Genomic DNA, 144,179 nt, shown 5'->3' with positions numbered 1-144,179 from the left:
TTCGGTCGAGGGGCTGTGCCAAAACCAGAGTTGGGTTTTGAGGATGGAATGAAAAATCTGTTCAACTCTTTGTGCATCAAATTGCTGGACACACATCCTCACTCTGGGCCTCCTTCCAGAAATGGAGCCTTGGTTGTTGATTCATACCATATTTGCCACTGCTTTGTGCTGTCCAGATTTGGACATGCCTGTGGCATATGGAGGCACATATGTGCCATTGTGGCAGCTCCCTCATCCTCCCTGGTACACTTATGCACAGTAAGGAACTGTCCCAGCTGCTCCGATTGCTGTTTCCAACCAGTAGCAAAAAGGTTGCTCTTGAGGGAGACCTTGCTTTTACAACTCAAGCCTGTTTACTGAGGTGGGCAGTTGTATTTCTCAGGGCAGGTTTCTTGAGCTTGCACAGATTGCCTTAGTCATGTACCTCTAGAAACTTTCTGCATTTCCACCAGAACCAGAGTGTTTTCTTTTCTGCAGTACTTGGCCTTTGTCTGTTTGTTTTTGGGAGAGGTGCTTAAGAGTTCACTGTTACAAGAACGTTAGTTCTGTGACAGGTTTGGGACAGTGTCCCTCCAGTTCATTAAATGCTTTGTCTCCTAAGCACTGAAGAGGGTTCGAAATCTCTCAGAAGAAACTGGGAAATCTGAGGATCCTTTTTTAGAAGACAGAGGAAGAAATGCAACTGGTTATGGTTTTGTTTGAGTCTTATCATACCACGTTTGTCCATTCAGTCTCACTTTATTTTTTTTCTCATAAAAGTCTTGAGTGGTGACTTTTGGTGGTAATGCGTTGGTTACCTTATTAGGAAATGAAGAACAGTATATAACCAATATAGGTTGTGTAGAAATGTCTGTAGGCTCCAGATTTCTATGGAGATGAAAGATAGGAGCAATAGAAAGTAAAATCAAAGCTCTATGTATGTCCCAAGATGCAATGTCCTAAATGTGTCTGGCTGATAAGAATACAGAGTTTAAGATTCTCAGCTGATGTTGGATTGGAATTAAAAGCATCACTAAAATGCCTTCCTAATGACACCTCTAAGTAAATATCCATATTCTGACCTGGAAAATAGTGTGCAAATATATGCACAGGCATGCAGTATTATATTGACCTGCTGCATCAAAGTACCTCTGTCTCTGGTCTGATTTAACAGGTCAGTGAATTCACCTTGAAACAGCACTGTGACTTCTCCAATTTCAGTGACTTCAGACAAATCTTCAGAAGGAAAGGAATAATTTTTTTGTGTCTGGTGTAGTAGGAAGTCCTATGAGATGGTGAGCAATCTTTGTATGATTGTACAGGTGAATGATAAGCTGAGAAGTGTCTAAGATAATTGACAGGGAGATGAGTAAGGTCTGTCCTGGGGTGTTGGGAGGATTCCTGAGATCTTAGTTCCTAATCCAACACATGGAAGTCCTTCTCTTGCAGAACACATTGTAGCCTTATTTCTCTTCCTTCTGAGGACAGAGTGAGATGAAATGCAAAAGTATAAAGCTGCATGTATGAAGAAGTAAACTGCATGTTTTCAAAAGAACATCACCATGTCACTCCTTCCCCAATACTACAGGCTTAAGAAATTGCCCAGTTACATCGGGCCTGTAGATTTGTCCTCTCTGTGCTGTAGAGATTTGGGCTGTTGTGGCCATCTTCAGATACAGAACAGCTCCCTTACAGCCTGATCGTAATGCAAATGATCTTAAGGTTATTTCATTATCTCAGAAAAAAGCGTTTCTCCACAACTTCAATTTTTTAATGAGCTATGATGGTGCTAAGATAAGCAGTGATTTGAGACAACTGGCTTTGTATTGCTCTTCCAAGGTACAGTGTTATCAGGATTTGCATGCTTCTCTACCAAGAGTTTAAAGGTATGGGTTAATGCTCAGTATGTACTCCTTGCATTTGTCTTCTTACAGAAAGAAAAGCCAGCTCTTCAGTGTGCAGTTGCACACATTGCAAACATGCTTTCAGGAGAATATCAGTGATCATTCACCTAGTTGGAACAGTTTGTATTTATCAGACCATACTGAAAAAAAAAACGATCACCAGCAAGCAATAACTTTTGTCTTTTCTCCTTTTTCAAATACTGCATCTGAAATAGAGAGGTAACAGTAAACTCCATAAACCATAGTGTGCAAAGTATTGCCATGGCTAGCTGCAGTTAACAGGGCCAGAATCCCTCCCTGGTCACAGAAGTTTAGTTAGTGAAAACTAAACAGCAACAACCCTCCCAATTTTTTAATTGATCCCTTATCAGTGAAGTGCAGCTTTTGATTCAATCATTGATGCTTCACATTTCAGGCAGAAAATTAAGTATGTCAAGATATGGGAAAATCCAGATAAAGCAGTAAAAGCCACTAAAAATATTTTTGGAGCACACAGTAAAACCTGTTTATGAATCAATAAAACTATGAGTTAGTGTTTGGGTGTTCTTCATCTTTATAGCTGTAGTTTGGAAGCCAGTAAGCTGATCCAGCACACACCAGAACTGGTGTAAAAGCTGCCATCGATTTTCAAACAGACTTTGGATCAATTCCAGGAGCTTGTTTTGAACTCCTACAGAGAGGATCCTGATCCAAAGTAGAAGCGAGAGTAAGATATTTATTCCCAGTGTTGTTCAGTCTTTGCAATGCTGCCATGGTCTGTCACATGCTGTAGAGCTTGAGTTGTTGCTTCTTGGTTTTTCTTTTTCTTAATAGACTGATTTTTCCTCATCTGAGTGGGTTTTTTGTGTTTTTTTTTTCCTCACCAGATTCTTTCTATGTATCACAGAAATTTAAATGCAAAAGGTGGGTGTTTTGCAAGCAGAAGCAAGCCCAGCAGTGAAATGTGAATTTGCATTTGTGAGTGCAGCAGTACTCGTGCAGTGTTTGCCTGGAAAAAGCATTGCTGATGCTAGTATTTGGTGTCAAAACTTGAGCCAGTATGTTAATACTATGCAGTTGTTTTCCATACTTCATCAGAAATAGCTTGAAAGTGCAACCATAATTCTAATATATCCTTTTTTTAGAGAAGAAAAGACAATGACTCCAGAGTGTGCACTCTTTGAGAGCCACTTAAAGGGAGCAGAAAAGCCCTTGTTAGAAGTAGAATGCTTTTTGAGCTTCTGCCAACCACTGAAGTCAACGTGTTCATAATCAGGATGCCACCCCCATACCGTCTCCATGGGCATGTCCAGCCTGCTCCTGTTGCAGATAGGTGTGCTGCATCAAGGGGACTGGCTCACAACTGCACCGGGGGGGGGGGGCTTGTGGATACATGAGATGGATGCAGAGCGCATTTAGGCTCCAGCATGTAACCACCACTGAGTGTGACTAGATCATGTACAACAGAGATCCTTGGTTCAGATGGGCTAAGAGGAGAAGGTTCTTCTAAAAGCAGGACAAAAGCCTATCTGTGAGTTACATCTTAGTCGCTCCATCTTTCCTGGTTATTACCAACACCAGCTTCTGCCCTGAAGAACCGAGCAGCCCCATGGAAGATGAGCAGATCTGGATCTTCTACTTTGAGACTTACCTCCTGATGGAGCTTGGGGCTTATCCATCATATGCCTGCTTCTGATTATGTCGACCTGTTCCAGGGAACAGGTATCACACCCTGCACTCCTCATTCATGCAATTTGAATCCTGGCTGTTTTTCCTTCTGCTCAAAGTAGTTGAAAGACATAATCCTTATTAATACTAAACACTGTGTGACATATGAAAGCTTCAGCTGACGGCACTGATTAGCAAGTGAGGCACAAAACGAGCACTTCAGACAGCAAAAATGTAAGGTATGGAGAAATAAACTTATTTAAACCAGATTGAATTTTGCTGTGGGATATGGCTTTGTGCTGCAAGTTTAATGGTGAAATACTTTCTTAGTCATTTTATAAACTTCTGGCAAATGAGACTGTGAGCAGTAGATGCCTTGGTTATAAACAACTTTTGATGCAATAGCTTCAAATAATGTTGGCTAGAAGTAAGAGAACAGCTCTGTTTGATCTTTCTTATACCTTTACTAGGCATTCCTATTACTACTTCTAGCCTCAGAAATGCAGAAAGTATGTACTTTTTGTCAGTAACCATAAAATGCATTGCTAATAACTTCTAAAAGCAATTTTTTTCCTACTAACTTCTACTTCATACTGCAGGAAAAGCTAAAACTTGATCATGGCAGACAGCATCAGTATGGCTATGAGTATAAACGTGGGAATGAAAAGAGCAAATTACTAGATGACAGGTCTGTGAGGAACAAGGCATTTTCCACATCTCTACAAAACTTCACATAATTTGGGGTCCATTCTTCACTGGAGTCTCTGGGCACACCCACAGTTACTGAAAAAAAATTACTTTTATTGTAGTCCATCACCACTCACAGCAGCAGTGAAATCTTTGAACTTCCTTTGATTCTCACAACTGTTAATTTGAAGGAAGGAAATAATGTTTATGGATGTTAGAATTTATGTGGCAGATAAAGTAGGAAATAGCCACTTGAAAAATCTGAATATCCTTCCTTTGCAGAATAGTTCTTAGAATCAAAGAATGGTTTGGGTTGGAAGGAACCATGAAGGCCATCCAGTTCCATTCTCAAAGCTGAGTTACACCCAAAATGCGTCGTACTTTTTTTCGCAGTCCCTATTGAGATCCTGTCTGGATTTATATGTGTTTGTTCTGAGACAAACTGATCAGAAGGTACATATTGAAAATACCCAAGTCTAAATTACAGCTTAGGTAGCTTCACACAAGCTCCTTTTACCATGGATGTAGAAACAAACAAGAAAAGCATAAATAAAGCTGTTTCTGATGGCTCCCACCTGAGGCTGTCTTGGGCTCCTTTAGAAACACGTGTGTCTTTTATCTTCATGGGCAAGCATGGAAGGGTGCTGAGGACTAGAACCTGTTGCCTCCTGTACCTTTGCAGGGTGAGTGCATGGAGCTGCCGTTGTCGCTGGGTCTTTTCACTTCAGCTGCAGAAATTTTGGTCCTTGAGTGTGTGTTTTCTTACAGTCTTCATTTAGCAGAGGGGGTGTTGGGGGCAGATTCTAGGTCTGTGCTGGATCTGAGCTCTATCCTAAAATCAAGATGAGTTAATTATGCCTAAGTCTGAATATGGGGAATAAAATAGAGCAGAGAGAAAAGCTGTGAACTCTTTCACCTTTCTCCATTTACAGCTGAGAGAGCAAAGTGAAATCCTTGCATTGGGAGCTAGACTGAAACATGAATATATTTATCAAATTAGCCTGCGGGTTTCCTGGCGGGCAGCAGGTACACAGAGGGGAACCCAATTTGACACTTCTAGCTGCTTGGTAGCAGCAGTTTTAATAAATCACTAAGCTACATCAGAAAAGGTTAAAATGAAGGTGAAATTTAGTGCTTTTCCAGACAATGAGCAAGTGAATTACCCAGATCCCTATGATGTTTAAAAAGTTTAATGGAAGAGCAGGAGCTCCCAGTGTTCCCCCATTCGTATGGTATTATCAAAGGAACAAACCGAATCACTCTGCTCTTAATGATTAAAAGAAAATCTTGCGATGCGGTGTTTGAAAGAAGATGCAGTAATGGGTTTGCACCTGGGAACAAAATGGAATCACAGCAGCAATAAAGCTTGATTGCGGTACTGAAACTTGATTGGATTTGCCACCGTGGGGTCCTTTTGGAGGCAAAAAAGTTAAAAAGATGCAGCTACAAAACAGAAAAAACACATTAAGTGAAGCAGTAATATTTTCTGACGTAAACACTGTGTAGCATTGAAAGTGAATTAACAAATATCCCTGAAAGTCTGGGAATAAAAGCCAGGAGATGTCAAGCTCCTTGGGTATATCACTGGCAATGAAGAAAATATAGGACTTGGGGAAACTCTGCCCACAGGGCACAGCCCAGAAACTGTGTGTTGTGTGTTCTACCTTATGCAGTGCTGGTTGTTGTACGGCTGAGTTCCTGCACCGCTTCTGCTTGTACTGTTTTGCTGCCACTGTCACACTGGAATGTGTGCTGTCCTGCTCTGTGTGCAGGGCATGAGCTGTGGGAGCTGCAAGGCTGGAAAAAGGCTGAACGAAAATAAATCTGTTTTCATGGCTTGCTGGCGTGGATGTGCCAGGGAAAATCAAAGCCCTAATTCCTGGGGAACAGCTCTTATGTTTCGCATGAAAATCACTGTGCAAAGTGCATTCAGAAGTCCACCTCTTAGGCCAGTCTGTGATTTGCTTGTCAGTTGTCAAGCACATGGCTGCAGAGCAGAAGCCCAGGAGTGACTTTCAGTGTTGGAATAGTTTTATAATAGCATCAGGGCTGGCATTCAGGGCTGATCCCAAGAAGCAGGGCTGGAACTTTGGACATGTCTTTCCTCCACGTTTCTTGTGCCCGTATGTGAATTGCAGCTGGTGTGTAGACTAATAATTTGATCATAAAAGGCCTAAAAGTCAGTGTTTGGATTATCGCCTTGCTTCCAGAGGCTCAAAATGAGGTGATCCAAACCTAAGGAATATGTTTGTATATCTGCCTCCTCTTTCTGGCCCAACCTGGGCAGGATCATCATAGGGTGCTTGTTTGGAGTTTTGTTTTGTTTTCTTTTTGGAAAAGAAAAAAAAAAAAAGTTTGTTTTTCTTATTGCAGAAAAGAGAACGCTTTAGATTTTCTCTGTGCCAAAACACTTGAATTATTCAGTGGATCTAGACATCGTATTTTCAGTCGAGCGTCAATCTGTGTTACTGCCCACCCAGAAAATCTCAGGAGACTGGTGAGCTAGAAAGTCTGTATTGATTCTCATGAAATTGATATTTTGGGGATCCTTTTCTTCCAAAAACAAGAAATAGGGGAAAAAAAGCCCTTTTGTCTCTGCATTGATTTGGAGTTGGATGCACTTCAAAAATCTCTCTGTTGCTTTCCTGTGGCTAGGTAATTCCATTTTATTGTCTGTCTTAGACAATGACATTTTCCTTAGGTTTTAGGCTCAGTGGGAAGACAGGTGTGCTGAATGCTTTGAAATGCTCAGATACTGCAACAGCAAAAGAACGTTCAGAGAAACTGATTTGAACTCTATATGGATGTATGAGAGGGCAGCCATTCCGCAGCTAGAAAAGAGAATGCAGCTAACTTGGTGTTCAATGTCTGCAGTTGAAATGAAGGTTTCTGTATTCAGCTCGTATAATTACATTAGTAGGTCTTCTGAGTGTTCATTCATTTGTGTACATGAATAAGACTTAAATTCTGTGATATCTGATCATCCCTTCAAATCAGACAGCAGCCTACCAAAATAGCTTAAACCTGATCTTGTAATAAAATGTATCATGCTAGATGAATCTGAAAACACTGCAACACTCCCCCTGCAAACCTTCTGTGCCAGGCTCACTTCTACCATGAAACTTGCAATCTAGTTTGTATTCTTTTTTAAGCTTTGGGGATAATGCTTTCCAGAACACAATTTTCCTTGGTATAAATTATGTGAGCCAGTGATTTATATTTAATTACAAGATAAAGTATCTCATTATACAGTGAATAACCTCTGGTTTTACCACTAAAAATGATTTTGTGTAATATGACTGCAGAACTGATAAACTTTCAGCAAAATTTGACATTATTCTGGTAGTTTCTTGGAAGCAATGATGAAGATGTCATAAATGGCTGCTGAAGTTGCAGTGGCAGTTAGCAGAGTCCCGTGGGACCTGTAGGCATCTCCAGGCTGCTGTTGGCTTTCTGCCTCAAGGTAAGCAAATCAGAGCTGCAGGTGGATGCCTGCGGGTGACACCGCGTCCCCAGGACTCATTGAGAGTGAGTAGCTATGCAAAAGAACAGTGGCATGGGGTGCAGGAAATGAAAGCCACTGGGGTGAGAAAGAAGTAGCAAAGCCAAGGAACAGAACCTAAATCCTTGACTGGAGAAATTATTACATTGCCCTTTGCCCTGAGTTCAGAGCTACATCAGATAATTTAGGAAAGACATGTCCTGAAAGTGCAGTGTTCAGAAGTACTAAGCAGCTACAGAGCTGCCTTCAGCATGCTGTTAGAGAGCTGTGCTTATAAATTAAAAAGCAATTTAAGTTTCTGCATTGAGATCCTCAGCCCTAAAGACCCAGCTATGTTTAAGTTTTACTTACTGAGTCAATTGTCTGTTAAATGAAAATCACTCATGTCAAACACTGGAGGCTGCTTCCTTGCTCAGATTTATCTTAAAATTATGACCATCCCTTTGACTGAAAGACAATAGAGTTCTTAAATTCTATTTTCATCTGAAAGATTTGGAGGCTAAATGGAAAACTTAGAAAAATGCTACTATGTTTTGTTTACCATTTTTATATGTTTGTTATTCCATATGCAGGTTTTTTTTTGTTGTTGTTGTTTTTTTGTTTTTTTTTTTTTTAAGTCTGTTTAGTGAGAAAGGAATTTGCTGTGATTCACTAAAGAGGCGTCCTTATTGTGTTTTCCCCCTGTAGCACTTGTTTATGTGGCAGAGAACAACGGTGAGTGAGCAAGAAAGAGAAATTACTTTCTTTTTGAGATGGATTGGAATAGCAGAGGCATTTTTTTACCTGAAGTGTTTATTTTTGTAGGATGTCTACTAACAGCAATAGATGTTTTGCAGAGCTCTCTAGAGATCTGGGCATCCATAGCGTTGACAGCAGCTGCATTTTTCGTGGTGATGTCTTTGTACCTATGAGGAAAGCAGAAAAAGATGAGATGGAGTGGCTGCATGGGATAGGAGAGCAGCTGGGATACTTTGGGGCAACACTGCTGCTTGAGATCTGCTCCCAGTATGAGGACAGAGCAGTGCTGATCAGGCAGCCACAGTGTGCAGATGGATGAACATGGAAGAGGGACTGTGGGACTGGGGTTTTCCCTCTGAACATTGGCCTTTTATTGAGATTTATTGACCTAAGAGAGATTGCATAAATACTATAAATCTTCAGAGGATGCTGATTGAAGAGTTTAACCAGGGGTTTTCTGGAGTTTTCTCTCACCATCAGTCACACATCACCAGTGTTAAAAGAGTTCCCCAATGCACTTGTGAGCTAGGATGGAAACAGAAAAATAAAAGCAAGGAGTTGAGCAGAATAGTAGCATTTTGATTGGCAGTACTAATCCTATGATTTACCTGTTTTCATGTGGCTGAGTTTTGAGTCCCAGGGTAGTCCCAGGGTTGCAAAATAGCAATTTCTGCATCAAGAGTCAGCACATAGTTTCTGTAGGTTCTTGTATCAAATACATTTATTGCTATGGCTTTTTGTGGGAAGATTTGATATTGTGACTCTGACTCTGCTTTATCAATTTGTGTTCTGTTCTCATAGGGATGACCTGTATTTTCTCCTGATACTTTGGTATTTCTTTTCTATGCAAGATAGTTCTGTGAAGACAGCTGATTCTCTTCTAATTCACTTGAATTTGCAGTTGTTGTCCAAGATTGATTATGGTAAAGAGGGGACCAGGGCAGGGTCACAGCTCCCTGCCTCAGCCTGCATCCCCTGAAAGTGTGCTGTTATCTATGGAGTTAACTCTCTGTTGCACCTTCTGGCTTTTTTTCAATTGAGCAGAGTGTTGCTAATGATGGGGATTGTGTTTCGATGTGCTGTTCTGTTTATTTGGTCATAGAGCTATCGGCTGTTTAAATGGATTTTTAATGTATTTTAATATTTGATTATTAGCTACAAATAATATTTAACATTCTGCTGAGAAGAGAGAACTATTGAGTTACTCAAAATGTGATTTTGCATCCCGAACAAGCAAGTGCACGTGCATAAATAATACATTTAAAGTGTTGATGAATCTCCAGTCACTTCCCAATTTGTGTTTGGCACTGCAGAGAGCAAGAAGGGAAAACAAAACAAAACAGAAGGGTGGCTGTGCAAAAAGCAGAAGGGTTGCTCTGTAACCAGGAGAGATGCCTTTTTTTGGCTGTATTACTGTTAGAGATGTCATCCCTAAGGAGGTACCCTGGGGAGCAGAGCCTGGCTGAGGGTCACAGAACTGAGCAGAACTGAGATTTGCCTGTCAGCAGCAGGGCATTAAAACACCCCACGGGCTTACAGAGAAGTGGGTGCTTGATACCACTTCATCTCTTCCACAGAAAGGGCATGGCTTTGTGAAAAAGAGCTGGCAGGGACTGGAAGGCTTGATTGTGAAATGCCATCACAGACTTTGGCATGTTCTTGGTTTTTCATCGCATGCACTAACAGGCAGATGGCTGTGGATTTTTGTTCTCTCCCAAGCAAGCCATGTGGGTTTTTTGCAGGAGTGGTCAGCAGTGAGACAGCATGTTGAAATTCTAACATTATGATGGCGGGTTAACTGAGAGATCATCTGAGAACTTGTTTAAAAATTGAATACTGCTGAAATCTGTCTTGTTACATGAGATAAGTGAACATGGCCCTTGTGTGCTGTCATGGAGCTTACCATCGTTCTAACATGAAGAATAACAGGATCTTTATATGAAAATACTTCCTTTACCAGATGTCCAAATTGTACAAGTAATTTCAGTGCATTATATGTAAATATAACAGATATGGTGGGCAGACCAAGGGAGAGAACAATTTCCATATGCTTAGGCATTCAACTTGAAAGAACCTTGTACAAAGAACAACAGTTTTTCCCCTCAAAAACAATCCTTGGAAAAGTCCTATGCTATCCATACATACCTTGCACAGAGTTGCATGTCATGGAAGAGGTAAAGAGGTTGTGGGCTGGATCTGTATCCATCTGATTCCTCGGGTGAACTGGGGTAAGAGAAGGGACAAGCGTTAACACTGTAGGATGTGCTCCACTTCTGCATGGAAGTCTCAGCCACAGCCTGTTATTCTCAGGTCTGTCTTGGCCTGCAGTTTATTTCTGTGTAGTGATTTTTGAGTTATAGTCCTCTATGTGACCAGAGATTTAGTTTAAGCACTTTCCCGTCTGCCTCCTACTGTGTACCTGCCGTGATTTATCACAGAGGGCTGTTCTGCTGCTGGCTCTTGGCTGAGCACAGGCAATTTCAGGCCTCTTTGGCAAGGGGATGAAGTTTTTTGCTCTGGCTGCAGTCCAGCTCGCTGGCCTCTGGGGCTGTCTCTCTGCAAGAAGTTTGCTTGATGAAAAACTTGAATAGAGTGGATCGGAGTTGGGGAGAAATTCCAACTAGAACTGTAGAGGAGTCACACTGTGCTTTGTGCTTTGCCAGAAAACACAGCGTAGCCATGAAACTCTGTGAATGACTTGCTGTTTTGAGAGTTGGGATATCCTTGCATCACTTACTGCGTCCTGGAAACACCTGCAGCTCTGTATGAATTAAACTGCTCTATGGTCTATCAGCTTTGTGGTCTTTGGGAGAACAAACAGGAGATGCTGTCCTTTCTGAGGAAATTCTTTTCTAAACCTGGACATAGATGACCCATGGCCCATTACTCACATGTAACTGGTGAGCAATTGAAATCAGTCACTCACCCACTCTCTACATTTCCTCTGTACTCTCTGGATTTTTGTGGAACAGAACAAGCATTGTTGTGGTGAGCAACGTAAACAGAACCATGAGAGCTCAGCACCAGAGCCTGCTGCCACTACCTCTGTGAGGAGGAAGGCACTCAACATCAGCTGCTGTTCTTCAGTTGGATTCTTCATCCTTGGCATATGTGAAACACATCCTCCCCTCCTAAGGCGTCACATGGGCTGAGTTCTCACCCTTTGTGTAACAGAGATCCAAACAAAGCCTTAAGCTTCCGATTCTGGACTTCACTGCATGTGTGTATGTACACGTGTGCCTACCTACATCTGTGTCTGTGCACACACACATGCATGCACTAGTTGGAATACAGTTTTCATTAAAGAGGTTAATTCTCCAGAAGGCCAGGCAGCAGGTATGCAATGGTGGTGGTTTTAATTAGAATTAAGGCTGGAGATGATGTTTGTGAAAGCAAGTAAAGGTGCAAGGCTGCTTAAACCCGAATGTTACTATAGGATAAATAATAGCACCAAGAAATAAGACAATGTGAGAGAAGGTATGTATCTAGGAAGAAGTTCTGCCTATAAGGGCAGCAGTTTGGTGAAAATGCATAGTGAAGAGTTGATAGACTGGATGGGAGCAGGTTGGATTCTGACACAGTTGTCACTTTTTAGCTTCTAGCGCTTCAGAGACAAGGCTGTCTCTGTGTGCTGACACTGGAGATGGTGCTTTGGATGTGTTACTGGAGCTTTTGGTGGCATTTTGCATATGCACTGTGGCGAATGCTGATCTACTATATGTACCCTGCATATTTTAAGGTGGTAAATCTACTGACTCCAAGATTAATTGTTATATACTAACTTGAAGTGTTCAAAACTTGTTGACATCTTCATTTGGACAGAACAAAAATGTCATGAATAAAAATTGTATGTCAGCATTCATTTCACAAGGACAGTTATATAGCTATTGGTAACCCGCAGAGTGAGGGTTTGTCAAAAGCAATCACTTCTACTTCTCATTTCATTGAAGTTAAATAGTCTGAAGGGGGGAAAATATGTTTACACACTTTAATCCTCAGATTATTGCAGCATGAAAAGTAAGCACATAAATATGAGGAAGCAGCAAATAAATCAATAGGTTAACATATTAGAAAACTGAAAAATGGTTTCTGGAGGAGATGAAATAACCTTCTGATAACACTTAACTTGTTAACACTGGCTTTTATTGGCATTGTACACTTCTTTAGAGAGGTGCCCATTAACATTGGATGGACTTCTCTCTCTAGGAAATAACTGCTCGAAAAATTTCTCCCTTAATCTGAAAGCATGGTCTGAGCACTGTGATTCATGAAGGCTATGGAACATAGCTATTTCTCCAGCTTGTGTCCAGAGATCTTTCGTAAAAGCCCCCAAATTTTTGGCACATGATCAGCAACTCTTAACTAAGTTGTGATGGAAGATCCTTGGCCTTTACCAGTATTGGCGTTATCCAAGGAGATCTTGAAAAACAGCTCATATGATGACCATGATTTTTTTCAATTTATTGGGAAGCAATTAATAACTAATAGTGAATTTTCCTACAGGTTAGCACAGCTTCTCATCCACTCTGTGCTACCTTTTGGTGTTTCTCATTTGTTGAAGTTAATGTGATCTGTTCTCCTGTTTAGAAGTCCATCTTTGATTTGTTAGACCATCATTAGCACATATGATAAACAGCTCTCACTTGGCAATATGGACTTGTTCAGAGCTGTAGTCAGCAGTGCAACACCAAGCAGAATGTAGCTGAAATACAGCTGATGTATAAATAATTTCCATCAGGATAGAAACTTAATAACTTTGACCATAAGATAAAAAGTAAACCATTTTAATTTAAGGTCATTATTATCGCATACATTTGGGCCACCTAATATCTCATGGGAAAAGTTAAATGCCATGATGTTATGCTAATTGTGACTAATAACGAGTGAATATGGATGTGCTGGCAAGTTGAGCTCTCCAGGCATGGTGCAGTCAGAAAGCAGAGTGCTTTGTCACTCTGACTGGGAATAAAATCCCACTGTGCTCTGTGGTAATGGCTTCAGATAACACCAAGGAGCTTGCAAGTTGCATTCCAGGCAGTAGTGAGAAGAGATGCATCTGTGTTTTATTTCTGAAAATGTTGCTTTCTCTCTGAATAGGAAGTCTCCTTCTGGGGATGATCTTCTGACTGCACAGCAGTAGGAACTTGTGTCCAAAAATACTACTTTTGGTTGGAGCTCTTGAAGAAATGTGTCAGAATGAGAAGCCCATGTGGCAATGCTAATAAACGCATGGTCTCCCGATAGTCTCAGACTCAATAGATAAATAATAATGATCCTTGCTATAGAGATGATCTCTTTATAAAAGAGATTATAGAGAGAAGCTCTCTGCAATCTCTTTTGCTTTAAAAATGCAGAATTGGTATTTAGTTGCAGTGATCTGGGTGAACCCCAAATGCCTAGGGAAATATGTGAAGTCTCCGGGTCATTTGTCTGGATTTCTCAAAATTTCAGCCTTTTAATAGGTCCCTGAAATATCATGGTATGAAATACTATTTATAGGCACTGCTGAACTGTGGCTTTTAAACATGAGACTGGCTTATCCATCTAAATACCACAGAAATTTTCTATAGAGCTATAGCATCCAGCTCCCATTCCTTTGAAATCTTCACAACTTGTAAACGTTCCTGAGAACGGCAGGTATAGGAACAGCCCTTTGTTTCTTACAGCCATATGAGGGTCTAGCATCTCTCTTTTACTTCTTCTCTCTTGAGCATGCAAAGAGATACCAAATGGATAGAGCTTTCTGATTGGAAATATTTGAAAATCTGCATGAGTTCTGATTGAGGAAATACACAAGAATGACAGAAAACAGGGAGCTCTTCACATCTCCTTGCCTGCTTTTGAGCTGGGAATTTGTTTTTGAAATTTCACTCCTCCTTGGCATTTGACAGCTCACTTGGGATTTCATCTTCTTGAACCAGAAAGCCAGGACCTTGTCCCCAAATAGAGCACTTCTCAGCCAGGGAGTAAATCAAGATGTCTGTGTTTTGAGCTCAGCTTGTATTTCATGGGTTGCAGAAGTGGGCAGCCTGTCATCTTTATGCTGGATTTCTGTTTATGTGATGTTTAGTCCCATAAAAAGTACAAAATCTATGTACAGTGTAAGGACTGCCTCATCACCAGTCCAGAAGGAACCACCATGGGTTTATTAAGCATATACTTGCATTCCAAATTCTGCGTTAGGAATGTGTGATAAGTACTTCACAGCTACATGAAGCATTGACATTTTCCTCCTGGGTGCAGCTAAGACAATTGTATTCCTTTGTGATGTAAGAAGCACAGAGGGTTTACATAAACGATAGGGGTTCAGTCAAACTGTACCACAGCCCCATGCTTCCTGTCATGAAATCTCTCTGAGAGTACTTCTTAACACTTTATGCTCTCTCTCCAATGCCTCGCTTTCTCTCTGATCTAAGGGAAAATCTTATTTTAAAGTAACCTTCTGTCCAGCTGGGTGAGTGTTCACTAAAACTGGGTTTCAGGCTCTTCAACCTCTAATTAGATGCTCTCAGCAGACTGAGGAGTGTCTCCAGATGAAATATAGGGTGGTAATAGCAGGAAAATGAAGACCCTTCTTCATTTCTATTCAATGAAATCTTCAGCATAGTGCCACAATCTGATACATGCTTCAGTAAGATTTTCAGTGGCACCGGTGTGTCCTCAAATGTCTGCTTTGAGTGTCACTTTAAAGAAAAAAAAAAAAAAAAAAGAGAAAAGAAAAAAGATTTTTGAGCAGAAAAGCAGATTTGTTCAGTTTTCTGTAATCGAAAGCTACCTCTGGTGGCAAGCTGGAGTAGCAGCTCTTGCTCAGTTTTGGCTACCTTGGTCTCATTTCTTTCCTCTTGAATGAGAAACTGAAATCTACTTGTAACTGGAAGAACTAAGAATATGTATCACTTTGACAGCATCTTCTGCACTTGTATGAGTGAGCTGTGGTCAAACAGAAGCAGAAACGGGCAACTTTGTGCATGACATTCATGCACTTCAGATGGTGAGGTTTGATCTTACAGACGAGCAAGAGAAATTGGGTATCTGGAGCCCTTTAAGGTTTGAAAGCCTTGTCATTAAAGCAAAATTAAGACAAAGGTGAATATTGTTTAGGTGATGCTAACTCTAGCACTGTGTTATATATGCGCATATGTGTGCAGAACAATAGAAAGCCTGCCAGTACAGAATATGGATCATACTTCATTATGAGAACATCTTTATTTCATTCGCTATTTACAACTGAATCTGCATCCAGAATTACAACTTATTTTTTTCCTGTCGTTTTAGTGGCAATATTTAAACAATTCCTTTATGTGAACATGCATCTGAATACATCAATGAACATGCAGCCCTGAAGCATCCCTGCGCCACTGACCCACACAGAGCACCAGTGGAGCAGTTATTTGCGTTGAACTAAACCAGCACCAGCCAGTCATCTCCTTAAGCAACAGAAGGAGAATCCCTCAAATACAACACTGAGTTTATTAGATTTTCACCAGCCTGGCACTGCTGGTGGACTAGCCACTGCAGGATCATTAATACTTGAGTAACCGGTGAGAATGCTTATGCCCTCTGGCAGTCAAAGCCCTATATTTACTGGGTTTCTTCCAGTTTTGATGACTATTTCCTGAAGAAGGCTGAGCACAGCTCAGCTCAGGAGCTCTTCAAATGTCTTTGGGTGGAAGGTTGGACTGGATGATCTTAGAGGTCTTTCTCGCCCTTAATATTTCTTTGAAAATACATCTTTACAGGATATTTCACCATTCTGAGATTCACTGCATTTTCCCTCTCATTTAGTGATTTGTTTTTTCTTGCTTCTACTCTCATTAGTTGTTTCTCTTTCGATCCACAGTTTACACCTTCTTCCCATTACTGAGACCTGAGGTAAGGCATTTCTGCTGTGTTTCAGCCATGCTTGGATCATCGTTAATCTCAGCTCAGTCTGCACTATTAGTGGTCCTCTTTCTTTCTTTCTTTTTTTTTTCTTTCTTTTCTTTCTATTTTTTCTTTTTTTTTTCTTTTATTTTTTTTTAATGACTACACTTTTTCATATGAACTGAGAAGGAGCCATTTTCTGTAGTGGAAAATATGATAACCCTTTTATTTAAGAAGGTGGGATGAGATAAGAGCAAAGTGATTTTTGCAGGATTTTCATTCCCTTTTTTTTTTTTTTTTTTTTTGATCAGATGAATTGAAATACCAGGCTTGACCTCACACCAGCTCTGACAGGGTAACTTAGCAGAATTCTATCTGACCTGAATGACTGTATAATATGTGGTTACAGCTTTGCAAAGTGGAGGCAAGTAACCTTTGCTACTCTGTTTTCCCAGGTGTGAATGTCTGCAAAGTGTGAGGTGATGGGGAATTGCTTTCAGTATTTGTAACAGCTAACATTGTAGAAACACTTTACTGCTAAAATCACTTTCTTCACTCTTATTTCTGTCAGAAAGACTATCCTTTAAATGGTGGCCTTGTGACATTTTTCTTTTTCTTTTTTATTTTTCTGTCTCTTCTTTATTTGTCCAAATAAATACTTCATTACCTTGCAGTAATGCCAGTCTCCAAACAGAGGGATCTTTCATTTATCCATTGTTCAAATGAAGCTCTTGCTGGAATCTCACCTCACTAAGCAGAATGGAATGAGTGCTCTCACAGACACTCTGAAATATTAAAGGACATGCTAAACATTTGGTAGATAGCTTGCAATGTAGTTATACCCTTGCAGCTGAAATTGTCACCATAGCTCACATAAAGGGAACATATTCTGCTCTCACTTTATCTAGCTGAAGTGCAGGTGCATATTTGACTCAATTTAAGTAGTTTTGTAGCCTGTCTTATGACTGCCTGTTTTTCTAAGATGGCAGATAAAGCAGTTGAGAAGAGCTTTGTATTTCTTTTGTTCGTGTCAAGCTTTGTCATAAACTGATATTTTACTGCAAGAGATATTTATGTTCTGAAAATGTTAACTTTGCAGTGATCATCTTAATGAATGTTACAACTCAGGCAAACTGCAAGGCAATGCTGCTGACACCAAGTTGGGAGAAAGGCCCAATTTGCAATGCATAGCTGAAAAACAACCCATCTCTTCCCCAGTTTGTTTTTCCTTCCGGGCAAATTCCAAGCAGAAAAAGTGAAATATGCAAAACATTTTAAAAGGAAATGAAAACTTTTTTTTTTTTTTTTTTTTTTTTTTTTTTTTTTTTTTTTTCCTTTTAGTACAAAATCTCTGAAATGCAGGAGCTGGAAAGGATTTCAATTCTTCTCTTTTTAATGTATCTCCTCAAACCGTTTTCACTGTGAAATACTGTTGTTTAGTATTTCTCTCAATGTCCACAGTCTTAGAGTATAATGATTCATTTTCTAGATGACAATTTTAAATATGGAGATATATTTAAATAATACACGTGGTGATTCTGGGGTTTTGATCTACCTGTAATTGGAACAATCCATTCCAAAGCCTGAATCAATTTGGCATGATCTTACAGGAAAATTTGTTAAAAATTTATTATTACAGAAAATTGCATCTTAATGGCTTTTTACACCCACTTCATCACCGTGCCTAAAATTGTGTGGATACAAGTACTTTACTAGAAAAGTGTTTGATTACTTCTTTGCGTGGTCAGTTTGATTGCTGTCTTTTCTGCAGTAGAATTTGAAGCACTTCAGTGTAATTGCTCTTTTATTTTTATATTTAACTGGCTGAGATGGTCACCTTTTTTCCCCCCAAAAAATTAATACTGGAAACACTTATATATTTTCCTTTGCTTACTTGCTTCTCTTCTGCCATTTATTATCACTGGAAATACAGTTTAATAATCCATAGAAGGCCAATACAGCATTTTAATGAAACTTCAAAGGGCTATTAAAATCATGTTATGTTGGTGGAATATGTTAAATGTTATCAGAGCTTGGTTATGTATTTGATAAAAATGATCCTGAAACTTGGAAGTGTTCAGAACTAGCAGCAATCACAGCACAGTTGGGTTGGAAGGGACCATAAAGCCCTTCCAGTTCCAACCCCCTGTCACAGCTGAGATGTCAGGCTGCCCAGGGCCCCAGCCGTGGCCTTGAGCACCTCCAGGGATGGGGTACCCACAGCTCAGGGCAGCACTGCCAGGCCCTCACCACCCTCTGAGTAAAGAATTTCTTCCTAATGTGCAACCTAAATCTCCCCTCTTTAAGTTTCAAGTTACTAACCCTTGTCCTTTTGCTTACAACCCCAATGAAGAGTCTCTCCCTAGCTTTCCCATAGCTCTCTTCAAGTACTGGAAGGCTGCAGTGAGGTCTCTTTGGAGCTGAACTACACCAACTCTCTCAGCCTGTCTTCATTTGTCTTGCTTGTTTAATATGTGGGGCTGCAGTGAAGTTCTCATGTTTCAAGAGATTTATTCTACAAACCCATCTATGTCCATACTATTGCATATTTATGCAAATTGTCCTTTGGCCGTTCAATGTTGGAGTTGGCTAAAGTGTTTGGTTTTTTTTGTTTTTTTTTTTTAAAAAGACAGCTTGTCTGTCTCCTGCAGGTACCTGAGAAACTGTGAACACAGAGCAGCTCACTGCAGTTAGAGCAATTCGGGTTTTTCTATATATCTGTGTGCACATATAACCAAAGCTACTCCTAAAGATACTTGTGCTGAGAGATCATTCAAACAACTGATTGCAGGATTGCTAACTCAGAGGTCACCCATTGCCAGGGATTTGCAAAATCACTTTATGTCTCACTCACTCTGATCTTCCATATGATTTTGCAGTTGACTGCCCAGTCATCTCCAGATCTACTCATACTTCTAGCAAATGTTGCGATTAAAACATGAACACATCTGAGTTAAATTGTCAGGAAAGTCATTAGTGGATTTTAGCAAGAGGCTGGGATAAAACAGCTTACATTGCTGAACTTATCAAGAGGAAAAGACCTGGTTTAATTTGTCCCCATAGTTTTAGATGAATGTCAGGACTTGACTTCAATCTGAGTGGAATGGGGAGGGCGGGCCTTTTTCCTCTGGTTCAGACCTCCAGAAGGCAGTATGGCCCAGCTGGGCACAGGCTATTTTCAAGCTGCTTTTAAGCTGGTGAAGTCCCTGGACATACAGTAAATCTGTGGTAACATATGTTATGAATAGATATATTCTGCTTCTTAACCTATTCCCGCAATTTGCTTTGTTCTCAGTTCTCACTGGCTTGAATCAGACAGTAAGGGCAGGAGTAACAATTTGGAAATCATTTAGTATGTCTTACAGTCTGTTAGGACTGTTCTGGCAGTTGGAGAGGGGTGGGATGCAGTTCCTGCTTTTCTTGTTGTGGGAAGAGCCTACGTGCATTGCAACAGCTTTCTGAACCAGAAAAGGTAGCAGTGAATTGCATTCCAGCCTCAAAGTATCTGAGAAAATAAGTGTTGCAAGGTAAGGCAGAGGGCTGGAACAATTACTTGCGTTTCCTGTGAGATGCATTCTGTTGTCCATTGCTTGGAGAAGAAAATGTTTTGTAACAATTTGCTACTGAGGTATGGAGGTGTATCAGCTGTGAGAAAGGATGCTATGAGATGAAAAGAGAGTCAACACAGGGACTAGAAAATTCATCTGCAGGAACAGAGGGTAGATTGAGTGAATGAAAATGGGAATGGCCAGCTCAGGATAGAACAATCCCGAAGGGAAAAGATGATTTACCTTTCAGAATGGCTTTGTTGCTTATGGGTATTGTCTGTGTATATGGAATGTTCATCTCCCATTTTCCCTCAAAAAACCCTCTGGTGGTCAGAGAGCTTCTATAGCCCAACAGTAAACACGACGGGTACGTATCTGCTGCTGTAATGCTTTGGCCTAAAGTGAACACTGGGGTACAAGGCCACTGCTCTCCTGGATGACAAGAAATTGTGGAATGGGAATGGTAAGCTAGGTAAACAGACACAATAGAATGAGGCAGTCTGCTGTCCTCTTTGTTTTCACCAACAGGAAAAAAAATCAAGTGAAAATTTCAAGAAGAAAACTGCTCCTATTGTGAAGGTCAAAGGCAGACAAAAATACTGACCTGCTGCAACTTCTGTTGACTGTATTGACTCTCCAAGTGCATGAAGTGAAGTACTGCTGTCTGCCTCAGTAAATCAGCTGGTTGCTTCCAGACAGATGTGAGCAGCCCTTCATTACTCTGTGCCATGTTTCCTTTCTCTTGACATCTGCCAGAGGTGTCCTTCCATTACAGATGACATACGAAGATAATTTTCTTCCATCTGCTAAGACCCCTTTAACATAACTGTGGTTCTATTTTTCCTGGCAGTACTTTTGGTACGGAATGATCAAGAGCTTTTAATGTTCACAGTAGCATGCAATAGGACGTTATCAGAATTGCTTCTTTGTCCAGATAAATATGCATGAGTTTGGGCAGACCAATAAGATCATGGTGATAGCTAAATTTTGGCACAGATGGATAACAGTGTTTGTTTCAGCCCAGATCCAGAGAGTGCTGGACCACGCTGATAATTGTAGCTGTGGAGAAATTTTTGATAGAGGCATCCCTACCAATGTAACATGTGACAACTGTTCTCATTTTGTATATACTGTGAACAACTGCTGTCATATGCTGCTTAACACTATCAAGGTGTTTGGGTTGAATGCCCGGGGCTACCATCTTACTGCTTTTATTGCTTGTGTGTCTGTCACCCGTGCAGACCTCAGTACGGTGAGTTCTCTGCCCAGATACCTGCTTGTGTGCTCTGTGCTGTTCTCAGTGCTGAGCATAGATGTACGGTTGCAGCTATGTCAGCCTTGTTTCAGCAGTTGATTGGCTTGGCTGTGCTCATGCAGGATGTTAACACTGAGTGTGTGTGGCAGAGAAGACAGCTGAAAACATAAGCTTTTGTTCTTTCAGAGCCATGAGAGCTCTTGCAGCAGACTGCATCAGTCATATGATGCATAGCACTTGTGGCAGACCAAAACAACCAGCTGTATATTGAACGGTAGCAAATTCATTGCTATGAGATTTGAGGATGGCTAAGTGATTTCCCCTCAGCCTCTCCCCATGGTTAGGGAGTGTGCCAGCCTTGAGGAGAAATGCCTAGTTGCAGCTCCTCCTGCCTTCCCATTGACTAGGCAGCTTCCATCCACAGGGAGAAGTTTCACAGGGGCCAAATCCAGCTCTAGCACAGTCTTGTGGGCTTGCAGCTACTATAACATATCTGAATATGGGTTGTTGCTACTGACAGAATAAAGAAGCAGTAAATTCAGATGTAACATGCAATTAAATGTTTGACTGTGCACTCTAGTGAGCAGAGAAATGTTCCTAAAAGTAATTTACAGAGCAAAAGACAGCTGGAATTTAGCAAGACTGTTTTGGCCTCCTTTCAGAAATATGTTTTTGCCCCCCAGGAACAGCATGTTGCAGAGGCTTTGCTCCTGCACGGAGCAGAGGAGAAGGAAACTTACTGTTGCTGCTTCCCAGTGCCTGCTGTTGACTTCTACCTCCCATATTTGTAGCAGTGGAGCTGCTTGTCCCAGCTCTGTGTGCCTGGTGTCATGGCATTAGTTGGAATTTAGCATTCACTTCCATTTATTTTCTACCCCAAACTGTCATTTGGCCTTGTGGCAACTGAATTTCTTGATCCTTCAAGTATTTGCTGGCCCACAGTTCATTTAATCCCATTACAAAATGCATTTCTGTGATCCATTTACCTCTGTACTTCTGGCAACCTTATGGTGGCTCTTAAATGACTTTTAAGAAGCCAAAGCTGTTTGGCATGTTTGAAGTGTTTGGCTGGAAGCCTCACAAAATTGCAAAAATACGTTTCACTGCATGGAGTGTTTCATTTTTATGTGTGCACCAAAATTAATTTGCAAGTGTTGTTTTAGCACCAGTAAGGACGTGCCACTGTGAATGCAAATGCAAGGTCAAAGGGATGGAACTGCCTGCCACTAATCAAACTGAAGAAGTCATGTAGAGAAACAGGCTGTTGGGCAAGTACAGAATTTTAAAGGCGTTTATAGTATTGTGAATAAATATGCATTTGCCATTAAGTTCTTTGTTTCAGAATGATTCGGTTTTCTCACCTGAAGAAGATAATGAAGAGGTTATATGCTTCCTCTTTTTCTTCTTGTTCTGTAATTAGGGATGAACACTCCAACTGATGGCAAGTATCACTGGGAAATAACCATTAACTTTAACAGGAGATGTGTGGCTGTTTCTTCATTGTATCTTCTATTTAAAAGTCTGAAAACGTACCGCATGCTCTTTATGGGAAAGTCAGGATTAATTTCTTTGCAGTTCTTTCCCCATTCTCCCCCAATAAGAAAAACAGCAACAAACAAATAACCACAAAAAACCAACCCCATAAAGCCCTAGATTAAATATATTTGCAATTTTCTGTTCACAATCCAAATTGAGAATCCATTTGTTAATGTATTTTTGTGCATTTTTAAATATTGAATAATCCCACAGTGAGAAAGGCCAGATATCTACATAAAATATGCATGCACACATCTCTAATATGATAAGCAGATTTCCTCATAAAGTGCACTTGCACATGTTGTGTCATCTGTAGCATTTTTCTGGTACAAGCAGAAGTGAAGCTGAAAGGATAACCTTTTGCTTTTCTACTTTGGGATTTTATATCTTATAAGTTTATTCTTCTTGGAGAAATTTACCAAGGGGATGGCACACAGAATCTTTTGTCATATGAATATTTAATAGTTAAAGGTTAAAAGTGTGTAAAGGCACACATCAAAACGGCAATTGACAAAAATGTTCTTCATTGGGTCATACAGAGGTTGCAACCTCGAGAAACCTGCAAACAAGTGCAATGTTACTGTCCGTAAGTAAAGGGGAAGAATATTCCCCTTTTACCCTGCAGGGATAATGTGAGTAACAGCCATTCAGAATCACTGAGCATTTAAAACGTTTTCATAAAAGGGAGTTTACAGCACTATCATCCTTCCTTACAGGATCTAATAAAACAGACTGCATGTTAAATCCTAACCTGTCTCCCGTGCTCTCGGGAGAACACAATGAAGCCACTGTCAGGACTATAAAGGCTGATGGGTTGTTATGTGTTGGATAACTCAGGCTCTTGCTGACCTTACTTACACCAAGGGGCAATATTTTTTTTACAAGGCTGAACTACTTATAAACACTCTCTCCACTGAATTAAATATACACACATTTTCCCATGCAGGCTTCCCACAGAAGTATTTTATTAAAGATATTTAATTTCTCAGCAGAAAGCCCTGTGCTGCAGTCATAGCACCGCACAATATCTTCATGCTATAAAGTGGAATTTCTGCTTATGTCTGTCTGTTGAACGGTGTTTTTCGTTCAAATCACATGGCATAAATCAGTGACCTCTTCTAGTAATGCTGTCCTTCCAGGGATTGAGGCTGAAGTTTCCTTTTAGCATGTAAAGCTTGAAGAATGAGTGTTTATTCCACTACAGAATGTCCACCAGGTAGCAAAGACTTCACAGACATCGCAGGGCACCATGTCAGGTATACAGCAAGAAGTGAATATATCGACATTGCATGGTCTCTGTGAGAAGTTTTTCTCTTTTGTGCTGAAATAAACTGGGATGTAAGTGATATCTTCTGGACCTAGGTTTCCATTCTCCCAAAGCTCCGTTAGTTTTCTCAAAGGCACTACCTCCCTTTCTCCCCAGATCTTTTATGTTGTCTCCACTGCCCAGGTGCATCTGCCACTCTACCTAATTTCCATGTTCTGCATGGCCTTTTTGGTCTTTCACTTCCTGCAACTTCTGCCTGCCAGAGATCATATCTAATACATTGTGTGCTGTTTTGAAAGTTTTGCTTTTTAGTTTCAAGCCCTCACGTGGGCTGAAAAGAAAGCCACGGACAATGTAAATTTTATAGATTAAAAACTGGATAGCATGAATTCAGACAACCTAACTACTCTCATCTCCGAGTCTCAGGATGATGTGGTGTTTCATGAATGAATACTAGAAACTGTTAATACAGAGCAAGTGAAGTACTGCAAAACCACAGGAGGAACCACAGACAGTGAAAATGCTGGGGTATTCAACTGTTTTTTTCCCCTCAGTGTTCACTAGCAGCTGCTCTACATACAGCTCTCAAGTGGATGATTTGAAAGATAGGAACTGGGGGAGCAACGTTCCCTTCCATTGTAAGCAAAGATGAAATTCATGACCTCCTGAGGAGCCTGGACATCCCTAAGTCTGTGGGTCACAATTATATGCATCCCAGAGTCATGACATAGTCACCAAGATGCTCTGGATGATGTTTGAAAAGTTACGGTGGTGTGGTGAAGTCCCTGGTGACTGGAAAAAAGGCGATATCATATCCATTTTTAATAGGGTAGGAAGCATGAGAACTCCCAACCTGTCATCTTCACCTCTGTGCCGATGAATATCATGGAGTAGATCCTCCTGGAAGCTATGCTAAGTCATATAGAAGGGAGGAAGGTGACACAGGATAACCAGCACAGCTACAAAAAAGGCAGTTCCTGCCTGACCAACCCTGCTGCTTTTTATGATGGTGTAACTGCATGGATGGACAAGAGAAGAGCCACTGAAGTCATCTGTCTGGACTTCATAAAGATCTCTGACACAGCCACCCGTAATATCCTGCTCTCCAAATTGAAAAAAGTGTGGATTTTATGAGTGAACTGTTCAATGGACAAGGAATTGGTTGCAAGATTGTACCTGGACAGTGGTGGTCAATGGCTCAATGTCCAGGTGGAGATTAGTACCAAGTGTCCCTCAGGGGTTGGATCTGGAACCCGTGCTGTCTTATGCCTTCATCGATAACATCAACACTAGGATCAAGTGCACCCTCAACAGTTATTGGATGAAGCCAAGCTCTGTGGTGTGGTCGACATGCCCAAGGGATGGGATATCAACCAGAGAGCCTTAGGCAGGATGGCAGTGTTGATGGATGGCAGGCTATACATGAACCAGCAATATGTCCTCACAGCCCAGAAAGCCAACCGTATCCTGGGCTGCACACGAAGCAGTGCGGCCAGCAGGGTGAAAGAGAGGCTGGGGCAGACAATAGAGAAGGCAAGAACTGATTACTAAGAGTCTGAGTGATAAGTGGAAGGTCTAGATGGTCAGACTACAAGCATTTAAACAAAGACAGGAGAGAACTACTCAAAGTATGCTCCAGGAAGCTACCTAACTTACCCACCTGCTGACCTTCTTTGCACAGGACTAAACGGAATGCTATCACTTTATAACTTTCCTTCAATTGATAAACCTTTCATATTTACATTATAATAATCAGGTAGAAAAGTGGTGTATGCATTGCTAGCTTTAAAAGAATCCAGAAACTGAAATTTCCTTCTTAAGAACTGATGAGGTATGTTGTGAGTAGGGAAGAAACAAATACCGTGGTCTGTGATTGCTTCTCTAACTGGTTTTGTGTGCCTCACGTACTTACACAGCCTCTTTAAACTGAAGAATGCAAATATGTTTGTGAAAACAAACTATGGTGACTGAATCTCAGAATGAGATAATCATCTTTCTGGTTCTTTAGGTGGTTGCATACATAAAATGAACAGACTTTAAATCTATACCATAATGTACCAGTAGGAGTCATGCTGAATTCCCATGACCCAGCTAAGGATATATGTTGTGGAGTATAGTAATCTTGAAACTGATGTAGGAGTTGTACTATTAAGGATGCTTTCACTGCTGTGATGGGTTCATATGTACTTGTAAATGATCACACTTGTTTGGTTTTCTTTACACTTGACCTTGTTTCCCTTAGCGTTAAGCTGATGGGATTTTTTTCCAGTTGAAAGGAAGTAGATTGCAAAAAAGTGCATCTGTTTCCAGTTGTGAAATTAAATAAATAAAAGTTGGAAGTATGCAGTCTTAAATGAAATCAAGGTTTAATCATTTCTGATATGGAAGAGAAAAAACAACACTATTTCTCTTCTGCTGCTCTTCTGGTAAAAGATCCATAAGCAAACTGAACTGATGGCAGTCATGCAGTTAGTGTTAGGGTGAGCGGGGCAGCTGGCAGGAGGGAGGAGACCAATACCTGTTAATGGAATGAAAAATACCAGATGTCTTCTACTGTCAGCTTGCGAGCATGCAATATTAATTAAGTGCAATAAAATGCAAATTCTATGTTTCTTTGGCAGTTAAGAAATCTTTCCTTCTATTTCCATGTTTTGGAAGTGTACCAAATTATTATCTCTGTCTACCAAGTGGAGCTGTGCTTTCTTGTCACTGTTCAGCTGTGACTTACTTTGATGGGAGAGAGTAGCAATAACAAAAATAATGTTAAGTATTAGCATCGAAAGTGAGGAAGGGTCTGTGTTTTGTGTTTGGATGAAATTATCAAAAATGATGTTTAGGTGGAATACCGCTGTTAACATTTTGTACTAAAAACAATTCCAGTCTGAAGTTGAGTTAGAGAAGGTCCAGCCTTTCCAAATTACTGGTAAAGTTGCTGATAGTGGCTTGGATGTGTTACAGAGAAAATCAGGATACACGTTGAAAGTATGTCTGTCATGCTTGCTGGCTATACCCACCTGCCAAAAGATACTGGGTTATTATGCATTTTTATTAAAGAATCTGATTGTCAGTTGTTAGTGGATACTGCTGTTCCTTTTAACTAGTTCATAGTGTTCTTCCTTTTAAGTGGCATACTTTCTACATGGCCTTGACACTCTCCTAGGAGAACCCTTAAGTGACTTCACACAACTGCGGCAAGGTCAGCAGCAGAGCTACATGAAGAAACAATTCAGAGACTGAATGGTACCACAGAAGATACTAAAAGCTCTTTGTCTTGAAGTTAGGTCATTGCATTTCAGGTGTTAGGCAAGCTAACAACATAATCCATTTCACTTGCCCATTTTCCACTGTCATTAATATAAATATTTCAAGATCTTATTTTTAATAGGAGGTAGAATTCAGGAGACAAATTGAGCTGTGCATGTAGGTGCATGCAAACCCATTAAACTGAGTGGGGGATTTGTCATTTTTTTTAATCCCTTTTCTTCTTCTAAATGATCAACATATAGTTGTGTGGAGGTGAGTAATTTTTGTGGACTCAGGTGCTTTGTTACACTGAAATGCTTTGTTCTTTGGATAAAGCTGTGCACAGGCTGCCCCTGAGGAGACCCTGGGGTGCTGCCGCCCAGCACTGGGCAAATGGGGAAGCTGAGACAGATCTATTTCTACCCTGCTGCTTCACCCAGCCCCATGATCTGAAGATGCCAGCCTAGCTGGGCTCCTAGATGCCACAGTTCACTTCTAGAAGGCAGTGGGCAAGAAGATGGCAGAAGGTGAAATGATGGCAGTGGGCAGGAAGACGGCAGTGGCTGAGGGAGGGAGCCCAGAGCTTTCTTAGTGTGCTGGCTCTATGCCACTTCAGATATAACTGTACTGCTTATAGATAAATATATTCAGAACAATGCAAATACAGTTTCATAATTTTAGATAACTTTTTAAACCACGTATGGCATGAACAAAATACAATCTGTTGCTAATCAAAACCCATTGAAAAATTGCTAAATCAAGCGATTGAGTATTTGTTAAAACAAGGACGTGAGATTTTTTTCAAGGAGTCTAAAAGAAATAGCAGCTCCATAACACCTGAAGGAGTTGCAACTCTCACCATCTCTCAAGATGCCCTGGAAGGGCCGTTCCTGGATTTCTTATTGTAATGCTGGCACAACAAAAGCTAGTGAGATTTAAGTTCTTTGTCAGTTTGTCACTGCAGGTAATGGAAGGGGAGGATGAACTTGAGTAATTGTGATAGAGGAGCAATCTGCTTATTTTGTGTGATAATGAGATACAGCTGAGGAGAATCTGTGTTCTAAATTAGCATGTGGGAAGGTGTGGAACGCAAAGTACCTCTGGTAAAATAGATGACTTCAAGAAGTCTGACAGGAAATAGTTATTAGTTGTGCTCAATAGCACAGTAACAATGCTCTTTTAGAAACTTTCTTTTCTTGCTGATATAGTTCTGAAAATAGCTGACAGATTACAGCCTGGAAAGTATGGCTTTCAGAACAGTGGTGCCTGGAAGCAAGGGATCAATATGTACTTCGAGGAGCTTTACTTCAGTGTACTTTTTTAAGCTAAGTAAATAGATGAGATCTGAGGCCAGAATAGTCAGAGATACAGCTGAAGAGATTTAAACTTTCAGCTGGAGTTTTCGTTCGGGGCTCAAACTTGAGCAGACTCTGAGGGATGCAGGCCACTCCAGCTGTTTTCTGACGTTTATGTTTGCTGTTCATTACTGCATGGAATATTCTTGATTTGTTCTTGTACAAACAACGTAATGTAAGGGAAGTGTGGGCTGTTAACTGACAAGAACTGTAAGATCTTGGACATGTTAATTACAATGTTTGCAGAATGAGAATATTTGGTGTAACTAATGTGAAATTGATGCTTTTAGGAAAAGATAGTATATTGAAGGTTTGTGGGCTTTTTTTTTTTTTTTTTTTTTTTTTTTTTCCTTAAGCAATCGAAGTTCTGTTAACAGAAGATGAACACTTTCAAAACTATTATTCTCCTATTATCTTATATTCTGGACTTCCTAGTAAGGGTGTTGAAAATCAAGGTAACATCTATTCAATTAGGTGAATACATAGGCCAACAACTTGCTTGTCAAATAGTGATTACCTGAGGAAAACTCAGCATCCACTGTGATTTTGTGCGTGGACGATAGGATGCCTTTATTTCACATTTCTAGTCAAGTCCGTCTTCTGTTTTTGACCGCTCTTGTACCTATATTCCCTACACTCATTTTCTACTCCCATTATTTTTCCATAACATACAGTTCTGTCTAAAGCCTGGTAGGAATGACTTCTAATAAAAAAGCAGAAATTCCCTGTTGGGAAAATGTTAATGCTTAATTTAACCAAAAGTATTCTACTATGTTGGTTTTACCTAAAGTGTTTAGATGTGTTGAAGTGTGCGAAAGGTGCTTAAAAATCAAACGGAAACAAAAAAAACAACAGAAAACATTAAATGTGAATCTTAGCCATGTAGGAAATGCATTCTTCCTTTCAGTCTGTGTTCTATGAGCTGAAATACTAAAAGGATGAGTTTCTTGACATGTAACGTTGTCCCAGAAATGCAACTGTAAATTAGGAAAATTGTGTTGCTCTTCTTGTCTTAGAAAACATGCAGTCTAAGCAGGCGGAATGCAGGTGTTTGGCTTCGTGATTCTACTTCTAAAACACATCATGGCACTTTCTGAATGTTACAGGCTTTGTTATGCTTTTCCCACAGGAATCCAAAACAATATTGCCAATGTTGAGAAACTATTTACAGAAAGTGGGAAGACACACCTGTAACATTCCAGGCTGAAGTAGGAAGAACAACCTCTAGAAATACAAGATGAGAAAGCTCTGAGAACATTCTACAGAACAGACAGAAAGTGAATATGAGTCAATAAAGTCACTTCATTAAAAAAAAAAAAAAAAAAAAAAAAGCATTGTACTAGGATGCAATGTGAGTATTGCCCACGAGAAGTTGAGAAATGAACCTTTTCCCTTAGCACTGCTATGACTAATAGCTACGACTATCTAGCCATGATTATGCCTTAAGAAAAGTATGAATCAGATTTTTTTTTTTAATGGAAGATTGCAGAACAACTATGAAAAGTGCAGGAAACCTGAGCAGGATTTCCTCAAAGAAAATGCTGAGTTTTGCAGTATGGAGAAGTGAGGATCTGCATACAGCTGTAATGGGTCACAGCTTGGTCCAATCTCTGTAATGGTAGCCCACAGCAGATGCCTAGGGTGGAGCACAGGAACTGGGCAAGTATGACTTTTTCAAAATACATTTACTCTGGATCCACAGTGTTGCGTTTTGTGAACCAGAGGTGACAGCTGACTGAAAGACCGTATCAGTCTTTAGATTCACATGGGAACGCTGCAGATAGGAAGGAAATGCTCTGCTCAGTGGATATTAAGTTGTCGGCGTATGTTTTAGCTTGGGAGATATAGGCACGTTTACGACTGCTGAAGCTAGACATAGAGAAGGACTAGCAGGGATTACCAGGAAGAATATATATCCTCAATCCTCAGTCAGTTATTTTAAAGTAATTTAAGTCAGATTAAGTCCCCTTGGTACAGGCCTACCTTGGAATAGGACCTGGATTACATCATCTCTCATTTTCTCTTCTTTCACAAACCAGCAATTTCTGTGTTGCTGCTCTTCAGCAGTAACTTTCCTGAAGTTCCACTTTCATAAAGTTTTTGTCTATAAATATGCTTTCCTTTCACATATACTGTTCAATAACAGTAATTTTCCTGCCATTTTTCCCTAATGAAAGCAAAAAAAAAAAAGCACATCTACTTAATAGAGTAGTATCTTTGTTTTAAGTATCGAGCAAACTGTTAATGAAACCTCCTCTTTTCAAGTATCAAGTGTCCTTGTAAATTATAATGATATAAAATACTTTTACAATTGCTTGATTCTTTGTAGTCGCATATGAAGATATTTCTAGACCAATGACTGTAGATCTAAGTGAAGGCTTTGATCACAGCACGCCTCAGGAAAATTCAAGTGCTTGTTAACTTTAATGTATCTGTGCGTAGTTATAATATTTCCTGTCTTCTTGTTTGGGCATTTATTTATAGTCCTAGTGCCTGTGGGAGTTGGATGCTTAGGCATCTGGATCTTTGTGTGCCTCTAAATCTGATTGTCCTTATTCTATTTATCAGATGCAGAGGGTGGCGGTGGTGGTGTTGATACATGTCGCAAACAGTAGTGTGATTCTGAGACAGTTGTGGTATTCATGGGAATGCTGGGTCCTGCAGCTAGTGATAGAGGAAGTTAAGAAAGCTTAATTAGCTCAGCTGTTAGGGATTTGTTTCTTTATATTTAAGTCTGAAGACTTTATTCCACCAAATCATGATAATTTATCTATGAATTGAATCACAAAAGAGTGTCAGAGGAACAGCCATGCGCTCTATTTTGTATTATGAAGTTCTGCACTTTATCTAATTCAGATTCTCCTGTGTACAGGGGGGAAAAAAAATGAATGTAGTAATGTATATAGAAGAAAAATAAGGAAGGATATTTCAAATGCTGCTCTTGTCTGTAGTAGTCTAAAATGCATTTAAATGTAGCAGCTGGAGTGAGGTGTTGTGAAAAGATGCTTTGCCGCCTATACTGTGGCAGTCTTGATCGTAAATATTTTCTGTGCATGCTTGATAGTTGTGGGAGCTGGATGCTATCTAATGTATCCTCTAACTGCTGGTGTAATGGGAAGCATGTGTTCCCTTAGCATTTGCTGCTGGATGCTGGCAAGCACTTGGGGACTGAGGCCATAACCTTGTCCCTCGCTGTTTGGGCATGCCGCCACCAGTATAGGTGGCCAACTTGTACAGTTTTCAGGCCAGCTGAGAATAGTGCTTTGTTTCTTTGAATGTTTTTAGTTTGCTGCTGTTTTCATTTGCGCATTTCAGTTGCCTACCAGACCAGTGTCATGACTTTAGGAGGAACGTTCCTAGGTTGATGCTCCTGCTACCATGTTAGGACGTTTTTCACCTCTTGCATCTCTTTATATGACTATTTGAAAGAGCTGCCTATGTTCCTCTGACAGGTTCTCTGAAGAAGCAGCAACTGTTTTTGAGGTATCACTCTACTCAAATTAGATCTTCTTGCATGGATCTGAAAGCTAATGAATCTTTGAGGAAACTCCAGTCAGCATCGTCCCTCTGTATTCCAAATGACATATTGCATCTTCATGCTGTTGTGGTGAGTTCATTCATTCTGGCTTCCTACCAACTAGGGTGGAATGACTAAAGTTGGGCTCTTTGTACCGTTCTACAAACAGGGTGATGTTGGAAATGGAAACTTCCTGCTGCCATTCTCTCTTTCTTCCTTTGCCTTCCTATTTTCTTAGTAATGATTGGAAATACTTATTGCTATTGATTCACCTCCCAGAAGTTCATTTTTAAGAGAAACTAATTGCAGTTAAGTGTAACAGCAGAAATAATGACAGTCTTTGTGTGCTGTTATAAGCTTTTTAAAGCTTAAGATCTCTTTCCATTGGTATGATTTGGAAGTGCATATAGCAACAGTGATTGTAATGCAGTATGTTAGACCAGCATAAGCTCAAAAAACATCTCTCCTGAAAGAGATCTCTTCTTCAGCACAACAGGACTGAGGACTCCTTTTAGGAAATGTTTGTAACATTGATGTTAAGTTTTGATTTGTCCCTTAGCCATTTCTGTTTATTTATTGCCTGAGAATAAGCAAAAGCTGCTGTCCAAATTTTTACTTTAATTTGATGCAGATAAATACTTAGATACTTAGATTGCACCATATGATTATTCCTAAAATATATTTCTACTTCAGTAAAATATTTAAAGCTACAGATTAATGTTTTTTTTTTATTAAGAAAAGTGTTGAAAGTTAAGCTTACTTGTTTTAAAATCCAAAGTTTTAATTAATTTTACTATTCAAGTCTGAAATACACCTGCTTTATAGTTTAGGAAGTCATGGTTGTTTCAGTGCACTAAAATGTTTTCTTGGGAAAGTGAAATACTGAATGGGGGAAGTATTGAGGCAAAAAGGACAAAATAAAAAAGGAAATCTATCTGTATTTTCCTTTTAAACATGCGTCACTTGAGAGCAGCATAGTAGTTTTTCTTGAGAAGAAGCGCGAATGGAAAGTATTTCCTCACTGTAGAATTTTGGTTACTCTTTGCTGACAGTGCTTGTTTCTCATGAGCTCTTTTGTTTACTAGGTGACAGAAAGAAATTCCAGATAATTTTTTAAAATGAGTAACATAACATTTGCATGTAATAAATGATAATTGGGAAGAAGTTAAAACTGATTTCTCCTTGGTGAAATATAGGCTTCTGAGGCAAATAGTGAGAATTAAGCAGTTATGCATCTTAAGTTGGATGTTTGTGTGGATGAACTTAGAACAACACCCTCCACCTTAGTTTGGCCTTGAGGTTATAAGTGTTTTTCATTTTAGTGTAGACATGAGTGTTGTTCATATTTTACGTCCTTATAACTTCATTACTAGTTGTGGCTGTATCTTAAATCAATCTGGAAACTTCAGCAGGTACAGAAAGCTTAAACAAAATAATGAAGCTGGAGCACAGCAGAATTCAATTTTCTTTGCTCTACTTTAGGTGAATTTTATGGTAATTCTGGAGGGTAGCTGGTCGCTATTACTCTTGGAAAATGCTTCTATTATCAAACGACCTGGTTAGTCATAAGGAAGCTGACCTGCAAAGCCCTGTCAATCTGACTTAGAGTGTAGAGGATGCTGGAAAAACTTGTTCACAAAACGTTTCTCTTTTCTGTGCTTGGAAGTCTTTTCAACTTTGGTAGAGGCAGTAAATGAGATGAGCACGTGTATCTCATGGAAACTAGACAAAAGTCCTTTAATATTCACTGGGAATGGAGCATGCGTCAAGATTTGCGGTCTTGGTAAAAATACCACATTGGTAAACAGCTTGAGATGCAGTATCTTCACTTTTAAGATGAAAGACTGGTTTGAGCTTTAACTTGAAGTTAAAGCTCCAGGGAAACTATATATTTGAAACTGTATCCTTTGCCCTGCTAATGCATCCCCTTAGCGATACCTGAAAGCTCAACTTCTACTTTATTTTTTCTCCCTTTCTACAGAAGATGCTTCTGTGCATGTCATTCCTTTGGAAAGCATATATCCTGGAAATGTTGTCTTCCAAACGGGAAACAAGAGATTTTTATCCTCACCTCAGCAATCTGCTAGGTAGAACTTAAGTAAGTTTTTTGTTAAAATATTTGTGGCCACGTGCCTCAGGTATGGGAGATGAAAATTCATACAGGTGATTTAGAGCTTGCATTTGGATGTGTGGTAACGGGTAATGGCTGGTTTGGAGTAAGCACAATTTGTTTTTCTTATTGAATGTTCCTGAAAGGTGGTGCTCTGGTTTCAAGTTGCAAACTTTCAGTACCCAAGGAGCAGCTTAGCTGTATTTCCAGCAACCATAGACTTTTCTAAGGAGACTTACTAAGGTGGAAAGCATGCAGAGGATTGGAGAAAGTGTCTCTCAGCTCCATGGAAAAGGGTTGTGAGATCTCTGGGAATTGAATGTGATTTGGATTTATATTTTGCTGTTTTTCCATCGCCTTTTATGTGAGGAGACTGTATGACATACTGCCAGTGTATGTGCTTTCTGGATTGCAGAGAAATGGTTTGTTAGCACCTACTAAATAATTAGTTCTGTTTTTGTAATAACCAATTTTAGTGTATTGGATTCCTGTCAAAGTTTTTATGCAAGGTTAAGGTACCTACCCAATTTTTAAGATCTAAGGAGAGGCAGTTAGAAGTTGTGTGCCGGAAGTCAGTGGAGAAATAGAAAGATTCATTATGAAGCATAAATTGTATGCAGGAGCTAAAATTTACGGCCAAGTTTATTCCCCTGCCTGGTGATTAATGTACTTGCATATGTCATGCTGTGGCTTGTTACAAAACAGACGCATGGAATAAGCAGAGTAAGCAGAACCAAGTTTAATTTAGGAAGGTATGTTGCATGGATAGGGTATTTTGTATTTGTTTTGTTTTGATTGCTGCTGTGGTAAGAATGTGTAGAAGCTGCTTTGAGTTTGTTTGTTAAAAAAAAAAAAAAAAAAAGGTCTGTGTAAATGACCACTTGGCGTAATGTCTCCTGAGAGATTTGCCAGTACATCTCTCCCAGTTATCAGATCATATCGTTTCTAAGGCTTTTTGTTTTTTTCATGCAACTCTGTGATCCAGTCTGCTTCATTTGCTCTGTCCCCATGGACACAGCCTCTGCCTGTAGGGAGCTGCTCTTTTGGGAGGACATGAGGGAGCGGACAGGCACTGCTGTGTCTGAAGACTACCATAGACTTAGAAGCAAACAAAGCCTACAGAGTATAAATATTTTTATAAAATATAGGGGAATGAAACTGTTGCAAAAGTTCTTTATGTCGTTTGAAAACGGAATTGATTATAATAAAACTGCCTTCAGCCTTTGATCTGGTATCAAGACATACTGAATTAACCTTTGCTCGCCTCCTGGCTTCCTGAAGGGTCCCTGCTCAATGTTTTGGTCTTTCTGGAGAATTTTTCATGCAGGAAGCAAGGAATATTATGTACATAACAGTAATAGTAGAGATGAAGGCGTCACATTGTTCTGGGCACTGTGGTAACCAGGAATAAGTGCCCCATCTTCTCCAGAGAATTTACAACTTAGGCCTTGTGAAGAAGATGTGGAAGGCAGCCAAGAAGTCTTGGATCCAGATGAAACATTAGATCCTTGTGAGTTAAAGCATGCGTTTGAATAGTGATGATCCTGATGTGCCCTTTCTTGAGTAAAACCTGGATGTGATGCTCCTGGAGGGAGCTGTGTGAAGGTACTGGCCGTGCTAAGAAAAGAAGTGATAAAGTCTGGATTTTTGTCTCACAAGTGAAACAGTCCTTTTCATGAATAGGACATGCAGTTCCAGTCTCCCATCTGTTCTCTAATAAGCATTTTCCAACCTGATTTTGTGACTGAGAAGAATTTAAATAAACATGAAAATATGTTATGTGATGGAAGAGCTGGATCTTTACAGAAAAAAAAAAAAAAAAAAAAAAAAAAAAAGCAGCCAGGTGGGTCATGATGGAGTGACTGCCCTTCTTCTAAGGGAATAACAGATACTTCAGATCTTAAGAATTCATTATGCTTTGGTGGAGTACGAGTATGTTCAGTCTCAATATGAATTGATTGATGTTCACTGTATGAAATCTATTGACCTTCACATGAAGATTTGAAGTCAACAGTAATGATTCTGTTGCACATAGTTGTTTTCCAAAGAGCACTACTGTTTTTGTCAGTTACTTTTCAGGTCTCTTGCCACTCAAAGCCAGACTTTAATAATTGGGTTTCCACTGATACTGAAATGAAACCGTTGAAGACAGTAGGTCAAATACCACAGAAACTGTATAGGCAGTTCTTAGGAGCAGTTTTTGCACCAAAAGATGCTTTTTATGCTTCAGGCAGACTTTCCTCTCCTCTGGAGACCCAGGTAGGAGCAACAACTCTATACAAGTAGAGCTTGTAACTTTACTTACACTGCTGTGCTTGCACTGTAGCTGCTTCAGAAGGGAATCTTCAGAAGAGAACAAAGTGCTGTTTGTACTCGCTAGGTTTTCCAACATGAATATTGGGCGTGTAGGGCTTAGCATGGAGCAGACTTTCACTGTGCCCCATGGCTGAGTTGGGATAAGCTGCACTCCAGTAACAGAATTCTGTAAAGCAAATGAAATGCAGAGATTTTTTGTAATGCTTCTAGAGGGTATTAAGAAGACTAGAAAAATACATTAAAAACTAATCTTCTGTTAGCTTACTAGTCTTAATGTTACCCTCTGGCTTGCTCTGGTCATGCTATTAGTCTATAATTGGGGTAGATGTGTGTCGTGTTCTTGTTCTATTTCTGTAGTTGCCTTTATTTTTCTCATCTTGCAGACAGAAGATAAGAATTCATTAACTCTCATCTCAACATGAACCTTTCAGGCTTTGTTCTTAATAGTTGTTAATAGTTCTGGGAGCAGTTGCTCCTTTTCATTTATTTGTTTTTCTTTTTTTCCACTGCAATAAGTATGCCAGGTCGCTTGCGTTTAATATTGATCAACTTCCTGATTTATGGCTCATAATGCCACTAGAGAAATCTCTCCTTCTTTGTAAGGAAATGAGATCCATTAGTGATCTAAGCGCAATTCAGAAAATTAACCTTGCAAATCCAGCAGTAACCTTTGTGCATCATTGAACTTTCAGCAGTGGGACATAATCCAGCAACATAATTCTGGTAGCTCATCCACCACTGAGCAGGAGTAAGTGGGTTGGTGTTGGAGTCTGAGTTGGATCAGTGGAATGGTGCTTCTGCACTGTAAAGGAAATTTTCTGCTGCTCTGTGCAGTGGCAGACCTCAGGCCAGGCTAGTTTGTTTTCTGATTTGCACGTTTCTTGCTCTCTGCAAGGCATTTTTGGCATTTCTTCATTTGTTATTGTTGGTTTTTTTCCTCTTACGGAGAGCAGTCTTTGTGATTTGCTGCTGCTACTGTTCATCTAGGTCAGTGCTGCCACTATCCCACCAGCAAGTGTTAGTTTCACCTTGCAGCAGTGCCTCACTGAATAAAATTGTTCCTGGAAAATACCTGCAGAAATAACTGCTAGCTTTCCTGAGTGTTCTTAGCCAGTGTCCTTGTGACTTGCTTTTAGTCTATCCAACTCTAAGCCATCTGGCTGCCTGACTGACAATACTTAGAGGCCGTTCAGTTTACATGAATAATCAGCCTTGTGCTGCTCAGTGGGTTTGACTCTGCAGAATCTCTGTGGAACATCTGGCTCTGAAAAGGTGGTAAAACTGTGGAAAAGTGTTTAATATGGTCCGCCTTCTGGTGTTAGTATAGGTCTCTGCAGAGGTTTTGCTCTCTGTATAGGCATCAGTGATGCCATCTTAAATTACAGCTTTGGTCCTTCAGACTGACTGATGAGAATCCCAGGGAGCTGTTGGAAAGGGAAAAAAATACGTCACTGCGATTTGATCCTGCTTTCACCTGTCTTATTTTAGTTCTAGGACATTTTTCCTGTCTGAAGACAAGGCCCTTGTTGGTTTTTTCTGTTAAATGAGTTGACATACTAGATAATTTAAAAAAAAACAACAAAAAACCAGTTTGCTTTCAAATGTTCATAATGTAAATGTTGAACTAATGCCCCTCTTGTCTGACTGGAGAGATATTCAAATGCACCTCTGAGAGTCTTCCCCATGTGTTGGTAACATCTGCTTCTGAGTATATGCTTTTATGGATCAGCTTTGTGACCTCACAGTTAGCCAATCTCCATCTGGAGGCTTGAAAGTAATTCTTTACTAGTTAGAAAGGAAAAGTGTTTGTTAACTAAAGGGGCTTTCGATTCCTGACTCCTGCTTGGTCCTATAGCGATGCCAGAAAAGCCTGGTAGGGCAACCTTGTGGAGAAAAAAAAAAAGAAAAAAGAAAAAAAAAACACTTTTATCAAAGGCATTCCTGCCTGCGTAGATTTTTGACAGCAGATGTTACAACTAATTGAAGTGCACCTTCTGAATTTGGTATGCTGCAAGGACTCATTATTTTTTCAGACTAATGCATCTCAGTGCATTTAAGTGCACTTTCTTGCCCTTCAAGATGAGCGATCATATGCAGGGGAAAATATCAACTTAAATAACATTAATATTAAAGAAAAAGGTTAAAAGGTCTTACCAAAGGGAGGTGGACTGGAAAAATATGGGAAGAATTTTTGCATTGTAAAACATTCTAGAAATTCCATAGTAATTGAGTGCTTGCTGCCTTTATTCACTGACTGGCTAAATGAGGTTAGTCAAGTAAAGACTCAGTAAGCTGTTGATTTTTGGAGTCTTATGCACCAGAGTTTTGGGATGGTGTACGATCTAGGTTCTGAACACCATGCTCTTTATGGCAGCTGTGCATTTATTATGGATGTTTGAATTACTGTATGCTATATTTTGTGTTACTGTATTATGTGTAATGTGACTTGGGGGATCCCATTATATAATTTAAAAAATTACTTTTCAAAAAGTATTTAATTTTCATCTTCCCTTTTCTGCCAGTGTTTCTCAAGTTGATATTCTGGCAGTCTGCTTTTTCATCTTATTCATAGGTACTTTTTAGCTGCATGAACTGCTACCTTATGTCATCAGCTGTCTTGTATTTTAAAGGGTGTTCTGGCCCTTCTTCTAATTATGGATATCCAGGTAATATACTGAGTGATCCATGTGGTTAAAATAGGGTGAGCCTCCTCCTCTCGCCATTCTTAATTCCAAGAATAACTACTCCCAGCTATTTCAACATCTTGCTGACTTGTCTGAAATGTAAGTCCATGTAACCATTCAAACAAAAAATTATTTCATGTTCTTGTGTCTTGTGTTGACTCTGTCACTGTTTATGTGGTAAACTGTTCAAGATTGCTCTCTATTATCTGCCTGGAAAGATGATGCTGAGATTATTTGAACAGAAGTATCTAGATTCTCTCTCTGTCGACTTAGCTTCAAATTGCCTTCTAACCCTTCTTGTTCTTGTTTGAACATGTTTCATTAATCAGTCCTAAACTAGCTGAGATAAATATAACGTAAACCTTTCACTTTTTCTCCTGCCCATGTGTATATTTCTATATGTTATACCTATTGTGATTTTTTTTTTTTTTTTTTTTTTTTCATTATGAAAGTAGATATTTTAGTTAGGTTGACTTCAGGTGCCAGTTTTGTCACCTAAGGATGGGTGCAGTAGTGAAGGTTTTCATGTCTCTAATTGAAACGATATAGATATTCTAGATAGTTTGTGTTCTTTTCACTTACTGCAATGCTGTTTTTCTTCTCTAACATTTTCTGTTTTGCAATCTTCTCCTGAGTGTAACTTCATTTTCCCACCTTTCATTGCTCAAAGCTTATTCATTTGCTTGGAATGTTAATGCAAAGGATGGCAGTATTTTAATGGTATTGACTGAGTACTGCCCTGAAATGCACTGTTTAAATAGGCTTGTCTGCTGCACTCAGTGGCGGCTGAATATGCACGATCTCTGTTCAGAGGTGCTTGGAAATAATTTCTGAAAGTGTGAAATAGAAATGCTGCTGTGGCTGGGATTTTCTTCCTGCTTTGAATGCTCTTGTGCAGACGTTGCTCTGTGAAAACTGTGTTGTTTTTTTTTAAATCCAGGTTGGTATACTGAACATTTCTGCTTTGGTTGGTTTGTTTAATAAGTTGTTAAATACGTAAGATGTCTTTACTGTAGTTTTATTACTCATAGTTGGTGAGCCTGGCTGGTTGGGAAAATCAGTTCACTACAATGCAGTTAAATAATTGTGAATGGCTGAGGTAATGACAGGCATCTTTTAGGACAATAATTCAGTGTTGGCAAAATATCCGAGTGACATCTGACTTGTAATTTGAGGGCACACAGTGAAACTATTCTGACTATGTAAACAGTATGTAAACTCATGCTTGATCAGTGGTTTCACTAGAGCATTAATCCACAGTTATAATGTAGTTTCTTGTCTTACTGGCACTTCTTGCATGTAAAAAGTCAGTTGAACTGAATGCATGGGCTTTAATTGTTGGTCAGAATTGCTTTTTCTGTCTTCTTTTTTTTTTTTGTAGTAGTTAGATTTCTCAAAGAAATGAGGATCAGTATTCAGAAGACGCACATGGATGCACTGAAGTTTTTTGGTAATTAAGGCAAAGCAGATGGTTGCTCATGACATATATAATATTGCTTAAATTTTATTTTGATTCATTAATGGAAACAATAAAATCACAAAATGAAGCAATAGCGATGAGCCAAAAACAGAAAGCAGATTATTTGCAGTGCCTATATTAGTAAACCAATAACAATTAACAAGTAAGCATAGAAAACGTAGCAGGTTATTTATACAGCTTGCCTTTAGCATAAATATTGCTGAATGCACAAGGTAGGAACTGCCTGGAGAGCTGAATGACTGAAAGACTGTGCTACTAAATTGAATTTGAAGTACTCTTCTTAGAAGCTTAGCAAAAAAAAAAAAAATCAAAGAAAAAGTCAAGTGTTAGATTTTCTTTTTTTCCTGTTTTTTTTTTTTTTTTCCTACTACAAGGCATTTCTATTGAGTTCCTTTTGTACTGTTTCTTCTAGTATCAAGAAGAAAGATTATACTCCAAATATATCTAATTCTTGATTTGTTTTTTCAATAATTTTTTTAATAATGTACTGTTTTCTTCTCCCTACCTGAGCATCTATGGCCCAGTCCTTGTATGCTTGCCTTTTTGTAATCCTTTCAAGCCTTTAAATAAACAAAGCAGCATGATTCTTTCTTGAGCTGGAGTTGAAGCTGAATTCCCGTGTGGATGCCCCATCCCTGGAGGCATTCAAGGCCAGGCTGGATGTGGCTCTGGGCAGCCTGGTCTGCTGGTTGGTGACCCTGCACATAGCAGGGGGGTTGAAACTCGATGATCACTGTGGTGCTATTCAACTCAAGCCGGTCTATGATTTTATGATATTCAGCCCATCTAAATGGAGGTGCCTGATGCTGTTGCCAGGTGAAGAAGCAGGCTGTTGGAGGGGCTTCCCCTGGATGGGGAGGGCAGGGTGCCTTGCAGGTGGTCCAGCCTGTGCTTTAGGGATGCCCGCAGCTAAGCAGGCAGGATACGGGGAATCACGCAGGCTGCGATTAGTGGCATCTCCTCAGTAATGCCTTAGGCAAAGTTTTAGAGATTTAAAGTTTTGCCAATGGAAGGGCATAAAAATAATGTAAACCTTTGCTTGTGCTAAAGCGTCACTCTTCATCATGTGTTGTCTGCAGCCTTCCCCTCGTCCTTGGGACCCCCACTTATCACAGTCCCTTTGGGGGACCGTACGACATGACCTTTTTAGTATGCTTCAGGTTTGTTGCAAAAACTACCATAAACTGTGCAGTCTGATAGAGCCCCTGAAGTACTTTCTCAAACGGTACACCTTTTGCTCCTACATAGGTCAGAGGTGGGGAAGAGGAAACCTGGGGTGGCTGTGCTGTGCTGTGCCAGCTCAGGAGCTGTTCTTCCTCATCAGCTGATAGCGAATATATATACATTTCCTTGCCTCCCCTACTGAACAAAGCTATACATTGCTTTCCTGCAGCGATGGTGACTTTTTATGCTTGTAAATCCAGTGCATTTCAAAAAACAAAAAATAAAAACGTGGGTATTGCTCTCCTCTCATTCCGTTCTCATTACTCCTTTTTCTCCCTTTTGCTTTTTCCTTATTGCTTGTAGGTGGCTGGGCAACTCTGTGAAGGTCAAAGTTATGATGGTGATTTTTTAATTTTTACTATTCCCTTATTTTGTCATTCCAGGTTGAGCAGAACACTCTTCCTTCATCTCCTTTTTCATTTAGCATTCACAAACTTGATAGTAGGTTATTGCATACCTTGACTCAGAGTACATTACTTTCACTGTGAACCTGGTGTACGTACTAAGCCGCTGTGAATAAGCCTTATTTCTGTATCCATCCCATTTCTTAAAGAACGTTAGTATACGAGTACTGAAACTAGACAGTTCTAATGTTTTAATTTTTAGTATTATGTCTCTATTTATAGCAATTGCAGCAAGCAAAGGATATTTAAAACTATGCATTTAGGCTTTACAGGCACTGTGCAATACTGTCTGCCCTAATGCCAGCTATGCCCTCCACTGGTATCTCTTTTACCTTATCATGTGGGACTCTCCTGTAAGACCCTTTACAGCCACCAGTTTGGAACTTGTCACACCCCTAGCGCCATGTGAGGACACTGCTGTCCTGCAGAGGATACTGCTCTCTAATTTCTGCCTTTGTGTATCCGTGGAGGGGATTTGGCTCCTCTATGCCATCCTTTTTAAGATGCCTGTCAGGAACGATTTGCTGAGAGGGTGCGTAGAAGCTGTCCTGGAAGGGGTCCTCACCAAGTAGAAGGCAGGAGAGAGGATGATTCTTATCCCTATTTCTACCAAGTCCTCAGCAAAATGTATGGAATTCTATGCGTTTCCTGCGTGCTGCCATCTGAATAATCACCTCGGGGTAGAAATCCAGTGTTTGCTTGCTGTCATTGCACGCTGGTAAAAATGGGATGTACTGAAGCATTTTGTCTATCATTGTTACAATATAAACAGAAATAAATGTATTAAATATTTTATTTTTCTAAGTTAGGAAATGATGGCATCACACAAGAACAGCTGTAGCCTCTAACAAGGTAAGATGGATGCTGTGTATAAAATCAGACTATATGTGTTGTTTATACAATGACAGCATTAAAATGCAAAGAAGCTGCCAGTCAAACTGCTGACAACATGCAAAGCTATAAAGTAGGGAAGCAAGTGCTTTTGATGTTTAGTGATGAAATAAATGTTTGTCAGCTCTTTCATTTTAATGCAACTCTACAAAGAGGAGAGGAAGGGATATAATTGATGGTGAACATCCATCAATCATCTATTCTGTAACATCCTACATGCCTTTGTTCCACAATAGAATCTCAGTCAGAAAGCACTCTGGTCCAGCTACACATGATGCCATTATCTTGTAATTAGATCAGTTCTTCGAGGTAAAGAGTTAATGTGAGGAAAGGAATAAGCATCAGAAGTAACTATTTTAAATGTAGTTTCAGTCTCCTCCCCTTTACTCCTCCCCCCCCCCCCCCCCCCCCCGTTGTTTTTTTTTTTTTTTCCTGAAAAAAAACTGAAGATAAGGGAATTTTTATTTCCATTTTCACTGCCTCAGTCCCTTATTTTGTTGTTTCTTAGCTTTCTATTTCTGAAGTGGAACATTCCCACTGTACCAGAGATGGGAATTTGTTTCCATTTCCTGTTCATTCTCTCATTCATTGTATATTTTCTAACAGTTCCTTAATATTTTGGTCTTTGCCATAGCAGTTAAGCGAGATAATTTCAACATACTTTGGAGGCCAAATTTTGCAGTCATGTTAATTCCTTCCAGCCCCTGACCAGTCCTCCCATATCAGTATGCAGTGCAGTTATTGTCATTCACCTGTGCATGCTTAACATTCAATGCAGGATGAATGCAATATGGTAGCACTTTGTGCAGCATCTTTCATGTCAAAAGTATAACTAGGTGCTTTGTAGGATGAATAATAGAACTACAAAGATAAATAATACATTTAGAAGGATAAATAATACATAAAAGCAGAGAGAAATTAAGAGGCAAAGCAGGAAATGACTTCTACTCTAACAGAAGTTAGGATTGATAAAGCAAAGAAGCTACAGATGGCTAACTTAACACATTGGCTTTATTTCATCATTCAGATCTCAGCTGTGATAATCACAAGTGAAATGTTGCCTAAGCCTTTTAGTCATATTGTTTACAAGTCTGACCAGGATGTAAGGCCATCCCTTTGAGACTGTTTCTCCATCTCTTTCTCTAGTACCTGTACAAAAGATAAAGGTTTTCGGTGAAAGATACGCATGTTGGTGTAATTATCAAGCATAGAACTCAAGCTTTAGTCTTCCTTAATTTATTATTTGCTTTCAAAGGAAAGATGATTTATAAGGAAAGCGAGTAAGGAAAGAATATATTAAAACTATGATGTTAAGATAAATGGAACTTTACAATTGTATAGGTTGAGAAAGCTTATGTTATGGAGGATCTGTGAAATTAAGTCCAGCAGTCTGCATTGATGTGAATTTAAAAAGCCACTGCAAAGAAGTTCAGTGGCCTCTGATGGTCTGAGAGCATTGTTTGAGCTGGGAAACACTACCTGTATTCCTGACCTTCATCCAATGAATTAATTCTGCAGGATTGTGTCTTCCTGTAGCCTAAGTTGTTTCTTCTCTATTGCTATGTTCCACTTCAGCTTTAATTCAGCCTGGGTTGTAGAAGATTTTACATGTAGGATTTCAGTACCTTTGTATCTCTGATTTTGGGGCTCATCCTGTCATTTTTTTTATGATGCTTTTAATGCTACAGTGTATCTCAGCAAGATAAAGTAAAAAGAAATGAAAGCTTTTTCTGTAAAATCACGCATAATGTCAAAAGAGAGATTATTATTATTTTTTTTTTTACTATGAAAATTATCAAATTGGTGAACTTTCAGGTAAGCTGCTCTCTTCTCTCTTTGCCCTCTCATCCTGAAATGATTTCAAAGAGGAATGAATGATACTCGTATGACTAGAGCGGCATAAACATAACTGTAACAAGGCAAGAATGCAAAAGCAGATTTTCTCTGAGAGGTTGTTAGAGGTATGGAGGAGATCTTTTATTTATTTTCTTTGGAGATCTCACCCACAGCCTTCATCAACTGCGAAAGACATCAAAAGCTGAGTAAAAAGAGCTTGTTGTGAGTCTTTGAGGAAGAACTGTAATTTAAAATGCTCTATTGTAAGCCCTGTGGGTTTGAATATCAGATATTTAATATAGTGATTGATAATGCAAGGTAGCCTTTTTATTTATAGTACATAAGCATTAATGTACCAGGAAGCAAAAGTATCTTTCCCTTTAAGCAGCTGATGCTAAAATACAGGGGGAAAAAACATGCCTTCTACTGAATTTCTTTTTGTTCAGCTAAGCTATGCCATATCAGGAGAAACTCTTCCCTGAAAACCGAAGATCAGTAGTCTTGTTTTGTGTTTGGTTTGTTTTTTTTCTCTCCTCTCTTCTTTGTTATGTAGTTAATTGCAAGTAAAGATGGATTGTTTCAGTTCTCCTTCCTTCTTTCCATTTCTCTGAGTAGCCTCAGGGCCACACAGTCTTAAGTTAGGGCCATTGAATTCAGTTACTTCATCCATGTTCTATACTGCAGAGGTGTAGCAAGTGTCCAAAATATACATTTTTACTAAGTTCTAAGCTTTAACTCATACAGATTTAACACCTAGCTTCACAATAAAATGGGAATAATTGTCATCATTGTTAGAACTTTCTGAACATCGTGTTATTTGTGATTTGGTTGTCAACATTTCTGCAACTGACTTTGCAACCCTTTTTCTGGGAAAACAAAGTCTGCTGAATGTTAAACTCTAAAAACAAAAAAAAACAAAAAAAACCAAAAAAAAACTCACAAAGGAAAACAAACCCAGAAAACAAACCAACCCAACCAAACCCTAGAATAAATCAACGAGGAAAAAAAAAAACCTACAGAATGGCCCTGTGTGCAAAACACTAATACACTGATTGATGAGTTCCATTCTCTGAAGACTGAACTTTCATGATGTATATTTTGAATTTGTTTAAGCTTAGTTATTGAGTGTTGGTAAAGTTGTACTAAACTAAAGCTGTGGTGCAGAGAAATTGGCTGCATAGTAGATGCAAGGTGAGCCAGGCAGCTTGGTGCCTTGGCAACTGATGCTCCTTGGAAGAGTTCCAACACTAATAAACTACAGGCACTGCATAAACTTCCAATCTTCCAATTCTTTTGTGGTAGCCAACCCTCCCACAAGTAAACTGTCATTCAGTTGTGTTTACAAACCACCTTTCAAAGAACATTTATTTAGATAGCAAAGAGGTAAGAAACGACCTGAATTCTGGACTGTAAAACTTGAGCCTTCCTACTGGAAGTATCTGAAGTGACTTAGCAGCTGGTGTGCTGTGACAAGGTTTCCTCTTTTTCCTTGAAGTCTCAGCTGTGTTGCGCTGGCTTGCCTTTGTTGTACGCAGAGTTCCTTCTTTCATTAAAGAGGCCTTAGAAGTTGATAGGAATTACAAACTACCCAAGGTACAAGGACTGGAAAAGAAGATCAAAGTTGCCCTATGCCAGGACTGCTAGTGCAGCTGGGTACAAAGAAAGGTCTTGCTTTCTCCTGTCAGATAATCTGCCAATTGGCTCACTTTTATGTTAGCTGTGAATTTTTGGTTTGTAAATCCTTGTATAAAAATCAAGAACACACCACCCTGAAAAAGCAGTAAGAGCAAAACCTATGCCTGTTTTCTATGTGTCTGAGGGGTGTTCTGCATGTTTTTTGTTTGTTTTTCAGTTGGTTGATTTGTTTGTTTCAAACATGGAGGCAAAAACAAGTGGGAAATATCTCATTTTTTTTCTCCTGCTTTGTCATTATGTGTATTTTATGTCTGGTTCATCTAAAACTTGGTTTGAAACTTTTCCTCAGATACTGCAGGCTCTTTTTCTACATGTCCCCATCTTGTTGTAACACCCTTGATTTATCATGTTGGCACTGAGAAGACAGTAGATATAAGTGCTGCTGGTGTTCTTCCTCTCCCTGTTCTCTGATGATTGATAACGTCTGCATGCTGGGGGTGCTGATGAAGCTCTGCCTTCATATTGCTTAGCAAACGTGACTTCTCTTCCTTTTGCTTCAGCCCAGTGCCTGTTTTGCTACGGGCCTCCATAGTGTTTATAATGCTGCTTCATTCAAAGTAGGCACAAACTGGGCTTTTTGAAGTTACAAATGTTCTGTGCAAATGGTGGATGTTGGTAGCATTGCGTGATTTATATTGGAGTTTCCTTCCATGGGAAACAGTTATAGTTCATAGGAATTAAGATGTGGTGTAAAATCCTGAAGATTAACTTAATGTGAATGACAAACACTCTACTCCATCATTTAAGAGTTTGCAATGAAATGGAGTATTAATGACATTTGTCTTCATTTAATTGTCAGATTTCCTCTGAAGCCTTATTTTGTGACATGTTTTTGTTGTGATATTTAAAGAAGATTTAGGACAATTCAATAGGGCTGCAGAACAGCTTTAATTTTGATATGCAGCCTATAGAAATGTGCCTTAAAGTAGGAATTGCTCTTCAGCTTTTTCACTTCCTAAGTCTCCTCATCAAATAATTACTATAGAAATAGAGAAAAATAAGAGAGAATATAGTCTACAGCCTGAGTCTCTTACTGAGTCTCTCACTGAAAGGAGAAGCAAGATAACTTGAAATTGAAATGACCTGATTAAAAATGGAGCAGGGGTACAAACTGAAACTATCTGATTAACTTGCAGTTACACTAGGGTGCTAAGGACGTTCTAGTACTATAAACACCTAAATCAAATGCAGGCATCTTTCTAAAAGATGTAAGACTTGAATTTAACTTGTTTGCCTTCTTGATAAGCTGCATTAGAGATGCAGGGGGTGGATGTAGGTGGCTGTAAGGTCATAAAATATATGAACTGCTGATTTCTGTCTTCTGCCAGTTGAGAGCCAGCACAGATAGTGTTTCGTTTGTCAGATCATTCTAACAAGTGGGAAGAACTCGTTTCTATACTCTGAAGAAGCATTCACAACTCAGTTGTTTGTTTTTTTTCCAAGTACTGTGAGACAGTCGTCCCTTGTGATTCTAAATATTTAACCATTTTGGCTGCGTTTGTGTCATAGTACAGTTTCATTGTTCCTTTTTCATTTGGAATAAGAAAATTAAAAGACTAGTTAGCTGTTGCAATGAGGCAGCTAAGCAGCTCTTCCTCCAATACTAAGGTGTCTGTGATTTATTGAGAAACAGCAGGGCCAAGAGAGGTGGCAGGAACTGGTTCCAGCAGAATATTTGCCTCACTGTACACACCTCCTAGCTGATGGAACCACGAGCTTTGCTCCAGGTCCTCTCTTTGGGGTTGGGGATTTTGCTGGAGGTGAATGCAAGTGGTCAGCATGGGAACAATCTGCTTCCAGACCAGAAGTGGAAGCAATGCTGGAGCAGAAGATGCTATCCCAAGCTGGGGGCAGGGTGCTGGAGGGAGCACTGAGCTGTGGTGGGTTGTGCTGCCTTGCACAGTGTGGGATACAGGGCCACTGGTGCTCCTCCAGTGTTGTGTAGAACTGCGTACTTATCTAATTTTTTTTATACTGGGGTTGAAACTGTCTGAACATTGTTTAGGCTATAGAAAATATATGTATTCATTGGTGTAATGTGGGAAGGATGATGAGAAGAGACTCCAGTCTGCTTCTCCTGTTAAGTTCATTTTGTATATACTGCAGTTCCTTCCCAGCAGAGTGGCTGGCTCAAAGTTGACAGTTGTCATAGCACTGGCTTGAAAAAAGGGAAGGCTGTGTTCCAGTTCCTGACTAGAACCATTGTTTTTAATGCACAGTGCTGTAGCTAGCACAAGCTATTGAGAGAGACATAAATGCATAGGGATGGGAAGTTCTTTTCTTAAAAAAATGAAACAAAAAAAGCATTTTTGAAGCCTTGTACTTCATTCTGCTGGAACAAGAAGAGTTGTTTGATATCTTAATTTGCCTGAAATGGGAAAGAGAAACTCACTTGTTTGCTGCTCAGAACGAGTTGAGTCGGCCAAACCTGGACATGAGCTGAAATCTGTCTAAGTTTTGCTTCCTAAAGTTGTCTTTTTCTCCAGTGACATCTCTGAAGAAATATAAAATATAGATCTTCTGATGTATGTTCCAGATCACCTCTCAGAAAAGGCTGCTCAGGTTGAAAAGGCTTGGTTGCAAAGCTGTCTGTAATAGTGAATTATTACTGTAATCCCACGAGTTCTGGACCTCTACAGTCTCCCTGCCTTTTATGTATCACTCATTTGCACTCACAGCTCTCATCTTCAGGAATTAGGACAGGGCTGAGAACATCTTTCTGAGCTCAGATAAATGATGGTACTTTCCAGGGATAAGGTTTCCTAGATTTGTGTTCATTCTCCTCCTCTTTATTTGATGAAATAGGGAAAATGCATGTAATTTTTTTCTGGAACAAAAAAATGACATTCAGGAGGACTTAGGTTAATTTCCTCCAGAAAATTTCTTCATTTTGATGCACAAATACATTTCATATGAGATGGGAAAAAAAAATTAACTGTACAAAACTACAGGTGAGATTGCTGTTATCTCTGTTTGTTAAAAAAACTCTGGTCCACTAACATTGCAAATAACATAAATTTTTCAGGGTGGGTGAACAACGGTTCTGCACAGTTGATGAAAACGGTCTGCAACAAATACCCTCAAAAGAAATTCATGTCCAGAACAACATGAAAGTTCAAAATTACAAGATTAGACATAAAATGAAAGAAGAGAAGCCTTTGAATTTCAAAGCAGCAGCGATCTTTGTGTCATAACATAAAAGAATTTGTTCAATGTTCTTTGGATTCTAAGCACTGAGGAGAAACATCACAGATTTACTCATGTTATAGATGCCTGCTGTTTGGAGGTGCACACACTGGAAGCTATTTTTCAGGAGGTAGAACAGAACAAAAGAGTTCATTTAGAGGGGACCTTCAAAGATCATCAAGTGCAACTGCCAAACCACTTTAGGGCTCAGCAAAAGTTACAAGAATCACATCTTCCTAAGGCAGCACATGCAATGCTTAATTGCCCTGTTGGCTGCCGGGGACACTGCAGGTACCTTCAGGTCCCCTCCTGCTGTTCTCCAGCCACTCCTCTCCCAGGCTGTGCCTGCGTCTGGCATTGCTCTATTCTGGCTACAGCTCTCAGCATTCTGTTTTGTTGAACTTCAAGCTGTTGCTGACTGCCCAGTGCTCCAATCTATCTAGATCCCTCAGCTTGGCCTCTCATCCATCCGGGCAGTCACCAGGACTGCCCACTTTCATGTCGTCAACAAAGGTGCTGAGGATTTATTTCAATCCTGTATCCAGGTCACTGAGAAAAAGTTTGAAGAGAACCAAGGCCATGGAGCTGCTGTGTGAAGCATCCTTGTGTCTTGGAGAAGAACTGAGGAGGGACAATAGCTAGATAAATTCTTAAACACGCTCTCCTGTGGGAGTGGTGGTGGCAGCATATGGGCCCTGCTCTTCATATCAGGTGAGGAAATTATCTTGTATCTGTTTGTGTCATCTTTCATATCATCTAAGCTACAGTTTGTTTATGGTACAAGCCTTGTCTGAAGCAGCACAGTAATTGTAGGATGGATCATGTGAGCCATGTTCACATTTTCTGAAGCATTTTATGAAGCACAAAAAACCTGAGTGTTCTTGGATTCTTAGCAATAACTTTACTTGAAAACTGTTCAATATTGTTATAATAAATAAATACGTAACTTATCCTACTGGCCTGAGATGCAAGTGAAAGACCACGGTAGTCACCTTGTCTGCAAGCGATGTGACATGGGTAGTCCTGGGCTGTGCTTACACAGACTACTGTAGCTTCTAGAATAATGGTTTTATTTTTCTTTATGGTTATCTGCAGGCCAAGCTAACAAACTCAAAATGAGAATCTGAGAATACTGGTCCATACAGTATGTATTAAAAAATAATATAAATTTCCAGCAATTTTGTTACCGTGTGCCTAATTCGGTTGCCAAGTATTTTTTCCTAAAACATTGCTGGGGAAAGGGACTTAATTTTTTCAACAATTGATCTGCATAGGGTAACTTGGCAATAAGGACAATGAGGATTTTTTGGAGAAGAATCTGCATTTTCATTAAATCCATTGTTTGAATTTTCAAAAAGGAGTTTGAAAACAAATCAAATAAAACTTGTTCTCACATTATTCATTCTGAAATCCCAGGAGCATTCCAGCTAATCAGGGATTTTTGGCTAAGTGTTACATAAACCCTAGGAATTACACTGAAAGACATGTGACAATGAATACAAAGTAAATCAAAGAGTAAACTTAGTTTTTGTGTTCAGAAAATATTAACCTCAGTTGCCCCCAAGTAATATGTCAGAATGTTTCTGTTGTAATGGAATGCTGAAAATTAGGATAAACGTTACCTGATAACTAATTGTCTGAAACAGCATATAGTGGCAGATGGCTTTTGATGAAGTGTAGGGACTTCTTTTGTCATCCTCTGCTGTCAGTAAAAATACTTGTCAGGAGTCAGATCTGAAATGATTGTTTACTGATCGTGGTATTGTTGAGAAATTCATTTTGTATAAAAGTCACTGCTCTTTGGCAGGCATGCACAGAGCCAAGCTCAACAGACTCTTACTTGCAATTGGAATTTAATTTGTGAAGATATGCTGGCTTCTAGCAGGGTGATTCTCATTCTTTATGAAAAGTGAAGTTAAATAATATGCATTAAACGTGACTGTACATTAAAAAAAGGAAAAGCAAAGGCAGATTGGAAAATCATTGTTTCAGTCTGCTGCTAAAAGATACATTCAAGAGTATCTCAGCTAAGTGAAGAGTATAAAATGTATTGGGAAACTCACAGGAATTAGGGTTTTAGATATCAGAAATGTTTCTTCTTTCTGTGATGTCAGTGCAAGATAATTTCAAAGCAAGCAGATAAGAATAATACATTGCCTTCAAGTGAATAAATATGTATGTGATGTCAAGCTGCTAGTTCTCTGTTTGACTGCGACCAGTCACTTGGTATTGGTAAGTCTGCTGCATGGGACATTCTTGTTCTGTTCCCTCCTGTTAATGAAATTCTGGGTGTAGTACACCCTAAAAATACCAGATTCTGCACTTTCCATCAGAACTGACAAATGCTGAATGCACTTACTTACATTTTTCCTCTGAATCACTATGAGACAGCAGAACCTATATCAGCCATTACTCCAGAAAGCCTACCTTTCATCTTCCTTATTTTCCCCTGTGATGTAATCTTCTCTTGCTTTGTGGCCACTAGATTCTTTTCCTCATTAATAAGTTTGTAGTATTACCTACTGGAAGGACTTCCATGTCATTCAGACGTGTGAAAATGCTCCCCCTAGATTTTGGCTTGTAACTTTGTTGTTGGAAGAATGTGTACAATGCTGTTGGTATCACAGAAACAAACAAACAAAAAGGAAATAGTACTTAAAAATACTCGTTTTGTCTTAGAAAGTGAGACTGGCCATTTCTAACAAGCTGCAGGCATTGCAATCAGCGGGAGTTAAATATTAGAAAGAGAAAGCTTCTTTTTATGAGTCTCGAGGCACACGATTATTCTTGCAGGAAGTGACCTTAATGTTTCCATTTTTCTTTTAGCTGAATGTAATAGAGTTTGAAACAGTGAATTTTCTGTGCGCCTCAGAATTTCTCTAGTTGAAGAGCTTCTGTTCAGCTTCTGAAGCAGCTGACCGGTTGGCACTGGAGTGCAGCCTGCTTAATGATTTGGCACAGGACACTTCTCTAAATACTCTTCTGTCTATGAACTATCCATTGTGATTCACACTGTTTGCAGGCTTGTATGCATGAAAGATTTGAGATTTAAAGTAAGGCTTTTGAGAATGGCGTTAAAGTGATGAGAGTGATCAACAACAGATAAGTCCATGATGGTAAGGAGTAGAAAATAACTTCTTAATGCAAGGAAATATCATTGAGTCTGTGTTAGCAAATATGTGGGAATAATCTTCATCTGCTATATTTACTGCTAATGGGAGTTTTGCTTGCAGCTTCCCATGCTCTGCAGTTAAGAATGACTTTACTTTTTAATGTTGTTTTAACATGATTTTCTTCTCATTTCATTACTTATTGTAGATCACTAAAATTACTGGTTTTCAAACTTTAACACGGTCAGGTAATAAAACTTAATAAAACCAGGAAACATATATAAGTCCTTGCTAATGCATCCTAATGCTGCGAATGTTAGATTAGCCATTACTTTACCCTTGAATGATTAAGTTAAACTTTTCTTTATGGAAATGAAGATGATCTCATAGTGTGATGAAAATGTGCTTCGTCTGGACTCTTTGTAGCTCTTACAGCTTTGTGAAATTATTTTCTTAGATGGATATAACATAACCTCCCGCATAACTAATCTAGAAATGAAGCTATTTTCCATGGTCTAAGAGCTATTTAGCCCTTAGTCTGAGACAGTGTTGTAAGGGAGTCCAGTGATGGTAGCTGTTTCTTTAATGGTAATTATAATTCTCTTAAATCCTGATTGCAACCCAGCAGCTGCCCAGTTATGGCCCAGGAATCATTATCTTGGCAATAGCAAACTGTTGCTCTTGTCCTTCTCACATCTGGCTGCTGAATGCCGTGCTGGACCCTGGATTGGGGTGCTGCTTGGAAGAATAGCAGATCCAGGGCTGTGGAGGTGATGTGTGTATGACAGCAGAATCCATTTGGAAGGAACAGTGAAGAATGTTCCTCTACCAGTGCAGAGTTGTTGAAGCTATGTTGTCTTGTAGAAAAACGCTAAAAGAGGCCTATGCAAAGACATAACCTTCACTGGGTAAATGGAATTATTGTGGCCAAGATAAAGCAGAAAAAAGAAGAAAATCTATATGACATTGGAATAAATAATGTACAACAACTGGAAAAAGAGATAATTCATCCTTGTAAGAGTAGTTCAAACATTGCAAGAAACAACGCAGTACTGAATAAAAGGTACACAGTATTTATTCTCTGTAAATGTGTGAGAAAGCCATCACTAGAAGTTATTTGCTCTGAAATGGAGAGAAAGTCTTAGTTTAACCTTTAAAATATATAGTCTGTATAGTCTAACTATGAAAATTAAGAGAAAAATGTAGGGACTTGAATTAAAACCAAACCAACCAGCCAAACCACTATTTCAATTCAATGGAATTTAGCTAGGTTCACTGATGTACCATCACGGCCTGGAGTTTGTGAGGTTGGATGAAACCATGAAACTTTGTCTTCAAGGTCATCTGAGGAGGGGCAATTAACCACGGGGAGTAAAAGCCAAAGATTTCAGTTATGAGTCTTATTCCAAGCATCAGTTAAAACTGAATCTCAGCCCTGTGCTGATTTGAATGAGATTCCGGTCAGTTTAAATCCTCACAAGTCTCAATTGCCAAATTCATGAAGTAGGATCGTCCCATGCAGTATCCATTTGCATTCAAAAAGCTCAAATAAAAGAGAGGTTTTAGTCTTCATTCATAAGGAAATAGGTCTTCGGTGACAGTTCTCTGTGAGCGCGTTTGCCATCAGTTCCTTTGTGTCAGCACTAAATAGCTCTTGCATCTATCGACTAGCTGCAAAAGCGTTTGACAGAAGGTTGTTGTCTCAGAAACGCTTGTGTTGTGGAAACCCTAGAAAATTCTATCAGCCAACTAGAAATATACATGTAGCTTCTGGCCAGCTAGCCACTTAGGATTTGTACGTCTCAATGCTGGTCACAACACATGGTCCCTTTCCTCAGCTGCGTTTTGGGTCTCATTAGCTTAATCCCTGAGGTATTTTCTTGCAAAGCATGGTGATGCAGTTCTGAGATACTGGCAGTGGTTTGGGGATCTGTTTTCATCATGCACCTAAGGTAAAGAGTAGTGTAATTAAAAGGGATAAAAGCAGCAGGCTTTTATTAAGTAGCAATGATGTAGGCTTGCACAGAGAGAAAAATTAAACGTATTACTTAATTCTGAAACACAGGAATGTACGAAAAGATACAGGAAAAAAGTAGAAACTCAATAAAAAAAATCATAGGGAAAAGATGATCTGTAGGGGAATTGTTAGGTGATGGCTTGAACTGGTGATCGAGCACCTGGTGAAGGGCTGAGGCCTGCCCAGGGAGCTCAGGCAGATTGCTTGCACCTGTGCTCCCCAGGTGACCAAAAGGGCTGGGCTCTATGACTCTATGATTCTATGCTATGACTCACAGTAGTGCCCCCCAGGGCTCATCTGAGGGCCAGCCATCGCTTGGTCTGCTTGCTGAGAACGAATGCTGTGTGGCCAGAGAGCTGCATCACCAGTTGGGTGAGTTCAGCTTTTCTTTCTGTATCTGACTATTGGCCCCTTTGTGAATACTTTGCCTGGAATTGCCAAAGCAGAACATGATCTGAAGAACGGGTTCTTGTAGAGTATTAAAAATTCTACAGTTAAAAGAGTAGGATGTCCTGTGTGTTGATTAACAGGCTTAAAACGAAAGGGTTCACATTTTGAGCCTCATCGGAATGACCAAATCTCAGGGAACAGGTAGTGTTGATACTAGATTTGTGAAGTGCTTCCAAATTGCAAAGTCCCCTCGGTGGGACTTAAAGCAGGGCTGTTGGTCTGACTGTGTCACTGCACGGACTGTGCATCAATCTCTCTCTCCAATTGCTCTGATCTCTGCCTGGTGATTGCCTTTCTTAGCCGCCTGCCCAAAACAGCTGCAAAAACATTATAGGCAAGCCAAATGGAAAGGATGTGAGGTCTAGTCTGCAAGTTGTCTTTTTGACATTGAGCCCAAATATCAGAAATACAAAATACTGGTCTATCAGTTTATTCCCTTAAAGCGTCTGAGTGCTGCTGCTGAGCATGTAATCACTTTTATGTTTTACCTGTGGTCACTGCAGTACTGGTACATAATTCATTATTTTTCCTCGTGCTTTGGAATACCTTGAGCGTTAAAGAAATAAAAACTATTCTATGCTTGCCTATTCCGTTTCATCATACTGGGAAGCTACATCATTAAGACACAAAGGACAAAAACGCATGGAGTAAGCTAAAAGACATGAGGCTAAGTCATAAAAATGTATGTAGATACTCATTGTTGTAAATCCCGCATCAAAAGATTATTTAAATTTGTAATAGCCACAAACTCTAAAAAGAATTTTTTGCCATTCAGTGCTTGAAATGTTACACATTTCTCTGTGTCATGCACTATTCAAGGTTCAGGTGTCTTAGGCATCCACTTGTGACTTCTAAATCTGCTTTGCTTTAACCCATTGTTATTCTATGCTCAGTTTAAGAAAAACTGACTGAATGCTTATATTTCTAGTCACTGCTTATTTGTGTATTTTTGCTGGTGTAGGTGTTGTTTTGTCTGTATGTGCAGTTAATGAAATGATTGTTCCAAAGCTAATATTTATAGCTGGCATTTGATTATTTGTAAATAATCCTCAGCTGGTTGGCTGAGATTAAGATAGTGGTGAAAGTTTTAAGGCTCCTTTTACTCTGCTAAATCTTTGCACATTACTGAAGTGTCAAAAGTTTGTATCAAAATTAAAATATAATTTTAATTAAAATAATAATTTTAACATATGAGGTGCTGCATATTGTTGACTTGGCTGTGAGAAATTTCCAGCTTTAATCTCTGGCTACACTGTCTTACACTTTTTCTGTCCTAATTTGTCACCTCCTGTTTAATTTCAGAGAAACTTTAGGCAGCAGAAGAACCAGGAGCAACTCTGACCCTTCTTGAAATCAAGCAAAGACAGTGACCATGATTTGGAGAAACTTTTCTGCTTCAGTGGCATCCTATGGATGTGTGAGGTGAGTAGGGCACAGGTATTCGCCTAGAGAAACTTTCTGATAACACATCCTTTCCAGGTGCCTGGGTAGATGACAGCAGTTTTGAGGTAGTACATTTATATGCTTTTCATTTCAGCTTAGTTCATGGTTCAGAGAGAGAGAATTGCCGTCCCAGGTAACCTATCCAGTGAGATGAGATCAGATAATTAAAGATATTATATACTTTCTTAATTAAATGCTAATTTGTAGGCTTGGGCCACCAGGTTTGAGTGCAAGTTGAGAAATTAGTCGCTCTTACTACTTATGTTTCTGGAAGCACGTCCATCTGTAAGCAGCTGATGGGTGAGGTGTTACAAAAATAATGTGGTTGTCACTCTTGCCTCAGAATGCTTCTAAACTGGTGCAATACCTTTTGAGATGTACTAATGGAACTCAGGCATTAGCCACGTTATGCTGGTTATGTTGTATTTTGCAATATGTTCAAATGTAAAATCCAGTAACACACCGTAACAAATCTATTTGAAGATCCAAAACTTATTCTTTCACAGTGAAGCATAGCAGGGGATTTTGTGACCAAGTTACAACAGTATGATACAACAGTAATCAGATTTTAAATGTCTATTTCACCTTTCTTCTGTTGTATACATAATTGATAAGTGAACATTTTAATAGGAATGGTATCCAGTGTCTTATTCAACCTCCCAGCAGACAGGTGAATTATTCCTTTTGTTGCGTGAGTCTATGTACTCTGCTATTAGAAAAAAATCCATGGTAATTATTCAGTGGACAAAGTGACAATAAATATGTAGACCTATGTGATATTTGATTATCAACTGTATGCCAGTGTTCAGGGGTGGCTCATGAGCATTGCACCTTCCTTACCATCTATATTCTCTTTTGATTTTTCATTGGTTTTGTGTTCTGAATGCCTTTGAAAAATATTATTTCAGTGTATGTAAATAAGGGATGTTGGTCCTTCAAGTATGTGTCTTGATCTGTTGTTTGTTAAGACAGATTGTTTATTTTTTCTAACTTGTGTTATTAGTTAACGAATTAGGAAAAATATTGGCAAAATAGTTATAAATTGTATATTTCCTTAGGTTATGTTTAGTGTGCATTTAGAAACCATTGTGTTGATTCCGGTCAATTTTGTGTAGCGCAACAGTGTCTTTTGTTGAGAAAGGGAAATTTGCTGAGCAGATGATGTCTTGAAAATGAGCTCTCATGTAAAAGTGATAATGTACCTGACTGTACCTGACACTAGGACAGCCTGCATGGCCTCTTTAATCTTGCAGGCATCAAGGTCGCATTATAAAGCCTTGACTGCATGAAGTTGGGTTAGCCTAAATATAGCCTGAATGAGGTGTGCAAGAGCCAGAAGTTCTCTGAAGACATGTGATGATGATTGTCAGTACTCCTGAAAACTTGAGATGAGCTAAAGGAGAGCCAGGGAGAAAGTATGCATCTGATCCTTAACTGGGAAGAAAGTTTGGTGTCTCTGAACTTAGCCAGTACCAGTAAACCAGAGCAGGCTGTTTTCTTTAGCAGTTGGATGATGGTATCTGTGATTTTTGAAACAGTAAAATGATTGTCTTAGAAATCATTTTCTAATCTAACCTGTTTAACAGAGACGTAGATACTAAAAATTTTAAAAATAGTATTGTGATTTGAATTTGTGTTCACAGCCAAAAAATAAATTGAAAATAAAAACAAAACACCTCAAATTTAATTTCCCTTGTGTATTATGCACTGCATTAATTAGACAGGTGAACGATTACATACAGTTTCAAAGAAGATGCCAATGAATGATTAAATACAAGTTGTAAAGCATTCACACAAATGTTGCACTGGAATAACTAACTGGTAGCAGAAGGTAATGGCAGTAATTGTGCTGGAAGAGGTGAGATTCTGCCTGCTCTAGAGTGAGAACAGATAGCCAAAGGGAAAAAGCTACATCTCTTGACTATCATCCCTTCCACTGTATACTATAATTCATGGTGTTATTCCTGTGCTTCACTCTATTCTTCTGTAGTTAGATTTGGGCTGGCTTTGCAGTCACTAAGGGAAGATTTTGGGCTTCAGGATCACTGGATCACTTCTTGATGCTCCCTGGCCTTGCAAACAATGGCACAAGGAAGTGGTGAGAAGTTCAATATGGGTTTCTTGTGTTTTGATTATTTGGCAAACCTGAAGAGTAGATGACTTCTACCTACTCAAGAAAGATTCAAACTCATACATGTTAGTATTTGAACGTATACATGATCTTAAGATAACACTGATTCTCTTTTTTTTTTTTTTTTTTTTTTTTTTTTATCTTAGCATTTTTAGGTCCTGGCAGGTTTTTCTGCTGTATCTTAGCCCAGGGATAAATTATAATGTTTTCTTTGCTTATGAGCAAGTTTTTTTTCCGCAGATAAATACTAAGCTAGAGACTATGAATTTTGTTACCTCTTTAATGATGTTTGTATTTTAAGTATTCTCTGTGTTCTGTGTAACTGTCTTAAGAGGTTTCACAGTGAGATTGGATTAATTCAATTTCTAACCTTCGAAAGAAAAAAATATATCAGGACGCTGCTGAAGTAGATTCAGTCCAGCATTTTTGGTATTAGGTGATTTAAGGAGGGAGGAATAGTAGTGAGCAAAGGACATTAACAATGCTAGCCAGTGAGATTTTGTTCTGCTGTTCTGTTTTCCTTCAAGGGTGGTAAGTAATCCCTGGTTATTTAATCCCTGACCATTAAATATAAGAAATATAATGTCTGAAGTGATGGTGCTAAAAGGCCTCGATAGAATTCTTTTTTTCTTTATCTTGAATCACAGCAGTTTATGCCTTTCCTTTTATCTACTTACTTATTTCGCTTTGGTACTGAGTTGTTCAGTTCCTGTCCTTCACGTTCCCAAGGCCTGCTGTGTCCCAGAGCTGTATGTTGTAATAATATTTCAGGTGGAATGTTGTTATTATAGGCAGTAAAACAAACCATTGATTGGAAAAGACTTAAGTCAGTTGTCTTCTTCCTGTCAGGGAAAACATTTCTTAATATCTTTATCTAAACAAACTTTTATTTATAGCACCACGCTCTTAGGAATTGAATTATCAAAAAAATGCCTACCACCTAACCAGTGTTATGCTGTTTTTAGAGAACAGGCTAACGAGTGTTATGATTTTCTATAGGGCAGACTCAAGATCTTCATTTAATCTGTGCAGTGTTACTTGGATATCTTGAGAACCTAGACAAGCTTTGTGGATTTGGCTCAAGCTAAAGGGATCTCTTCTGCTTCTCTGGACTTCTAGGTTGCTGTAAATATTACGCTGGTTTGGAGTACTTAATGCTTCCTTCTAGGGATCGTGAAAGCAAATACAGTGCCCTATTTGTGCATATCTATTGCAGAGCAAAATGGCACCTTGAACTGGTCATCCAGAAGGCAGAGACTGAGAAGTCACCAATAACTCATCGTTTAGCCTCCCAGACACACATTCCAATAATATTTTGTCACTTCTCATGGGGAAAACTACTCTAATCCCTTCTCAGAGTTCCTAGTGAAAAGCTTGAGAACAAAGGGTCGGTGAGGATAAACTCTGTCCCCTACGATGACAGAGGGAATTATAGCTTTGTTAATGTCAGTACTGGGCCAGTGAGCAAAAATATCCTTCCTTATCCCAATTAACAGGCATATGGTTTTGAGTATCTTGGCACAGCATCGTGCCTTTTGAAAACAGAGTGAAATCTTATGTCTACATGAACCTGACGTTGACATTAGACAGGGAGATGATGTAATTGATCCCTGTTTTGACCTTCTGCCAAGCACTGGCCTAAAGATCAGCCAGAAGAAAGGTCGGAGCAGGCAGGATATGGAGACTGCAGGTCCCGGCAGTGCAGCTGCCCATACCTATTGAGGAGGCTGCCCTTCCCTTAGCTCAGTGCATGGCTGCTACATCCCAAGCTTTGCCTGGCTTTGTGTAAGCATGTCAGGAGGATCTCTTTACCTGGCAAAATCCAGGTGAAGGAGCATTTACACGAGCAGTAGAAGGGCTTGGACTCAAGGTGTTGGCATGTGGTACCAGAGGCAATGTATTTTTCACATGGTTGAGAACATATCAGGAGAATGGGTGTGAACTGTCATGGCTAAGTTGGTCTGAAGTACTAAAATCCCTGTTTTACCTTCTCTCCAGCCTCCCTTCCCTGTTGCCCCTCCACTAAACTGCCTTGCAATTTGTTGTTGGGGTTGAACTGCAAAACAATACATCCTGAAAATAAAACTTTTTGAGCATAACTCTGGAGTTGAGCTGATGGGGGGGGGGGGGGGGGGGGGGGGGAGTGGGCACACCTTCAAGCCAAGTGAGTTAAGCTAAAAATATGTTCTCTAATACTTGAGTACTAAACAACACATTCTTGCAATGTGATCTAGATATGGCCTTGTACAAAACCTGGCATTCTCCTCTATGTGAGGCATGTGATTTACTGTAGTTTGAAATGGTCCTTACATTATTTGTCCTTGTTTTAGATAATGGATAGAGTGCAGTGTGTGCATGGAAGGCCTAAATAAGATTATAATTATGTTTTCCTAATAGAAAAGTATGCAATTATTAAGTGCTTACGGGTAGAACAATGGCTCGTGCCTTGAACGTTTCCTTCTTCTTGAGAGAGGAGAAAATAAGTTTGTCTGCTATGCCTGCTACTAACCAGACTTGCAAAGTCATCAGCAACCTTGTTTGTTTTTATAACAGTCAAAAGATTTGTTAGGAACATACAAGAATAGTTGTGGTATCTGTTAGAGGATGGCATTTATACTGCTTGTTATACTTGCGTTTTAATCCTTCCCATTCATGGAAAAGGAACCAATTCTGTCTTTTCAGCTGCAATGCAGAACATGACCTTCGCTTTTTCTCCTTCATTTTTCATAACAATTTTTAGAATAGAAAACAAGAGCCTATTGTCTGTTACTTAAAAAATGATCTCCCTATTGATTTGCAAATAAATAGCAGCCTCAGAATATTTAACTATGTTTATTGTGCTTCTGATGCACAGCAAAAAGTATCATCTGTCTTTGCCAACCTGATACCTTATTCATGGAGTTGTAATTCAATGCTATTTCTCTCCAGAAGTTATAAAAGGATTTAAGAAAAAGGAGTAACCATTCCATGCAGCTCACAGGCATTGTCAAAGCATACGGACCACAGAATGCATCTCTAAGTTTGATGCTGGGCTAATGCTAGCTTGCGTCCTGATGTTTCGAAGTGTGCTTGCACATACCCAAAAGAGCCAACACGCTTCCAAAAACACCATGTTGTGAAGGGAAACAGGAATTTTCTATCAGAACTTTGACGAAGGAGAAAGTTGTGAGAATTTTAATTGTTTCTGTATGTGTGTTTACACGCACAGAGATGAGATGCAGACACGGAGGATCCTTGTCATGCAGTATTATCTAAGGAGTGACTTTCTGATTTATTGTGTAGTTCTTCCTGTGTAACCTACATCACAGCATCGCTAGAGAGCATGCTGCCCAACTGCAGTGCATGCAGAAGCTTAATTTAGGATCAGAAAAGTCCCATGATTCATCATGAGTTAAATGATAGCCATATACAAAGGTGTATGCATATATGCTTTGAATGCTTTTGTCTTTCTTTCATTCTCTGACATTTCTAGCTATCATGGAGTATATATTGAAAGCTCTCCTTTCCTTTAGAGACTGTAGGCTTCATCCATAATTTATCATTTCTCAGAAATGCTGTTTCAATTTCACCTTGTTTCAAAGTCTTTCAAAATGACAGCAGTAACAGGTACAAAATAAAAATACCTGCTTTTGTTATAACAATGAAATGCACACTTAGGTCATCTACTTCTTACCAGCCTTCTTCAAGCAGTCTTGCTTAAGGAACCTTCTGAGCATTCTGATACTAGGATAAGCAGTTCACCTTCCTAAGCTTTCATTCTTCTCTCTGCCAAACTTTTAGTGCTTTAAGTTAACTAAAATGTATTTAAGAGCTGAATCTGAGTTTTCTGACCAAACACATGTAGTACTTTTTTCTTTATGGGCCAACTCCACCTTTTAGGTATATTACACTGTGGTGATTTTAAAGTGGAAATCCATGTAATATTTACTGATAACACAATAATTTTTACTTGCAGAAGCATACTGTCTAGAGTCCAAGATTCAAGACATTCAACATAGATGTAAAAAAAAAAAAATCACTTTGTGGCCTCCTGAAATTGTTCTGTTGGGCAGAGTTTAAGAGGATGCAAAGACAAAAAGTCAATGAAGGATGTCATTTTTAAAACAGTACCTATTTTGTACTATTTTGTGGCTCCTTTTATTCTCACCTTGGAGTATCTAGGGTTAGTTGTTCTCTCTATTTGCCTCAATTTATTTAAAAAAAAATAATATCATTGTAGTGCTCTCAATTAAGACACGTAATGCAGCAAACAGGGTAGGAAAGGTACTGTGAAAAAAGGAAGGTGCTGGTTAATCTCTCCAGGTGATTCTTCAGGCTTCTCTAACTTGGAGAATGTCTCTTCCTAAATCATAACTCACTGTTAAGTATTTCACAGGTAACTCATTCTCTTTGGGCCACCCATTTCTGTTTTGTATAACTCAAAATATGTCAAGGCATGCACCACTTAAGAAAGTGCCACTGTAAGAGGTGGACTGTCAATTGTTTTCCAGTACTTTTGAACATCTATCCACAGAACTTAATATCAGACATCTTACACCCTTTTGGCCTTATACTTGTGTTTCTGGACCCATAGAACAATTGTTTTTAACCTTGATAAATTTGAAGGTGAGAATCTTTAGAGGCTGCAGAATGCTTGGAAATGGAGGCAGGGCATGCTGAAACATCTTTTCTCCCAAGAGTGTGAAGACATAAGCTGACTTCTTTGGGCTTTCTAGATATAGTACGTAGTTAAAAAGCACATGAGGAATACATGAGAGTTGTTTTCATCACTGATTTGCAAAGGACTTTTGTGCCCCAAAGCTTATGTTGTCCTTCAAGTCGTCTCACTTGGTTTAATACGGCTGATGCTGTTTACCTGCAAACCTTATCTTCCTTGTGTGTTCGTATGCTGTCATAACTGTAGCAAAACAGAAAAGTTTTCAAATGGGAATGCTTTTAGAAGGAAAAAGAGGCATTTATAGCCTGGTTCAGAAAAAATAAGCTTTTGTTTCAGGTTTCATCAGTAGTTACAAGTTTCTCCATTAAAATTTCGGAATAGGCTAACAACTAATGGTGGTTTAGCAGGACTCTGAAAGAACCCAGTTTGCTGGATTCAGGTTTTCATTAATGTCTTGTAACTCTATAGACACCCTGTAACCACAGCAGGGATTTCAATCAATGTCTTGTACAAGTTCCTTCTTCCAGTAAGCTGTTCTCACGTAACCTCAATTCCTTTAAAAAATAATTCTTTGGTTATCTTCAAATTTTAATTAATATATTTTTATGGGATGAGGCAGTCTTAGGTATGTTAAAGCAGCTGGAATTTGGACAGTCTCATTTATGCTCTGAAGCTGAAGTATTATAACAGTTCAAGCCACTGAAGAAAGCTAATTAAAGAGCTCTACAAATCATTTGGAAAGAAAACAATACTGTCCTAATGCTTTTAGCTCTGCTCACGATGAGGTATCTACTGTACTGCTTGAGAATGAATATTTGTGCTGTTCCTAGTGTTGAGCAAATACTGTTTCAAGGGATCATTAGACCAGTAGTGTCCAGATTTAGGCAAAACTGCAAGAAGAGCACGGCCAATGTTTGCTAGTATTTGGGCTATTATTGTGTTTAATAGTATTTCTTGTGCTGGAGGCCCCAGAACTGTATGCAGCTGTTGGCCTGGAGATGGCAGAGCAGAGGGGTAATCAACTCCCAGACTTGCAGGCCATCCCTCTGCTTTTGTAGCCCAGGATACAGTTGGCCTGCAAACTCACGTTGCCTGCTTATGTTGAGTTTCTCACTGAGCAACATCCTCAAATCTTTCTCCTTGAGGCTGCTCTCAGTCCACTCATTGTCCAACCTGTATTTGTGCTTGGGATTGCCATAATCCAGATACATCTCCTTGCTCTTGGCCTTTTGGACTAAATAAGGTTTGCACAAACCTGCTTCTCCTTCATGTCAACCGCACTCCTTAAGTGAGAGAGCTGGGGCTGTGCAGCCTGGTGAAGAGAGAAGGCTCTGGGGAGACCTGGGAGCTGCCTTTCAGTATCTGAAGGGGAGCTGCAAGAAAGAAGGGGGTAGAATCTTGGGTACAGTCTGTTGTGTTAGTACTAGGGGAAATGGTTTCAAACCAGAAAAGGGAACATTTAGATTGAATATAAGAAAAAGGGTTTTTTTACAGTAGTGGTAGTGAGGCACTGGAATGTGTTAGAGAGATTGTGGGTGCCTTATCCCTGAAAATGTTCAAGGTTAGGCTGAGAAGGGCTCTGAGCAGCTTGATCTAGCTGTAGGCATCCCTGCTCATCACAGGGGAGTTGGACTAGATGGCCTTTAAAAGCCCCTTCCAACTCAAATGATTCTTCTCATTTGCTAGCAGTGACTCACAGGTATGCCTGGGACTGTAACGTTTCTATTGTAAATCTGTCTGACACATTGCAGTCTTAAGAATAATGTACCATTGTGTCTTTTTTTATTTAGAATATATTTTAATGGATGTTGTTTTGTCAGCTAGACAGCTCTAGGGACCATGCACATATCAAAGTGACAGATGCCTGGCTGTTAAAATCCTGTGTCACATTCCTGAGAAAAATTCAGATCTTTCTTCTCTGTAGACTGTACAGAGTCATTAACTTTTGGAAGTCTCCTGGCTAGCTACATACATAATCTTGTTTTCTCACAGCATTCTTCTGCTCTACAAAACTCGAATCCAGCTTTGATGGTAATTCTTGCTGCTAACCTTCAAAGAGAGCTCTGATCTATGGATGTCAGTGCTCACCTCCTTGCCTATGCCTGAGAAAATAAGGTCTAGAAGCATGGAATGGGGGCTCCCTATCTTGCAAGAGGAAGTTATTTCATTGTAGTTAAAATATTACACTATTTTAAAAGAATGAAGCCTATATGTGACAGGGAAGACTGAAATGCAAGGACCTGAAAATGAAGTAGAATCAATATCACTAGCTTTGACATTGTTAGCTTTTTTTTTTTTTTTTTTTTTTTTTTTTTTTTTAATATATCTACTTAATAAAATGAATTTTTGCATTTAGGCACTTGACTAGCGACAGTATGATTTTGGGATGCTGTATATTGGTTCTTGTTGTGAATGTTTAGTTCACAACAAGAGGGTTAGAGGTTAATGTGCCTTGAGGGCTACCTGGCAGTCCTCAGATGGTGCTAATGGGTTTGACAGGATAGGCAGCACATCTTGAAATATTCCTCGTGCCCTCTGAGTCTGTTAAGGATAATCTCTTTCTGGTGTGAAGCAGTTGGTGTCCCTTATCCTGCAGAAGGATTTGTAAGGCAGAAACTGGAGAAAAAAAGGTTGTCTGTTGTTTTTGTCTGACGCCTTGCAGCTTAGTCTCCTTTGCTGGCATAAAATCATGAGTTGTTACAGATGCTGCACTGAAAGGATATTTAGGGGTATTTCAGCAGAAAATGAGATTTGGCCGTTTTCCAGGCTAGGGAGCTGTCTGCTCCCAGGGCCATGGAAGATGATCTGCACAGCCATTGCGCGATGCAGCAGGTAGGTGCATGCTGATCCCAGGGGTCACCTTTGTGTTCTGCAAGAAAATTTTGGAGCTGGCAGAGGCTTCTTGGCCTCAATGTTGGAAATTGTGCTCAAATGTCAAATAATAAACTGAAATGCAAGAAGAGATTTGGGGAGAGGAAAACACACAGGTCAGTCTTGCAACCTTTTCTGTTTGCCATGGTACAAGGAGTTTGTGTTGTCAAGAGAAATAAAGAGAACTGTTGTTTTCTGCTGATGTGAGAAAACTTTCAAAAATATAGTTAGTCAGTGCAGACTGGCAATTTGCATTTTAGAACAAAAAGTGTTCAATATTGCTGAAATATGCCACAGAAACAGTAGACTTTCTAATGTAAAGAATATCTTCAAATTTTGTGTTCCAGAGCTCTCTGTTGCTAGAAGTGAATAGGGAGGGAATACTTGGCTATTCTAGTGATGTGTGAAAAGGCACAGGCAAGTATTCCAACTTTGTGTTGACAATTCTGGATCAGAGGGGCATGTTTTGCAAAATGTTTTTGAGTCAATTAAGGCTTGAAGACCTGCAAGCTTACATTAATATGTAAAGAGGCTTTTTATTTCTAAAGTGTGAGTAGAAGTAGTAGATCCATTATCAGTTACATTCAAGACAAATGAAAGTAGGTATAAAATAAATTTGGAAATAAATGGATTACCGTCACTACATGAGATGATTTAAGAGTGAAACATGAAGAAGCATGTGGCATTTTGTAGGTTGGTATGATGTATTTAGACATGTTGAAATTACGTTATGCAGTTGTCCCTTCTCCTTGTTTCTTGCTGATGTTAAAATACTAGCTCTTCACTTTTTCTTTACTAAAGACCTTGACAAGATCTGGGATAACGTGGATAGTGATACAGCTAAGCTGCATGACATGGAGACATCCAGCCCTGCCAGCACAATGACGCTGCTTATGGCTGTCTCTAAACTTCAAACTAGACATTTGAAAAGTCTTTCTAAATCTAGGTCTGAAAGGACTAGGATGGCCTCTCTCGTATATGTGGAAAAAGGAAACATTTCTATTTTTGTGCAGTTTTCATTTTGGACAGATAACAGCCTGTGAAAATTCAATGCTGTTGAAGGATGAAGAGGGAAAATTTTAACTTCTGAAGTGCATTCCACTTCTTACTCACAAGAGTATGATAGAGATTTCATTTTTATTTGCCCGAGTGCTATGAGCAATGAAACACGAGATGGAAGGAGCGCTCTAGGCGGAAGCTATAGAAACAAACGGAGCAGTTTTCAGTGAATAAGTACCTAAATATTTGCAGAGATGCTTTGCTCATATTATGAAGAAAATTGTTTTCCTCTGGAGGTCTACTTAATTCCCAATTCATTAATGAAGAAGCAAAATTCAACACCATTTACAGATGCTCTTAAGTTGCTTAAATGTAAAATTCAAAGCAGCTCAGTGATCTGCCACTCTACCTCCCATGTATAGCACACAAACAAAACCAAATTAAGATGTTTGATTTTACAACTAATGATAGCCAGACCACTCAGCTCTGTAGTGGTGCTGTTGTCTGTTTCCCTGCTTAATTACAAGTGTCAACTTTCTACTAATATCAACCTACAGCTGTTCAAAATGAAGTTGCAATGTTAGTCTCCCTTCTCTTTTTTGCTTCTGGCAATAAGCCATGATTGCTCAGCTGCAAGATGAAGAGATTTACTTTTAACTGCAAGCAAATAGGCTGTATTTTACACTAAAAGGTAAAAATTCAGAAAGACAGGAATACAAACTATAAAGGGGTCTTTTGGAGAGTTTTATTTGTACTAGGAAGAAAAATATTGTTTCTCACTTCATGTGGATGGTTTCACGTGGAAATTGGTGCTCAGAGGAAGCCTTTTATTCAAGTAAAATGTCATTAATTGGGGTATTTTTTTCACTTCAGTTTACTGCTCGGCAAACCAGTAATACCTACTTATTCATCCATGACAGTAAACTCCAGAGATGATTTTCCTTGTTTTGTAATTTAGATTTTAAAAGAGGTTTATGTAGCAGGTCTAACGTAGAAATTAGACGTGTCTTTGAAGTAAAACATCATATGACCTTCTTGTGCCCACATGTAGGTCTTATGTATTTGACATCAGTATCATGGACATCAGTTGTCATGGAGGGCTATGTGCTTTTTAGGAAAGATTGGCCGGCAAGGCGGGGTGGTGGAGTTGCTCTTTATGTGAGAGAGCAGCTTGAATGTATTGAACTCCACCTGGGGGAGAGTGGTGTAGCAGTGGAGAGCTTGTGGGTGAGAATCAAGGGGCGGGCTGGTATGGCTGACACCGTTGTGGGTGTGTGCTACAGGCCCCCTGATCAGGAGGAGGAGGTTGATGAGGTCTTCCACAAGCAACTTGAAGCAGCGTCATGATCCCAGGCGCTGGTGCTTATGGGGGACTTCAATTATCCAGATATTTGGTGGAAAAGCAATGTGGCCAGGCATGCGCGGTCCAGACGGTTCCTGCAATGTGTTGAAGACAACTTCCTGATGCAGGTGGTTGAGGAATCAACGAGGAGAGGGGTACTGCTGGACCTTATTCTCACTAATAGAGGGGCTTGTCAGGGAAGTAAAGGTCGGGGGCAGCTTGGGTTGTAGTGACCACAAGATGGTGGAGTTCAAGATCCTGAGTGGAAGAAGTAAAGCAAAAAGTAGGATTGCTACCCTGGACTTCAGGAGAGCCAACTTCAATCTCTTACGGGGCCTACTTGGAGCTGTCTCATGGGCTAGGGTGTTAGAAGATAAGGGGGCCTGTGAGAGCTGGTCAGCATTTAAGCAGCTCTTCTTCCAAGCTCAGGATCGGTGCGTCCCTGTGAGGAAGAAATCGGGAAAGGGTGGCAGGAGACCTGTGTGGATGAGCAAGGAGCTCGTGCACAAACTCAAAGGAAAGAAGAAGGTCTATGAAATGTGGAAAAAGGGTCTGACTACTTGGGAAGAATACAGGAATGTTGTCAGGGTCTGCAGGGATGCAACAAGGAAGGCTAAAGCCCGCCTGGAATTAAATCTGGTGAAGGGGATAAAGGATAACAAAAAAGGCTTTTTTAAGTACGTTAACAGCAAATGTGGCTCCCCTGCTAAGTGACGGGGGTGTTCTGGTAACGGGGGATGCTGAGAAGGCAAAGATACTAAATGCCTTCTTTGATTCTGTCTTCAGTGAAAAAGCTCTCCCTCGGGAATCCAAGACCCTGGAGGTTAGTGAGAGGATCTGGGGAATGGAAGACCTCCCTTCAGTCAGGAAAGAGGTGGTCCAAGAGCACCTAGGCAACACCAATGTTCACAAATCCATGGGAACCGATGGGATGCATCCACGGGTGCTGAGGGAGCTGGCAGAGGTGATTGCTGAACCGCTTTCTGTCATCTTTGAGAGGTCTTGGAGGAAGGGGGAGGTGCCTGAAGACTGGAAGATAGCCAATATCACTCCGGTCTTCAAAAAGGGCAAGAAGGAAGACCCAGGCAATTATAGGCCAGTCAGCCTCACCTCTGTCCCTGGAAAGGTGATGGAACAGCTTGTACTGGATATCATCTCCAGACAACTGGAAGAAAAGGAGGTTATCAAGAGTAGTCAACATGGGTTCACCAGGGGAGGTTGTGCTTGACCAACCTGGTAGCCTTCTATGATGCTGTCTCTGGCTGGGTGGATGGGGGGAGAGCAGTGGATGTAGTCTACCTTGATTTCAGAAAGGCATTTGATACTGTCCCCCATGACATCCTTATAACAAAGCTGAGGAAATGTGGGATAGATGAGTGGACAGTGAGGTGGGTTGAGAACTGGCTGACTGGCAGAGCGCAGGGGGTCATTGTTGGTGGTGCAGAGTCCGGTTGGAGGCCTGTAACCAGCGGTGTTCCTCAGGGGTCTGTGCTGGGTCCAGTCTTGTTCTTCATCTTCATCAATGACCTTGATGAAGGGATAGTGGCCACCCTCAGCAAGTTTGCTGATGATAGAAAGTTGGGAGGATTGGCTGAAATGCCTGAAGGCTGTGCTGCCATTCAGCGAGACCTGGATAGGCTGGAGAGCTGGGCAGTAAGAAACCGGATGAGGTTCAACAAAAGCAAGTGTAGAGTCTTGCATCTGGGGAGGAATAATTCCATGCACCGGTACAGGCTGGGGGATGGGCTGCTAGAGAGGAGCTCTGCAGAGAGGGACCTGGGTGTCCTGGTGGACGACAGGTTGGCCATGAGCCAGCAGTGTGCCCTTGTGGCCAAGAGGGCCAATGGCATTCTGGGGTGCATTAAAAAGAGCGTGGCCAGCAGGTCGAGGGAGGTGATCCTCCCCCTCTACTCTGCCCTGGTGAGGCCTCATCTGGAGTACTGCGTCCAGTTCTGGGCTCCCCAGTACAAAAAAGACTGGGATCTCTTGGAAAGAGTCCAGCGGAGGGCCACAAAGATGGTGAAGGGCCTGGAGCATCTCTCCTATGAGGAAAGGCTGAGTGAACTGGGTCTGTTTAGCCTTGAGAAAAGAAGACTGAGAGGGGACCTGATCCAGGTTTATAAACATCTGAGGTGTGGGGCGCAGAATGGCAAGGCCAGTCTCTTTTCAATGGTATGTGGAGACAGGACAAGGGGAAACGGCCAGAAACTGCAGCATAGGAAGTTCCACATGAATGTGCGCAAGAACTTCTTTACAGTGAGGTGACAGAGTACTGGAACAGGCTGCCCAGGGAGGTGGTGGAGTCTCCTTCTCTGGAGATGTTCAAGACCTGCCTGGACGCCTACCTGTGTGATCTGGTTTAGAGAACCTGCTTTGGCAGGGGGTTGATCTCGATGATCTCTAGAGGTCCCTTCCAACCCCTACAATTCTGTGATTCTGTAATCATAATTAGCAGTTTTTTTCCAGTATTTCCTCTTCTTACTACTGATTTAGATTTTTAGAGCATAGCAACTCTCAATACTTACTAGAAATGCCTAGGTTAATTCTTGTTTCCTTTGCAAACTCAGTGAAATGGATTACTGGGTTTATCGTGAGCATGCATGTGTTCATTCAACTTTCCTTGAATGTGCAGAAAAGCAGTAGGAAACATCACTGTGCTGAACTTTGCTTTCTCTTCAGTAGTATCAGGCTACTCCTGCCCAGGTTGTATTGGTTGGTTTCTGATGGGATGGTTTTAACATTCAGCATAAAGCAGAATTGCTTACTGCAAATTTCCCATTGAAATTCTTGATGGTTACGTATTTCTAGTAAGTAAGCCATTGTTTAAATTAGGATTTTCTATTACTAGGGCACGTGGGTACATTTGCATAGGGTAAACAGTCTTTCATCAACAATTTTTTGCTGAAAATAATGTCTATTACAATATTATTTTTTTCTTTTGTGTTTTGAATTGATAGATCTTTGAAGCCTCTTCTCTGTCAAAGAGGAGAAAGAGATTGGCAGCCTGGCCAGCAACCTGCTCAAGAGATGAACTGCATTTGCCAGATACTCAGCTGTTCACTAACTTAGAACTTTTCTAATACATTTGCCTCCCTTGCTATGAGAGGCAAACAACCACATCTTGCTTCCTGGAACATGTATAATATTATCAGATAGCATATATAAGCAGCATGCAGAGATTCTTAATTAAATTTATGATCTAATTGCCCTTTTGTGTTGATGCTGCAGTTCCTGAGACCACCCCCTGCTGAGCCTGCTGAGCTGATAATGGATGTCTGCCTGCATCCCACTCAGTGCAGCTCCTTAGTTTCCTGCAGGCACGATTTAGTTTGGTTAAGTCTCAGTTTTAAGAGGAAAAAGTACTGATATCACATAGGCTGAGGAGAAATGGAAAGTTTTGTGTTTGCCATTTGCCAGAAGACATTTAGTTCTAATAAGCTCAGTAGGCGATACAGGTTGAAAACTACCCAGAGTTGCTGTCTGGTTCCAAGTTTTGAAGGCATATTTTTGTTTGTTTCTGTAAGAAAGGAGCCCTCAGCCATGAAGTGTTGTTCCTCTATATGAAAATTTTAGACTTTCATTAGTTTTAGCTCTATAGCAGTGGAGTTTTCAGTATGAAGCTACAGCTGTACCTCAACTCTTCCTTTTTGTTTGGTGTGCAGGTTGTTACTCGGTCTTAATTTAATGTCTTTTTTCTATTTCTGATTTTGCCACCTGATGCTTGGTCACCAGTGTGCGCAACACTCTTATTTTCTGCAGAAGCCTCAAGAGAGCTGCTAATTTTGATTGATTTTAGAAAGGCATTTGATACTGTCTCCCATGACATCCTTATAACAAAGCTGAGGAAGTGTGGGATAGATGAGTGGACAGTGAGGTGGGTTGAGAACTGGCTGACTGGCAGAGCGCAGAGGGTCGTTGTTGGTGGTGAAGAGTCCGGTTGGAGGCCTGTAACTAGCGGTGTTCCTCAGGGGTCTGTGCTGGGTCCAGTCTTGTTCAACATCTTCATCAATGACCTTGATGAAGGGATAGTGGCCACCCTCAGCAAGTTTGCTGATGATAGAAAGTTGGGAGGATTGGCTGAAATGCCTGAAGGCTGTGCTGCCATTCAGCGAGACTTGGATAGGCTGGAGAGCTGGGCAGAAAAAAACCGGATGAAGTTCAACAAAAGCAAGTGTAGAGTCTTACACCGAGGGAAGAATAGTTGCATGCACCGGTACAGGCTGGGGGATGGGCTGCTAGAGAGGAGCTCTGCAGAGAGGGACCTGGGTGTCCTGGTGGACAACAGGTTGGCCATGAGCCAGCAGTGTGCCCTTGTGGCCAAGAGGGCCAATGGCATTCTGGGGTGCATTAAAAAGAGCGTGGCCAGCAGGTCGAGGGAGGTGATCCTCCCCCTCTACTCTGCCCTGGTGAGGCCTCATCTGGAGTACTGCGTCCAGTTCTGGGCTCCCCAGTACAAAAAAGACTGGGATCTCTTGGAAAGAGTCCAGCAGAGGGCCACAAAGATGGTGAAGGGCCCGGAGCATCTCTCCTATGAAGAAAGGCTGAGTGAACTGGGTCTGTTTAGCCTTGAGAAAAGAAGACTGAGAGGGGACCTGATCCAGGTTTATAAACATCTGAGGTGCGGGGGCCATAGTGGCAAGGCCAGTCTCTTCTCAGTGGTACATGGAGACAGGACAAGGGGAAACGGCCGGCAACTGCAGCATAGGAAGTTCTGCACGAATGTGCGCAAGAACTTCTTTACAGTGAGGTGACGGAGTACTGGAACAGGCTGCCCAGGGAGGTGGTGGAGTCTCCTTCTCTGGAGATGTTCAAGACCTGCCTGGACGCCTACCTGTGTGATCTGGTTTAGAGAACCTGCTTTGGCAGGGGGTTGATCTCGATGATCTCTAGAGGTCCCTTCCAACCCCTACAATTCTGTGCTTATGTAATTATTTTGCTGTGTTCTTGCACTTACTCAGCTATAGCTGAAGGTAGAAGAGGTATTGACCTTGACTGAGATGCTGTTCTGACACCACTGAGAGTATTTCAAGAGGGATGAGGATATGTTAAGTCACTGTGACTGTATTACATGTACTGTAAGGCTCATCACTGTCACGTACTGAGGTTTGACTCTTATGCAATGCATTTTTGCATTTGTATAACTCCTGAAAGCTTTTCTCAATGTCATTAATTCACAACAAGAAGATCTGTGCAGTTTGGAAAGTAGAAACTCAGAAAAGAAGAAAAAAATCCAGAAGTGATGATGTATCGTTATCAGTGAATGTCAAACAGGAACTGCCCTGCAGCAATCTTGGCACGTTGTCCAGGTTTGTGCACTTGAGGCTGCTTGTTGAGGTGGATCCCACCTGATCAGTACTGTTTGGGGACAACACAGATTAAGAAGTAACTTAAGCCAGGGAGGGATTTCCAGAAGTGGTTATTGTTGCCCCATTGGAGGAATGGGACTGATTTTCAGTGTTAAGCTAAATGAATTTGTAGCTCCTTCAATGTTTCTGCTGCATTTGCTTGGATCCAATCAGACTAATTGTAGGGGTCAAGATAGGGTTAATTCTCGTAATGATCCTTAAAAAAGACAACAGTGAACAGCTGATACCAGAGCTTGTCATTTTTCCCACTGGCACTAACATAACATCTGTTGATAGTACAGAAAGTTGTTAAATGTAGAAATCTAAAACCACACAGGTGAAAACCAGGAGGAAACTGAAAGAAAATATATTGCATTTCATGCACTTTATGAGCATTTAGTGGAAGATAAGGAGCTGAAAGGTTTCTTGCCTTTCTCTATTGCAGTTTGTACACCTGCAGCCATTGGGCCGTTGCAGAATTGTGTTCCATTTTGTTCCCTCCATTTGTGCTGTTGTGACGTTGGCCTTTGACTATATACTCTGTACAGAGATAACTGATCCTTTCTTGGGCAGAAATTGGACATAAAAGCACTCTCAGGTACAAGATTTTCTGTGAACCATGGTTGTTAGAATGGAGAAAGCTTCTCAGCGTCAGCTTCTACTGTTGATTACTTTTATATAATTCAAAAACCTCATGAAATTAATTAAGCAAGAGTACTTTGTTTGTTGCCAGAAAAGAAATGCATGCAGTACTGCAATGACTAATTCCAAGCCTTAATGAAGGCTGGGTTCTGCAGGAATAAGTAATGTCAAACATCCTCCTGGCAAGTGGAAAAAAGTTACTGAACTGAGAAAAATTACTGAACAACACAGGAGAGATGACAAACTATTCAGAAAAGTCATCAGGTTTGTTTTTATACTTGTATTTTATCTTGCCATATTGTGAGCGAGGGAATGAAAGGAGATACTGATGGATAATTACAAGAAGTCTCAAGTTTTAACGCACATGTACTTCAGGGAAGCTCTCTCTTCCTATGTAATATGTGTGAAATGACCTGTACCCAAATTTCATGGCAGTTGAGCTCTGCACCGTGATGCATGGCTGCCAGCATCATAAGGAGTTGGACAGCCCGTAATTCAAAAGGCAGGCACCCGAGACTGGCACATCTAGAGGAGAGTGATCCTGACCTGCAGTTTAGAGGGCAGAAGGGAAGAACTTTTTCTTTTTCTTTTTTTTTTTTTTTTTTTTTTTGGTAAGTAATCTCTGCAGAACTGGGAAAAAATCTCCTCAATTATAGTTGTTTCATGTCTCAGCGGCTGACATCTGAGTGCCCTCACAATTCTGCTTGGGGAAGAAACAGGAATAGCTTTCCAGTGTGACCTTTGCACTGTGAGATTTCCTTTTAAATGTTAGACGTGAGGAAATGAACATTTGAATTATTGAATACGTTTTCCATGAGGGATAGTGACTTAAAAGATGGCACAACATTGTGGAAGTCTCACGTGACTTTAAGCTGTTGATACAGCAGCCCTGCAGTAGGTGTGTGGATCAGACATCTCTTGCTGGATAACAATATCAGTTCCTTTACTGTAAAGTTTTCATTTAAATTTTTCTCCCAGTATGCTTTGGAGATCTTCTTCCTTTTCAATGTCATGAAAAAGACAACTTTTTATAAGTTGGTTTCCCCTCTCTGGTTAGTGCCTGTGTACTAAATATTTACATGCCTCGTTTAATATCCCATTCCTTCCCTCTTCCTGTTTTTGCCTATTGCAGTAGTTACCATACCTGTCAAATATCTTTTTACCTAGAACCCTTTACACTTGGCATAAGGAGCTTAATATTACACTCCCCTATTCTTTTTCACCCAAACGTTTAATCTCCAAACATACAAAGAACCTTGTCCTTTGCTTTGTAGGTAATTATTTAAAACTCTCATGTACTTACGTAGCAGTTCTTGGCTGGTTGAACGCTGACCCTTATTATAATGAAGAGTAATCTCAAATTGTTGCGAGAAACTTGCACAAGACAACCATGAGCTTTAAAATGAAGCTGTGTATTTCTGCAGCTGCTTGATAAGAAGCCTGACAGCTGGGAACCTTCCTGGAATTCATAAAAATGAAACACTGGAGAATGACAAATCCTTTAGTCTACCACTACAACGCTTCATTTCTGAGCAAAAGCAATACTGAACTTATGAGATTACAAAAAGCTGTGGGTGCCATTTATATTCCAAGATGATGTTTGCTGCTGACCAAAGAAAATATTTTGAAATCACTTTTGTGTGCCTTGAATATTTTAGGCCATGATTGGGTACTTTATATACAAACAATAATCCATTCTTCAGCAGTCCTGATGCTCATCGGGTCAAATGCTGGGTTTTCAAGAGTGGAGGTGTAGGAATGGTTAAGATCACTGAAGTGTAAAAATTTTATAGAAGCAGCCAATTACTTTGAGCAAATAGCTGCTTTTGATATTTCTGGTGATTGAATCGGTGATGTCTGAGGACAGGAATGTCTCCTGCTCTTCTGTAAGTGCAGTGAGTTTTTCAAGTATAATAACATCATTTCAGTAACCTTCAAGTGTTTTGATTTTGGGAAGGCTTTTTTTTTTCTTTTCTGGTCATAGAACTTTGATGGTTAAACAACTTTGTGCTACGTTTGAGCTGAGAATTTTATTCCTGTCCAGTGTTAATTTAATTAAGGATTCCTGAATCTCTTCCTCATAAGGCTATTTCACTGAAAATGGCGGGCTTGGCAGAAACCTATGGAAGCCAGATATCCTAGAGATGCTGACAGAGTTGAATCTTTTGGTTTGCTTTTTTTTTTTTTTTTCTGTCGACTCTACACTCATAAAGAAGGATGCAACAATTGATCAGATCTCGATTGCTGGTAGTTCACCTGTCATATGGCAGTAGCCAGCAGAAGGGAATGCTTAGGGCCCAATCCATACAGCCTCCACAGAAATTAAAGAATTGATTTTTATTTGTGTCATGAGTGCCAGAGCAAACGATTACTGCTGTGCTGTCACTCTAATTACATGCTGAACTGAAGCTTAGATTGCAGTGTGCCGAAACTGATTAAAAGCCTGTTGGTAAGGAATAATGCAATCATGCTGAGTTGACAAATACTAACAGAAAGAGAGTATTAGCTAAAATTTAGTCTTTTTCACTGAAGATCTGCCTGTGGGCTCTCAGCCCCACACTGTATCAAGGTGCTGGGAGGATGGAAATAGTTTGTCCAAGCACCATTCCCAGTGTTTGCAGGACTGAATAAGCATCAGCTGACAGCTTTCTCAACAATTTGCTCTGCAGTGTTCTATGTATGCAGCAAGCTGGGCAAATAACAGAGAATGATTGGTTTGTGTAACAGTGGAATGTTTCATGCCTCGCTTCCTTCAGAAACAAAACCTCATCATTACTTTATTTTTCCTGTTTAAATTAAAAAAAAAAAAAAGAAAGGCAGCAGAACGGTTTGATTAAATTTTCTTCCTTTTCTTCCTGCTTCCCCTTCTCCTGTTTATCAAATGATGCTGCTATTTGGAGAAAGTAAAGCTTAATTAGTGTAATGAATTTTTATAAGTTTCCTTATAATTACAAGTCATTAGTGCGATACCTGGCATATTTGCTTGGTAATATACAGACCTCTTCCCCACGCATTGTGACTAAGGGCTTCCCAATGATTATTGCAACCTGGTGTGGACAATGCAGCAAAATCTTCTGCAGATATCCTGCTTGTGCCTTACAGATGTATCTTGACAGTATTAGTTTGCCTTTAATGGATTCACAGTTAATCTGTAATAGAGCATTTTGTGCATGCAGTTACACTCTTTGGGATTGGTACTGTAGCGACTTAAGCCATCCGTCTGGAGAACGGAAGCAATTTAATGAGATTTATGTAAACAACATGTCTGTCAGTTTTGCAAGCACTTTATAATTGAGTACATCCTAAGTGTTAACAGCACGAGGATCAAAGTGATACATTTAGGATTTCTTCCAAAGCTTTGTTATTTGTTATAAAGAATGTGCCAATCATTGTAAGTAATTAAATAAGGGTCAGATTTGTTTTTATCCTGTCAATATGCACAAAGATAACATGAAGTGTATTTTCATTGTCTGAAACGTTTTTAAAACTTCATGATAAAAAACAAGAGAGAGACTTCATTAATTGGAAAGCATCATTGGCTTTGTTGTAGTCTCACAAATGTGACATACCTTTTACAGCTTACTAGAACGAAAGACGTTTGTTGGTTTAGTAGACACTTACTGATTACTTTTCCAGTCTGAAGGGAAATGTACAGAAAAGTGATGCCGAGATGGAACCAGATTAAGGTCCCACCAGCTTGGCCACTTGCTGCATGTTGCAAGGCTCCTACTTGTTAACTTGAACTCTCCTGCTTTGGGACATGTAGCTTCCAGTCAGCTTTCTGCCTCTGCGCTGCCCCATATCAACAGTCCTGACCTTTGGTGTGTTCAGGATGCAGTTTTGATATTTTCTCTTAGAGTGCTCTCACATCTTTGGCTGTGTTTGTCGTTAGTTTCAGAACAGGTGCTGATCTCCCATGCTTGATCCGGCTTTTATATATTTAACTTTGTCATTTACAGAATCACCTAATCACAGAATGGCCAGGGTTGGAAGGGACCTCAAGGATCATGAATCTCCAACCCCCCTGCCACATGCAGGGCCACCAACCTCCATGTTTAATGCTAAACCAGGCTGCGCAGGGCCCCCATCCAACCTGGCCTTGAACACCTCCAAGGACGGGGCATCCACAACCTCTCTGGGCAGCCTGTTCCAGCACCTCACCACTCTCTGGGTAAAGAATTTCCCCGTGATGTCCAGCCTAAATCTCCCCTCCCTCAACTTAAAACCATTTCCCCTCATCCTACACATATCAACCCTTTCAAAGAGTTGATTCCCCTCCCTTCTGTAGGCTCCCTTTAGGTATTGAAAGGCTGCAATGAGGTCGCCCCGCAGCCTTCTTTTCTCCATGCTGAACAAGCCCAGCTCCCTCAGCCTGTCCTCATAGGGGAGGTGCTCCAGTCCCCTGATCATCCTAGTGGCCCTCCTCTGGACCCTCTCCAACAGCTCTCTGTCTTTTTTTGTACTGCGGGCTCCACACTTGGACGCAGTATTCCAGATGGGGCCTCATAAGAGCAGAGTAGAGGGGGACAATCACCTCCCTGTCCCTGCTGGCCACCCCTCTTTTGATGGACCCCAGGATACCATTTGCACTCCGAGCTGCAAGAGCACACTGCTGGCTCATGTTAAGTTTTTCATCTATCAGGACCCCCAGGTCCTTCTCCACAGGGCTGCTTTCAAGGACCGCTCCTTCCAGCCTGTACGGATGCCTGGGATTCCTCCAGCCCAAGTGCAAAACTTTGCAAAGCCAGTATTGTTCTGCAGAACTAGGAGAATGAAAAGAATCATTGCTGATTACATAGGGTGGGTACTTAAAATATCTAGTAAAATTATCTCAAATCTAATGTGACTTGAGGTCACTTATTAATGCATTCCTGTTGCCCTTTCTCTGGCCTTCCTGTCATTCTAGTTTACATCTGTCTCCAAGAAGCCCTGTACTTACCTACCTGAACTGCCCATTTAGGTCTGTCTTATCATGACTGGTTATGTGTATACCTGTAATTATTTTTTCTCAATTTCCCACAGAAAAGTAGAGGAAATTAAAATCAAATGTCAAGCTTTTGTGCAGTCAGAGGTTTCAGGCATGTGACTATCCATGCAGTTTATAGTGGCTGTGATGACTAATAGAAGCAAAGAGAGGATCAGCAGACGTTGCTATTTTAGGAGTTTTTAAACAGAGGCTATAGTTTGCATGTGGGGGCTTCAATTATGTTTTGTTTTTACTCGGGTAAAAGCCAGCAATTATGTCTGTTGTTATGTAATTGTGCTTCAAAATGAGTTGAACCTCAGGGAAACGCCTCCAGAAGGGGGACTGAGATATGAATTCATGTTGAGTCCTTTTAGATCTTGTTTCTGTTTTAAACTGGGGTGAAGTACTGAAAAGAGGAAAAATCTGTCCAAAGTGATTTTCGGATGACACATAATAGGATCCCAGCAGTGCTCCCTTTGTCACCCCCCAGAAGTGCCAATGGAAGCTGGACAAAACTCTGGGGATCTGGCCCAGTTCTCCAGCCTGATGAATTGTTCATGTTTCTTTCATGTCTGTTTGAGTGATGTTCTGCTCCTTCCCACGTGTGGGCTGCTGAGTGCATTAGACTAAGCACAGATGACATAAATGTGACTTTTTGGACTTGCGTTTGCACCAACCAGGTTTTGTGCACAAACATGGTGCTTGTATGTGCATGCAGAGGTGTATGTTGGCTTATGCCTTGCAGATGTGCATTTCAGGCTGGCTGTGGGTTGGATGCTCAGCTGTTTTGAAAATCAGCTGCTCACTGATTTTCTCCTCAGCTGGTTGTGCTCTATAGGTGGTGGTCCTGTAGCACAGGTGTTAAGGGTTCTAGAATTACTGAAAGTAAGGAGGAGAAAGGCTTTCTGGGATACATACCAGGGCATTGGAGAGGAACTCTAAGGAAGGTATATTGAAGTAAGTAATGATGTTAAAGGGCTTATAAGAATTAGTTTCTGATTTGCATAATGTCACCTTTCTTTATTTTTCTTTTGTAACAATGCAAGTTTTGTTGCTTAGGTGGAGGAGGAGATTGTTATTTGTTTCAGTGCATTCATATAATGTAAGATAGTTTAACCCATAGTAGTTCTTGACTCTGTCTTGTTTACCTATCATCATTTAGGTTAGTGAAATTTTGGCAATACTTCAAGAGACACATCTTGTGTGAATCACAAATTTCTATGAGTTTTTTTTGTCTGAGCAGTGGCTCTTGAGAATGGTTCCAATAAAGTTGTTTCAGTGTTGATGTGAACAGCTGCAGGTCAGTGTAAGTAAATAATTTGAAATAGCTCTTCAATTTTCATCATGTTCACAACATTGGTGAGGAATGCACAGGCTATCGGTTCGCATGAGACAAGAACACAGAAGTCACTAGAGAGAAGTCCATGTTCTTGTTTTGGTTCTTTTTTTTCAATCTAGAGTGATTGTTACTATCTACCTAATCTTTATGAGAGTTTGTGATCTAGTAAAGCAAGGACTTAAGAGAGGTTTTAATTCAAGCCACCTTAGTGCAATTTTTTTCCAAAAAGTCATGAAACTAAAAGTTGATGAGTGAGGAGAAAGAATCAGATCAGCTGGGAACTGTAAGCAGATCTACAGGCACACTTGGAGAAATGAAATGTGGTTTATTCTGTTGATGTACAACATAATTTAGATGGTGAATGGAAATTGTTTATAGTGAAACACAGTAATATAGCCTGTTCATGAGTAATTGAAAGTCTTCAGCGTAAAATATTCAGTTGCAATAGACACCTAATGAAACAAGAAATAAAAAGAACCATTGGAGGATATGCAGTACACAGTGAAGGGCTTAAGTGCAGCTGTATCAAACACACCTGGGTTATTGAATGATGCAAAAGAAAAGCTGATAGCCAGACAAAAGGAAGTGATCAAGCAGGATGGATATCTGTGGGCAGATGTCTGATAGAGGAGTCTCGTGCCGACTATAGAGAGAGAAGCTATGCACAATCATAAGAAGTAGTAGGTATAAAAGGCTGGTTTTCTGACTGGCACATCTACAGCTAGGTGCACAGTAGTCATTATTCAAATATTTATATTTGGAGATAAATCTGTTTTTAGGATAATAAAATGCTTCAAGAACAAAAAGTTAATCAGAAATAGGGTCCTACTGTTCTGTGAAATCTCTGTCTATGAATATTTGTAGTTGCAAAGCTGCTTGAAATCATTACTGTTGCTTTTTCTAATAGTGAGAAAAAGCATAATGGCTGAATATGATGTGAGAAGAGGAAAATCTAGCTTTTTTTTCCTAAAAAGATATCCATCAAAATTGGAGAGAGAGAGCTTCTTATAAACTGCTTTTTTATTCTGATATGCTGTCGTTGTTAGGAGAAGGTAAATTATGGGATCAGCATCTTTTCAATTGAAGATTTTAGGATTACTGCCCTTATAAACCGCACCAATGATAGTGCCATCCCATCAGATATTAACACAAACTGAGCAAACAGTACCGTAGTATGGAGAGCATCAGTGCTGCAGCAGAAACTAGAACAGCCGCAAGCACTGAGCCCCATACTTGGACTGCTGGTCTGCCCAGGGCATATGGAACTCCAGTGTGCAAGAGTGAAGTAGTACTGCATTTAGAATTCTGCTGTGTGTCCTAAACAAATACATTTTCACAATAGGGTGAAAATTAAGCTGAGACAACTAAGATGTGTCCTAAACGCATCTGCGATTTGCATCTGCAAATTCATCTCTGTTCCATCTTGCAGAGGACAGCAAATATAATCCAGAGATCTTATGCTACTGAGATGCATGGGGAGCAGTTGCAGCTTCAGTAGGAGAGAGATGAGAGAAAAACAGCTTTGAACCTTGCAATTGACTAGAAATAAGTTAAATAGGTGCAAAACTTTCTTTTGCAAAGTGTAGCTTGCTTTTTTTTTTTTTTTTTTTTAACACTTTCAGTAGTCTCTTGTGAATGATTTTGCATGTGTTACATATCAGATGGATTAGTTTGCTTTGGAGACAGGTTTCTTGTGTGCACTTCCTGTGCCATTTTATTCTGAAGTTCTCAGTATTCAACTTACCTACAAGTTGTCTAGCTAAGTGCAGTCCGTGTACGATACTTCCAAACCAAAATGCTGCCTCTAGAGTATTGACTAGGTACTTAGCACTGGCTTATTCTTGTGGCCATGTGCTAAGCCACACTGAACTTGAATTTCTTTGTTCATGTACCTGTTCTTGTTCCACCTTCTTTGCAGCTGTGTCATACAGCCCTCTTTTATTGCGGCAGTTAGTTATATGTGGCTGGGATTTATCACTTTCTGAATGAAGATGTTGAGTTGTTGACAAGGACTGTGAAGACATGGAGATTTTCTCTTTCCCTGTGCCACACTCTGTATCCCAGGAGCAAAGAGATGCTCAGAGAGTGGCAATGAGTTGGCTGAGGGGTGTGTTTGGTGGAAATAACAGCTTGAAGGATGTTGTATCCTCCTCTGCAAGGTACCTCTGCTTCATAGTTCTCTTATTTTTTTCTCTCTTACTTCCCTGCTGTATAAAGGAATTTGCACTGTAATGATTTAGCCATTCCAAGAAAACCCTGAAGCTGAAATCCCAGTCCCAGACAACTGTGCACATTTCAGATGCTCTGTGGTTTCTTGAACTGTATTTCTTGAATAAAAATATTCTCTGATCTCATTGTTCTTCTGGTTTTGGTATGTCTAGAATAGCACAGAACATGGCTTTCCCAGCTGGTGAAATAGAGCAGGGAGAAGACAAAGCTGTGTGTTTGTGACTAAGCTTAGCAATGGCATATGGGCTGATGCTGGTCATCTTGCACGCAAGAATCTCTGTTAAGCTGCTGTTACTCAACTGTGCCAGTTTTTACTGCCAGCAGAGCTTCAGACAGGGTTTTGTGCTCAAAAGCTCATTCTGCTCAGTAACACCTGAGCTACCTCTGACATCTTGTAAAATCAATGAGTCAGGTAATTGGAGTAACTTAGCTTTGGTGATGTCCTCACTGATTGTTCTTAGTCATCAGAAGAAGAAAAACTCGTTTGTTAACAGAAATACTGTTGAGAAAACTCTGATAGGTACTGTGTGTGGTGCTCCTTATTTCTGGTAATTCATTTTTATTCTTTGTTTTTTGGTTTGGTTTTCTTGTTTGAAGCAGAGATGCTGTGATGTGAATGTGAGAGGTCATTGAGTACAGAGTAGATCAACAGTGACGTTTTGTTCCTGTTGCATTTAATTACTTTTTTGTGCTTTGTTGTTGTCTAAATCAGAAGCATAGGTAAGATGTGGCATATTGAAATACTTCCCAGGATTTCAATTGAACTCATAAACAGTGCAGAGCCGTGCTGAATAACTTCGGTGTGTGGTTAACCAATCCCTGCAGGAAGCCAAAGGTATTTTGTGAAGTCCTGTGCTAACTGGAATAACTCTATAAGTGACAGTGAGTGTAACCAGAGTTACAATCTACTTTAATGCAGATATGTACTTTGAAAATGTGCTATTGTAGCACAGATATTAGAGTGCTTTACACGTATACAATGAGGTGGTGTTTTGGAAATAGGATCTGCCTTGCTGAACTTTTGTTTAGTAGTATCAGTGCTGTCATTTGGCTGCTTAGTGTTTCCAGAGTAGAATGTAAATACCCATGTTCTAGAGTGAGCAGACTTCCCAGGTGAGGAGGTGAGCAGAGACTGGAGAAGAAGCCTGTGCTCTTTGTAGGTCTTGCTTCCATCAAGGGTTTGCTGCCATTTGGTCAGATCCTGGAAGGAGCCTGGACTCCAGAGGATGTGGAAGTAATTTGAGTTATTGACAGAGTCTTAAATAAATGCTACTCCTGCCATTGTATAGTGGGAGCCATGAAACATCTTACTGGATGGAGATTGCTCTAATACAGCAAGTAGAAAGTGATTATGTACCGACTGTCCTCCATACAAACAGTGGACTTAAAATTAATCCTGCATTATTATGCTTAATTTTTATTGTTCTTTCAATTATTAAACATAAGGTATCAAAACATTGTATTAAAAACTGCCATCAGAACTCCATCTTTTTTTTTCCTGCTGACTGTGTGCTGGAATAACTCTATAAGTGACAGTGAGCATATCCAAAGATACAGTCTACTTTAATGCAGATATGTGCTTTGAAAATGTGCTATGGTAGCACAGATATTAGAGTGCTTTACACATATGCAATGAGGTGGTGTTTGGGATCTTAGAAATAGGATCTGCTGAGTTGTTCAGGCAGAAGCCACCTCTTGGCTGAGTTGTTCAGGCAGAAGCACAGAGCGAATGTCACCCGCCATCCTTCTGCGATTTCAGCAGGTGCACTCTGGATTTCTGTCGGTAGCTTGCAGAAGTTTGTTGATCCCTATATGAAAAACTTGCAGTTCCCTCACTTTGGTTGCTCTAATCTATCAATTTCTTCCTACATACAAGTGTGAAAGGAGGTGGGCAGCATCATTTCTAGTCAGGGACTACTGTTTAATCTCTGCACTTACTTACGGAAGTCATTCTGTTAATAACTTCACAATATGCAGATGTAGTTAGGATGCTGGATGTCTGTATGGTAGCACCCAGAATTCTGAGAGAGGCATTTCACCCTCTGGTAAACACATATATGACTTCCAGTCATATTTGGCTTCCAGGCAGAAATGTGACTTGAATGGTTTTGTGCTGATATATGCTGATAACCTTGTTTCTGGGCTTTTTTTGGGTTTCTTCTCACTCCAAGGGTTGGCAGGGGGTAGGGGGGCAAAGGAAGTTCATATAGTCTCTTCATAACGAGTCTCCTTTGCTGCTGAGGATAGAATGGACCGGTATGAGAGATGGTGTTACTGTTGTTCTCCTTGGTGCTTGTACTTCTGGGATTCAAGGTCTCTAGTAAGGTATTAAAGAAACCACAGGGATTTGAGTCCTAGTGTTATGCCATAAAGATTTTTGAAGTTTTACAAAGGTAAATAATGCCAGTGTGATAATTATTTTATTATGATGAGTGAGAAAACTGAGCTTCTTATCTTCTTATATTCAATCTAAATGCACTATTTCATTCCCTTTTTATCCAATAAAATACCTGAAAATAGTTTTACTTGGAACACAGATAAGAAAATGCTAGCGATTAAAGATAATGTTGTGGAATGGCTGGCAGGGCTTAGTGCATCAATAACCCTGACACATAATTAAAGTAATTGAAAATGCCCTGCGTGTGTTCTCTGATATAAGGCAGTAAAGAGATCACAGAGGTGTCAAAGCTCTTTCACAATAGGTATATTTTAAAATCAATCTCTTTTATTTTTAATCTTTTATTTGTGTTCTTTAAATCTCCATAAAGCCAAACTTAAACCTGCATCATTGCCTTTAGCTGGCCCTTCTGGAGTAAAGCCTCATATTTCTTTCAATTTGTTTCTAAGGTCAGAAAGAGGACTGGGCTGAGAAACAGGGCCAAGAGCCTCCTCAGGCATGCCAGTACAGGGCCAAGCTGGGATTGTGACTTTCCCCGTCTCCTGTGTGTTTTGTGCTTCACATTCCAATTCTGATCCCCCCCAGTTCCCTTCCTTTCAACCCGTTTATTTTTTAATTAGACACATTTGTTTTCTTCTCTGAATCACAGAATCACAGAATTGTAGGGGTTGGAAGGGACCTCCAGAGATCGAGTCCAACCCCCCTGCCAAAGCAGGTTCCCTACAGTAGGTCGCACAGGTAGGCATCCAGGCAGGTCTTGAACATCTCCAGAGAAGGAGACTCCACCACCTCCCTGGGCAGCCTGTTCCAGTGCTCCGTCACCTCACTGTAAAGAAGTTCTTGCGCATGTTTGTGCGGAACTTCCTATGCTGCAGTTTCCAGCAGTTTCCCCTTGTCCTGTCTCCACTCACCACTGTAAACAGTGAACTCTTGCCACGGCAGTCTGAAGTTAACACTAACATGGCAGGAAATCTTACCGTTTTGGAAGACTCATAGGAAGGGAACACCAGTCTGGATTCATTTTTTCTAGGCAGGCCTCAGACTTCTTTGCCCCAGAACTCTAGGTTGGTAAGACTCCAAAGTATTTCAGAAATACTGATTATAACAGAGGGGACCAAATCATATAAAACTCTGTAACTGACTTCAAGGAATGTACAAGGGACATTGTATTCCATTGAAAGGAAAGAAATCTAGGTTCACTTTTTGGCTCTGCTTTAGACTCTGCCAAGGGTTGAACTTGTTCTTGGTTTTAATTCACTGGAAATTGTTGAAGGCATCTGGCCTTTATAGAAGCTTAAAATAAAATGTCAGAATTTTTTTTCATTTCCAGGTTGAAAATGGAATTTGCTTGTAACTTCCATTAGGAGGTGCTGATACAGAAATACAAGTAGACAGTGCAGTTTTGCTTCTCATCTCCCTAGGGGACAGTGCTGCATGAACCAAGTAGCATCTGTGGTCTTCACTCAGAAAAAACTGGGATGACTGCTTTAAAAATAGTGTCTTAAAGCTAAGAAAATAATTCTGCAGACACTCTTAAATTGTGCTTAAATTGTTCTTGCACTGGGAAGCAACCTCATAGTCTCCAGAGGCTCAGTCTGTGCAAGTCCTTGCAGCTCTGACAGCCTTCAGAATGACCCTTGAGGCTCTAGAAGGGCATAGGATTGAAGAGCTTTGGGCTTCAACTGCTGGTGCTTTGGCACCATCAGTCAACGTTGGCTCTAAGAATGCAGATTTGGAGTGTTTCCATACCTATCCTCCTTTTGTGCAATTGGGGAGTAGTGACCCAAGTTTCATCCTTGACTTGGTAGGCAATAACTAAGAATAGCATGACTAGAAGTTAAACTTAGGGATGAGAGAAATAAGTTCTATACATTAAGTTTAGTGCATTTTCTCTTAAGTGTAATGGGGAAGCATGGGGAATAATCCATGTTTCAGTTAGTTTGGGAATGCATTTATGAAAGTCACTTGAGTTATATTAGCATACTGCTGAAATACGTTACTGCAGCACTTGGGATCTGAGGGCAGATGTGCTGCGAAGTGTTAACCTTGTATGATCGCCAGGGTAGATGAGTCCTTGGATTCATTAAATCATGCTGAAGCTAGAGAATCCTAAGAAAGTGGAATTAAATCATAACATATGCTTAAATAGGTATATTTGCATAGGGATAAAATTAAGTATGTGGGATATAATTTCAAAAAGGTATTTAACCTTTGTAGGCAGCAGGAAGGATGTGAGTGTGGTACAGTGTCTGCTTGTGTGCCTACTGGATAAGGACAGCTTTTGACTCTGTGGACACTTACATACCACAGAAGAGCACTGTGTACTCCAGGGAAAGCTTGCCATCAGTCTGGGCTTCTTTGCCCAGTTTGTTTTATCTTCGCAAAGAGCCTATTATGAACTGTTAATCAGTGAAAAATAAGCTCAGAACAAAGCACATTATGGTCTGTCTAAAGCACACTGGAGGGGCTGAATACTATTGTCAGGAAGACTGAGAGATAGGATAATAAGAATGGGTTAGACAGTAAAACCATGTTTATATTTGGTTTTCTTTTATTGTTTCATTTTTCAGTTACTGATATTAAGTCATTACGCAGAAGGGGAAGATGATAGTACAACTGATAACGTGCTCCTGGAGGAGGAGCATAAGAACTGTACTCGTGCATATAATACCAAACTTGTCATTTACAGAGTTATTATAACACAAGAGAAGTTAACAGTATTAGAGCAGTTTTGCAGCATGTCTGTTTTTGTACATTAAAGCCTCCATGCTTTTAGTGCTAGATTGCACTGTATGTAGTTTAACTTGTTTATTGGCATTCTTTCATTTGTCTCTTTTCATAACAGAATCGTGGATAATGTGAAAACTGAGCTGGGGGGAGCTATTTCCTGCCCTACAGGAAATTTGGTCTCCCGAGGAAGTTACTAGTGGCACTGTTTGCTTTAATACTGGTTCCTTAATGTCTGATCTGTATGATGTGTGTCTTGTGCTGAAATAGGTTCCAGCACTGGGTTGAGGAATGTTAGCCCAGCTCTGGGCTTTTCTGATGCGGCTGTGTTCTGGAGTGATCTGGGTTGTGAGAAGTGGATTCTGATGGAGTTTAACAGTGTGTTTGCTAGAGCAGTACATTCGAGGTGAGGGTCTGCATGGTAGGCTGGCACCTTGAAGGTGAGAGAACATCCAGGGGCACATCAGTGACACAAAAAGTTCTGTTGCACTTTGCTCTTTTGTTCTCCAACTCTTGAAAACATGGCACTTAAATGACTCAAGGGCTAAGGTCTTTACCCCTAATTAACCAAGGACTCAGAAGACCCATCTGAATTTGCATGAGAGCCCATGTAGACCCACAAACATCAGTGGTTCTTGAGGGATTGTTTCCTGGCAGCTGTAGTGAACATAAAAATACACTTTTGTGGACTGTAGCACTGCAAAGTCAATTGGATGTGTTGGAAAGCTACAAAACAGCACTGTGATAACTGTGTGTCATTTAGTTGTGGCATCGGTTTCTGCCTAGAGAATTTAATTTGAAAATTGTCAGCCGAAGGTGAAATGCCAATATTAGAAGTTTATGAGTGTAGAGAATCTCTCTGATTGCATGAAAGGAAATGGGGCTGGAGAAGTGGTGGAAGGTGAAAATGCCTGCAAGATAAAAAACCTTTGAAAGACTTGCATGGCAAAAACCCTAATTGGATCTATTTTTTCCCCAAAAGCGTTTTGATGGATGCCAGAGAAAGCTGAAAGAAATCTGGTGTCCAGATGCATTTGTTTCTTATAGCTAAATGTAAAACTCTCGTTGACAGCTGGTGTCTGCAAATGATTCCAGGAAACAGATGATAGCAATGAATTACCACTGAGGAAATCAGCATGACAGCCAGATAGCAGAGCTGCTTTGCATGGACCCCTAGCCCTGCCCCACAGCTTCTGATCTCACTGTCACAGCAGAGAGCAGCACATTGCACGTGGGTGACAGCTCCCTTCAACTAACAACATGTATTGGGCAAAGATCTGAGGTAATTTGGGCCAATTCCTGTTGGTTTCAATAGCTGGGAGCATGGACCAATTAAGAACTGTAGGATTTAGCAAGTCACTCTCTGTGGGCTTAAGCTGAGAATTTATAGTTGATTTGCAGAATAGTCTGGATGTTTTTATCACAGACGGATAAATCTGCATGTGGGTGGGTGGGAGGGAGGGAAAAAGTGCAAGCTACAGAGAGAAAAGATCATTTTCCCAACAAGTTGAAAAGGGAATTAGCTGTGTTCATCATTAGTCCCATCTAGCTTCTCCGTTATCAAGAGTTAGTGAGAATAATAAGTTGCAAAGATAAAATTCAACCCTGGAGAGCCTAATAAGAAAGACAAAATAAAATTGAGTGGGACATCAGATATAGGGACCCTGTTAGAATAGTCAGGCCACTGGACGTCAGGTCCCTGAAAACATCCCCTCTTAATGAGCGATGAAAGGTATTGTTTTTCTATCTTATAATGAAGTGAAGAGTGCAAATCTCCAAACTTCTGTAAGATTAGAAAACATACTTTTGAATCAGTCAGACCAGATCAAGTGCTTTCTACTGGTGTATTACAGAAATGAGGGAAAACAGGCTCTCAGCTCCTTGATAGGGTGCCAGCTCCTTGGTTGCTCCTTGCTTTCTTCAGGCTCAAGTGGCAGAATGAAGAACTTTCAGTTGTGCATTATTGCAGAGTCACAGAGGCTGGAAGGGACCTTGAGAGACCATTTTTTCTAACTCCCTGCTAAGCAGGTTCCCTACAGTTGGTCAGATGGGTCTTGAATACGTCCATAGAAATAAACTCCACCACTTCTCTGGGCAGCCAGTGCCAGTGCTCCATCACTGTTACCATAAAGGAGTTCTGCATGTTAGTGTGGAACTTCCTATGCTCTAATTTTAGGCCATTACTCCTTATCCTATTTCTACACACCGCTGAGAAGAAAACCTTCCCTCATCCCTTTGTTTCCTACCTCCCTTTAGGTATTTATAAACATTTATCAGATCTCTTCTCAATAATTTGTGCTCTTTTATGATTCCTCAAGAGCAGGAGGCTGTCACCAGCCTGTCCCATGTCCATCCTGCAATAACCTCTGTCTACTTACAGAGTGTGCTACTCTATTTCCAACCACTCCTTCATTGCTCCATTTGAATCTTGCGGCTGCATTTTTCCTCTTCAGTCTTTTGCTTTATGCCTGAAATGAGTGCTGCTCCTTCCTGATAAGAATGTTTGCAGGCAGCATGGGTTAGCAGCAGCCCCTCCTGCTGTCCGTGTGGCAGGACCGTTTAGTCCAGGTGGCTGTTTTCAATGAAATGCTCTCCGCTTTTACTGTGGTTATGCTTGCTTTTCCATCTTCCAGTGTCTCAGTCCTGGACATTTGGAAATATTTCCCATGATTGAAGAACTGAAGCTTATTTTTTGCTCTGAGCAAGTCCTATCTAGCTGCCATCTGTGCCTGCCATCATCTGCTGAATCCATGTATTTTCTCTATTTCCTCCTCTCCCTTCTGCATTCTTCACTTTATTTTCCTAAGGCTGCTGACATATGAACCAAATCCTTAGGTCTTGCATTTTGGGTACTGAAAAAACCTCTCTTTGGTCCCACCTACTTTCATACTTTCCACAAAGCTGCCATTTATACTCTTCTGGGGATTTTTTTCTTCCACTGAATGATGCAGTGGTTTTGTTGTATCCAGCTGGTATGTATGCAAACTGATCAGAGACGTGATGCTTTTTTAGGCAACAAGACGTAGAAATCCCACCATGAGCACACTGTCAGCAGGCAATGTCGTGAGCACTGCAGCAGCATGTTTCCCATCCATGCAGGTATTGTGAAATCCAAGCCTACTATCACTAGAGGTTTTGCTGTTATTCAAGTATCTTAGAGCTTTGCTTGGGAGAGCTGCTGCAGTTACTACTCAACAAGAGAACCTGAGACATCCTTGGAACCTGGTGTGCGTTGTAAGGCAAATGTTTGTAGCCAGTCGTTTTTGTGGGACTGTGCTTCAGTGTCTTTCTAAAAGGCAAATGGGAAGGAGGGCACTGCCTAGTGAGTAGGGCACTTTTCAGTCCCCTCTGCATGGTTGTTGCTCACGTGCCTTTATTATAAGGTGAGTGCCAAGCCGACAATGAGAAGGTGCAGCCTTACCTGGTATTATAGGAGTACACCTGCTTTCAGAATCAACAGTGGTAATTGTGAGTGGAACAGCTAAGGGCGGCAAAGGCAGGTGATAGTAATTTCCATTCAACATTGCATGAAATACCAAAATATTGGTTCCTGAGCATGATTCCTGTTAGTGAAATGCCTCGTTTTTTTTTCCTGTAGTGAATGTATTTATTAGTGTCATTGTTTAGCTGTCTTGATCAGTAGAATGCTGATTAACTTTGCATATTTTCTATGATGTTTTCTATTAGTTTACAAATGGTATCTTCTCAGGTGAATTGTTTAAATACTGTTTAATGCTACTTGAAAGCAATGGAAATTTCAGTGTTATCTTTTACATGTAGCAATAAGGTAACGGGAAGCACTTTGTGCACTCAATTACTTGAGCTAAATGTCCAATAAATAACTTTGGCTTCCAGGCTAAGCGTGAGATGGAGTTCTCAGTTTATAAAACAACTCGCCAGAAACAGCAATGTAAAATGTTCTGAAGAATAATAATGGAAATGATGGCATGAGCTATCATTAATAACGTAAAGCAACTTTGTATGGGATTTGTGGTATTTTGAGGAGTTTTCAAACCATCTGGATAATTTCACCTGCATACGCAAGTTGTGATGGGAATGGAAGTGCTGAGTGCTGTATGTGCCAATAGCGTGGCAGGCAGGGGCTTTGGCAAGCAAAACTTTACCTGTTACCTATGGTTTTTGCATAAGAGTATGCAAGCACCAGTGGAAGGATGTTTTCCAAATGTATGGGAAGAAGGAAGGTGATGGTGGAGTGCAGGATTAAATCTTCCTGTACGAGTAGTAGTAAGGCTGGGAGAAGGTGACCATAATGTTACAGGTCAGAAATGTCATATGCAGAAACATTACGGAAAAATAGTAGAAGTCTGACTGTCATGAACAGGCCAGACAAAATGTCCTTTAGTGATGTCACAGGATCAGATTGAAAGGAGCTAGATGTAAATATTCAGGAAGTATGTGTCCTGCTAAAGAGTTGCACATTTCTGAGGGTGTTTTTTTTAACCACTTGTGTAGCTATTTTATATTGATGCTGCAGTGTATTGCAAGAAATAGCACAGGCATGATCTTCTATACATGGCTGCAGTCTCTCTGGATGCACGGCAAACTGAGCATATGTAAGATAAATTCCCCTGAAGGTTTCCTAAAGAAATGGGCACTTTTGTTCATTTTTTTTTTACTTACCAGCAGTGAGCTCCGTCAATTCCCTTTCTTCTCTTCTACTCTAGTTTTTCACTTTCTCTCCGTGCTTCTGTGTATTTTCGTGCGTAAGTCCCAACCACAACACATTTAAACCAAATCCAGGGGCTTCCTTCATCCATATTGCTTGCACTTTCAGTGTTATTCTGTATTGTTTCAGCTTCCTTCAGGAAAGGAAGTCACTTTTTCTTTGGATGTTCTCTGTTCTCTCTCTTCTGCTGCTCACCACACAACCCTTTTAATGAGAAAAGCAAATGTAAAAATAATCTTATTGTAATGTTTTTAGGGGTTAGATTAGAGTGGAGGAGCTGCTAAATCTTCTTGCTAAGACAAAAAAGAAATCTCTAAAAAAAAAAAAAAAGACTATCCACAGTAGTGCAAAATGTAGAATGATGAGCCTAGGAGAGTATTGCAACATGACATTTTTCATTTACAGCCTATGGAAATCCTTTACCAGTAGCAGGGTGTAAGGATAACAGAAGCATAACTACAGAGTGAAATTGACTATCATTACTTGTTTTGAATAAATCCTACTGGTTGCTCCAAGTTGTTCAAGTTCAGTGTACCTGTTTGTCTTAAGGCACCTCACCTGTTGGAAGTCTTCCTGTGGCATTTGTAAGCTCAGAGATACCTTGCGATCATGGCAGCTATGCAGGGAACATTTTCCTCCTGTAATTGGTAAGCAAAACCAACCCATCTATCTCTTTATTAGCAAGCTGATAAATTTGCCTTTTTTAGTGCAAGATCTAGAAAAGTTAAAAATCTTTCTGGGAGAGAAGAAAAAGAGGGAGTATTGTGGTAGAGCAGCTCAGTTAGAAGATGGATGAGAAGACGGTGGCTTGATATTGATCTTTTTCTGTGAATTAGGTGGGCACTGTCTGATAAAACATACTTTTTTCTCTAGGTGTCATCACACGTTTCCAGAATACCCAACTTAGTTGATGTCTGTTCTACCGTGTAAGTGAGGCTTGCTCTGACTTCGTACTGGGACTATCTATCAGAAAAGTCGAATAGAGATGTTAAACTAGCAAATGCAGCAGCATGAGGGTACAGGCAATTAAAGCGTTCTGTTTGACATATCAAGCCTGAGTTTCCATTTGAGGGAAATGTGCCTTTTCAGATTACGTTAGCTCAGCTTTAAATATCACAGGTACAAATGATGCAGAAACCTCACAAGTTCAATAGCTGCGCTGGTATTCAAAATAAAACCATTTAATGCCTTTCTTCTGAACAAATTGGCACGACACCTGCCTGTTAATGCAGCTCCTGAGCCTTAGGGAAGGAGGTGACCCAACCCATAGGTATTTCTTGCTCTTTTCCTCTCAGTGGGCTATGGTGGTACCCAGCTGGGCCTGACCCCAAACACTGGCACCTCAGCACCCCAGGTAAGGATAAGAAGCTGTAGAGCGCCTGTGTCTTGGTCAAGGCCTTGATGGCCAGGAAGGAAAATTGGTGCTTCTACATAATGTATTTGCATGTTCTTTGGTTGTAATGTTCCCTAGGTAATACAGCAAGTGAATTGGCAATGGGGCCCTGAGAAATGCATAAGGAGGACAACCTGATAAAGGGTGCGGTATTTTGTGATCCTAATGGCAGTAAATATTAATGAGAAGACTGCATCTTCAGCTGATCTGCTTCCTAAAAATTAGTAATACGTCACCTCTGTCATGTGCAGTAGTTATCTGTGTTCCAGCTTACCTCCCAAAACAACTCATTGGATCTGTGGATACGGATGCATGAATGAGAGTCACACAAAGATGTGCTGCTCAGCAGATCCTCTGTCTTGCTGTTTTGTCAAAGAGATAAAGTTGCCTTTATTTATACGTGGCATATGGACCTATTTTGTCATCTTTTTACAGCTGCTCAAGGCAGTCAGCCTTAGCCATGGCAAGTCTTTATCTTCTGTCATTTCTCAACTCTTTGGCTTTCTAGGAAACCCTGTTTACACTTAGCATGACTTGTGCAAACCTGAGGTAATAATTGCATTAGCTTATATGGCTGTAAAGCTATTTGAGGTACAGAATCTTCACAAATTATAAACCCAATCATCAGCTACACTCAAATATATTTAATGATACACACTACATCAATTATTTTTCTGTTTAAGCAGGATAAGATTGTAGACCTTCAGTACTTACGGTACAGCCAAACTCACTTTTATTTTAAAATGTGTTTTAAAGTACAGTTGTGTATTGAGATAGCACTTCAAAACAAGAATGCTATTGAATGCCAATAGCATTCATAGTGTAGCTTCCTTGGTGGCTATGTATTGTGAGGAATTTCAGTAGGTTATCAGTGAACTCCAGCTAATCCTTAGAGGCAGAATGTGATGTGAGGAAGAAGTTTGGCAGGCATTTAGCTGAAACAAACAAACAAAAAAAAACCAAATTGTTTTGATTCCATAATGTAATTTGAGCCCCAAGAGCTCATAAGATTAATAAGCTTGGTATTCAAGTGTCGCTATATTTTCTTTGAGATGTTTTTTACTTACTGGTAGGTCAAGAGAGTGAAATGTATGAAGTCCAGCCTATTCCTTCAAAGTTCCAAATGTAAGTATGGAAAAAGCTGATTGTTTTTAGGTCTGAGGAGAACAATGGATTTATTGTAACTTCGCATCTTGAAGTTATGATGCAAACATATGAAAGGATATTCAAAATAACTTCCCTTTTGAGGATTCCCAGAAGTTTATTGCATGCAGCATTTACCCTGTTCTTAACTTTCTGTAAGTTATTGACTGATACTTACTGCTTATCCAATTAAGAAATGAAGGTGGCTTGAAAACCCAGCAATTTGGCTGCTTCTCTTTGCCAAGGCATGCTAGAGCAACCTCTTTAGCAGCAAATAATTCAGACTGTGCTTATCTAAAGGTTTGGTGTTGGTGTTCTGCAGCAAGGTCAACAGTCTTCTAGAGAGACTGCTGATAAACAGTTCCCCGAGAACAGATTAATATACCATAGCTAGCTTTCATTCGTATGGTTGGCTGATGTCAAGAATGAAAATTGCATCAGAAAAATAAAGCAGAAAACTGTGCAACTTGATATTATATAGTTTGAAATCCAGGTTACTGCCCACGTCTAGACAATTATGTTTATATATGTCCTCTTGCTTTTGTTGTTATTGCTCTTTCTTCTAGTAATATTGCACATGAAAGATTGCTCTGTGTTTATTTCTTTGGTTGCCACAACTGACACGTTAAAGAAGATGAATGTTTTCTCCAGGAAAAAAATCCTTGTTTTAACTGGCTTAGCAAAAATGTGCATCAGCAAAATGGATTGGAAACCTGCTGGCCTTTTCCTTTTTGTTTACTCTCTGTCTGCATGACTCAATTCCTTTCTCTGGGCAAGAAATTTCCCAGTAGCACCAGTGAGTCTGCTGTCCTACCTCCCACCTGTTAATTACCTATTTTTTATGCTTTTGTAGTAGATTTGCAAGAGCACATGCATTGCAGTTAAATAGCAGCTCCCTCCAGGAGCTCCCCTGCTTTCTGTGCAAGATGCGCTCCTTGAAATGACTCCATTGTAGGCCAGGGTGTTTTGATGTGTCTTTATCTTAATCATTCTTCTAAAGGCCAAGTTATCTACTTACATTATTTATGTAGTTACTACTCTTCACTGACATTAATTTCTTGCCACCAGTTGCATCAAACTTGCATGCAAGAAATTGGCAAAGGATGAGGTTTTCAGTCAATGAAGTTATACAAACTGTTGAAAATGTTTATTTATGAAAACACCTTTGAATTAATCTGATTATTATGGGTGTTGAAAATTGTGTTGGAAGAAAAAAGCAGCTGCTTTTGTAAATTAAAAATGACACTTTGTATTTTGGAATCTGTCATATAGGAGAAAATATTCTTGTATTAAGCGTCTGCTGATAAGTAGGCATGTACTGCCTCTTCTCTGATAATAGGTTTTCCTCAAATGCTGATTCAGGTTTGCTAAGTTTTTAACTCGGCACCGGAGGCGATGAAATTACTTTGTGTTTTAACAAATTATTCAGAAACTTTGTGTAAGATGGAGGACAGCCAAATCTCTACTCTGGGCTAGAAATAATCCAGACAGAAGCAGTACTCATGTGAGCCTTTCATATATTCAAGCTGCCAGGAGATAAAATCCCTTTCCTTAGCATTAATGTCTAACTGCAGTGAATTTCTCTGCGTAAGTTCGCAGGTGCATTTTGACTGTGGGAACAGTCACGCCTACATAGGACAGGAGAGTGTCTTCCTGCAGTATCTGTTGAGTATCTTGCTCCTCTCTGCCCGGCTAGGTGCAACCTGTGTCACAGAATCACAGAATGTATGTCACACTCACTATTCCATTCCAGGCAACGCTCCCTATTTGGGTTTCTACTGCATGAACATCATCTTGCCTCTCTGTGCATCATACGTTGTCATACTGGCTGTGCAGTAAGATTTTGCTTCCTTCTTGGCTGTGCTGCATAAAAGCTTGTGAGGCTTCATACTGCGTCTCGGTGAACTTCAGGGCTGATTCTATCCTGTCTATAGGACAACACAACATCCTCTGTCCCATCAGATCACCACTGCATGCTCCCTGAAGGGGAGGGGCTTAACTGACCTTTGGGTGCCAGGAAATCCCCTCCTTTTTCTTTATTTTTACTGTGTTTCTGTGGTCAGAGAACACAGCGCATCTTTACATCCCTTCCCATTCTTCCATGATCTTGCTAAACCAAATCAGGGCAGGCTGTAATAGCTTTGGGACCTCTGGCTTGGCCCAGACACTTTTGGTTCTGCTATTTCCTACAGCTGTCTACAGGAGCCCTGAGTCTGGACTTCTCTTGCAGTTTCAGATCTTAGTAATGTTCTTCATATAGAATTCCATTTTCCATTTCCTGTATCAAAGTCAAAATGCAACCAAGTATTGTTGCCTGAATGAACTGTCATCCACTTCAGAACTTGCAAAGAGGTTTTGAAGTAAAATAAGTCTTGATATCTTAAATTGGTATTTCTGCATACCCAAGTTGTTGTATACTATAATACTGCTACCTGCAAACTAACTTTGGCTTATCCACAGGGGGAGAGTTAATGCTTAATAAAAGCAAGTCAGATTAATGAAGGCTTCTATTAATTGGAAATAAAACGGTTTATAAAGCTGATTACTTCAATTTAATGCAATGAAGTTTATGTATTTTATGGGATTATTAGTGTATTGCTGTTCTTACATTACTTGTTTTAATTATTACTTGCAATTCCATAGAGTTAGCCACAGTGGGGTAAACTTGAAGCAGATTAGGAATGTTTGGAAATTGGTACATATTGACTTCTGTTGCTTGAGAAAGCCAACACCTACATTGCTGTAATTCTAGTTGTTTATGGGTTCTGTAATGCAGAGAGCTTGCCATTTTTGTCGTGCTAGACTAAGTTCCAAAGCAATCTCTGTCTGCTTTGATAGGATTGATTTATATGTCCTTTTCCCAAAAGCTCCCAAGAACTCACAGATTATCAGACAATTCTCCCCCACAACAGTCCCCACACCCTGAAATCCACCAATGCTTATCAGCAACAACTGAAATTCTGAACTGATCCACCAGTGCTTATCAGCAACAACTGAAATAAGCAGGAAGCCCTTCAGGACTTCAATGCAAAGTCAAAATCTTCAAAAATTAGGAACCTTTCTTGTAGCCATCTACCTCTTCTTGTCTTCCAGAGGTGCCTGTGTATAGCAGAGATCTGAAAGGTGGTTATATAGGAAGGAGAAAACTCCTGTTTTGCAAGTGCTATTGGAGTGTCTGGGGTGTGACCTGGGAGAGTTCTGAGATTAATTCATCCCCTTGGAGTGGGAAAGGATTTTGTAGTTGTTCTGTCAACTCATCCCAATGGTTGGTTTGGGAACTTAGAATTGTCTGGCTGGTTCCTCTGAAGACATGCACACTTCTATGGAAAGTAAGAAGGAATAACTACTGATCATAAGAAAATGGGATCTGGAGACCACCAGATACAGACAGGAATCTCAGTACTATAAGAAATGCATGGAATGAGTATCTGGGTAAATGGTGGTAGGCCTTCCCATGGTACCACAGATGACTCAAGGGATTTCTGTAACATTCAGGAGTGTAAGTAAAAGCGGAATTAAGTCAGAACTGCATGGGTCATGTTCAGTTTGCAATGAGAGTTGCATTTAGAATTGGAGAGAATTAATGTAGAAAAATGAGCCATGATGGGACTCGTGGAAGGAGAGGAATGATTGTCTAGGGAGAGTTGCAAAAACCAGCAGACCTGTAGCTGGTAAAAATAACAGCAAAGCAAAGTTCAAACAAGTGAAAAAGTGTGTTGAGTAAAGCACAAAGCTATCTAGAAGCTTCTTTCTGTCCCTTAAATTGGGATTGTTCCAATAGTTGGATGTTTCAGTGTTTGTATATCTGCCAGCTTCAGTGTTGCAGTGCAGATTTTGGTGGAGTATGAAGCAGAGGATTTTTGTAGTATTTTGAGTCATGTTTCATGGCTTAATTTCCATAACTGGGCAGCAAATTCCTGACGTCCCTGTGTCCAGCTGTATGTTTTTGCCTGGCACAAAAGGTAAGAGAAGATGTTAGCCACAGAAAATGGAACGAAAGTTAAAATTTCCTGAAGACATAGCAGCTGCAGGGGAATAAGATGTGTTTGCAGAGTGCATGCATAAAAAGATGTGTTTGTGCAGGTGGACAGGTATATAAAATGTCACGTATACGTCTCTGCAAGTAAGACTTCAACATTTTAATCAGTACATTTTAATTTGTATTTTATTTTATTCTACTGTTAATATATACTCTGTTTGGCCATGCAGAGCTTTCAGCAAACTGCCTGGCAGCACCCTCATGTACTTTGTGTAAACATCTCTCTGTTTCTCTAAGCAATGCAGGTTGTTGTGTTTGGTAATGTTTTTTGAATGTCTCTGCATTTCACTGTATCTTATGAGAATGTCTTCAACATGGAAGATATTTCGTAACTACACAGCAACATAAAAGCCTTGTTTCTCACTATTCCATACTTCAAAATTTTGTTCCAAGCGTCATATGGATCCTTGAAGCATGTTTATGGGATTCTAGTAAAGTGTCACCAGCAGTAGTTTAAATAGAGGAAACAGAAATATAGAGAAAAAGCTGAGAAAGCTTGTTGGTGCATAGTCTGTTCTCAAGGCAGAAATGTTAATGGTAGGAGTTCTGTATATTTTACTCTCCTGGGGAATACTGAAGAGCCTTTCTTCTCTAAGTCTATTCAGCACTTTGTTCTCTTTCCTGCATTTTCTTCCTATCAGAGAAGTGCTATTTTTTTTGTTTCCTCTTGATATAGGGTAATTCTTACCTCTGTAAAGTTGGAGCAGAAATCAGCCCTCCTTTAAAACTCAGCTTTTCTTTCCAAGACTAATTATTTCTTTTTCTTTTTTTTTTTTTTTTTTTGAATGCTCAGTAAAAGGAAATCTTTAGTCAGCTAGAAAAAAGAAGTGATGAGCTTAGCACTAAAACAAGTGCATGGGTAGTATGGCAGTGAATGTGAGGAGAAGTCCAAATAAGTTGAGTTTAAAATTTGTTATTAGTGCTTCTCAGAAAAGTGGAGAAGAACAACTTTCCTGAGCTATGTTTCCTAATCTTCTCCACTTTTAAGTCTATTCTTACAGAAATAATTAGAATTGGGCTCGGTGGTAGAGAATAGACTTGCTGGATATAAGTTACATTAGAATTTCTGTATCTGATTCAGTATAGGGGGGAAGTTTGCCTACACATTCTGGTACACACCTAAAAACCATTTTTATATATTTTCATTTCATTACTTGTGAATATGTTTTATGCTGTTCTGAAGTAGTAATGTGGACTTCAAGAAGCACCACAGGGGTATACATAGGAGGTGGTGTCCAACACTCAAGGGGAACTAGAGCTCTGGTTATTGCTGGGGTTGTTGGTTCTTCTGGTTTTCCAGGTTTCCTTTATATCACTGGTGGTGGCTTGCTCTGTTTCCTGTTGGCACAAGGTGCAGGTGTGCATACGCTGCTCTGTTTCTTTGCTTGGCTTAGAAAGCTGTAATTTTTAGCTGTATTTTGAGAGTGGATAGCAAATGATTCTTTTTTATGTGTTGTTTTCCTGGTCGTGTGCACCAGATGTCGTGGCCTAAAACACTTATGTAATGGAAAGACAGATTACATGGGGAAAAAGAAACTGGAGAAATGAAATTGTTACTGACAATATTCATGAAAACCTAGGCTTTAGCAAAGTCTGATGCTGACCCAACCCAACAAAATGTCTCACAAGTTCGATTCTAACAAATAATTGGAATTTCAGCATAGTGAAAATTGTGATAAGCATACATCTTGAGCAAATCTCTGTCATGTGAAATCACTGATTAAATTATGGTTTTGATGTGATGGTTTTCGTATAAAATAATTTGGAGCGAAGCCACTTTGGAGCATGGAGAGGCCGCTGTGTAGATGAAGGCTTCCATGAACGTACCAAAAAGATAAGCATCCAAACCTCACACAATACCACCACAGGTTTCTGCCTTTATAAATCTGTCCAAGACATTAGACATGTATGTTGTTACCAGGTCACTCAAAACCTATTTATACTCTCTAAGTCTCATTCCCTGTGTTTGTGTTCCTTCATACTGTAGAAAATAGGGTGAATAGTCAGACAAAATGACAAAAGCAGATAACCCCTCTTCAGCCTGATGAATGTGATGGGATCTGTGAAGATACAGTAAAGGTCAAGCATTGTTGCAGTCATCGACCTGTGATTGTGGTGGGAGTTAGGTACTTTGGCCTAGCCCTTCACTGTCACAAATACCTGTAAATACTGCTGTAAATTTGGGAGAATGAATAAAATATTTAGCTTCCCATTGGCTTAGGCTTACAAAAGCTTGAGTAAATGTGTTTCTGTTCTATACTCTTAAAGAGCAGACTTACTGCTCCTGAGATGAACCGGAAAGTGGCCACGGAGCATGGAAACAGTGAATTCCGCCAGCTTTTCCTCCATGTGACAGACCTGTTCTTAGAGGGAATAACACTGGTTTGGGCTGGGAGTGGATTACACATACATACTCAGGAGTGACACACCTGTCTTCCTGAAAGATAACGTGGAGGTGCTAGGTAGCACTGAGTGTAAGAATAAGAAGGTATCAACACACAGCAGAGGCTGTGCTGCTCAAAGACCTGCAGGGACATCTGTAAGCTCCATGCATGTTGGAATTGACTGCAGAGCTATCGTTGGCAATGTGCACCATCTTCCTGTTAGAGTGCCTTGAACATGCTTTACAGGTCAAATTCGTTACATGCCTCGTAAGATGAGATGCTTTTGGGGGTAGAAATTTGCACACTAGTTTCTGGTGACACTGCTTCTGCTCCCCTGTGTGTAAAGTGAGGGATCAAAGCAACTCTGGGCAAATGCAAAAACTTGACTCCAAAAAATAATCACTTGAATTTCCCTAAATATTATCATTTTCAGGAGATGGAGGAAAGCTAGAGCCTTTGTTTAGTGTTAAAGCTGTTAGGTTACGTTTCCCTTTTGTGGCTTTATGAAAGACGCTGTAGCATAGAAATAAAATCCTGCCTGCTTCTCCTTTGACAATACGAGAGACTGTAATGAGCCACGGAAATGGAAAAGCCAACTGAAGTGGGCTTATAGTTTCTTCTGTTGCTCTTCAGTTTGCTTATGCAGTGAACATAATGAGAAATCTCTCTGAAAGAGGTGAAAGAGGGATTGTTGGGGAGAGGGGTGGGGAAGAGAACTGGTAAAAATTTCTTCAGTCACTTCAGCAACTTCTTCAGTCCTTCTTGCTCCCTCTAATAGCAAGACAGTATGTGTTACCTGCTGAGCTGTGCTGTGACTGAGTGCCACTGCTGTGAGATCTTGCTTCTGGCTGCCTTGCTGCTTGCAGCAGCTTCAAGTGCTACGTCGGCCAGCTGAGCCTGGTGATTGCACCCAGCACACAGGATCCCTCCCAGGTATAGTGCATTGCATTCATGGAACAGCAGCACATTGTGTTTGCTGCTGGAAAGGCAGATATGACGGTCCTGAGGGAATCTGAACTGTGTCTTGACTAAGTCTGGAACAACTGGTTTGAGGAAGAAAATACTGTCTCTGGCTGCCAGCTTGCCACCTCTCTGACTCTTCTTTCCCACTTGGCTCCCGGACTTGCAAATCTTCTCCCAGCAGAAGCATGCTTCTCCCTCCCTCCAGCCTTTCTGCCTTGAGAGAGGTTAAAGCTGCTGGCACTTGCATTCACGCACTGCTTGCAGATTAAAATTCTGGCCTGATTTCCATCTACCTAAAATGCCTGAAGAGAGTATGTAACTGACTGTATTGAACATTTAGTAGCTTTGTTGGTAGGAGTTTATATGCACCCCCCAGTGCTCCCAGCTGCATTCCCCTCATCCATACTGTGAGGGTGTGCTGTGGGCTGCGTCTTTGCTCTTCCAATTGGCTTGCACAGCTTCACGCTCTCCAAAATCATGTTTTATTTGGAGCTTTGATTCAGGGGTTGAGTTTAAAAGGACAATTTTTTGATTAAAACTATTTCAAAGTAGCTCTGATTTTAAAGAGTGGTGGGAATTGTAGACTTGAAGCTACCCTGTGTCATTTTATCTGCAATTTCCTTTCTTAGTCCTTTCTTAAATCTAACGTGATTAAGCCATGTCACTGGATTAGAATGATGACTTGTAGTTTTAGTGGAAAAATCCTTGATTGTTCTAGGCTGTGAACAGAATTCCTTCATTTTGCATATCAACATTTTATGTAATCATAGTTCTAGGCTTATATGTGACATGAGAAATGCCTAGCCTCATCCACTTGGCTTCAACCCATTAGACATTTATACACATTGATAAGATCCCCCCTCAGTCTTCTGTTTTCCAAGCTGAACAACCCCAGCCTTTCCTCGCATGGGATGTGCTCCAGGCCCTTCAACATCTGCGTGGCCCTCGCTGGGCTCTCTGCAGCAGTTCTGTTCTTTTTGAACTGAGGCGCTCACAACTGGACACAGTGCTCCAGAGGTGCTCACCAGGACAGAGCAGAGGGGAGCATCACCTCGCTTGACCTGCTGGTCACGCTCTTTTTAATGCACCCCACGATACCGTTGACCATCTTGGCCACCTTGCTGGCTCACAGCAAACCTGTTGTCCATCAGCACCCCCAGGTCCTTCTCTGAAGATATCCTCTTCAGCAGGTCAGCCCCTAGCCTGTACTGGTACACGTGGTTATTCTTGCCCAGGAGAAGAAAAGGGAGCAGAGGGTGTAGGTTTTGTTAGAAGGGTGCAGGAGGATTCCCCTATAGCCTGGTTACTGAGCTACAGTAGTATAGCTTGATTGAATCCAATCTTATGGCTACTAGGAGATGTATAGCTGCAGCAAAGTGGTGTAGCTTTGGTAGGAAGAGCTCTGTTTATGGCAGCTCAGGCTCTTGCATTGCTGTAGGGACTGGGTTGCCCAGTGCAGACCAGCACAGGAGCTAAGGGGATTCCCAGTGGTAGATGTGGCTCTGGGCAGTGCTGAGCAGTTTAGCCCTTGGCTTATTTGGATGTTCTTGACCTTTTGTACAGAATTTAAAAAAACATTCTGAAACCTATTTTATTAAGTGGTTCAAAGATTTGAAGAGCTGTATCTTCAATTTAGAACATAATTTAAAAGCTTAGATTTAAAAGGACTTAACCAAATCATGTAGCTCTTTAGAACCACTTCATTCACATCTGCTTTTACCTCTTTGCTTTCTAATTTAGGGGCAGTTGCAGAATTCAATTAAGCAAGACACTCTACAGGGAGTCACTCATTGCTACCAGCAGGCATGTGTGATTTCTGCACTGGTGAAATCTGCAGTTAACATTTTGAAAATCTCAAATGGTAAAGAACAAGTGTGAATTTCAGAGAGCAAAATGGTCAAAATAAATATGCAGCTGTATGAATGCCTCTTCGAGAGCAATTTCACACTGCTGCAATTTCAGTTTTGCCTAAAATTTTTCTGGAATAGCTTTCAACATCAAAAGCACAGGAAAGCGCATGGTTATCTATTTCAATGGGAAGCTTCCACCCTTCAAAAGGAGGCTGAGCCTTCAGTAATTTGATTTCAAATAAGCATGTAATTATTTATTTCAATATTAACAGTTTCACAAAAGCCTGTTTTACTCCAAGGAGGACTGTAAATCTGCGCTCTCAAATCTGTAGCTTAGTGACTCTAGGACAACTGGAGCTGGCGAGCAGCCACAAAGGTTTCAGCAGAACTGGTTTCTTAAATTATTGCCACCCAAGCTAGGACAGGTTTATCAGTAGTTTTTCCTCAATGAATTATACTCCCTTGCAAGGTATTATAACTGTTATTATTGTTAATGATGAAATTTCAGTAGCATCTAAAATAGTGTACAAAGGAATTAGTTGCCTTAATCCAAACAGCTGAAAACAATAACAAACGTTTCATTGAAGAGATTTGTTTCCTCTCTAATTCAGAAACAACAGCAGCTTTACTTGAGAAACTTATTTTAGGTGGTTCCTGTGTTGGAGAAGGTAGAATCAGTGTCATGCGATGGTGCCTCAACTTTCATGCACTCAATCTGAAGTTGCCATTTCTTAGAAGGTTCTCCATCTGCTACCAGGTAGTTTAGCAGCTGCTTTCTAGGGGATCCATCACAGAAACTGCTAAGCCTGGGAGACTCTGCTGTGCAGAGGTTTATGGTGGTGTGCTCATGTTTCACTTTCCCTGTTTTTAAATTTCAGTTTATCTGATGTCTGTCAAATGTTTTGTGACTGTTGTGCTTTGATTTTGTTGGTATCCATTACAATAATGGGACAGATTTTCAGCTGGTGTGAAGTTGGTGCCTGGTGATTGACACCACTGGGATGTGTTGCCCACAGCGTGTTGTGTAGGTGGTTGCTCTTCTGAGTAATTCCCAAAGCAAAGCTTGAAGGCTAAGTAAGGCTGGAAGGAGGTGAGGATCAGCAAGACCTGATTAAGGAGAAGATGGAAGAGAGGGAAAACGAAAGGGCTACCATCATGAGAAGCTCTCAGTCTGCCTGTGCCATCTGCACAAGCCTATCAGATCCAGAGCTTCCTCCAAAGCTTGGTGTCTGCAATGCCAGGCAGGGCTCAGAGCAAGAAATCTCAGCTCTAGCTCAGTATCAGAGAAACTGCAGCAGCACTGGATGCCATTCGAGGATTGTATTCCAAGTTGTCTCAGGTTCTATGTACTGCTATTGGGGTGGCACTGATGACTAATGGAGATGATCAGACAGTAGTCCCTGTAACCTCTGTTATTTAGTTATATATTTATATATATAACCCTGGGTTATTTCACTAAACATCTCAGGTACTGCCCATGTTCTCCCTAAGCCGACATTTCCTGTTTTGGTAAAAATGGATTTATATGTGCAAAGCTGGGTTAGCTGCTGTTGCCTGTGGAATATCTGTTGGATTTGCCTTGTAAGTGCTTGTGATTACCCTCAATCTAAAAGAAGCTGTTAGATACAAATTCCAAGTTTATTCTGTAACACAAAACTGTTATTGAGCTAGAAGAAAATCTGTAAGCCCTGAAACCAGCCTCTTTGAAGTCTGTCCCTTCCTCCTTACTCTCACTCTCACACTGTTTTATGAGTCCCCCAGTAACATGCAATGCAACTTTTCTTGCACAGTAAACAATTGATCTTTTCCCTCAGAAATAATACATATAAATCACCTGGGCATGGCATTAAGCCTACTTGGTGATTTCTTTGATGTTTGTTTATGCATTGTTCTGAAATTAATCTAAACCTAGATCAAGTTTACAACACTAAATGGCAAATTTAAATATGTTGGGCTTACACTAATTGATTTGATTTACCAATGTTAAAAGTTATTAGAGTCACTAGATAGAACATAAACTTAGTGGCAGAAAAAAGCCCACTCTGGCTTAATTATTCTGGGCTGTTTCTGAAAGCTTTTGCTGCATGACCTGATTTTAAATGAGGAGAGAACAGTGCTTCTTTCTTCTCCCTGCCCACTCTCTTCTCCTCAGTAGTTGTGAGCAGTGCATTTTCTGAAGCCTTACACTGAATGAATTCGTGTGTATGGAAGCTTGGCTTCGTATGGACAAAATGTGGGAACAGATGTTGTATTTAAATGGGAAAGACTGACAGCAACCTAGGACTAGGCTTCCCTGCAGAAGATGACGGGGCCTCAATCAGCTGTCTCTACACGTGAAAAAATTTAGTTATTGTACTCTGAACTCTTTTGAGCAAGAGAATTGCCATTTAATTTGTAAGCTCGGAAGAGAATGCTCAGTTGCTAGAAGTGTTAACAGCCTAATTGCTGGAAAAGTTAGAAGAACTGCTTCAACTTGGGATGAGTCAGGATGATTTTCTCAAAGCTGGTTTCAGCCATTTTCACTGAACCAAGTCAGCAGCCCCAGCAGTTCAGTGGACAGGGAGAGCTTCCTTGGGTAGCATCGATACTGAAGCGTACCAAAATCTGGCTGCCCTGTTCAGGGACTGAGCAACTAGAGTGGCCTTAATTGCCAACAGTAAAAATAAATAAATAAATAAAAATTAAAAAATAGAATTTCAGGTGTTTTGGTTTGCCCTTTCACCCAAGGAGATTTCAGTATCTGACAATTTCTAAACTGGGTACCTCTTTATGCTTTTTGTAATGCTTGATATATCTGTCTAATAGTGGCTTTGATGGAAGTGTCTGTTGGTTGGAACTGTTAAAGGGGGTACTGGGTCTAAGGAGTGTATGTCTAAGGGGTCCTTGGATCATTCCTCAGAACGGGACATTCAGTAAATGGACTGGTGTCCTCATCATATGACACAGGACAACAGTGCAGACTTCAGAATCCTCAACCCAAAAGCCATACTATGGGTGCTGTTAAGACTTCCTCGTGCATTTGAAGCCTGCAGAAGAGAGCAGCTACAAGCACATTGGTTGGTGCATAGATAGGAAGTACTGCTGGAGGAGTCAATTCTGCAACATGGCTGCTGGTGTTCAAGTGATGATGTGCAAAACTGGGTATCTTTGTAAGAGGGAGAGAGGGAACACGAAGGATGATTTCAGACAGTGAGTGATGGGGATGCCAGGAAGGCATGTTCTCAATGGCCTTCCAAAACTCACGTTGTCATCTCGTTAAATAATGGTATCACTTTGTGCAGTGACAGATCACTGCAAGTACAGCATCCGGAGGAGTAATATTTATGTCCTGAATGTTGTATCGTTGACCTGACTTTCATACTTACATTGATTAGCGCTTCTGTGCTTTTGACAAGTGTTACTCAAATAGTGCAACCTTATATGCTTTTTTGTTATTTTTGAGGCTCAAAATTCAGCTGCTAATACTCTCCTAGTGATCTTCTCAAGTCTTTTCCAAATGGAATGGTGATGGAGAATAATATGCTGTAGAAGCAAATGGTTGTGTATTTGCTGGGAATAACTCTGCTTTTCTGTGCTTAGGGTTAAGGGGCAGAGCTATAAAGTGAATTTTGTTTCTCTTTCTGGCCAACAATTGCAGCAGATTGTTGGAAATAAAATAGTGACAGGATAGTAAAATCCCACTAAAGTAATTGGTGAGGGTTAACTTGTCATTAACAAATAATGTTGTAGTATACAGATATGAGCCTCCTCTTGTACAACAGGGAGAAATAAAAAAAGTACAATACAGAAAGTAAAAAGGATCATTAACCGAAAGTCTTCATAAACACCGCAAAGCAGGGGAAGAAGAAAAAGTAAGTGAAAAAGAATGTAATTACTGGGGAGAGCAGGAGCATGCAGATGATCCTAATGTGTTCCTGAAAAGATGTAAGCTGCTGGCCTGGGACCTAAAGGAGCTGATGAACTTAGTTTCTGACCTCTCAAAATTTCCAGTGTGGCCTTGAGCAAAACATCAAGTCAGTCTTGTCTCAGCATTTAATGATAAATCACCTTGTAGGAAGAGCTGTGAGCTGATCGGTAGTGATAGCTGGTCAGGAATGAATGTTATCAGAACCGAATGTTATCAAGAGATTTCTATGCTATCAGAACCAAAAATTCCAATGGGGATGTACCTTTTTTGGATTATAGTAAGGTTTGTTGTTACGTCAGGATTGTTGTGGGCAAATTGAGAGAGCTCAGCTCCAATAGCTCTGATCCTTCTACAAGCTGGTGAAGGTTGCGCTTCACTCTCACCTCAGGGTATGGATTTTTCCAGCACTAGATGAGTCCTCTGACCTGTGACGTCTCTTGTCCAGTAAATGTAGAGTGATGCTGAGTGGGGCCATGAGCATTTGAGCATCTCCTGGCTGCGTTATCATAATCCAAACAGGTGCCAGGACTCTCTGGGCTTGTAGAATCTGCACATGGATGCTCTTGGTTTTCTTCCCCTGCCACGCCAATTAACTAAGAAGTGATCAGTGAAGCTGTTAATTGGGAGCAGATCAATTGGTTAAATTGGGCTGGTGACAGCTAAGGCGCTGGAGCTTGACTGTAGGCTTGTTCCCATTGGGAAGGGAGAGGTGTGTGCTTGCCTTTTTGCCATGTAGCTCTTGTTTTCTTCTTCCCTTATTTTCCCCTTTTCCTGTTTACTCACCTGGATCTCCCACTGCACCCCTCCACCTTTCCCTTCAATAAAATGCAGAAAATACAGTGGTTTTTTTTTTTTTTTTTTGCCTAGTTGCTCTTTTCCAATGTGCTCATGAGTTGAGGAAGGGCTTTGCTATGAGCTAGAGCCAGCAGAAGCAGCAGTGATCAGGTGGGTGGAGGGAGGCAGGGAAGGGAGGGGGCATAGTTTTTGGCAACATAACTGATACATCGTCTTATCTTGTCCTGCAGAGCCATACCCTGCCAATCACCCAATTAAATGGTGATTCTAGAAGGACATGGGTGAAAGACAGAGGAATAACACTGGGAGCCAGAGGAAAAAAAAAAAATACTGTCCTGGAAGTGGTCCAGCTCTATGCTGTATAGACTTCATGCTTTGTAACCCTGGCATCACCTTCTTCAGTCTATGAATAATGAATTTCTTGCTGGTTTGACAGTCTGTCCCAGATTTGGCTCACATCACATTAGCTGACTAAAAGTCAAGCCTCTAATGCCAAGGTTCTTCTCTTGACTTCCTTTGGAGATGGAAAAAAAAAAAAAAAAAAAAAAGCACACCTGGAAAATGATTCATGCAGCCTGACTGGAGGTGTCAGCAAGTCTTGGGCAGATGCAAGAGGAACCTCAGCCATTACCCTTGTCCAGGAAGAGAACTTCAGTGATGAGTATGCATACAACTTCAGTTCACCAGTCTGAGCTTTGTCTCGGGGGCTAGCCATATTATCACTACTCTTAACAGCTTCCCTTCTGCTCATCTTCATCCACAAGCCTTGATAAATGCTGAAGTGCTGCCTTCTGTCTGCTGGGAGCACTGGGACATCTGCCCAGGGCCCCTATGTTGGGCAGAAACTCATGAATCTTCCTTGGCCAATGCAGGTAATGCTCATGCCAGGGCCTTAGTGTAGTGAGGTTGACCACGCTTTGAGAAAGCCACGAAGGCAAAGCAATGTGTCTGGAGTCATTTGAGGTTCTACAAGGAGTGTGGCTATCCTTCACAATCATGTCAGAAATTCCAGCACAAATTGGGTGCCACAACAGATGTAGGGGTTGAAATCCAGCCCTTGACACCTGTGTCTGGTCTCAGTAGGTATGGAGTCCCTCCTGTAATGGACTGTTTTAGGTAGCTGAAAGGTTGGGGTGCATCTGAGTGGATCTTATTTGATCTGTAAAGATGATAACTTGGGTTATAAGTTTTTTCTTCCGTGTCACCTGAGACTGTGGGTGTACTTTTTCTGTGATGATTATTTCAAGGTAGCCCTGCTGTTCCAAGGTTCTCCTAATTGTCTGAGTATGTTTTATCCAAATCTGTCCCCAGGATGGCTGGTACAAGTGTATGCAATAGAAGAAATAATGAGAATGTAAATGCAGAAGAAAGATACCTGCATGAGAAATCCAGGTGCAATTGTGTTCTCAACAATATCTATTCTGCTACATGAACAATGGCTTGATCTGCTATGGAGTATGTTATGTTACCAGACTACTGTATGAGCTTAGGGCTGGTCATGCACAGCAAAATTTTATTGGATGAGGGGTATTGGCAAATATAAAAAGGGGAAAAAAAGAATATGAATAAAGTCAGGAACTTCAAAAACAAAACAAAAGAAACCTCTGGTTATAGGACAGCTGCATTTATCAGCTACCCTTTAGGAAATAATTCTACTGGGCTGTGACTTGAAGATAAATGCTGTTAAGTATTAGTTACAGTTGTTCAAACTTTTTACTTTGGTAATCAATGTGATAAAATATTTCAGAGCTTGAATAACATTTCAAATTTATTTGAGTAGAACGCTTGTGACACAACAAATGGTAAATAGCCTGTTTGTAGGTAGGCTTCTCATTATCAAGGTTGCAAATTGTTTAGAAAGTGAACTTTTTCTTCTCAAATTATTTCTAAAGAACAGAAATAAGAATCTAGTAGGGCTTGCTACAGGAAAACAAAATTATCAGGGAGGTATTAGTAAGCTTGATGTAAATAAATAATTGAGATTCTGTTTTGAGTATATAATATTTTTGATTGAATTATTGGCAGCTTGAGATACTCAGGCTTTTCATATGTATATTTGCATGTGTCATTCTGTTGTTGCAGATAAACAAGCATGGAGTTCTTTGCATATATAATAATGTTATTATCAGCTCTGTGATAAGGCTAAATGAAAGCACATTCTTTCCTCCTGATGTAGTTTGGCAGCCAAAACATTCTTTGGTTTAGCAAACCTGAAAACAGTCTGTAGCAATTTTTATGCAAAAGAAGAAGGGGAGATGAAGGTTAAAGGATGAAATGAGCTTTCTGGTGCGAGGGTTTAGGAAAACACTCGGCTCAGCAGTGAGAGGGAGGAAAAAGAAGAGTACGTTGGCAAGCGTTGGTGACTGATTCTCAAATTCCAGTAGAAAGAGTAATCTACGTGTTTGCTAAATTCTGTGCTGGCACTGAGCATACATAGGGCTTCAACTGAAGTCTTTCTATAGGACAAAGCAGAAATCCTGCCATGAAAAAGCAGTCAGAAGTGTTTTCTAGTGTTCTATACTTCATCTTTAGTGGATGTGGAAAAGCTGAGGATCTTCTCGATTTGAAAGGGATACAGGTACCATTATTCGCACTCTGCCAACATACAATAAGAAAAGATGCAAGAGAAGTAATTGTCAATTCATAGATGTTGTGACTTTGAGTATTTCAGGTTTTGTTTGAAACTGTCTGTATACATGTGGGAGATGAGAAACTGAAGGTTAGCCACAAGAGAAGGCTTTCAGGGGATCTGGCAGAGGCAAGTTGAACATGAGCCAGCAGTGTGCCTTGGGATACACCAGGCCCAGCACTGCCACTGGGTGAGGGATGGGATTGTCCCTCTCTGGACTTGGTGATCCTGATGGATCCCTTCCAACTTGGTAGGTTCTGTGATTCTGTATAATCTGATAAGGATTGTCCTATACGTAAGGAGCCAGGCATTAGCAAGAACATTAATGTGTACTTCTGCAACTTCCTCAGACGTCCTCACGGCTCAGAAAAATGTTTTAGATTTATGCATGACGTACCTTTGGATGGTCCCGGCTAATGTGTAAGAGCTTACTGCTTCAATGCTGAGACTCTTGCCTTCATTTCCTCTCCAGATGACAAACAGATGGCTTCTAAAGCATTTGTGATGCCGAGGAGAGGAACGTCCATGTAGCAGCCTTCATTCTGTGTCACTGCAGGTTGTCACACAGCTCACAGACTGTCAGATAGCACAGAGGTGAGTTCTTTGCAATTGCACCCATGGCAAGAACTCTGGAAGTGCAGTGGTGTGAGAGGATCAAGTTTCAAATCTTTGGCAACGAAATTAGATCGTGGAAATGGGGGGAGGTGGTGTGGGCTAAGGAGCAGCAATTCTTAAGTAGATATTGATTTCACTGAGGTGAACATCAAGTTTTATTGATCAAAGAGGTAAATATTGACTGAAACATCTTTGTGTTCCCTAACTGCGCTGTTGTTTTTCCTCTGGAACAGTTTTCCTTCTTTTCCTTATTCCTTTCCACTGAATAGTATCTTTGCCTCAGCTGCTCTAAGTTCCTACTGTTTTGCAAACCCAGCGTTGTTTCTCAGCTCCTGCTGTAAACATCAGAGACAGAAAAATGGCAGTGACTTTTATAAATCAATAAAACCTATACCTAATAGCCATTAACAAACTAAAAAGGTCTTTGGAATTCCAAATAACTTCTTATAAAATAATAACAAAAGCTTCTGTGGCCCTGTCGGTTTTTTAGGTCCTATGAAACAAAAAATAACTTGAAACCACATTGTAAGAAAATGATGACTTTTGGTTTTAAAGAGAAAAAAAAATATTACTTCATTTCTAATGGTAAATCAGTCTCTGTGATACTTTCTGGTGAAACAACTACTTATTATCTTAATATAATTATCAGTTTCCGGGAAGGTAGAAACTTTGCAGGTAGTGGAGAACTGAGTAGTTGAAGGGAAGGACTAAAGAAGAATATATGGAACAGATAAAATAATAAAAGAATTCTTTGTGAGGCACATAAACTACATAGTTGGATGATGTCTTAACGTAATGAAAACACGGGACAGTAACTTAATGTGATGAAAATTCAAGAAGTTACAGCTTTAAAAAGCAGTTATGTGACTGCAATATGCTCACCTGGGAGTACGACTTTATATTTAAGGGAAGAATATAATAGGAAGACAGATTAAGAACAATGGAATTAAGAACATGGAAAAGAGGAAGAGACTAACGGTTATGAGTTACTTCCAGACAAATTGTTGCCTTTTGAAGCACCAAATCATTTTGATTTTTTTTCCTGAAATGATTGTCTTGCTGGGTTTTAAGCAACCTTTAAATCTGGAGGCAGTGAGAATGCTGACTTCCCTCTGTGATACAGGTGGGAGCTATTTCTGTTACCCCAGTGTTGTCTCCAACGCTTGTGTCTGAAATCTCCAGGCGTGGCAGGTATGAAAAATGTGTAGTGTGAGTCCAGACCTGCATTGTGATCTTACAAACTTTCTGCCTTAATTTCCCCTTTTCAAGCTCTTTATTTGGATGGGTCTTTTTGGTTCTGTTTTTATCAAATGAAAATAGGGCTAAAATTCTGTCACCATGTGTGTAATGCGGCCTGGTGGGACAGTCCATTGAATGTCATACCTGCTTCAACAGACTGCACCTTCTGTTCAGACCTCTGTGCTGGTGACTGTGCACAGTGTGACAGAGTTAAACATTTGCACTTCAAATTTATGTTAGGTTTTCTTGATGGATTTCTCGTTGCAAAACCCCGTTACTAATCACTGTGTTTCTGCACTCTAGCCATCCCTACCATGGAAGCCACAGGACAGCTTTTCTTTTCTTGTTCTGTCGAATACTTTTTTAAAATTTTCTTGTTTTTTACTACTACTATTATTATTATTATACATAGGAAAAAGAAATCTACCTCATTCAATTTTCCCAGTGAGCATTCAGTCCCATTTCTGTGTTCACCGCCAGCCATTTTTGTGATGCAGTTGTTGGCCAAGAGTAGTAACTGAATGTTGTATGTGTTCTTGTGGAACAGGGTTTTGACAAAGTGCTATTCATGCAAATAAAGGGGATCTCATTTTAAAACTAGCTGATATTTTCCACACAGCTTTTCTCTTTGATTGGCATTTTGAATGTCCCCAGAAATTTGGAAAATAGAGGGCTGCATTAAGGGAAGTGACCTAACAAACTGGGGACTGGGGAACATGTCAGGATTGCAATATATGCTGTAAAAAGTGCTACGGTTTTAGAAGAATCACAGGGTCCTGAAACTGGCTAAATTCCTGAAAAATAATGGCACCCTCAAGTGTGGCCATGTAGTGATGATCTGGAAGTAATTCCCATCACCATCAACCTGAAGTTCCTTGGCCTGAGGTGTTATGGGACAAGCTAACAGGATGGAGCCAGTGGTTTCCTTATCATCAGATTGTACTCATGCATCTCTCCATTAGACTTAACAGTAATCCTGGAAGTAGAATTTGTTTTCCTTTCAAAATGATCCAAATTCTTGGAGAAAGATGTAGTCTCAACTTCAAACACAAAACCGGGGGCTCTTTTCCCTGTCCTTTCACATCCCCTGGACGTGTCACCTGCTGCCTGTTGTGGCTGTGCTCCCAGCGTGTGGCAGCACTGACAGAACTGTCAGAGCTGCAGCTTTACTCCCCAGGGTGTGATCAAACCTGGGCAGGCTGAAAGTCATTGCTGCTGAGCTGTGGCACCATTTTTTCTTTCCTTTTTCTGACTGTAAATCGTGTGGTGACAACTTGAGACCCTTAATGCAGGCAGGATTTCTCTCTTTACTGAAACTCCTTCGTGTGTGTGCTCAATTGTCTGCAGGAAAATGAGTTTGCTGACAGACACTGACGAGATGGGGCTTGAGGAGCAAGCAGCATTACTCCACTTTGCTTTTCCTAACTTTGTACTTACTAGACGCTGGTTCTGTTCTCAGAGCTTCTGGTCTGCTGTGGAGGTGAACCTGGAGCTTTCTTGTCTTTCAGAGCTGTGCAAGACTGGGCAAGCAGAGCAGATGCTCAAGTGATCAAACAAATCCCGCAGAATTCATGTTAATGTACATTGCTGAGAATTTCTGTGGGTAGTGTTCAGAACACATGAATGTTCCCTGCAAGTTTATCTCATAGCTGCTAATTTTGTTGGTCTTGATCTCCAGCTATCTAAAGCTTTTTTGTATTAGCAGGGACACAGCTTGCTCCTTCTCCTTTTCATTAGTCTTGTAAGTATCGGGAAGAAGTATAGCATAGACGGAAGGTAAAAACATAATGGAAGCAGAAGTGTCTAAACAAAATATTAGCACAAGGAAAAAAACTGTGAGATATATATCAGCATGAATCTTAAGCAGAGACAAAATAGAAGACACTTATGAGTAGGCTATCATGAAGTATATTATAAGCTTCCCAGGAAATCAATAGACGTTTGTGAGTTTAATTAGCAATTTAGCCATTATTTTAAAGCAGTATTGAATAGCTTTCCATGCAGCTTAGCAAAGTAAAGATGAAACCCTTTCTGTTCAGGCATTGCTGATTCGAAGGTAGCATGTTGAGATCATAGATACTAGGTTCTCTCTTTCCTCATACACTGCTGGTTTGTGCATCACATACAATTTTGGCTCTGTTTTGATGTATTAAGCACAAACAGTTTGAGTGCATGGTTGTAAGTTGTTATGTGGAGGTAATGGGAGGACTCACTGAAAAGTTAATATCTAGAAGGGAATACCTTGCACTGGTAAGTCAAACAAGATTTGACTCATAAATGTGACTGATGTAAATCTGCGAAGAAAATTCAAATAACACCTGACTTTGAAAGTTTGAAATATCACATTTGCTTTTTTGTTTCTTCCTGTTACTATTCATAATCTAATAACATTGTGAGACCAGAAAAACAAACTTCAAACAACAAAAAAATTTCCTTGACTTGTGGTCCCTTCAGGGCCACAGAGCAATAAGAATCATTCCTGTGAGAATTCAATAGATTTTGCAGACCTAAAAGGAGAGTGAATTAGTTCAAAACAGCGCTGAGCAAGCAGCTAGCCTAGCCCAGCAGCCAGCCCTCTGATGGCAGCTTTGTTCCTCTCCATGTCCATAAACCTGTTCTAGCAGTACAAAAGAACTAACACTGATTTCATGAAATGCATGTAGTCTGCAAATAGTTATTTGGGCTCCTTAAGATTAAAAGTTGGGATTTTACTAGAGGGACAGCATCCTGTGGCTGCACAGCGCTCTGTGCACAGCCTAGCATTTGCATAAACAAAACCTCCAGCCAAAATCAATGTCCAGGTTTGTAAACAATCATCCACCAGCATTCCAAGTTAATTGCTTTATATATGGAGAAGGTGCTGTAATGACTTTTTGTAGTCAATTGGACCAGGCATGGTTGCAAACTAGTTGAGCTATTGTATTTATCGATTGTTCTTCCAGTATTTCTCCCCTGGCAAGTTTCCTAATGTGCTTATCCATTATAGCTAGGCAGTGGGCTTGGAGGTTTAAAGATGGGTAAGATTTGGCCATGGCTTTTTGGAGGACTGTTGATAAGGTTTGGTTAGGAGGCCTGTGGAGAGTTGCTCCTTCTTTTTGCCAGCATCACTATCTAGACTGACAGGCTGGACAGCTCAGGCCTCTTTTTCTATTTGCAGACAAAGCTGGAGGTGAAAAGGCTGTGCCCCAAAATTCATTGGTGGTAGCTGCACTCAGTGGCATTGGAGAGCTCTATCTCCATGGCCCTGCACAGGGTTGGCTGAGCACTTCAATCTCTTTCAAGAGTACAGAGATAGATATTTTTAAACAACACTTCACAAGAGAAGAGCAGTTGCAGCATGATTTATCTAGACAGGGTAATGCTTTCAATTAGGAAAAAGTGGCTAAGTTATGCCTTCTCTGTGCACTTACACTGACCAAACTTGATGAGAGCACCTTGGAATTAGGATGGCTGTGAATACGCTCTTGAAGTTGAGCAGGAATAGTTTAATACCCTAGAAATGATATTTTGGATCTACCAAGTCACCAGTGTATCGCTGTTTCTTATATTGTAGTAGTTTTCAGCTGGGGCTCTTAGGAAGAACAAACTCTATTTGAAGCTAATGGCTCCTTTTATCACTGTAAGTCACATATAGCTGAACATGAAGTACTTTGATAAGACCATATGGCCCTCAGATCTACTCGTACAAATTGAAGAAATAAAATACAATCTCATATCTCATTCTCTGAACCTGAGACAGCAAATATGTTGAAAAATCTTATACTTTTTTTCTCTAAATGTTTTAAACTACGGTTTCTCTCTTTCTTACACCCTCTCCTTTAGGAAATTCTCTCTAAGATTTGGCAGTACTAATCATCCTCATCCAGTCTGCCCAACTTGATTCCTTGTGCTTAAGGACATAATAGGAAGCCCAAGTTAAATGTGTCAGTTAGTGTGATGGCATACATTAAACAGTGCCATTGTTTTCTTAGTATGATGCAGAAATACGTGCATGTAATGTAATCTGTTGGAATAATGACTCAAGAAGGAAACAACAATGCAAATTTGAGTCATGTATAAGATGCAGAGAATTCATAGTATTGTTGCAACACAGAAAAATCTGTAGAGTGCTGTCATCTCCATTTACGTCTCTGTTTAAGATTATTAATTGGACAGGCATAGGTTTTGTTTGAGTATCTGTGTAGTACTATTCAGACTTTTTTTTTAAAGAATATTTGATATCTTCTCATCCTTAAATATGTGTGGATCTATTATCAGTCAAGTCTCTACTAATACTGTGAAGACAAAATATTTCAATTGAGAATTTATTATTAATGATGTTCTGTAATTTGTAAAAAATCTTTTGAGTATCTTAATGCAGCCTTGTTATTCTGGATTGCTACAAACTGCAGCTAGTATGTGTTTGTGTGCAGTTCTTTTTATGGAGAAAAGGAGATTTAAAAAAAAAAAAAAAGCCCCTTTTAAAATTTCAGGCCACCTAAAGGTAGGATTTTCTGAAGATGGATTTTCTAAATAGAGTTTCTTGCTAAGCTGCTTTCCAAGGTACCATTGCTTGCTGTTGTGACACCAAAGTCAGAGGTAAGAGTCAGACTGAAAGCATTCATTGAAAACAAGTTTTATTAACCACTTTAAAAAAACAGATTTTTTGCATTTGCTCCTTGGTGCATGAAAGATAACTTTGGAATCAGAATAGAAAATTAAACCAGAACTCCCTATGTTACTCAACCTTCTTCAAATCAAGGTTGAATTAGGCTTTCTTTTTGGCTATTTCTGTAATTCTATGCTCCATTAGGAAGAAAAGGATTTTCCCTTCTCTTGAAATAAATGACTCTCAGTGCCTTTTTTCCTGCCTCACACTAAGTTTATGTAAGCTGATTTATTCTGTTGTATTGCTAATGAATGCACTGCCTACCAGAAGACATTTTATACATTGTTTTTAAGCATCCTCATATAAGCTGCGTTTGGAAGGCAAAGCTAGAATACTAAGTGGCCTTTAGGAATGCATGGCGTAAAGACACTAGTATTCTATTAAATGACTTCATAAAAATGACAAAAAAAAAAAAAAAAAAAACTGTTAGCAGAGGATTAAGTTAAAAGGTATCTTGTATTTTTAATAGGCATAACTGTCTACTCTGCAAAACGGTCACTTAATGAACATGTCTGAAAAAAAATTGCTGTTTTAACACAGTCTGATCTGTTAAAGGCAACGACTTCCATATGAGGGTTTGTTCTGTGCATTCCCAGTCCTTTGCAACACTAATGTGGGTGCCATATACATTCCTGTAAATATGATGCTTAAAAATGTATGAATTGTAATTAACTATATGAATTTATCAGGCAGTGAGGGACTTCATGAAAGAACATAATAAAATGAACAGCTAAACTTCACTGTAATGTTGCTTTTCTGTGAAATCAGGAGGGCCAAAGTCTGCCATTAGCTCAGGGTTGGCTCTTTCAGCTCAGGTTGAGGATGCATGTTCTTCATGCTGCTTCTCTTTATTCACCAGGCTGCCTTATGATTACTCCGTGAGCTGCGTAAGTGTAAAAGCCCACCAGTGTACTTCTGTGCCAGCTCCTTCTCTGGGCAGGGAAGTTAAAGAAAAGCTCTTGGTGTCTTCAAAGGGAAGGAAAAACCCACGAATAACTTTCTCCTGTTATTGAAGTTAGAGGCAATTTCAAGAAATCCTTTGGATTTCTAATTAGCTTGCGTCCTTTAAAAAGCAACACTTAGAAGGCTAAATCCAAAACAGATAAAAGGAAAGTGTTCTTGTGAACCTTAGTCCTCAGAAAGAAAGCAGCCTTCACTTCATCTAAATTGCAAATCCTGACCCACTGCTCTTGTTTTTATTGTGCTTCTATGTGTAATTATGAAATATTATCATTTTTGCCCACTGACTGAACAACTTGCTTCAAAAGGAATGAAATAAAACATCCTTATTGCAAACAAGCAGAACATTTCCCATGATTGATCTCTTGTTTTAAATTCAGTGCTCTGTAAAAATGTCAGGATTGAATTCCAGGGATGGAGCTAGAAACAACAGGATTTTTCACAGAATGGAAGATTCTGTTTTATTTATCTCTTACCTGAGATACAAGATCTTTTGAAAACAAGAAATAAGGAAAAGAGGGGAAAAAAAATTAAAGAAAAAAGAAAAGAATAGTTGCTGAAAAAAGAGCATGGATTGTATTGCTTTTGTTGTATCACTGGATTTTTCATAATTAATTAGTGAATCTGATTAATTATAGGGGAGTGACACTTTGAATTGGGTTTGTTTTCCGTATGTTACATGTATGCCTTGTGTGAAAGATGTTGTGCAAATATATCATCAAGTGTGGCATTAGATCAGCTTTGCTCATGTTTGAAAATAAAGTAGTCCCGATTTTAGTGATTTTTGGCTTATAGGAACAAAAAATTGCTTTTTCCCTGCTGGGAACAGTTCTCATACTGGAGCAAATACTTGGCTGTTAGGGGATTTCATCCTTTTTCTAGATGGTGGGAAAAAAAGGAAAATAATCAGCAGCTGCATCAATCTGCATCTCCTTGTGTTACGTGAGATACCATATTTATTATTTGCTTTAAAGAGTTTGTAGTGGGGAAAACTAACTGATTATTACTTAAGTATGTGTTAGGAATGCTTCTCCTTCATCCCACTAGAGAGGGCAGCAGAGCTGAAACCCAAGGACTGACTTTGGCAGGATAAAAAGTCACAAGCTGTACCTTCCCAAACAGTTGGAGCAGGCTGCTCCCAGCTGCAGCACTACAGTTTTTCTGACCCATTAATCTTCTGCCAGGGAGAAATGATGTTTTAATTGCTGCTTATATTTTTTTTTCTGTCACCTCTCCAAAGGAAGCTGCTGTGCTGCTTTGCCCAAGGAATTTAAGTCCTCTGTTCAGAAGAGGGTCTTCGTTTTGTTATGATGATTCTTTAACTGCCCAGTGACAGATAGCACTTCTCCTGCTGTTAGTGGCTAAGTGCCTCTGGTTGGTGTTGTGTTATTAGTTCAGGTGCCAGCAGTTTAAGCAAATAAGCTCCAAGGGATCTGAGCTGAGCTGCAAGAAACAAGCTCAAGCATTTACATCTGTGTCTCAGTAGCTCTGCAAATATTCATTTGGATAATGAGAGTAACGAATACGTGGGGAACTAGGCACCTGCTGTCACATTTAAGGTTATATTGGTGAAATATCAGGGTGACTGTAGAATTTTTTTTATTATTATTATTCCAGAGAAGCTGTAGCTATCTTCAAAGACCTCCTTCTGCTTTTACCTTCTTTCTAATACCTTAAGAAACTCAACAAGAAATTTCTGATGCATGAACAAGAAAATCATATCAACAATCATACAAAACATTTTTTTTTTTAATGGAAGAAGAGGATCACTGAACATATTGGCCAAGTTAAGGATTTCAGTGGGTGGCACTAGATTCCCTTTTAAATATTTTTGATTGTCAAATGTCTGGGTTTGTTTTACACAGTAGGTATATAGCTGAGACTCTGAGACTTCTGTAACAAAGGGCACAGTGTTCTAACACTGATGCCAGTTGACATGGAAAAGGTGTGTTTTAAAGCCAAGAGTTTGTGAGTCTTGTGATAGCAAGACAGAAAACTGGAACATCTCTCTTTTGGGAAAAAAAAAATAAAATGCACCCATTACATTTCTACCATTAATCATGCATGAAACAATGGACTATGAAAAACTAGAGAAAAAACTGGGGAGCGCAATCGTAGAACTAAGAGGTTTTGTGTGGCAATGCTTCTTATGCAAAGATAAAGCTAATTTCATTAAGCATCTTGCAGTCTGAGTGAGTATTTGTAAATCTGCAGTGACAGTAAGCGAAGACATGAAACACAGAAAACATTTTAATTAGAATGGATTTCCTTTTTCTGAAAACTGTGCGCTAGATTTCTACAAGTTTAATGCTTGTAGACCTATAATCTGTAATGAATTTGTGAAGCCTTAAAATAATATCTACAGAAATGACTACTGAGCATCTAGTCTGTCAACTTGGGACTTGTTGCCAAAATAATGTCTAAAAACAAACAAACAGCCAAAAAACAAAACACAGGAGAGAGGTTGGGATGTGGTGACTGAGGAGTGTGGTCTTTTAAATCTGAGGAGGAGGAGGAAAAGCCACAGTTAAGCTAAGCAGAAGGAATGTTCAAAGCACGATGCCTACAAGTGTAAAAAAAATCAAAGAGCAAATCAGTTATTCCTTCTCACCCCTCCAGCCCTTTCTTTTGGGCAAAGGAAATTGATTTGCTATTGTTAATGTTAGAAGGTTTGGGGTGAGATTTTTTTTTTTTTTCTTTTTTTTCTAGCATCTAATTTCAGCCTTTTGCAGCAGTAGCTTTGGCTCTTTTCTGTTTGTCCCCACCCATCATAGGCACAGGGAACAAGTTTTCCTTTTCCTTTTTAAGCCTGTTACTTAATGGGAAGAAGTTTCAGTGTCCTGTCCTTACTCTTCAAGCTACCCGGGCTTCATTTTCTCAGCTTTCTGATCTCCCAGTAGCTCTTGTGCGTACATTGCATGTGAACACTTCATTCACCCAGAAGCAATCCAATAGCTGTGTATGTAGCATATATAGGCTATGGAGCTATACTGAATGATTTTTATGGCAAAAGATGCACAACACATCACTCTTTGCCATTTGGATTTGAATCACTTGCGTAAAGAACGTTTTGACATCACACTGTCTCCTCAAATACTAGAAGGTCTTTTCTACTCATAGTTTGTGCATGCACTCATTGATGTACTTCTTAATGCATTTCTACTAGAAATCATTAATCCACAGTGGAGTTACAGCAGAGTCCCCAATAACATCAGCAATACAGTTGCATTCTAACACCTAAATTTGATGTTGCCTGTGTGATATGTAAGACTATGAAACATGATGACACATTCTTAAAAAGTCACCCTACTGGCTGGTCACTGAAGTTCTTCCAGAGAGAGGAACCTCTGAAGGAAAATGTGATTTTTCAGAAGTGCAAGAATGCTCCATGGCAGGAGTACTGTTTTACCTTATACAATTTTAATTTCTGTTCTGAGAATGTTAATTACAACTTGAGCTGAGCTCAGCACTGACATGTTATGCATACATAAATATTCTGGAAATGCCAGTGTAGCTGAAGCACTGCTGAAACCTCTTAACAAGTATCCATCTCATAACTTAGTTGGATGGAAGTGCTTTCAGAAACTTGCCAGAGTTTGTTTAATGGGAGCAATTTAAGAACATGGAGCGATTGATGAGGCAGACAAATTAACAGTGTGTGCAAATTTGCACTTGCATGCTAAGTATATGCAAACATAGAATGGTTTAGAAGGGATCTTGCAGATCATCTAGTTCCAACCTCCATTAAATACATTAAAATCCCCTAACAATAAGGCTGTTTTTCTACCTCTATAAAGCCAATTATTACATACGTTATACTATGCTGAACACTGAGCTTCCAGTCAATTTTGTACTGAATGTTGAATGCTTGTATTATTTGAAGACCTGGATGTCTCTGATAGTTTGTTGCCGTAACAATTCATAAGAGTGTCATGCTACTCAAAACTTTTAAGTTCTGTAGTATGAAAGCATTGTTAAGTACAAGAAGATGGCTTCTCCTTACTGCAAGCAGGAGCATTGAAAACATGTACTTAAGCATAAGGAAAATTTTGTATTTTCTGATCAACAAATAACTTATTTTCTGAGTAACAAATGTCTTAGGAAGAACTGAATAAATTTCTGTAGTGTACATTAAATTTTATGTGTTTAAACTTGTTTGGCTGTTAAAATTGTGGGGTTATGGTTGAAGGGAGAACAGATACAACATTAGGAAAAGTAAACTGAGCTTTCAGTCACCCCCAGAATTAGAGAGAGATCATGAAATCAGGTTAAGTAGGAAAACAAGGTAATTGTGTGCTGCCACATAAAACTGATCGTTTCAAAACCTGTTAAATCTAGCAATTGTTTCCACCTGTGTGTGTATTAAGACTTTAACTAAGACAACAGATTTGCTTGTAGCACAGGTCCTTTATGGCAGTCTTGAACTACTAAGAATACTGTTGCCTTTAGAGGTGTTCCTGGTATTGTGTCGCATTTCTACAGAAGTGAGTGATTTTGGCAGTGTATCTTCAGGGTCAGTACATAGGCATGGGGCTTTGTTCAGCCTTCAGGCACTGCGAAGACATAGAAGAAAACTTTGCTGGCATATTTATGGCTCAGAGTTTTGAGGCAGACCTGAGGCTCTGGTGAGTTGTCCACCTCACCTTCCCAGTGGCTCTGAAACCTTCACTGATGCTCTGCAGCATTCACTATAGTGGCTAATTTTGTAGAAACTATTGGGAAATGTTGTCTTTAACACAACACTGCAGATCTTTCTGTGCTTCCTTGTTGGGGAAGCTGTGCTCAGTGACACTGCAGCTGATGGGCTTTTAGGGGCTCTTGGGAATAAACAGAGACAGACAGAGCTGACTTGTTCCCTTTGCCTGGTCACATTCAAAATGAGAAAGTGGAATTTTGTACTTGAATATGATACAAAGTGTTGTGTCTTGTGGTATCCAGGGTATTTTGACCTCTTGCATTGTGTGCTGGGGGTGGCTTTGGGGCACAGAGCATTGGGACTGGCTCTGAATATGTGCAGTGGCACTCTGTGAGTGCCTAAGCAAGACTTGGAGTGAGAGGAATGCTTCACCTGCTCTGGGTACATGCCTCCTTTGTTTGTTTGATTCACCATCTGGAGAGCCTTTTTTCTTGCTGTATGCAGCAGTATATTGGGAAGAGCTATCTGCAGTCATGGAGGTGAACCCAGCCCCAGCTATATGACGTGGGTGGTTGTGTAGATGTTCTGGTCCAGGTAGCAGGTAGTCTGGTTGATAAAATCAATAAATAAAAATGGGTATCCAGATCCTTAGCTGTTACAAGTCGGGGCTCCCCACTGATGTGTGTGGAACAAGAAGTCAGGGCTTCTTTACCACCTTAATATTAGAACCATTATTTCTCTCAGTTTCAAAATCTCTGCCGTCCTCTTATGGCTATGGTAGCATGTTACTGGCTTTTAATTTTAATGCTTTTAGATAGATGCAGTCCCCAATGCCCACTTTACTCCTCTATACTCTAGCTGGATTGACAACCAAGACAGAGCAGCCTCCCTTCACCTTTTTCCTCAGATGGGGTGAAGCTTGAAACTTAGTAAAAGCATCCCTGTTGCTGCTTTTACAGCTTAAAGGAATGTTGGTTGTTTTTTTGTTTTTCATATTCCTCTGTGGTTTTCTGTAGAATTCATAGATACATAAACTTTTTCCTTCTGCAGGCACTTCTAGTTTGTGCATTTGAAGTCTGTAAGTTTTGTTAGTAGTTGTCGCCCTATACAAGTGTGTTCAGTCCTACTGTGAAGAAAAATGTATGTTCACGGTTTTCCAGTTTTTTTGGACAGACTTCCATCGCAGGTGTGCAGTCAGTAGTGTATCTCCTCTTGCTTCACCTTGGAAGTAGTCAGGAAATTGGTACAATTTCAAGAGGATTTATGGAGATTTTTCTAGTTATTATATTTGTATTACTAGTATATTCACTATCTTATTCAGGAATTTTGTGTATACAGTCTGATAAATCCAAACAGGATAGGGACTGTTGTGCTCAGAATCAGCATGGTATTTTCACTGGTAAAATAACAGCAAAGAACTTTGTGGATTTTGTAGTACTGAATGTGCAGCCAAAATGTAAAGCGGTCTTCTGCAGTTGTGACTCATCGGCGAATGCGTGAGAAGTGGAAGAATATGGAGGTGATGAGTCATATTTGAAACTGAGATATGGCATGCTAACACCTTTTTACACGTTCACCCACCTTCACACATATAAACAAGTTTCAAATCTCAAGAACATCCAGGTCTTTGCTCCCATAGCTGGAGAGTACTTTGCATCTGATACGTGTCTGGATAATATCCTGGGCTAATGACCTTCATTTGGATACTTTTTACAGCTGAATGCTTCCATTACCCCTATAATACTTGCATATGCTCAATATACTTTTCCTCTACTTTTCTACAACACTAATAATGATATTACATGTATTATACCCTAAGAATGAAGATTATTCTTATCTGTCTGACTTTATAAGCTGATTTTCCACTTCTGCATCAAGGGTTCTTGAATCTCAAAGCTTGGGAGGTTTGCTCTTGGGCAAGTTAAATACAGGATAATTGTCAGGAATATATGGTTGGTTTTTGCAGCAGCTGCATTTAACTCTCAGATTACATTTCTTGCTAACTAGATTTATAAACACTGGAAGGATATCTCTATCATTTATTCAAATAAAACAACAATAGGAAGCTGTCCAGCTGAAGTAAATTGGCATGCTTCTGTTGGAATGGGTATATCTTACCTTGTCTATGTGTTGAGCTCTAATAATTAGCTTAAACAATGTTTAAACCCTTGGATTCCATTTTCTCATAGAAAAACTGAATCCTGTGAGGTGAAATGTAACTGACAAAAGTGTTCCAATATCATGAGTATGAAATTGAATCGTCTTATATAGACATTTCTTAAATTCCTTATGCAAATTAAATCTATCTGCTATGGGAATAGATAAAATAGTGTGTGACCCTGAAGACTGTGCAGATGGCATGTTATAAAGAGTAAGTAGCACTGTTAAAAAACAATATTTCAGGCAGAACATATGTCCAGTTGTGTTCACATTCTGATTGTGTGTTCACAAAATTCTGATTAATAAGCCTAATGAGAAAATCTGCAAGTAGCTGGTGGGCATAGCACATCTACAAAATGAGTACATCCAGTTCATCCCGACTAGAAATGTGCATGGAAGACATTTCTTGGGGAATCTTAGAAAGCAGAGGGTACTGCTGATAGATATTCCACTGGAGGTGAAACATGATGGAGGAGGGAAAGAGCAGTCACTGAGCTGGGTTATCAGTGTGCTTGGTAAGGACAAGCTATAGAGAATGCAGCACTCCATTTGACATAAGAATGCATGCAGATTATATGTAATTTCTTCCTAATCAAACTGAGAATTAATAAATGTACAGCCTGTCACAACCCCTCCTCAAACTTAGAAAGATCTGCAGGGAGATACTTTCTGATGTTCCATCATGTTGTAGCAACCTGAATTTCGGCTATTAAAATTAGACTGAAGAGAAATAGGTTAATAGGCATTAGAAAGACATCTCATACTCCAAGAGACTTAAAACCATGCTGTATAAAGCACTAAAAATGCAGCACTCATTCAAAATGAGAAAGTATTCTGTTAAACAAAATGATGAGCGAGTGCTGTGCACCCAACATGTGATGCCGATGATACGAAGTTGGGAGGATTGGCTGACACGCCTGAGGGCTGTGCTGCCATTCAGCAAGACCTGGATAGGCTGGAGAGCTGGGCAGAAAGAAACCGGATGAGGTTTAACAAAAGCAAGTGTAGAGTCTTGCATCTGGGGAGGAATAATTGCATGCACCAGTACAGGTTGGGGGATGACCTGCTGGAGGGGAGCTCTGCGGAAAGGGACCTGGGTGTCCTGGTGGACGACAGGTTGGCCATGAGCCAGCAGTGTGCCCTTGTGGCCAAAAAGGCCAATGGCTTACTGGGATGCATTAAAAAGAGCGTGGCCAGCAGGTCAAAGGAGGTGATCCTCCCCCTCTACTCTGCCCTGGTAAGACCTCATCTGGAGTACTGCGTCCAGTTCTGGGCTCCCCAGTTCAAAAAAGACAGGGATCTCTTGGAAAGAGTCCAGCGGAGGGCCACGAAGATGGTGAAAGGCCTGGAGCATCTCTCCTATGAGGAAAGGCTGAGTGAACTGGGTCTGTTCAGCCTTGAGAAAAGGAGACTGAGAGGGGACCTGATCCAGGTCTATAAATATCTAAGGTGTGGGGGGCAGAATGGCGAGGCCGGACTCTTTTCAGTGGTGAGTGGAGACAGGACAAGGGGAAATGGCTGGAAACTGGAGCATAGGAAGTTCCGCACAAACATGCGCAAGAACTTCTTTACAGTGAGGGTGACGGAGCACTGGAACAGGCTGCCCAGGGAGGTGGTGGAGTCTCCTTCTCTGGAGATGTTCAAGACCTGCCTGGATGCCTACCTGTGCTACCTGGTGTAGGGAACCTGCTTTGGCAGGGGGGTTGGACTCGATGATCTCTTGAGGTCCCTTCCAACCCCTACAATTCTGTGATTCTGTGATTCTGTGATGTGCTTTCCCTACCTCTCCATGGAAAGGGACAGATTTAAGCACCTATGGTAACAGTGTGTTCTGGAAGAGAAAGGGAACTGAGCCTTAGATATGCTTCTGGTTTAGCCTTGCATGCAGAGCTTGCTGCTATGCATTTTGGTTACATTTCCTTTCTGTAGTGATTCTATAGCAATATAAACCATAGATACTGAAGAAATGAAAAATGGTGATTATAGTATTTGCTGCATGTACTGGTGTAAAGATTGGTAGAAGTGGTATTGCCAAGTTCAGTTGGTTTCTTGCTGATGGCAACTCAACAGTGGCAGATAGATTCCTAGAATATAAGCAGGTGTAAGAACTGTCAGGACAGTCAATTTCATTCAGCTGCCACAGTACTAAGTGTACAACTTCTGACAGCAGAAGTCATTTCCTATGTAATCTATTGTAAGCTGTTGTAAACCATAAGCTGGTCGCTTCCAATAGAAATGGGATCTTTTTACTCACAGGTTATAGATGTGCAGGTACAAAGACATTTATGTTTTCCTGTTAAGAAAGTAAAGAGAGTTTGTATTTTGTAAGAGATTCATATTTTCAGTGAGAGCATTTACTTCCCCATTAAATTATTCTTTGAAAGTAAAAAGGAGGTGGGAAATTTCAGTTTAGAATATGTTTTGAAGCACTTTCTTGGAATACTAAATATTTATTTTCCCTCATCATTGGCTTTGTAGAGCAAAGGCATTAGAAACGTAAGTTTTTCACTACATTTTGTATTTGCTTGTTAACAAGAGTCCCTGGAATCATCAGCCTCTCTGCACTGCTTTGTATTGCACAGAAAATTGGCCCAGAAAAGATATTAATCAAAGAAGGTAGTTTGAGTATATTTTCTAGCTTCAATACACTTGTGAAAAATGTGGAAACTGGAAGAAAATTGAATGTTTATGTTCTTTACATATGTTTCTTAAAATGCTCTTAGCAAGCAAAGACATTTGGGATGGAATGTTAGAAAAGAAGCTTTAAATCTGGTTTCTGTTAACAGTGATGTGTTGCCATTTGATGACAGTTGGGTGTCCCGCATGAAATGGATCGGGTCAGTGCCATACCTACAGGGTAGACATCCACATCACGAAAAGCCTTTGTCAGTGCTCCTTGGGATTTAAGTTAGCCATCATAGGCAGAGCGAGCTTTGAGTGTACTGGTGCCCCAGGCAAAGAGATGTTTGCCCAGCTTCACTGAAGGCCTTTGGCTCTCAGTAAGTGCCAGTTGCTGACCTATGCCCAGCCTTGGGCCTGCTGTATTATCCTGTGTCCTGATTTCACTGCATTAATTTGTCTGCTCTATGTCCCCAGCCCTAATTTTTAGGTCCTCAGTGAAGTCCCACGTCCACATTCCTCTGCACGCATCATTAGGCTGGCATCATTAATGGTTCATTCTGTACAGAATAACTACTTGTTATTATTATCTGTATCAAAATTATGGTCAAACTCTATGATTATACAAAGCTAAGCAAAAAACTGAACAGCCACATAGTCATTAAAACTGCTGTTGCAGCTAAGGAAAGTAAAATAATGCTCTAGGCAGGCTAAGAAAAATCCTGAGAAAGGAAGCCGCAGTGTTTGGGCTTTTCAGAGTTACTCTCTGGCTGGGCACCCTGCTGTATTAACTGGGCTGCAAACTTGCATGCCTCTGGGCATCTTCTTCGTGAATCCCTTCCCATGGCTGTTGGTGTCTAAGAAGGCAGCAGCTCTCTCCACTGTAGTGATCTTCTCTCTGAGTCTTGTGGAGCGTATACTTGACAATTTCAAGATCTTCTCAGTCTTTCTGCTTCATGTACAACAGGGGCTCTTATAATGTTTTAGGTAAGGAAAGACTGTTTTCCTATCGATCTTTTTTTACGTTCAGAATTGGGATTGTTTCTCCAGGAAAACTTCTACACGTCAAGGTGACTGCTACATATTAAATGAATCTGAAAAACAAAATGTTGCCTCCTTCAGCCCTTCCAACTTGTCTTTTCAAGTCCATCATTGCAACCCTTCCTCCTAGGACTGGGATCACAATGGATGTTTCTCTTGCTGAAAAGGTGTTTCATAGATACTAGGACACAGCGGACATATTTTGAAATGTCACAAATGTATGTGTATGTGTATGGCACTTATCCAGTAGAAAAATGATCTGCAATCACTGTTTCCTTTAGGGGACAGTGGTTGTAAATGATACGGCTCTTTATGGAGCCTTATCATACCTCTTACCTCTACGGAGGTTTTTTTTGGGCAGAGCTGTCCTGAACAGCACAATGTAGGTGGAAAGTTACTTCATGAAGAAGTTCTATGTTCTGCACAGGGTAGACAGTCTTGAATTGAAAACATGGTCCATCTTTCATCAGCCTCTACCCTTAGGGCAGAACATTCATTATATTTATCAATTACCTCCCACCAGCCTGAATTAGATCATCAACAAAATGCAGAGCTGCAGAAACCACAAACCATGTTTAGACATTTTGCTGGTAGAAAACAAATCGCAAAGAATTTTTTTTTCCAATTCTTTGTTTTGCAAAGTATATTAATTTCATCTGAGCAGAATATGATGCTTTGATTCTCTTCTTAGGTGTAGTTGTAGATTTGTTTTCAAGATCTCCCTTAAATGGCAAGGAAGTAACTAGCAGGTATGAAGTAATGAAATAGGATGCCAGCAGTAATAAGGGGGAGAAAAATCAGATGATATCTTTGCTAGAATGAAAGGCAATGTTATGGTATTAGCTGGCTCCTTTTTTCGTAGGATATAGTATTCTCATACATAATCATACCTCAGAGATTCTCTTGCTTTAGCTTAAAACTCACTGTTCTCTAACATAGGGATTAAGAATTAAAAAATCTTCATATAAGCAAGAAAAATACTGAAAGTTAAGTGATTAATAAAGATTTTGTTGTAGTTGTTAATTTTTTACTTTTTTTTTTTTTTTTTTAACTGTGTAATGGAACTACAGAATTCAATATATACCATACTTTCACTTGATTGTACTTCAGAAAGCACATAAAATATGGGAACAATTTGAAATATTCTGTTGATGGGTTTGTGCTTTAAGGGCCACATAGGTTAGTGATTGGGGAGCTTCCATTCTGTTATGACATGGAGAGACAAAGGGAAGTAAAGAGTGCTGAGTGGAGATGAAAATCTAGAACTAGTAGTTTCAAGGCTTAATCTGGTGGTGATGTCATTAACGCGTCACCTGTGGCTGCTAGTCAGAGTTCATTGTAGTGTGGAAATTAAGAACTGAATGGGAAATGAGTGCAATTAACACTGGCAATTGCATATAATTTGTAAGGTTTTAAGGCAGACTTAAAAACATCAGAAACAGGAAATGCTACCCTGGAGTTATGAGGAACATGGTGCCTCCAGCACCCAGTGGAAATGCAAGAAGATGTGGAAGAAATTGCTTCTTCCAGGAAGGGGAAGAAAAAAGTCCTGGTTCCTGCATACGCATTTCATGGGGCTGCCCCTGGCTGTATGCAGAACTGGCAGCTCCCACAGGGAGCTGAGGTTTGCCAGCGCTGTCAGGTAGAACTTAGCTTGTGATGGACATTTCTCTAGGCAAGTCACTGGGAGAGCCTAAGCAAGAAAACAGCACAGCTGCTGCTGCAAGGAGTTGGACTTTCTCTTAGTCTGCTTTCTTTATTTTTTTGCTCTTTGTCTTATTTTAGCAAGATGGTTTTTGGCAAGCAGTAGATATTCTATCCTTCAGCATATGGTTACTCATTTTAAAGTGGTGTGCAGAAGTGTGAAACTGCTCATATAATGTGGTTTTCAGCTGCTAGACTTCTTCTTAAGCAAGAAACTTCAGATTTTCTCACCTTTTTATTCTTTCCTTCTACTACAGACTCTAACCTAGCTGTTAAGCAGGTACCCCCCTGTAGACTGAGTGTGGAAGCCTCTGTGTCAATATGAAGGTGATTTATACTTAACAGAGCTTAACTTGCTTGTTGGACGTGAAAAGGTAGCTCAACAAAGAGTATACTTAAATCTGAAACCAAGTGATAGGTAAGGGATGTTTTTGCCTGCTTGATTATATATGGAGGAACGTAGCTTGATAGCCATTTGTTTAGAAAACAAGGGGTGACTTTGTGTCTTCAGAATAGTGTACTAATTCTAAATAATATTCATTTAGACTGCCTTATAATCTGCATGTGTATACAAGTGGCTTCATTTGTTGCTGCAGCTCTGTCTGATTCTCTCTGGAGTAAGCTACAAAACCAGCTAATTCATCACTCAGCACAAATCCATTGTGCCATGGTGCCGTTCAGTACTTATCCCTGCCAGTGAAGGTGGAAATTGCAGTTCACTCTTCTCTGAGACCATGGCAGTGGCAAGGTCAGTTGCTTACAACTAAATCACCATTGATACAACTTCTGCTTGACACACTTTATCTCCATGCAGTGAAACACAGCATATAGTTGCATCCAGAACATGTTTTCCACTATTATTCCATAGTCATTAAGAAACAAAGACCAACATTCCAATGAGAATAGCCTTTGATATATAGATAAAGCTGGGGGAATAAAAAGATGGAAGCACTTTATTGTGAGATTGACCCATATTTTATAAAAGAAACATATTTTTTGGATGATCAAAAATTTAGCCTGACTTACAATGTATGATTATTCTGAAAACTTTGGTTGAACATGAAGTGATTTTTATTGCTGGTAAGTTTGTTCTTGAAATATCAGTTTTGCCAGGCACTGGTTTTATTTCTGTCTATTTGTATGATTTATTTATTTTTTTTTTTTTTTTTTTTTTTTGAGCTGTGGACCCAGCTGAGAGCAACACTGCTATTTATTTTTCTTTATTTTTGTACATGGATGGTTCTCTGCAAATATTCCATTTCCTATATTTTTCAGAGAAAATTTTGCAAGTCTGTCATAAACTATTTGTGGAAAACAAAGCTTTGTAAAGTAAGAATACAAAAAGGAGATGTATGTCTAAAAGAGGTAATATTTCTGCAATAATTAATGGCCAAAGCCTGGGAAGGACTATGAGGAATATGTTTTCATTTAAACAGTGGATGCAAATATAATCAAGTAAATCAGAGCTCAATAAACAAGAAAGCATTTAAGAGCCTCATAAACAATGCATGAATGAGAACAAGATTGTTGCAGAGCAAGCAATTAACCAGAGTTAGCTGAAAAGTAGTTAATGGCACAGACATAATCATGACTTCTAATGACAGCAAGATCAGGAAGATGATATTGTTTTCTAATGAAAATAAGTCATTTTGGCCCAAAAATGCATACAATTTATATTTTATTTTGATGAAAAATGGTTAGACTAAAGTTATACTGATAGTCTGGCCTTGAAGAGATGTTTCTCTGATGTGATAGCCAACAAAATGATAAGAAAAATGTCAAAATCTGTAAAACAAAATACTTGCATGCCAGAACTGTGGAAGTAAACTGTCTCCTGACTCTTTACTTGTTTATAACAAACCGGGTTTCTACATATCCCCTTAGATTATATTTTATACAACAGGTCATACTTTGCCCTCAATGTGATTCTGTCATATTCTGCCAATCTTAATATTTAATATAATAGTAATAATCTCTGTTTGGAAAATGAGCTGAGAGGTGTTTCACGAGATAGGAATGCCAATTACAGCTTCAGCGATAGTTCAGCGTGGAGCACTATGTAGAAATTTCATCTGTATCTTTCAAGAGGAAATGCTAAGCAATTTTAAATTAAAAAAAGCCTCTCATGTGGGTTTTTCTGGTGGAAAAATCACTTTTGTCATGACACCTGGAAACGTGCTCTTGAGGAGGTGGCAGGGACCAATCTCAGTCTTCCATCTCAGATTAGAAGAGGTAGAAGTTACTGAGATCCCAGCTCAGGCTTACAGCAGGGATGATGAAAGAGTTGCTGTTCAATGTAGGTGCCTTAAGGCTTTTTTAGCCCTGACTGGAATGAGGAAGCACTGGTGATCTTCCTTAGTGGTTAGTCTGCGAGACTAGAAATCTGGATGCTTCTGTGGTGGCCAGTGTAGGACAGGGAGCTCAAATTTCTATGTTATTTGGGATGGACAATCCAGGTTCCTGTGTTCCATTCTCAATAAAAGATTATCTGGAAAATCAGAAAACCTTGGAGTTCCAGTTTGAGTTCCATGCCTGGGTCAAGATTATGGCTTGCTTATCATCTTCTGCAGAACCCTGAATAAGAAACCAGGAGTAAAACCAATTTGAAATGGGATTTCTTGAGCTTACAGATCCTAGGCATTTTTATCCTATGGAACCATGCAGCATGGCAGAAAATCTGGTGGCTTTTCTAATGGAGATCTTGTAAGTCAGGGTCCATCCCCACCACGGTGTTCTGGGGAGGGAAAACAATCATGAAAGCAGTAAGATCATAGTATCATCGAGCTTCAACCTCTGCTGTGGGTGTTGCCCCCACCAGCTCCAGCTGCCCAGGGCCCCATCCAACCTGGCCTTGAGCACTTCTGGGAATGTGGCACCCACAGCTCTCTGGGCAGCCTGTGCCAGTGCTTCACTACCTTCTGAGTAAGGCATTTCCACCTAACATCTTGCCTAAAATGTCCCCTATTTTATTAGTTTAAAGCCATTCCCTTTTCCCTATCACTATTGGACTATTTAAGAGGTTGAGCTCACTTCTCTTTGTATGCTCTCCTCAGATACTGGCAGGCTACAGTGAGGTCTCTGCAATCCCTTTTTTTTTCCAAGCTGAACAAGCCCAGCTCCCTCAACTTCTCAAAATGTTTATTTTCTTCTTCAGATAAATGGTCTTTTTTTAAAAAAGGGTTTTTTAGAGGAGTTTCTGCCTTGCTCAACCTTTGGTGCAACCAAAAATCTCTCTTCAAAAATAAGATCATTGACTGCTAATTCACAACATCTGAAAAAGGGAGATTTTAACCAATTTAGATTGGTCTAGATCTTGTTCTCTCTTCTCCTTATGTGCTTTGAACACTGTCCTTTGGTGTTATTGGGCAGTGCCTTAGAATAATGAAATAGAGTATAATGAACTATCAATAAAACAAGATGAAAACAAAAATGTAAGATTAAGATTTGAGAATTTATTATATATATACTTACTAAAACCAGGGTCCAGTTGAGTTGAAACCACAGTAATAGTCCTTTTGGCATGTAAAGAAAAACATTAAGCAGCCGCTTTCAGCTGAAGTTTCATGTATTCCAGAAGTTAATGTATTGACCCTTTAAAATATTATGACTCTACAGTCTAATCTGTAACCGTGATTAGAACTATCCAACCATAGTTGCAACTTCACTCCGTGTGTTTGCTCTCAGTCTCTTAGTTGAGAGCCATAAGGTATCTTTCTTTTTATTCTGTAAATTTAAATGAGACTAAGGAAAGCACACAATGCTGAAATTTAGAATTTTTTATACAGCCCCAACTCAGAGAACGTTGTTCCAAAATGTGATAAATATTTGCCTACATAAAATCTTAGGCCGTTGCCTGAACTTATTCCTTTCAGGAGCCATGGGCATGTTAAAGATACAGTCTTTTTTTTTTCTTTTTTGTTTTGCATCCTGCTGTCCTCTTAGGCTTTTACCTTGTAGGGGAACTTTCTAAATCAGTGATAAATATAATGGAAAAATGTGTAAATTGTTGTGTAGTCTTTGCTTTTATATGGCTTTTGTTTGTTTTTCCCTCGTAGTTTCTACAGCAATAGAAAATCAACAATCTGTATTGCCTTCTTAAAGGTGAAAATCACAGTCTCTTGCAAATTCTTTCGAAGAAGTAAAAAGCACTGTTGTTGGATCTGCTAATACGGAAGTCTGGTGCTTTTCAATCTTAAGCCTCTCTGAAAACCACTTTCAGTGTCTTCCTATTGATTAGTGAAAAAATCTCCATTATAGCTCATGTCTTAAATTATCAGTACGTTTAAAGTGAGCTGGCTTGCTGCTTCTCTCTTTCTTTAAAAGCCAGTCCTGCTCACTTAGGGCTAGTTAAGTGGCTGAAAGGTGTATCAAACACAGGCAGCAAGCCTGTACCTTGTATCTTCTCATCGTTTGTTCAGACAGTACAACTTGTCCTGCTTTGCAGGAGGTGGCGGTGCCAAGTAGATGATGCTCGTTATCTCCTTCTCTTCTTCCAAGGCCTTTCCCAGTGCTTTCAGAGGCAATTGGTTTTGCGTTTCATACCCCAGTGGAGACTTTTGGCTTTGTTAGTCAGATGTAAGAAGTTTAAATACTTGTCTGTTTCTAAGATTCAGATGAACTTTTTTTTTATATGACAATATCAAATTGATCTGTTAAAAAAGATGGATTACCCCTGTTATTTCAGCCTTATGTTTAAGTGAAGCCAGGATCTTCCTTGGCCAAAACTTGCTAGAATAAGAAGTTGGACAACTGCAGATAGAAAACTGCACATCTGGAGAGGAAGGACTGGGCGATCTTAAAGAAGTGGATAGTGGGTTCCTTGAACATGAATTTGACATCAGTTGTTCCTGATGGATCTTTCTTTGGATTGAATACGTATATATATAAAATACATATGTTATAATTATTTTCATAGAATCATAGAATCATAGAATCATAGAATCACTAAGGTTGGAAAAGACCTAAAAGATCACCCAGTCCAACCGTTCACCTATTCCTAATAGCTCCTACTAAACCATGTCCCTCAACGCAACATCCAGTCTTTCCTTGAACACCCCCAGGCTCGGTGATTCCACCACCTCCCTGGGCAGTCCATTCCAGTGCCTGACCACCCTTTCTGAAAAGTAATACTTCCTCATGTCCAGCCTGAATTTCCCCTGGCGTAGCTTGAAACCATTCCCCCTGGTCCTATCCCTAATGACACGAGAGAAGAGGCCGACCCCCAGCTCACTACAACCTCCCTTCAGGAAGTTATAGAGAGCAATAAGGTCTCCCCTGAGCCTCCTCTTCTCCAGGCTGAACATTCCCAGCTCCTTCAGCCTCTCCTCATATGGCCTGTGTTCCAGACCCCTCACCAGCTTCGTTGCCCTTCTTTGAACACGTTCCAGGGCCTCAATATCTTTCTTGCAGTGAGGGGCCCAAAACTGGACACAGTACTCGAGGTGCGGCCTCACGAGTGCTGAATATAGGGGAACAATCACCTCTCTGCTCCTGCTTGCAACACTGTTTCTGATGCAAGCCAGGATGCCATTGGCCTTCTTGGCCACCTGGGCACACTGTCGGCTCATGTTCAGCCGAGCATCAATCAATACCCCCAGGTCCATTTCCTCTACGCAGTCCTCCAGCCACACCGCCCCAAGCCTGTAGCGTCGCCTGGGGTTGTTGTGGCCGAAGTGCAGGACCCGGCATTTGGCCTTGTTGAAACTCATTCCATTGGCTCCAGCCCAGCTCTCCAGCCTGTCCAGATCCCTCTGTAGGGCCTCGCTACCCCCAGGCAGATCCACACTTCCAGCCAATTTAGTGTCATCTGCGAATTTACTGAGGGTGCACTCGATGCCCTCATCGAGGTCATCAATAAAGATATTGAAGAGGACAGGCCCCAGCACCGACCCCTGCGGAACACCACTCACGACCGGTCGCCAGCTGGATTTGACTCCATTCACCACCACTCTCTGTGCCCGGCCCTCCAGCCAGCTCCTTACCCAGCCAAGAGTGTACCCATCCAAGCCTCTGGCTGCCAGCTTCTGCAGGAGAATGCTGTGGGAGACAGTGTCAAAGGCTTTGCTGAAGTCTAGGTAGACCACATCAACAGCCTTTCCTTCATTCACCAGATGGGTCACTAGATCATAGAAGGAGATCAGGTTGGTCAAACAGGACCTGCCCTTCATAAACCCATGCTGGCTAGGCCTGATCCCCCGGTCACCCTGCACATGCCGCATGATCTCCCTCAAGACAATCTGCTCCATAACCTTCCCTGGCACCGAGGTCAGGCTGACAGGCCTGTAGTTCCCCGGATCCTCCTTACGACCTTTCTTATAAATGGGAGTCACATTGGCAAGCCTCCAGTCATCTGGGACCTGTTAAAACCTATTTTGGTTTTTTTTGCTTATCCTGGTATGATTGTAAGAAGAATGACTAGAAGGTAACTATTCATTTCTCAGATAGGAGAAAAAGTCTGTCAAGTCAGATACCATTAGGACTATCGCAGCAGTGGAATTGCCGTTTCTTTTTTTTTTTGATCCACAATGACTTTTCCAGTACTCAGAGGAGCACTGGATCCTATCACTTTATTTCTGCATTCCTGATTCTGTAACAGTGATCATCTGCCCTGTGGTCACTGCAGATACTAATGCAGTTAGCTGTTTATTTGGAACGTCTTTAGATGGATGTGTTTTTCAGAGTTGTATCTTGCTTACGTAAGGAGGTTTTGATAAAATCTTAATTTCACAGGCTGTTTCCTAAACAAAATCCAGGGACGCAGCTTTCCTTGCAAGCTGTAACAGCTCATTGGCACTTTCTGTGCAAGTGAATATTCTTTCTATTGATAATTTTTTGAAGCTGATTCATTTGATGAAAGAACCCTTCCACAAATTTCACAGCCAAATTTCGAATCTATATTCCTTCTTGTCTGTGGGCTTTTCAAGTTGTGACTTTGTAGTGCTATTAAAATATTCTGAGATTAAAGGCAGCCTCCCCGTGACGTGGGAACTGAGCATACCAGAAAATGCTCAGTGCATCTGTCATACTCTACATGCTACAGAAAATCAACTGTAGCGTTGCTATTTTTAATGTGTGAGTCAGGAGGAGTCTTGATAGGATTTGCTGCAACACGGCTATGCAATCCCTCCTGCTAGCTGACTTAAATGTTGATGGGAAAGACAACTGCAAGGATCTAGATTTCATGTGAAGCATACAACCACATCCAGTCCCTAAATAAAGGCTTCATGAATGCAGGTGTGCTTCTACAATTCTTGTTCAGTGAGTTAACAGAAACTGCAGAAATCTTTGGGTAAGCAGGTGTGGGCTGGGTGTGATGAATGCTGCTCACTCTGCTTTGTGTGCTCAGTGAGAAGATGCCCTTTTGACTCCCGTAACAGATCACATCTTAGATGACTTGTGAACAGTGTTGGTATGAAGCAGGCCAGGCAGCTTGCCATGCATACTGCAGCAGGGACTGCTGTGTGTTGTGGCTCTGGGAGGATAGGACTGCTGCACTGCTGACTTTGGGGCACTCTGCTGCTCTTTTGCAAACTGGTGACATGTTCTTAGTCATCGTAGGTCAGCGTGCAGTGTGATGAATGCTGAGGAATTTAAACTGTCTCTCAAGTTAGTTTCACCATAAAACAAATATAAATCTATAATAAATATAAAACAATCTGCAAATTCTTTATGAATGTAATAATATACAGGAAAGACGGGAATGACATAGATACCCCTCTAGCTTCATTAGAGACGGATTCCTTGTCTGGACCAACCTAGAGGTTGAAATGAGAATGAAAGAATTCCATGTTTTGATCAGTGGATAATGTGTCAGTGAGCATGTGCATTAACTGAACCACAGAAGAGCAGCAGTGGAATGGGCTTTATCATCTCCAACACAGTGATCCAAACTGTGTTTTTGGCAGGTTGGTACATTGGTGCTTGTCTCCTTATTTTCACCTGTCTAGATAATTTTGGCCATTGCTGGCAGTAATTCATCTTTGGTGAACTCTGTTATAGTCATAAAGTGGTCCAGAGTATACGAATGTGTTTTCAGGAGCAGAAGTGTCCACACTGAAGTTAACCGAGTCTCTCTGAAGGCATTGTGAATGCTTTGCTTTGCCTATAGCTCCTGCCCTTTGCTGGCTGGAGAGTCTCCAGCTGCAGAGCTTCAAGCTTCCCTGGCTGAACTTGGACATGAAACATTTTAAAGAAAATGTACAAACTCTATCACTTAAGCTCTGTCATATGATGCAAAGACCAGTTACAAGAATAATTCCAGTTCCATAAACTTCTGCACTGATCCAACTCTTTTCTTTCCAAGATGAACTGGTTTAACTCACTGCTCCCTTTCCTACGCACCCCGCAGTGGTTCTAGTAGTTGTTTGATCCTTTCGAATTATGTGTCTTTAATTCAGTTCTTCCAAAGCTTGTTACAAGCAGCTAGCAATCCCAGCTAAGACCTTTTAAATAAAGGAGTTAGAAAATCATTTACCATGCTCCCAGCAGTTTTGAATTACTGTTTAAATAGAGCAAATTAGATCCAAGACTTAATTTCTCATCAATATCCTCGTATGTGACATTGTCAGCTCGGGATTGGTTTATTCATTGCAATTTCAATAACATTTGTGTTCAACAGGCCAGGCTTCTGTTTCTTTTATAGAAGATTTCAGAGCCTTGGGTTGTATTTATAATTTTTTTTTTTTTTTTTTAATAGTAAGTGGGTGCTCTTGGGAATTCCGAGCTCTGAGGAATGGTAGTTTGGCTGCAAGATCAGCTCTGATTATAGATGAAATTCTTTGTTGACACAACAAAATAAATAAGCCTCTAAATAAAAATGCATTGAGTTTTGCTTACTTAAACAATGAGGTAGCATGAAATTAAGTATGAGAATCATTCAGAAAAATCTTTTACATTCCAGCTTCTCCCATACTACAGATAGCCACTTCTCCCTTTGCACTTACTGTCTGCATTTCTGAAGTGGAAGAAATACATAATTTTTTGCCTCTGATTAAATCTTGAAGGTAGCGTGTCAGACTTTGTGGTGCCAGGTGTCCAAGAAAGAGGGCAAGTTGCACATCCATGCTGGTAGCTTTTATGAGGTGTTCCTATATTCTACGAGTGTTGCAGCTCAGGGAAAATCTTGAAACCACAGAGGCAAAAACCTATAGTCCAATTCACTCTGATGTGTCCTTTGCTAGCTGTGTTACCAGATCTTGTCCACCATTCTGGGGAGAATTTCACAGAGTCATAGAATCATGGAGTTTCAGAGTTGGAAGGGCCACACAAGTGGCCACACTCCTGGCTCCGTGCAGGACTACCTAAAGATTAAACTACCTGTTTGAGAGCATTGTCTAAAAGCTTCTTGAACTCTATCAGGTTTGGTGCCTTCAGGCCTTTCCAGAAATAAAGTGTTAATGGAAGGGAGATTCAATAAAATGACAGCAGAGATCTTGGCTAATCAAGATGATGGTACTGAAGGCAGCTCCATAGGTTCTCTCTTCTGTTGTGTAATTTTGGGGAATGACAGAGGAGGAATTGAAGTTCAGCAGGATGGATAGAAGCTTTATCTTGAACTTCTTCTGTTACAAAACAGCCATCTTCAAAGTTCTCCATATCATCTGTCATGCTACAGCAAAAGCCAAATTTGGATGTTTATGCCCTGCACAGCAAGAAGTAAAGATCAGGGAAATCACAAGTATCCTGGGCCACTGTAAAAGCAGGGAATGTGGGAGCCAAAAATGTGATCCCCAGTGGAACATGCAACAGAGGCAAATAAATCCTTTTTGTTGAGTCTGCCAGTTTGTACTTCCAGACTTTAGAAAACCAATTTATTTCTGGGAGCACAGGCAAGAAGTACAAACTAAAAATCTGGGGCATTTGCTTACACTATGGAGCAGTAGCATACTTCACTCAGCCAGAAGAGGAGAAATCAAACAGCCCCAGCCAGCTGTGGCAATCAAATTACACAGTGGGATGGTGGGAAGCTGGGAGCAGACGTGGAGGAGAAATAAAGGGAAAGTCTCAAGGCTACATTTGGCTGAAAAATTTTGTTTCCTGCAGGCAGAAAAGTACATTTGGTTTTGATTGGCATGGTTTACTGCTGCTTCTGTCCCTTTTCTACTCCATTTCTCATTGCAAATTTGTGCCAGTACTGTGTTGTCTTTTTATGACACTGGCTGTCATATAAATATTCGGTTTCTGATATATATTCCACTTTCTGAAAAGGGCAAAATTATGCAAGAAGCACATTTGCTTGAGCTGGTAGCTCTACTATAATAATGGCCCTGTTGAAAAAGCATGGCTAATGAATTTACTGTGTGAGGCTTTTTGGTCTTGATGCATCTTTTAATGCATTTGCCCTACAAGTTCTTGCACTCAAGGGCCAATGAAGAGTGGTAATGCTGAGCACTGAAATTTATTACCCAATTTACCGTGTGGAAGGATTAACAGATTTTTGTTGAGTTAATGTTTAATTATCTGCTATCTTTGGTTCTTTATTTCTTGTGGCTGAATTGATTTGTCATTCTGCTAATTAGTTAAACAAAAGAAGAAAAATTTTCATGTGCGCTGCTGTTCAAATTAGCACTGGGGCTGGGATTAGCGCATAGTTTATTGCCTCCGTGAACATGTGCTGTCTGGGTTTTGCTACTATGGAGGCCAGTGTGGCCTCAAAAGCAGAGCCTTTTTCAGCTTGAGGAATGAAGGGAAGATTGCCTTTTCAGGCCTTGTAAGCTTAAAAATACCTGACTGGCTGTAGCTAGATAGAAGCCAGACTCCTTAGCACAATGTGACCTTAAATATGCCAGGATTTGGAAACATCTTAGCATTCGTTACAGTTGACTTTAAAATAATTTATTTTGGGATTGGCATGGCTGCCAGCCCAAGTTGTGAAGTGAAGGTTGCTAAGGTTACAGGGAGGCCTTCCATGATGTGCGGTGACATTCAGACAGAAGGAAGCGACAAATTGAGTAAAGAAAACAATTTTTGAAATTGGGCTTTGAAACATATTTGGATGATTATTTGCTCACCTTTCTTCCCTGACATATAACAGCCGCACATCAGCAATCGAGTAAATTATTTCCCAAGGACAGAGTAGACTGCATGCACATCTTTTTTTTTTCAATATTGAGGACAGATATTTTACTGGGCAAAACATGATGGGCTGCAGGTGATGCATTGCTGTATTTTAAAGGAGATACATCTTGTCTGTTATATAATTTTTTTACTTCTCTCTCTTTCAGGCACGAGGATGAACCTATCCCCACCTTCTGTCTCTATTGAGCCCCAGCTTGTTCCTCCTTACCCTCCAGAATCCTGCTGGATGGAGCCCTATGGCAGTGATGTTTGTGCTGTGCTCTGTTCTCATTTGGGCTGTAAAACATTCTGGCAGAATTAAGTGAATTCACATTTTCTCTCTTTCTGGAGAGAAAGGGGAGAGCTGAGCTTGCTCGGTGAGAAAAAGTCTCTGAAGGGATGGCAATGTGCCTTTGCACCTAGGACAAAGGTGATGCTACTACTCCCAGATCCTTATATATGACTTAATTCCTGTTAATTTTATAGTAGATAAATGTCAAAAGTGGAGGCAGACATTTGCAGTCTCATGGGTTTGAACCCTGCTCACAAATGCTAATGATAAGACCTTTTTTTCTGTGTATTTGCAGCAACAAATGGAAACCTCGGAGGTAATATTGTCAGAGATAACATGATGATGGTGGAAGGCAGCATGGAAATATAGCCAATATCTTGGGGCTGGGAGGAACTTTTTATAAACCTCTTACTTAGATCTTCCTTTAATATTCTGTCTGTTTCTGTGCTTATAATAAAAAACGCTTGATCTACAACTGTTTTGGCTTGAAAATAGGTATATTATGCAAAAGAGTGGGATGCTTTACATTTTCGGAAGTTTTTGTGGTTTAATGTACATAAAATACAGGAGCAGCTATGAATCTTCATAAATAAGTACAACTGGTATGAACAGTAATAGCTGTAGTCAGGCTTCATCACCACCATTTGGGGAAATAATGAAAAATATAAAAGTATGATATGTTAAGTAAAGCACAAAAGTTTTATAGCAGTGTTTAAGAAAGTAAAATGATAAAGCATGAAAGAAGAATCCCAGTGAATCAAATGACTTTGCTGAATGATTGTATGTGAAAAGGACACATTGCTGCTGTGTTTAGAGATTTCTTTAAAATTATCTTGAAAAGCTGTGCTCCAATTCAAAATCGGGTTTATTTCAGGATTCTGAATAAA

At 40.2% G+C, this 144,179-nt stretch overlaps 1 long non-coding RNA gene across 3 annotated transcripts; it reads left to right on the top strand.

The window, feature by feature from the left end:
• The first annotated feature begins 55,263 nt into the window (after positions 1 to 55,263).
• On the top strand, positions 55,264 to 143,833 carry LOC125693110 (uncharacterized). Of its 3 annotated transcripts, none has more exons than XR_007376998.1 (3): positions 55,264 to 55,366; positions 56,747 to 56,866; positions 143,168 to 143,833. It is a non-coding gene; the product is annotated as an uncharacterized LOC125693110 (long non-coding RNA). The 3 variants fall into 3 exon arrangements; XR_007376999.1 differs by lacking the exon at positions 143,168 to 143,833 and adding an exon at positions 109,925 to 110,022; XR_007377000.1 differs by lacking the exon at positions 143,168 to 143,833 and adding an exon at positions 93,770 to 93,857.
• The last annotated feature ends 346 nt before the right edge of the window (positions 143,834 to 144,179 follow it).

This window comes from Lagopus muta, chromosome 5 (genome assembly GCF_023343835.1).
Source record: "Lagopus muta isolate bLagMut1 chromosome 5, bLagMut1 primary, whole genome shotgun sequence".
Classification (NCBI taxonomy): Eukaryota; Metazoa; Chordata; class Aves; order Galliformes; family Phasianidae; genus Lagopus; species Lagopus muta.
This window is presented reverse-complemented; position numbering and strand designations above follow the sequence as displayed.